The 144,179-nt window shown below is 43.5% G+C and overlaps 1 protein-coding gene across 1 annotated transcript; it reads left to right on the top strand.

Annotated features, from left to right (window-relative positions):
• Positions 1-37,434: 37,434 nt before the first annotated feature.
• Positions 37,435-108,114, top strand: UBE2QL1 (ubiquitin conjugating enzyme E2 Q family like 1). The gene is made up of 2 exons (XM_044294907.1): positions 37,435-38,751; positions 107,292-108,114. The coding sequence occupies exons 1-2, from the start codon at positions 37,930-37,932 to the stop codon at positions 107,421-107,423; spliced, it is 954 nt and encodes a 317-aa protein (XP_044150842.1). The 5' UTR covers positions 37,435-37,929; the 3' UTR covers positions 107,424-108,114.
• Positions 108,115-144,179: the final 36,065 nt, after the last annotated feature.

The following is a 144,179-nucleotide window of genomic DNA, read 5'->3' as shown; positions in this document are numbered from 1 at the left end:
ATAAAAGTAGAGAAATTGAAATTTAGAGATTTTTTGTAAATTTGGTATTTTTTTATAAATAAAAATTAAGTTTTTTTGACTCAATTTTACCACTGTCATGAAGTACAATATGTGACGAGAAAAAAATCTCAGAATGGCCTGGATAAGTAAAAGCATTTTAAAGTTATTATGACTTAAAATGACACATGTCAGATTTGCTAAAAAATGGCCTGGGCAAAAAGGTGAAAAATGGCTTGGTCCTGAAAGGTTTAAGGGAATTGATATACCTACTTCCACAAAATACTGATTGAGGGCTGCGATATACCTGCCTCCACAAAATACTGATTAAGGGGTTTGATATACCTGTTTCCACAAAATATTGATTGAGGCCTGTGATATATCTGCTTCCACAAAATACTGATTAAGTGATTTGATATACCTGCTTCCACAAAATAATGATTGAGGGTTGAGATATACCTGCTTCCACAAAATACTGATTAAGGGGTTTAATATACCTGCTTCCATAAAATACTGATTAAGGAGTTTGATATACCTGCTTCCACCAAATATTGATTAAGGCTTGCAATATACCTGCTCCCACAAAATACTGATTAAAGAGTTTGATATACCTGTTTCCACCAAATATTGATTGAGGCTGCAATATACCTGCTTCCACAAAATACTGATTAAGGGGTTAGATATACCTGTTTCCACCAAATATTGATTGAGGCCTGCGATATACCTGCTTTCACAAAATACTGATTTAGGGGTATGATATACCTGCTTCAACAAAATACTGATTGAGGGCTGCAATATTCCTGCTTCCACAAAATACTGATTAAGGGGTTCGATATACCTGTTTCCACCAAATATTGATTGCAGCCTGCAAGAATCCTGCTTCGACAAAATACTGATTAAAGGGTTTGATATACCTGCTTCCACCAAATACTGATTGAGGCCTGCAATATACCTACTTCCAAAAATACTGCTCTTCTCTAGGGACCTAGACATAGGGTCATTTTGAAAATGACAGGCAGAGGAAGAGGCAGGCTGTTCGGCAGGGGTGGTATGGGTCTGGCAGGTGCACCAGGCCGGAGCCTAAGTGGGAAGTTGGAGATGGCACGTGCGATTACTTCAAAGAACGCACCAGAGTTGGTTGAGTGGCTCATTCAGCCTTCTGCTTCTGCACCCTCCTCATCCTCTGTATCTGCACCTTCCTCACTCGTTGCTGTGTGCACCCCCAAAGACATCACCATAGCCCCTCCACTCGAGTAAGAGGAATTATTTTCCCATCCATTAGTAGGCCTTACTGAGGCGCGGTCATTCTTGACATCGGATGAGATAGAGGAGGTAGCAACGGCCGCCACCCAGCGGTCTGGTCCCCGCTGTTGCTGCCTACTCCGAGATCTCAAATGTCAGTGGTGGTGAAGGTGATGATGATGAAGTACCGATGGATGTCACATGGGAAGAGGAAGGTAGTTCAGAGGGAGAGACAAAGCAGCAGAGAGGGAGGAGAAGGAGGAGAAGACGGCAGAGCTGGCAGGGCACTGGAGGCAAAAAGCAGACTGCAAATGTATTTGGAGCGAGCCATCCACCATGCACGGTCACTTCTGGAGCTCCCAGAATGGCGGCACATGCCTCCGCAGTGAGGGCTTTTTTTGACGTGTCAGCTTAGCTGCTGACTGTTGTCATCTGCAACCTATGCTATCAAAGCATAAGTCGAAGTAAGCCCAACACTCACCTAGGGACGACCGCCTTAAGAAGGTACCTGGCCTCCCATCATCTAGTCCAGTGGGAGCAACACAGTCAGAACCCACAAAGCCACACTCCCAGCGCTTCGTGTCCTGCTTCTTCTCTCTCCTCTTATTTGTCCTCCACCTTCCACCATGCCGTCGTCACGTTCATCTGGCAGAAGGCAGGCTTCCGTGGCACAAATGTTCGAGCATAAAAAGTTGATGATGCTGGATAACCCTCTTGTCCAACGGCTAACCGCTGGCTAGTCAGAACTGTTAGCCCGCCAACTACTGCCATATAAACTGGTGGACTCGGAGGCCTTTAGAAAATTTGTGGCCATTGGCATACTGCAGTGGAAGGTCCCCAGAAGGAAATATTTCTCCCAAAAGGGCATCCCAGAGCTATGTGGCAACGTTCAACGGCAATTGAATATATCTCGGACACACGCTGTCAGTGCCAAGATACATCTGACCACAGACACGAGGTCTAGCAAACACGGGCAGGGAAGGTACATAACTTTTACTGCCCACTGGGTGAACCTTCTGACGGCCGTCAAGCATGTAACCCGTGGCTCCAAGGATTGCATGCAGGCCTGTCTCTTCTTCTCCTCCTCCTACTCCATCCTCTGTCTCCTCCTCTGCTGACTCCTCCTTTTTCACTGCTACTGGATCTTCCACTGCACCCCCAAGCTCCCCAGAACCTATTCAACGTGCCAGGTGAGACGTTGCCATGCTGTGCTGCGGCTGTTGTGCCTGGAAACCAAGAGCCACACCGGTCCTGCACTTCTTTCAGCTCTGCGGTCACAGGCCAATCAATTTGACAGTTGTCAATTTGACAGTTGGTAAAGTGGTGTGCGACATCGGTGCCAATCTGCTGAGCGCGCTGAAACAGGCTAAATGACACACGTGCCATGCATGGCACACATCCTGAACTTAGTCGTGCTGCGATTCTTTGCCAAATACCCCAGGGTCCAGGACATCTTGCGGCAGGCCAGGAAAATCTCTGTCCATTTTAGATCATACACGGCCATGGCTCGCTCTACTGACGTTCAGTGGCGACACCACCTGCCCGTCAGACATCTGATTTGTGACAGCCTGACACGGTGGAACTCCACCTTAAATATATGCTTGATAGGCTGCTCCAGCAGCAACGTGCCGTTAATGACTACCTGTACAAACTCTGCAGCAGTACAGGTTCTGGGGAGCTTGTTTTCTTTTCACTGGGCCAGTGGCTGCTCATATGCAACGCATGCAGACTTCTGTGGCCATTTGATGAGATCACCAAACTGGTCAGTCGAAGCCAGGGTACCATCAGCGACATCGTACCTTACGCCTTCTTTCTGGAGCGTGCATTGCATCGTGTCATTGATCAAGCTGTCGAGGAGCAGGAGCTGGAAGATGAGGAAGTCGCAATGCTGAATGAATTCCCAGGGGGGCTACTCCATCTGAGACAAGTTAGTAGGAGTCTGAAGAGGAGTCAGAGGAGGATGGTGCCTGGGGGGAGGAAGAGGAGCAAGAAGATCAGGCTTTGAGGGGGACTTTAAACTTTTCAGGGTTCCCTGGCATTGTCCGTGGCTGGGGGGAAGGAGACCAAGGACGACATTCTCCTGGGAGATGAGCAGGAGCCAGAGCACTTCACCACTTCCAATTTAGTGCAAATTGGGGCCTTCATGCTCCAGTGTTTGAAGAAAGGTGAAAAGCATAAAGGGAAAGGATCAGTACTGGGTGGCAACATACTTAGACCCCTGGTACAAACACAAAATGGCGTACATGTTACCAGCATCACAGAGGGCTGGCAGAATGTAGAATTTCCAGGCCTTGCTGCGAGAGATGCTGCACTCTGCTGTTGCGGGTGTTGGCAGAGGAATTTTCACCCACAGCGAAAATGGTGCGGGTACCAATCCTACTGCGCCTTCAAGAAGAGGGTGGTTTGAAGATGTGTTGGTCACTTCGGATATGAGATAATTCTTGCAGCCAACCCATCGACAGCTGCCCTCTGGAACCAGCTTTAGGGAACGCCTAGACCAGTGGCGTAGGGATCGCCATAGCAACCATAGCAGTTGCTATGGGGCCCTACGCCACTGGGTGCCCGTCCAGACCGCATAATTTTTTTTTTTTTATTTTTTTTTAATTAATACACACACTCACTCAGTCACACAGGCAGCCAGCAGCCAGGCCCAACCGCCCGCCCAGTGTAGTGGGCGGGGCTCGGGCCTGGCTGGGGGGAAGGCGGAAGCCGGAAGGAGGAGAGGAGGACAGTCAGTCACACAGGCAGCCAGCAGCCAGGCCCGACCGCCCGCCCAGTGTAGTGGGCGGGGCACAGGCGGTCCGCGGCTCGGGCCTGGCTGGGGCCCGGGGAAGGAAGGCAGAAGCCGGAAGGAGGAGAGGAGGACGGACTGTAGAACTGTAGGTACTAGTAGCACAGTAGCACTGCCACTAGCACTGCCGGCTGCCGCACAACTTAAGGAGTGTCTAGTCAATGGAGGTGTCCTGGGTGGGCTTACAGATACATATATTTATCCCCAGTGGTCCGAGACCTTGAAGAAAAGGAATTAATACTAGTAACCCTGGTGGTCTGTGTGCTGAACAGGTGACTGCCAACATCATGAAAGAGTTAAAGTCAGCATCCCTGGTGGTGCAGGGTACATAAGAGGTTAAATCCAGTATATCTGCTGGAATAGGATAGTTTAAGGGTTAACAGCAGCATCACTGTTGGTCAAGGATAATGAAGGGGTTAATGCCAGCATCCCTGGTGATCTAGAACGATGACAGGGTTAATGCCAGCATCCCTGGTGGTATAGAGTACTGATGGGGTACTCTCATCTGCGATACAAAGGATATGCCATAAATGTCCGATAGGTGCCGGTTCCACCGCTAGGACCCGCTCCTTTGTCTTGAATGGGCATCCGTCACACCCGGCTGTCAGCACACTCTGCTCAAGTGTGAGACCCACACCTATCAGACATTTAGGGCATATCCTGTGAATGTATCCCTGATGACCCAGGACAGTGCATGCCCAGCCAGCAGCTTAAGCCACATCTCCACTAAGGCCATCCGGTAGTCCGGCAGAGGAACAGACTGCTGGAGGTACTGGATTCGGCATAGCCACCGGATCCCCATTGATTATATCAGGATCTGATGGGGATCCGGGGGTTATCCAGCATAAATATACCATTGTGGATCCTGCGGTGCGTGGCATATACAGAATCACCAGAACTGACTACCGCATTACCTTAGAGGAAATGTGAATGTGGCCTTAAGGTACGGAATCTTGTTTATACCAGTATCTCTGGAGATCAGGGAGTGCGTAAGAGGCAATTCAAGAATTTCTGGTGGTCTGGGTTAATAAATGGGTCAGTGCCAACATCCCTAGTGGTCTAGGCTCCATTACCCCTTAGTTTCGTCACCCCTATAGGATGGGGCGCTCTAAATGTGCTTCCATGAGTTTCCATTTGGATGATGTGTTGTACATAGGCATGTGACCACAGTAGCCCATCACTGGCTTCAGTGGTGATGCGCCAAACATATATTCAACAGTCCGGGTGGGAGGTGAGAGGATGGGAGTGATAATAGAGGCTAGATGGATGGTGGTAGTCCTTACTGCGGCTGTGGGTCCTGCCTGCCGCTCCATGGGGCTGGTGGATGGTGAAGGGAGGGGCACAACCTGGCATTGGGGTTCTTCTGCCTGGCTGTGTTTTAGGGTGGCCTTACTGTAGGTAGGTCTTTGGGGTGCAAGGCAATGTGGTACTGTAGCAACGCAGGTGTTGGTGCACACTGCACAAGCAGTTGGATAGGGGGCTCACACAGGCGCTATTAAAGAAGTTATGTCAGGAAAAATATTCAGGGAGAGAGCTGCAGCAGAAAGGACACGCTACCTGCCAGGCTGAAGATAATCTAAAAGAGTAACTGGAGCAGTGAATGTGAAGATCTCTGGATCCATGTGAGGTACACAGCTGGTTCTAGCTTTATTAGAAAGATATTGTCATGTACTATATGATGTCTGATATTCATTTGTTACATCAATCGTTTAAATGTAAGCACAGTCTTTACATGTGACCTATGCAATTCTCCCCAAGGCTGTGGGAAGGGTAGGCAGTATACTAATCTCCTCTGACCCCCCAATCTCTCCAGTCTGTCCTAAGGGGTGTACTTTCTCTACCTTTAGATCTATATATCCACAGTACCCTCAGCGGGGTGGAGTCTCTTCAAACAGATGGCTAGTCTGCCCTCTAATATAGTGGGGTCCTGAAGCTTACCATCCCAACCACAATGCAGTGAAGTCTAAAACAGGCAGTCATGTGTTACCTTCACTGGCTTAGATTGTCCAGCACTCTCTATGGATGGTCGTACACTCTCTGTTATACTGGCGGTTCTTTTCCTCAGGGGATGGCACATATACTGTCGCTTTGTTAGTTGCTCTTAGCTCACAGGGCTAGTGTTTTCACTGCTCAGCTCTGTTTTCTGCTGCTCACAAGCGACACAGGACTAGACTGCTTCCCTCTAGAGGAAGGGGGTGGAACCAGCCTGCACCTAGTAGCTATTACTTGAGGGGGGGCGTAGCTATTGGGGAAGCAGGGGAAGCGGCTGCTTTGGGGACCTGACCCAAAAGGGGCCCATCCAGGAGGAGGAGGACTAAAATTATTGGGGGAGGGGGGCCCCATTCAAAAATTTGCTGTGGGGCCCAGTCATTTCTAGCTACGCCACTGGCCTAGACCGACATGTGTCCGACTACATGGGGATAACGGCCGATGTGGACGCTCTGAGAAGCGAGGAACCTTCGGCCATAGCTGGCACAATTTGCCATGTAACTCTTGGCTTGCCCCTTGTCGAGTGTCCTGTCCGTAAGGACGTTCAGCGCAGCAGGTGGGATTGTGACCGATAAGTGCGGTCGCCTAGCTCACAGTGTGGACTACCTCATATTTCTAAAAATGAATTAGGCATGGATATCTGAGAAATTCAACAACTGTGACGACCACGTGTAATTTAATTTCTTCATGCCAGCCCACACATATCCCCCACCACCCAGAACAAAGAATGGTCCTTGTCTTATGTATATACAGCAGCATAAAAGGCCTTTTCAGTCATGTGAATGACAAATTTTTGGGGCCTGTACTGGCCTACAGTAAAAAAAATTATCCAGTGACCGCCTAATGTACCTCCAGCCACATAATCACAAGTTCTTTTCTGTCAGGTGAATGACAGACAATGTTGTTTGTCCACTGAGGAAGGGACCAGCGAGGGTCCCTAAACGTGTTTGGTGCAGGAAGACACCCTTATTGTCTTTGCAGAAAAAGGCCTGGAATTTACAAATAAATCTGAGTGCTCCGCAACTTTCTCCGGCGGGAGATACGAAAGGAATGTACTTGCTAACATGACTGCTGCACGGTTTCCAATTAATCACGGCACTCGGCTTATGTGATCATCCCCCATCAGAATATCATACCTGAGGTAAGACTGCTCCAAGCCAAGCGACATGTGGGACGCCACGGCCGGCATTCATCTGAGATCCCTTAGCAACTAACTGTGAGTCAGTGCGTATAAACCTATGTGGCGAAAAAAAAGGGGAGATTGTTAGAATATGTGAATGTATGCAGCGAAAATACAAATAATGATTCTCTAGGCTGGAAGTAAGCTGAAAGCAAATAGGATTTCAGACATTAATTAATTTTATTGTGAATATCCAATATTTGACACTTTGACTGCTATATATAAACAAAAGGGTTATAAGAACGGACATTGCTATAGCCATTAGAGCGGAATGTGCTACCAAAGGGTGAACTGAGGTTTTTACTATATTGGATTAATTATATGTGTTATTAGTGTTACATAAATAGACACAGTGTAAGATCTATACCATCGGCATTATAATTGTGTATACTTACATACATATATTGCTATCATCTTTTATTTTGTTTTTTATTGTTAGTTTATTTTGAATCTTGGTCTCCATTTTAATTGAGTGCATTTTAGAGAGATCTTAGTTGTTATTGTATTATTATATTTTTTGATGGATCAATAAACTATACAACTCTAAAGTATATGTATCAGTGTGATTCCAGAGAGAGTGCCAATCACTTATCAAGTATTATTTCTTTATGTTTGGGTGAATCATATTGATTAGAGAACCTGCTTCCTGATAGCGGGCAAGTGAGCCACCTTTTCCATTTCTTTTAATTACAGTTTTCTGTCAGGTGAATGCCTCATTTTTGGGGCTTGTACTGGCCTGCAGTAAAATTTTTAGCCAGTGACTGCCTAATGTACCTCCAGCCACATCATCACAAGTTCTTTTCTCTCAGGTAAATGCCTAATTTGTGGGGCCTGTACTGGCCTACAGTAAAATTTGTATCCAGTGACCGCCTAATGCACCTCCAGCCACATAATCACAAGTTCTTTTCTGTCAGGTGAATGCATAATTTTTGGGGCCTGTACTGGCGTACAGTAAAATTTTTACCCAGTAACCGCCTAATGTACCTCCAGCCACATAATCACAAGTTTTTTTCTGTCAGGTGAATGCCTTATTTTTGGGGCCTCTACTCCAGTGGCCTACAGAATTTTTTTTAGCCGGTGACCACCTAATGTACCTCCAGCCACATCATCACAAGTTCTTTTCTGTCAGGTGAATGCCTAATTTTTGGGCCTGTACTGGCCTGCAGTAAAATTTTCAGCCAGTGACCGCCTAATGTATCTCCAGCCACATCATTGCAAGTTATTTTCTGTCAGGTGAATGCCTAATTTGTGGCGCCTGTAATGGCCTACAGTTACATTTTTAGCCAGTGACCAGGGCACATTTTTGAGAGTTTCCATTTAAGACGCATACAAATGGCCCCTGATTAAAATACATATTTTTTGTGGGAATGTTTGCCAATGATCCCCCTCTAGTATGTCACTGTCCATGTTGTGGGACTATTTGTGCACTTCTAGTAAGTATTTGGTGGCTGCAAATATGACCTGAAGGTTTTTCAGGTTCGCCTGCCATTAAAGTCAATGGAGCCCGCTGCAAATGAGCAGTTTTGCAAACATTTGATGTTTGATGTTGATGCCGAGGTTCGTCCATCACTATTCACTGGCAACAAATAGCCATGGACTTTATTACTGATCTGCCCACTTCCTCTGGTTGTTCTGTGATTTGGGTAGTGGTTCTCTAAAATGGCGCATTTCGTTCCTCTGCCTGGACTCTATTCTGCTCCCCAACTGGCTAAGAAATTTATCAAGCACATTTTCCGTCTCCATGGCTTCCCACTCCGTATTGTGTCCGATAGAGGTGCACAGTTCACGTCAAAATTCTGGAGAGCTCTCTGCAAGCTACTGAATGTATCCCTGGACTTCTCTTCCACGTATCATCCACAGTCCAATGGTCAAGTGGAGCGTGTCAACCAAATTGTTACAAACTTTTTGCGCCACTTCACTAATATTCATCACGACAACTGGGATGAACTATTGTCCTGTGCTGAGTTTTCGTACAACAATCATGTCAGCGAGTCTTCCAAGAAATCACAATTTTTGTTGTTTATGGTCAACAACCTAATATCCCACTCCCAGTGTCTTCTTCTGGTATCCCTGCTGCAGATGCAACTTCAAGAGAGTTCTCTAAAATCTGGAAGTAGACCAGGGGAGCTCTGAAAGAGGCTTCTATGCGCGTGAAGGAGGCTGCTGATAAAAGACGTAGAGATTCTCCTAAGTTCCGTCCTGGTGATAAAGTGTGGCTTGCCTCCAGATGGATCAGAATACCCTCTTACAATTTATTTTATTTTTTTACCGGACTCTCGCTGGTTACAAGAAAGTTGCGAGCTGCATTTCTGTGTCCTTTTTTTTTCTAACATACACATCAAACAGGGGCATAAAATATGATGTGAAACCCACCCTAAGGGCGCATTCACGCGACCACACCATGTTTTGTGGTACGCAAGTTGTGGGTACGCAAAACACGGATTCCGCCCTTGTGTGTTCAACATTTTGTAAAATGCTGCCTATTCTTGTCCCACGGTGTGCTGTCCACATTGAAATGAATGAGTCCACACCCATTTCGAAACGGTCTTGTGAATGACCACTAGCACTGTTGCTTACTAAGTGTCAGTGGGGTGTCACATGACTGATGCCATATTCCAGTTAGACCATGGATACGTACCGTAATACAGGACTGGCTGATTCATGGGCTAAAACATTCTACTGTGCAGATATGGGTCAACAACCTGATATAAGAAAGGAATTTAACACTTAGAGGACCTTGCGATTTTCCATATTTGTTTTTTCGTTTTTCACTCGCCACCTTCCCAGAGCCATACATTTTTTTTTTTCCATTCAAATAGCCTTATAGGGCTTATTTTTTGTGGGACAAGCTGTACTTTCTAATGGCAATATTTAATATTGCATATGATGCAGTGGGGAGCAGTACAAAAATTCCAAATGAGGTAGAATACTGAAAAATAAACTTTAAAAAAATTATATTTTCATTGCCATATTCTGACCCCTGTAACTTTTTTGTAGTTATTTGTATAGAGCTGTATGAGGGCTCATTTTTGAGGCGCAATCTGTACATTTCAGCGATACCATTTTGAAGTGTGTGTGACTTTTTGATTACTTAAAAAAAAAAAAATTCGGAAGATGAAGTGACAAAAAAAATAGCAAATTACCCATTGGAGTAACATAGTAACATAGTAACATAGTACATAAGGCCGAAAAAAGAAATTTGTCCAATCAGAATAACTCCCTGGATCAGCAACCTCTCTCTAGTAGCTATAGCCTGTAATATTATTATGATCCAGAAATACATTCAGGCCCCTTTTGAATTGCTTTATTGTACTCTCCATCACCACCTCCTCAGGCAGAGAGTTCCATAGTCTCACTGCTCTTACCGTAAAGAATCCTCTTCTTTGTTTGTGTACAAACCTTCTTTCCTCCAGACGCAGAGGATGTCCCCTCGTCACAGTCACAGTCCTGGGGATAAATAGATGATGGGATAGATCTCTGTACTGACCCCTGATATATTTATACATAGTAATTAGATCTCCCCTCAGTCATCATTTTTCTAAAGTGAATAACCCTAATTTTGATAATCTTTCAGGGTACTGTAGTTGCCCCATTCCAGTTATTACTTTAGTTGCCCTCCTCTGGACCCTCTCCAGCTCTGCTATGTCTGCCTTGTTTACAGGAGCCCAGAACTGTATACAGTACTCCATGTGTGGTCTGACTATGCCCCTTTTGATGCAACCCATTATCTTATTGGCCTTGGCAGCAGCTGCCTGGCACTGGTTTTTGCAGCTTAGTTTACTGTTTATTCAAATTCCTAGATCCTTTTCCATGTCAGTGTTACCGAGTGTTTTACCATTTAGTATGTACGGGTGACTTGCATTATTCCTTCCCATGTGCATAACCTTACATTTGTCAGTGTTAAACCTCATCTGCCACTTATCTGCCCAAGCCTCCAATCTATCCAGATCCCTCTGTAGTAGTATACTGTCCTCTTCAGTGTTAATTACTTTACACAGTTTAGTGTCATCTACGAAAATTGATACTTTACTATGCAAGCCTTCTACAAGATCATTAATAAATATATTGAAGAGAATAGGGCCCAACACTGACCCCTGAGGTTCCCCACTTTGCATCGTTTTTATTCTAACGTTTTTATGTAACGTTTGCAGTACATCATTTTATCCTATTTTACAATACCATCATCATTTGATGATTGGACCAGTCTATTAAACGTTATGTTTTTATTACACTGTGATTGATTATAAGGGCAATGAACTGATGATTTCCCTTAACCTACCACTGATCATTATTCAGTGGGATAATATTACGTTTCCATAGGTACTTGGCGCCATTTATAGGTTTTCTTTTTCTCTTAATCCACGTTTGTACCATGTCCACATAAGAACTTCCTTATTGGGACTATATACCTGTGGCTGCCTATACCTCCCCAGTTACCAAACCACACTTAGAACCATTATACATGGTCTATCCTTTGGCACCCTGCCAGGATATCCCATACCTTTTTTCCCTCTTCTTTTTCTCCTACTGTCACTGCCTATGTTTGTTCGGCCGATGGGAGACCAACGGCCGACCAGAGGAGCAGAGGCTGACTTAGGTAGGACCTACCTTGAAAGAGATTTACCTGATCTATTTGGAAGACTATTAAGAGAGATCAAAAGATTGCCTACAAATGAGGAGGTCTCATTACCAGAAAATTTCCCGTTGTGTACTTGGCAGATTCCACATCGCCCCTATAATCGATCCGCCGCCACTTCAATTGGCCCAAATACCACTAATGACAGCCCATCCATCCTGTCACAGGTGTTTTCAAAACCATCCAGAGCTCCTGGTACTCAGAGATCCTGGATCCCCAGTAGGACTATATATAATAGCAACCATCATAGACCTCACGCAAATCCTCACCAAAATACCACAGCATCCATTCCACAGACTAAAATCTTCAATCCACATTTATCCCCTTTGGTCCCTACTACCTCTCACACCTTACCTTCCAATGGTAGGTTTCTCACACCCAAGGCCACTCTTGACATTGACAGTAATTCCATTTTTAATACTCCACTGTCTGCACCAAACCATTTCCCTCAATCTTCATTATCATCCACTTCACCAATCTTAGTAACAATCGAGAAGGACTCCAATGCTCCTTCCCTACCACTAAATCCCATTCTTAATACTTGTACCTACTCCCCATCAACTCCACCAACCTTAGCAGCTATTGAGAAGACACCATCTGATGTCTCTCTTGTAATAAATCCCAATCCACCAGTGGAATGTAGTCTGTCAAGATCTATCCTTAATACATCTACCAATTCCTTATCTAGCACCTTCCGATACCTTCCTAGCCCTACCATCCAATCTAGTATGAAGTCCATTTTTAGGGAACCCTTCCCCAGGACTATCAATTTCAGCATCGACCACCGCAACACAGAAGGTGATCTCGAGTATACAGCTACTGAGTCCCTTTTTCACCCCAACAAATTGCACTCCCCACCCAAGCCCTCACTTGCAGAAACAAAGAATTACACAATTCTTCAGCCCATTACCAATGACACGCAAACGACCAATAAAAGAACAAGGGGATGTAGAGGTGGAAGATTTAGATACACCAAGAAAGAAAAAATCCAAATCCCTTCGACTATCACCCAATCAATCCAAATTGAATGTTTAAAGTCACCTTCCTCCATTGGCCCATCCAATGCTAACAACATTGGCACATTGAAAGCAAATAGAATCTTCAACCTCTCTAGATACCTTTTAAAATCAGAGGATTCATTGCTATTGAGCAAAGGTCTTTCCTTATGTCCTAGCTATTATCCTGACCCGTTTGAGCTATTCGTCGACTTAAACCAGTTCATCAGATGACTCACTCTAAAGAGACATTTCTCCATCAAAAGCCTCAACGATGAGGATCACGATCCCCTAACTAATATCTCCGCTAACACTCAAGATCGTGCTTGACCAAATCTAATGAACCCCCCGTACCCTCTTACCTAAAACCAAAATCGTCCTTTTATCCCCTAGGAAGCAGAGGCTCCCATTTAGAGACTTTCTTTAACCTAGTCCTTGAAGACTTTAAAGCCTTAACTAAAACTGTATCTAATAAACCTCCGCTAAACCTGATGAGTCATGAAAATATGAAAAAGAGCCCTTAAGGCCCTCAGGAACAACAAAGATATAGCCATCAAGAACGCCGATAAGGGAGGGGGAGTCGTCATTATGGACCACGACTACTATTTAGCAGAATCCAATAGAATTTTGTCAGACACAAAATACTATAGGATTGTCACCAATGAGCCTACATCTATTTTCAAAAAAGCCTTACAGTCATTACTAGACTCAGGTTTTTCTTTGGGAATCATAAGTTAAAAAAAAGAGCTTTTTAACAACCACCCCACAACAGCCCGCTTTACTTTCTACCGAAGATTCACAAATCCATTGAACATCCCCCAGGAAGACCAATCATATCTGGCATTGATTCCCTTACATCTAATCTATCTGCATATGTGGATACATTTCTGCAGAAATATGTTTTAGAACTCCCTTCTTATCTTAGAGATTCTTCACATCTAATAAACTTACGCGACACTATCCAATGGAAAACAACCTACCACTGGGTCACACTAGATGTGAGTTCTCTATATAGCAATATCCAACATGAATTAGGCCTACAAGCAATTAAGCATTTTTTAACTAAAGACCATGTCATGCCCTCATCTCAAAAAGATTTTATTCTTAATTCCATTCACTTTATTCTTTACCACAATTTTTTTACTTTTAACGACAAATTTTATCTACAAAGGGCACGGCTATTAGGACCAAATTTGCCTACGCCAATTTATTTGTAGGCCTTTTCGAAGACAAATTAGGCTTAACCTCCCATGATCATATTATATTCTACAAAAGATATATTGACGACATTATATTCAAATAGCTGGGTTCTAAAATTCAGTTCTGAACATGACCCACAGGCGGCTATTTTTCTAGACATTCACATTAAAACAATATCTAACAAAATCACAACCAAAACCCATTTTAAAAAAGAGGATGCAAACAGTTAACATGATTATTCCAGTTGTCACTATTCCAAAAAAACAATATTCCATTCGGACAGATGAAAAGAATTAAGAGAAATTGCTCAGAAAACAAAGTGATGAGGGAACTGTTGGAAATTCTTAAAAATAGATTCAAAGAGAAGGGGTACCCAAAAGGGCTAATTAATGCCACTGCCAAGAGGGTAATTAACATACCCCAAAAAATGGCCCTAACATCCACCTGACCGAAAACTAAAATAGATGATAAATATCAGTATAACCTCATTACCCGTTTCAATGCCAAACATAAAAACATCGGCATATATTGACGAAACATTAGGACATCCTTCTCAAGGATCCGATTTTAAGAGACTCTATACCTAGACAACCGTCTATCATGTTTAGGAGAGCACAAACTCTCAAAAACATAATTGCTCCATCCTGCCCGAAATTAGGGACAAAAAAAGTCACGTCACCCTCAGGAAGTCTGATGATGACAGGGATAAGGAAATGGCAGCTCAAAAAATGTCTATGCTGCACCATGATTACCCATGGTGCTAAAGAAATACTGATAGACACCCCTAAAGAGGCCCAAAATGAATTCTGGAAGAGAAAACAGAATCTACATTGCGGCACAAAAAATGTGATATATTTATTGACCTGTCCCTGTAAACTTAAATATGTCGGTAGGACTACACAAACGGTTAGGGAGAAAATCAGACGGGGTGTCTTAACCCATAGGGTCTCTCGCCACTTCTCCGAAAAACACAATAATGATTCATCTACTCTGAAAGTGTCACTCATAGAACACATCACTACCTCCTACCAACAATTATGCCAAAAAGAAATGCATTGGATTTATCTTCTAAATACTTCTTTCGGACTCAATGAATCAATGGAATATTCAAACTACTAAAATTTAGTAACACATCAACACTGATATAATCCACAATACTATGCTGTTCAAAACATCACCCCCAATATATTCTCTATGAAGAGTGATACATCCCCTGGTGTACTGTCCAACTATGCCTTCTGATAGAATGCACATCATGTATTATACATCTATTTACATATCTATTTTCTTATAGCCATGTATCGCTATGCCCTATCATTCTATAGCGACTTTCTCTCCCTATAACAATAAGATCACGATATATAGATATATATATATACATTCATTACATTCTATATATATTTTTATAGGTTTTAGGCTACCAGATTTACTAAATCTACTTATTATTTATAGACTCTATGATTTATGTATCCACCATTTATGTACCAATACTTTTATGATCCTTTTATAAGAAGAAGATTTCCCTATAGAGCTAATAACTAGATGATATCGACAAAAAAAATTGATTACATAACATCATCACTATTATATTTCTTATAAAGTGTCATGACTTCCTTGTTGTATTGTATTGTATTGTTTTTCATTGTATTGTTTTACCACTTTTCCTGTCTGTGGACATAATATGTACCATATACCATCCATTTATTTATCGATTTATTTTTATACTATTACATATTACCATTTTATAGTGACCTTTTTTTTAGAAATGACCTTTTTCAAAATACTGAGACTGTGATATATTTTTATATATATATATATATATATATATATATATATAGATACCACAGTTTCCAGGCCATTAGGTTTTATGTTGATTCACCGACTATTTATATGTTTTTTCCATGCACCTATTTATATGGTATTATATTGCTGAGACCAAAGACCAGAAGTTATAGGTTATAGATTCCACCAGATCCTCTCATCATTGAGGTGGATCTACTTACCAATGGCTCAGACCGGAAACAAAGGCACTTCTTTCACTTACTCATTAGTCTTCTTGCGTTCCATGCTGGAGCGCGGACCGGAAGTGATGTAACTTCCTCAATTTTTTTTTCATAAATTTTTCTCTAAATTTATTGTTCTACATGTCTTTTGAAAAATGGTTTGGGTAGGGTAAAAGTTATAGCGTTTACAAACTATGGTACAAAAATGTGAATTTCCGCTTTTTGAAGCAGCTCTGACTTTCTGAGCACCTGTCATGTTTCCTGAGGTTCTACAATGCCCAGACAGTAGAAAACCCCCACAAATGACCCCATTTCGGAAAGTAGACACCCTAAGGTACTCGCTGATGGGCATAGTGAGTTCCTAGAACTTTTTATTTTTTGTCACAAGTTAGCGGAAAATGATGATTTTTTTATTATTTTTTTTTCCTTACAAAGTCTCATATTCCACTAACTTGTGACAAAAAATAAAAACTTCCATGAACTCACGATGCCCATTATGAAATACCTTGGGGTGTCTTCTTTCCCAAATTGGGTCACTTGTGGGGTAGTTATACTGCCTTGGCATTTTAGGGGCCCTAATTCGTGAGAAGTAGTTTGAAATCAAAATGTGTAAAAAATGCCCCAGTGAAATCCTAAAGGTGCTCTTTGGAATGTGGGCCCCTTTGCCCACCTAGGCTGCAAAAAAGTGTCACACATGTGGTATCGCCGTACTCAGGAGAAGTCGGGCAATGTGTTTTGGGGTGTATTTTTACACATGCCCATGCTGGGTGAGATAAATATCTCTGTCAAATGACAACTTTGTATAAAAATTTTTGAAAAGTTGTCTTTTAGAGAGATATTTCTCTCACCCAGCATGGGTATATGTAAAAAGACACCCCAAAACACATTGCCCAACTTCTCCTGAGTATGCTCTTTAGAATGTGGGCCCCTTTGCCCACCTAGGCTGCAAAAAAGTGTCACACAAGTGGTATCGCCTTACTCGGAAGAAGTAGGGCAATGTGTTTTGGGGTGTATTTTTACATGTACCCATGCTGGGTGAGAGAAATATCTCTCTAAAAGTCTACTTTTCCCATTTTTTTATACTAAGTTGTCATAGAGAGATATTTCTCTCACCCAGCAAGGGTATATGTAAAAAGACACCCCAAAACACATTGCCCAACTTCTCCTGAGTACGGCGATACCACATGTATGACACTTAGATGCGCAAATTTCTTTTAGGAGGGCATTTTTTGACATTTGGATCCCAGACTTCTCACGCTTTAGGGCCCCTAAAAGGCCAGGGCAGTATAAATACCCCACATGTGACCCCATTTAGGAAAGAAGACACCCCAAGGTATTCAATGAGGGGCGTGGCGAGTTTATAGCAGTTTTTTTTTTGGCACAAGTTAGCGAAAATTGATTTTTTTTTTGTTTTTTTCTCACAAAGTCTCCCTTTCCGCTAACTTGGGACAAAAAGTTCAATCTGTCATGGACTCAATATGCCCCTCAGCGAATACCTTGGGGTGTCGTTTTTCCGAAATGGGGTCACATGTGGGGTATTTATACTGCCCTGGCATTTTAGGGGCACTAACGCGTGAGAAGAAGTCTGGAATCTAAAAAACTTTACACATTTGGATTCCGTGAGGGGTATGGTGAGTTCATGTGAGATTTTATTTTTTGTCACAAGTTAGTGGAATATGAGACTTTGTAAGAAAAAATAAATAAAAAATAAAATCAATTTCCGCTAACTTGTGCCCAAAAAATTTCTGAATGGAGCCTTACAGGGGGGGTGATCAATGACAGGGGGGTGATCAGGGAGTCTATATGGTGTGATCACCACCCTGTCATTGATCACCCCCCTGTAAGGCTCTATTCAGATGTCCGTATGTGTTTTGCGGATCCACGGTGTCTGTGTTTTGCGGATCCACGGATCCGCAGATCCGCAAAACACATACGGACGTCTGAATGGAGCCTTACAGGGTGGTGATCAATGACAGGGGGGGTGATCACCCCATATAGACTCCCTGATCACCCCCCTGTCATTGATCACCCCCCTGTAAGGCTCCATTCAGAGGTCCGTATGTGTTTTGCGGATCCGATCCACTTACAGTGTGGTGTTTGGTGCTACTTTACAGAGCTGCCTGTGTCCTCTGGTGGTCGATCCAAGCAAAAGGGACCACCAGAGGACCAGGTAGCAGGTATATTAGACGCTGCTATCAAAACAGCGTCTAATATACCTGTTAGGGGTTAAAAAAACGATCGCCGCTGGCAGGCTGTAGATCCACTCGCTTACCTGCGCACACAGGGGCGCGTGTTCACAGGAAATCTCGCATCTCGCGTCTAGATGCGTGACTGTGCCTGAGTGAGCCGCCTCCGGAACGCGATCCTGCGTTAGGCGGACGGGAGGCGGTTAAAGGATATTGACCAGATGTACCACGTGTGACTGCCGTTAATTCCGGACACTCTGCGGGCGACCCAGGCGCAGGAGGAAGCAGAGTGGGTGTCTTGAGCTTTATCCCACGCTGCCCCTCCTTGGTGAAGTGAGTGTTTTGCATCGTTTTTATTCTAACATTTTTATGTAACGTTTGCAGTACATCATCCTATTTTACAATACCATCATCATTTGATGATTGGACCACTCTATTAAAAGGTATATTTGTTTTTATTACACTGTGATTAATTATAAGGGCAATGAACTGATGATTTCCCTTAAAGGGAACCTGTGACCAGTTTTATGGTGTCCTAACTAAGGGCAACATAAACAAGTGACTGATTCTTTTAGCAAAATGCTGGGTCACTTTCTTTAATTGACCCAGTCAATCTGCCATCTTGTATTGAAAAGCTCCAGCTGATAATGATGAGTCATGAATATTCATGAGCTCCTGACTCCCCCCGCCCACCTGCTGCTGAATGACAGTTTGTTTCCATATGAATCAGCAGCAGGTGGGCAGGGGAGTGGCTATAGCTCTGAATTAAATATACGCTGGACTTAATGACATCACGCCAGACTCAAATCAGCTCATTAGCATGCGGCATCTTTGTGTGTATATTATGAGGTAACCATCTGTCCCACCAGTAAGTGAATACATCTAAAGTACTGTTTAGTAGTTAATGATTGTATATAATTAGTTAGATTATAATCAAATATCCACATGACAGGTCCCCTTTAACCTACCACCGATCATTATTCAGTAGGATAATATTACATTTCCATAGGTATCTGGCGCCATTTACAGGTTTTCTTTTTCTCTTAATCCACTTTTGTGCCCCACTAGTGACAGTGACCCAATCTGAGTGTGTACCGTTAATAACCACCCTCTGTTTTCTATCATTGAGCCAGTTACTTACCCACATACAGACGTTTTCTCCCAGTCCGAGCATTCTCATTATATATACTAACCTTTTATGTGGTACAGTGTCAAATGCTTTGGAGAAGTCCAGATATACGACATCTATTAATTCGCCGCTTTCAAGTCTAGAACTTACCTCCTCATAGAAACATGACCGATTCCTCATGGAGCCATGCTGATATATCGTTATTTGCTTATTTCCGTTGAGATGCTCTAAGATAGCATCTCTTAGAAAACCTTCAGTTTACCCACAACAGATGTTAAACTTACCGGCCTATAGTTTCTAGGCTGTGTTTTTGGACCCTTTTTGAATATTGGCACCACATTTGCCATGCGCCAATCCTGTGGGACATTCCCTGTCAGTATAGAGTCTGCAAATATCAGAAATAAGGGTCTGGCTATGACATTAATTAATTCTCTTAGGATACGGGGGTGTATTTTTAATTTCTTTTAACTATTTATTTTGGCCTATTTTGGTGACTAACTGGCAATTATTAGATTGCCCATTGTATTCTGTGATGGATATATAGCCATCATAGACCACACCATTTACCATATACCAATACAGTACTGCCACCTGCAGCCCTATATTGGTATATTCCAGTAATAGTTACCTCAGTCGAGGAATGCTGTTAAGGGGGCCTTGTTTGCACCACTCAGATGCAAAGGTCACATTTGACCATGGCATTTGATGGGTTAAATGTATGCGACCTACCTTAGGGCTAATTGCATACATCCTGCCTGGGTCTCTGCTATTTGCTACGGTGCCCTCTGAGCACTAACTTTAAAGTAACGACTTCCACGTCACATGTGTGGCAGAGGTTGCCAAGGGGTTAAGCAAAGTTTTAAATATATGTATATTCGAAAATTGTATAATTACCTAGTATGTAAACAAACAAATAAAAAATAAAAACTGGAATACCCCTTTAGATACAGATAGGCACATGAAAAATTTAATATCAACTACATTTCTTTAAAAATATGTTTAATACTGTGAGGAATATAGATTATAATTTACTGGCAGCCCTGGTTGTCATCTGATTCACCTTTTGGCATGTACACAGTCAGTCTACATGCAAAATATGTTCTCACCCCCCTGCCATCTGCTGTCAGCTAGCAAGGGAGGAAGCCCCAGGGGTCCAGGCTTCAAGGAGGCCCCAGGTGGATAAAATCACACCTCAACCTGCCAATTTGAAGGCAAGCTAATCCTGCAGGAAAACCCCCAGTAGGAGGTCTAAGCCCTTGCCCAGGATCAATGATACCTCCCAGACATGTTGGCACCTACATTTCATAAGGAATTTTGAATCGTCTGTCCATCCCAGGCATAAATTGGGTATCTTTTTGCAATCCTGGGGCAAAGCCAAACATCCACGTGGTCCTGGCTTGATGCTAGGATGCCCGGGAGGGGAGATATACATCTATACATCTCTCCACAGAAACCAAATAATGGTACCATGCTTGGACTCTAGTTGTAGAAGAGAAAATTGCAGCACACAGTATATTTGCAATTGTGTATCATTTATTGCTTAAGCATCATAATTTTTTATTCATGATCCAGATATTTCATGTACTATTATAGCCACTGTTAGTGAACATATCGACCGGACGTTTCAATCCTAGTTGGACCTTCTTCAACGGTCTAGTTATCTGTGATACAATGTACAAATACCTGTTGTACATGGACAAAATATGGTGTAAAACAATATAGAGATCAAGGCTTAAAATAAACTATAGAAACTGAGCAATTTCTTTAGAGAATAGAGCTACAGACCCCTAATGCAGAGAGGTGGAAATTAGAGAATGAAAGAAAATAGAATTCATATTACACTCCAAGAATATGAAAACAGCAACCACAACATGTATATAAAAAGTTTTATTGCATATGAAATTCATATATTAATGAAAAAATCGCATTCACGGTTCAGTCCATTGGGCGACAGGGTTCCAAGTTTTTGAATCCATTGGGCCTCTCCCTGTTTTAGAATCAATGTCCGGCTACCGCCACGTCTTGGTGGATCCGTCTGTTCCAATATTTGGACGCGTAGTTGAGACGCTTGATGCTTTTTCTTGGAGAAGTGATGGGGGATTGGCAACATAGTGTGTCCAAGTCTAATGGTGGACTTATGTTTGCTCACGCAGTCACGAATGTGTTGTGTGGTCTCCCCTACATAAGCGAGACCACACGGACATTTTAATAAATACAAGACGAAGCTGGAGTCACATGTAAAGAATCCTTTGACGGGAAAGAGTCGTCTCGTGCGTGGATGGGTGACATATTCACCCTTAATGACACTCGAGCACAGGGCACAGCTCAAGCAGTGGAATGTTCCCTGTCGTTGGCTTTGCAGAAATAATTGTCTCGGTACTCTGGTAAAGCTCCCTACATCTGCTTAATGATTTTATCTCTGATATTGTGAGATCTCTTATAACATGTTAATGGGGGTTGCTGAAATTTTTCGATGTTAGGATGGATCTTAGGTATTAAGGGATGGTACATGGTGACACATGCAACTCACTTTGGGTTATGGCTTTGTCATGATGTAGCTCCTCCCAAGTCACTTAGTTTTGTGTCAAGAAGGGGTTGTGGATAGCCCCTTGTGAGGAATTTTTGTGTCAAGTCTTTAAGTCTCTCTTTTTTATGTCATTATCAGACACTATTCGGTTACGTGTGAGTATTGTGATCAGGGTAGGGATTTATTTGTTGCTTTAGGGTGACAACTTTTATAGTGGCGTAAGCTATTTCAGTCCGTGGGTTTGTTGTATAAATCCACTGTGATATTATCACTGTGGTTGATCTTGACCATGGTGTCCAGGAAACTAATTTGGTCCCTACTGGTGTGACTGGTGAAACTCAACTCAGTGTATACCTGGTTGAGATCCTGCACAAATTCGTGAATAGTGGGTTCAGGGCCCCTCCACGTGCAAAAGATGTCATCGATAAATTGAAGCCAGATATTGGCAAATTTACAATATAAGGGATGTGTGTATACGTGATCTTCTTCTAATGCCATCATATATGCGTTTGCATTGAAATGTCCGTGTGGTCTCGCTTATGTAGGGGAGACCACACAACACATTCGTGACTGTGTGTGAGTAAACATAAGTCCACCATTAGACTTGGACACACTATGTTGCCAATCCCCGATCACTTCTCCGAGAAAAAGCATCAAGCGTCTCAACTATGCTTCCAAATATTGGAACAGACGGATCCACCCAGACGTGGCGGTAACCGGACATTGATTCTAAAACAGAGAGAGGCCCAATGGATTCACAAACTTGGAACCCTGTCGCCCAATGGACTAAACAGTGAATGCGATTTTTTCATTAATATATGAACTTCATATGCGATATCTTCATTAATATATTAACTTTTTATATACATGTTTTGGTTGCTGTTTTCATATTCTTGGAGTGTAATATGAATTCTATTTTCTTTCAGACCCGTTGAATCTCTTGTCGCATCTGGTGAGGGTGAGACACTTCCCCACCCCCCCCCCCTCTTTCCCCCTTCCTGTTTCCTTTTCCCCTACCCCTACCCTCTAAACCAGGTGTCTTTGAGGACAATGATGCTTATTAATTATGTATAACAATGATGCTTATTAATTATGTATAACAATGATTTTTTACTCTCCATAGGATAATCTTTTGTTTTGCATTATTCCCCTTCCCCCTCTATTTTATCCTTCATTAACCACTTTCACCTATATATCCTAAATCCACCTACATATCCATCTCCCATATAATGTGTACAAACCGGATTCCCAAAAAGTTGGGACACTATACAAATCGTGAATAAATACTGAATGCAATGATGTGGAGGTGCCAACTTATAATATTTTATTCAGAATAGAACATAAATCACGGAACAAAAGTTTAAACTGAGAAAATTTACCATTTTAACCACTTCAACCCCCCCAGCTGAAACACCCTTAATGACCAGGCCACTTTTTACACTTCTGCACTACACTATTTTCACCGTTTATTGCTCGGTCATGCAACTTACCACCCAAATGAATTTTACCTCCTTTTCTTCTCACTAATAGAGCTTTCATTTGGTGGTATTTCATTGCTGCTGACATTTTTACTTTTTTTGTTATTAATCGAAATTTAACGATTTTTTTGCAAAAAAATGACATTTTTCACTTTCAGTTGTACAATTTTGCAAAAAAAACGACATCCATATATAAATTTTTCACTAAATTTATTGTTCTACATGTCTTTGATAAAAAAAAATGTTTGGGTAAAAAAAAAAATGGTTTGGGTAAAAGTTATAGCGTTTACAAACTATGGTACAAAAATGTGAATTTTCGCTTTTTGAAGCAGCTCTGACTTTCTGAGCACCTGTCATGTTTCCTGAGGTTCTACAATACCCAGACAGCACAAACACCCCACAAATGACCCCATTTCGGAAAGTAGACACCCTAAGGTATTCACTGATGGGCATAGTGAGTTCATATAACTTTTTTTTTTTGTCACAAGTTAGCGGAAAATTATTTATTTATTAATTTTTTTTTTCTTACAAAGTCTGATATTCCACTAACTTGTGACAAAAAATAAAAACGTCCATGAACTCACTATGCCAATCACAAAATACCTTGTGGTGTCTTCTTTCCAAAATGGGGTCACTTGTGGGGTAGTTATACTGCCCTGGCATTTTAGGGGCCCAGATGCGTGAGAAGTAGTTTGAAATCAAAATCTGTAAAAAATGACTGGTGAAATCCGAAAGGTGCTGTTTGGAATGTGTGCCCCTTTGCCCACCTAGGCTGCAAAAAAGTGTCACACATCTGGTATCGCCGTACTCAGGAGAAGTTGGGGAATGTGTTTTGGGGTGTCATTTTACATATACCCATGCTGGGTGAGAGAAATATCTTGGCAAAAGACAACTTTTCCCATTTTTTTATACAAAGTTGGCATTTGACCAAGATATTTATTAAATCATACGGACGTCTGAATGGAGCCTTACAGGGGGGTGATCAATGACATATATGGGGTGATCAGAGGTTCATAAGGGGTTAATAAGTGACGGGGGTGGAGTGTAGTGTAGTGGTGTTTTGTGGTACTTTACTGAGCTACCTGTGTCCTCTGGTGGTCGATCCAAACAAAAGGGACCACCAGAGGACCAGGTAGCAGGTATATTAGACGCTGTTATCAAAACAGCATCTAATATACCTGTTAGGGGTTAAAAAAATCGCATCTCCAACCTGCCAGCGAACGATCGCCGCTGGCAGGCTGGAGATCCTGTCTCTTACCTTCCGTTCCTGTGTGCGCGCGTTCACAGGAAGTCACGACTCTGCGCAGAGCTGCTGCCTCCGGACCGTGGATCTGCGTTAGGCGGTCCGGAGGCGGTTAAGGGAAAAATATGTTGAATCAGAATTTCATGGTGTCAGCAAATCCCCAAAAAGTTGGGACAAGGCCATTTTCACCACTGTGTGGCATCTCCCCTACTTCTTACAACACTCAACAGACGTCTGGGGACCGAGGAGACCAGTTTCTCAAGTTTAGAAATAGGAATGCTCTCCAATTCTTGTCTAATACAGGCCTCTAACTGTTCAATCGTCTTGGGCCTTCTTTGTTGCACCTTCCTCTTTATGATGTGCCAAATGTTCTCTATAGGTGAAAGATCTGGACTGCAGACTGGCCATTTCAGTACCCGGATCCTTCTCCTACACAGCCATGATGTTGTGATTGATGCAGAATGTGGTCTGGCATTATCTTGTTGAAAAATGCAGGGTCTTCCCTGAAAGAGATGACGTCTGGATGGGAGCATATGTTGTTCTAGAACCTGAATATATTTTTCTGCATTGATGGTGCCTTTCCAGACATGCAAGCTGCCCATGCCACACGCACTCATGCAACCCCATACCATCAGAGATGCAGGCTTCTGAACTGAGCGTTGATAACAACTTAGGTTGTCCTTGTCCTCTTTGGTCCGGATGACATGGCATCCCAGATTTCCAAAAAGAACTTCGAATCGTGACTCGTCTGACCACAGAACAGTCCATTTTGACACACTCTATTTTAAATGATCCCTGGCCCAGTGAAAACGCCTGAGCTTGTGGATCTTGCTTAGAAATGGCTTCTTCTTTGCGCTGTAGAGTTTCAGCTGGCAACGGCGGATGGCACGGTGGATTGTGTTCACTGACAATGGTTTCTGGAAGTATTCCTGAGCCCATTCTGTGATTTCCTTTACAGTAGCATTCCTGTTTGTGGTGCAGTGTCGTTTAAGGGCCCGGAGATCATGGGCATCCAGTATGGTTTTACAGCCTTGACCCAGGGCCGGTGCAAGGATTTTTGCCAACACAAGCGAAGCTACATTTTGGCGCCCCCACCCCCCCCCCCAACGCTTCTCCTCTCTGTGGTCCTGGTATCTTCTCTCTGCTTCAGACAATGGCTGGTTTAAGGACCATATTTTTTGCCCTCTAAGACACACCTAGGTTTTAGAGGAGGATAATAAGAAAAAAATATTTTCCATTACACCTCAGGTCAGACCAGCAATCAGACCCCCAATGTTAATCAGACCTCAGCTCACAGCCCCAATCAGACCCCCAATGTTAATCAGACCTCAGATCAGAACCCCATGTCAGACATCATCCCCCAGCCATCAGCCCCCAATGTCAGCCATCAGATCCCCATGTCACATTTCTCCCCCTCCATGTCACATTTTTCCGCCCTCCCCCAGGGTGCGCCCTAAGGCGACCGCTTGGTCTGCCTTATGGTAGCACCGGCCCTGCCTTGACCCTTACGCACAGAGATTGTTCCAGATTCTCTGAATCTTCGGATGATGTTATGCACAGTTGATGATGATAGATGCAAAGTCTTTGCAATTTTTCGCTGGGTAACACCTTTCTGATATTGCTCCACTATCTTTCTGCGCAACATTGTGGGAATTGGTCATCCTCTACCCATCTTGGCTTCTGAGAGACACTGCCACTCTGAGAAGCTCTTTTTATACCCAATCATGTTGCCAATTGACCTAATTAGTGTTAATTGGTCTTCCAGCTCTTCGTTATGCTCAAATTTACTTTTTCCAGCCTCTTATTGCTACTTGTACCAACTTTTTGGGGATTTGTTGACACAGTGAAAATTTGAATCAACGTATTTTTCCTTTAAAATGATGCATTTACTTGGATTAAACGTTTGATCTGTCATCTACGTTTTATTACAAATAAAATATTGACATTTGCCATCTCCACATCATTGCATTCAGTTTTTATTCATAATTTGTTTAGTGTCCCAACTTTTTTGGAATCCGGTTTGTACTTATGATCTGTAATAAGGTGACCACATATGAGTGGAATATTGGTCCTTCCCCTATATAATATAGAAACCCTTGTTTATAGAATGTACTGTTAGATACATATAGTACCGTTCCAATGCACATCACAACAAACTACTGGTTTAACTATTCACCCTGACTTCTCCCATAATAGAGATCTGTGGAACGCGAAATAGCCACTTCCGTGACCGGAACTCCAGGTGGCACATACACTTTAAAACACTGCAATAACAGGCTAGCGTCCTGTAATCCAGCATGCCATACCTCCAGCCACGGATACCAGGTAGAATTGGGATAATGATGCTAATAATTCTTGCGTTTTTTCCCCTTATATTTCCGGTTAGCCTTGTATTGCCTCGTTGCTCTTTAGGCATGTCTCCATAACTCACAATCTACCTCTTTACTTTCATCCTCTCATTTCCACTTCTCTGCATTAGAGGGTCTGTACTCCTCTTACTATAGACAGCTCTATTCTCTAAAGAACTTGCTCAGTTTCTATAGTTTATTTTAAGCCTTGATCTCTATATTGTTTTACACCATATTTTGTCCATGTACAATTGGTATTTAATGGGATCCATATTGTCATTGTATCACAGATAACTAGACCGCTGAAGAAGGCCCAACTAGGATCGAAACGTCCGGTCGATATGTTCACTAAAAGTAGCTATAATAGTACATGAAATATCTGGATCATGAATCAAAAATTATGATGCTTAATCAATAAATGATACACAATTGCAAATATACTCCTGTGTGCTGCAATTTTCTCTTCTACAAGTACGACTACCAAGTCCTTGCTGGCACCAGTTAATTTAGTGTGCAGAGCTCCATCACTACGCAACTGGACTCTAGTTGTAGACGGAAACCTGGCGGGTCAATTGGGCCCAGATCCATCTTCCTGCGATATTCTGGTCTGGGGCTATGAGCCCTAAGGGGTTTTATGGGTCATTTTCTGCCAGCACCAGAGAAGGAGGAGTGGACCCTACCCATAGGTGGGGAGGGGAGCGACCAGCAACAGGTCATAGGCCCACGCAAGCCCGCGGTCAGTGTCTTTTCTGAAGGGGGTCACATTTTGCCAATGTGTTTGGAGAGACCGGGAACCAGCTGACATTACTGCTCTCACATGACTGCAGCCAAGGACTATTCCACCATTATAGCCCAAAGGAACTTTCATCTACCTGGTAACTGACTTTTACTCTGCTTAACCCTGTTGTACCTATATCACCTGTATCTGTAACCTCAGACCACTGTATATATTCTCTGTGTATATTGTGTTATATCTATTGTGCCCTTAAGGCGATTAAATATATAATTTAATCTTGTGCTATCTTGTATCTCGATCACGAAGCCCCATGTCCGTGTTTCGGCCTAGTTATAAGCTACTGCGGGTTGGTTTCTCATCCTTTATAATCCCGTTAGCGGACCAGGCTTATATCAAATGGGAAGCTGGTGGAAGATTACCCTGGCTGAGAAGGCGCTGTTTCACGGCAGCAGTGAAAAGGCTCTCTCAGCTTGTTGCCTCTGTGTCCGCGTGGACAGGAGGTGTCTGTATAAACTGTACCAAGCTGACCTTACCTGCTCCTCTGGAGGGCGTAACGTCACGCTTTGGTAACAAGCGACCATACTGCGTCTCGTGAGCTTGACAAAGGTGACGTCAAGCGCCACGAGGTGTGGTATTCGTCACAAATACCAAAACTTAATTTGTCTCCTATAGGACAAGCGTCCTAATTGTACGGCTTAGCAAACATAGCATTTGAGCAAAGTGGCGTGATATTGATGTAAGGCTACATGCACACGACCGCTGTGTGTTTTTTTGCGGTCCGCAGATCCGCAAAACGCGCTTGGCGTCCGTGTGCATTCTGCAATTTGCATAACGCACGGACAGCCATTAATATAACTGCCTATTCTTGTCCGCAAAACACGGACAAGAATAGGACAAGTTATATTTTATTTGCGGACCACGGAACGGAGCAAAGGATGCGGCCAGCACACGGAGTGTTGTTTGCATCTTTTGCGGCCCCATTGAAGTGAATTGGTCTGCATCCGAGCCACCAAAACTGTAGCTTGGATGCGGATCAAAACAACGGCCGTGTGCATGAGGCCTAATACTGACAGTTTTGATGCAGTACAATACAAATGTATTATACTGCATTGAAACAGAGATCATAGCCTTAAAAGTTAAAGTAAAATAATGGGACTAAAATAAAAAGTAAAAAAGATATATTGATAAAAAGATAAACAGAATATGTGTTAAAAAAAAAAAGCATCCCTTTACGCTAAGCCATTTACAATTGAAAAAAAGAAAATAAATAAGAAAATAGACATTAGGTATCATCAAAGCCATAACGACCAGCTCTTTTATCTCATGATCTTCCCAGGCAAGTGAACAACATAAAAATAAAAAAAAGACTAAAAACTATGCCAAAACAGCCATTTTTTGGTCATCTCACCCCCCAAATAATGATTATATCCAGAGATCAAAAAATCATATGTATCCTAAAATGGTCACCTCATCCCACAAAAAACAAGCCCTCCCACAAGACCATCTTTAGAAAAAATTAAAAAAAATAAGGCTTAGAAAATTGTGACACAAAAACATGATTTTTTTTAATACTTGTATTATGTAAAACTGAAAAGAAATAGTCATATTTGGTATCGCTGCATCCATGACAAATAAAAATGATCCCAGGACAGCCATTTTGGTCACCTTGCCATGAAAAAACCTTAATATCAAGTGACTAAAAATTGTATGCATCCCAAAATCTTACCCATTAAAACGTCAACTTATCCCGCACACAAGACCATTGCCAGAAAGAAAAATAGAAAAATTACTCTCCAAAAAAAGGTGATGCAAAAACATGATTTTTTTTAAAATGCTTTGTGTAAAAGTAGCAAAACTTAAAAATACTATATAAAAATGGTATCCCTGTAATTGTACTGACCAGCACAATAAAGTTAATATGTCATTTTGTACACCACAATAACAAAACCCTAAACGCAGCGGTAGAATTGATGCCTTGTCTTTATCCTGCTTTCTAAAAAGTTGTATGTACCCCAAAATAGTACCAATAATAATTACAACTCATCCCACTAAAAATAAGACCTCACACAGGTCTATTGAGAGAAAAAAAACACAAAATATTGGGCTATGAAATGACATACACCAATATAGCAGATGACATCCACATTTATGGCATTTAGTGTGGTGTAAGTCTCAGATAGCATGAACTGGACACACTATATTGTATAGATATGGGCAAATGCCAGATCTGTGGAAAAAAATTGCAATTTTCTTTTTGCATGGTCAGCTGCGCATTCATTTCTGCAAATCACCTGTGGTGTCAAAATCTTCACTGTAACCCTCAATACTTTGAGGGTGGAGTTTCCAGTCATCACATGGTCCGTCACATGATCTTTTACCATGGTGATGGATCATGTGATGACCGGAGTGACGTCACCACAGGTCCTTTTCCTGCACACAGCAAAGAAGAAGACAGAAGAGATGCCGGCTGCGCGAGCAAGTGGATTAAGGTGAGCTAAATAATTTTTTATTTTTTTAACCCCTCCATCCCTATTGTACCATGCATTCTGTATTCAGAATGCTATTATTTTCCCTTATAACCATGTTATAAGGGAAAATAATAATGATCGGGTCCCCATCCCGATCGTCACCTAGCAACCGTGCGTGAAAATCGCACCGCATCCGCACTTGCTTGCGAATGCTTGCGATTTTCACACAACCCCATTCATTTCTATGGGGCCTGTGTTACGTGAAAAACGCAGAATATAGAACATGCTGCGATTTTCACACAACGCACAAGTGATGTGTGAAAATCACTGCTCGTGTGCACAGCCCCATAGAAATGAATGGGTCAGGATTCAGTGCGTGTGCAATACGTTCAACTCACGCAAGGGTGGGTTCACATATGCGTTCCGTTCTAACAGGGTTACGTTGACAGGACTTTTTTTCTGTCTTAAATAACTGAACAAGATGGAACCGTTATTTGTCCCCATAGAGCTCAATTAGGATGGCTCAAAACGTACTGCCTCTAAAGGGTCTGTTTTGCAATCCGTCCTTAAATTCCGTTATAAGCCTGTTATAATGGAGCGGTACACACTAGATTTACCACAAATGTTACTGTTTAAAGGTTTTTTTCCAAGTAGATTTTGAAATTGATCTATGACTGACAAGAAGTCTGCATGGAAGCATTGGTCCAGTTGCTAAGGCAATCAGCTGTTGACCTGTTGAGTGTAACCTTCAGAAAGTCATTATTCCATTTGTAGCACATACTGTAACTGTAGAGGGAAGGTGGCCGCTTTCTTCACACTATGCTCGTGATTATGATGCCGCAGTTTTACTAAACCATGAAACAAAGTCATTTAACAATGAAATAACAAAATATTGCACAAGTTGCTAAAATGTCTTTCTCAATGGAGCTCCTCGCTCTCTTTAAACAGCTGATCAGCGGGGGTGCCACTAGTCGGACTGCCACTGATTAGATATTGATGACTAGAGATGAGCGAAGTATTGAAAAATGTGATTCAGCTGTTTCGACGAATTTTACTTTGTCATGAAGTCGGTGCAATGAAAGTAATAATACAGTGTAAAATAAATTAAAAAAATCATACTTCCATTTGATCGCAAAGAGCCAGCCACCGCCAACTTGATTGAAGATCTAGCAGGAAATCTTGCGCTGTTCGTGACGATGTCATCACATCGTCCGGCGTGGTGACATCATGCGTCACCACTCACAGGACTTCGTGCGAGATCTTCAATTAAGATGGCGGCGGCCAGATTTTTGCACTCAGAGGAGGTGAGAATGATTTTATTTTATTAACTGCCATTCAGGGAAAAATCGTTTTGCTACCGCGAAGCGTGAGGAAATTCTGCTTTGCTGCAAATCACACTTTGTGGACTTTGATTCGCTCAACATTATTGATGACCTATCCTGAGTAAAGGTCATCAATATTCTGCTCCTGGAAACCCTTTCATAAATGGCTGTCCTGCTGGATTACATTTTTTTCTATATGAGGCAGAATGGGTTTAAAGGGGTTCATCAGGCTTTTAAAAAAAAAAAAATTATAATCCATGCTTTCTTCTAACCTGTGGAAGAAAGACTGTTTAGTTAGCACTCTGCTGTACTTACACAAGCTGCAAGCTCTTCTCCGGGTCCTGACCAGATATGTGCCCTGCTCTTCCTGTTCAGATGCATTTACTATTAGAAGAGAAGGGAAGACATCCAGTTGGGACCTGAGCGGAAGAGCTGCAGAAGAGATGGTGGCATCAGGCTAAGTACTATCTAAACTGTCTTTCTTCGGTTAGAAGAAAGCAAAGAAAGCAAGGATTTTTTTTAAAATCATGGAGAACCCCTTTATAAATTAACAATAAATTAACAAAGGGGGGGTCAACCACCTCAGCCAGTGATTGGCTTAGCAGGCACCTTCCAGGGGTACACCTAGCCTTTCTGCTGCCTGAGCCGAAAACTGAAATGGTGCCCCCCCCCCCCCCATGCCAATTTCTTAACCTAACCCCTTTGTCACAATAATAGCGCTCATTGCCTATGGCCCTTCTGCTCCCCCCCCCCCCCCCCCTTGCCCCTACCTGGTGCTGCCTGAGGTGATGGCCTCACTTGGCCTCATTGGTGGTGCACCCCTGGGGATTCCCCGCGTGTTGAGCCGAGGCCAGTAGAAACCCAGCAAATGTCAGAAAGGCATCAGCAGGTGATCAGAGAGTGGAATAATGCAGTACTACTTCTTCCTTCTTAATTAACCCATACTGCCCCATATAAATGTATACAACTCCTTCAATATAGAATGTTCCCCTTGACATGCTTCTGCTGCTGATAATGACCAGTGTTGAGCGTGAATATTCGAAAAAAGAGAATTTGCGATAAATGACAAATATAAAAAAAAAATGAACATATAGCACTATATTGAATATAGTGCTATATATTAGTTTTTTAGAATCTTCGTCATTTTTTCTATCTGAACATGATTCCTTCCTGCTTAAGTTGCTTGTGGGCCAATGAGTCATCGGCCCACAAGCAAGAAGCAGGGAGGAATCATGTGTTCAGATGGAAAAAATTATGAAGATTTTAAAAACAAATATATAGCACTATAATCTATTGTGCTATAAAGTCGTGGTCAAAAGTTGTGGCATCTTCAAACGGATCCGTCCCCATTGACTTACATTGTAAGTCTGGACGGATCCGCACGGATCCGCACGCCTACGCACGGCCAGGCGGACACCCGAACGCTGCAAGCAGCGTTCAGCTGTCCGCCTGTCCGTGCGGAGGCGAGCGGAGCGGAGGCTGAACGCCGCAGACTGATGCAGTCTGAGCGGATCCGCTCCATTCAGACTGCATCAGGGCTGGACGGCTGCGTTCGGGTCCGCTCGTGAGCTCCTTCAAACGGAGCTCACGAGCGGACCAGCGAACGCTAGTGTGAAAGGAGCCTAAAGTTGTTTGGATTTCTTTGAAAAAAAATTGAAAAAAATAAAAATAAAAAAAATTTGTTATGTGTTTCCAGGAACGGAATCCGCAAAAAACGGATGACATACGGAATGACATCCGAATGTCATCCGTTTTTTGCGGATCCATTGACTTTGTATTGTACCAGGATCCGATTTTTCAGGACAAGAATAGGACATGTTTTATATTTAAACGGACATGCGGAACGGAACAACGGAAACGGACAGCACACATTGTGCTGTCCGATTTTTTCCAGGACCCATTGAAAATGAATGGGTCCAGATCTGGTCCTGATCTGTTCCTGAAAAAACGGAACAGATCAGGAAAGAAAAAACGGACGTGTGAATGGACCCTTAGGCCTCATGCACACGACAGTTTTTTTTCACGGTCCGCAAAAACGGGGTCCGTGGGTCCGTGATCCGTGACCGTTTTTTCGTCCGTGGGTCTTCCTTGATTTTTGGAGGATCCACGGACATGAAAAAAAAGTCGTTTTGGTGTCCGCCTGGCCGTGCGGAGCCAAACGGATCCGTCCTGAATTACAATGCAAGTCAATGGGGACGGATCCGTTTGATGTTGACACAATATGGTGCCATTTCAAACGGATCCGTCCCCATTGACTTTCAATGTAAAGTCTGGAGTTCTTTTATACCATCGGATTGGAGTTTTCTCCAATCCAATGGTATATTTTAACTTGAAGCGTCCCCATCACCATGGGAACGCCTCTATGTTAGAATATACTGTCGGATATGAGCTACTTCGTGAACCTCAGATCCGACAGTATATTCTAACACAGAGGCGTTCCCATGGTGATGGGGACGCTTCAGGTTAGAATACACTACAAACTTTGTACAAGACTGCCCCCTGCTGCCTGGCAGCACCCGATCTCTTACTGGGGGATATGATAGCACAATTAACCCCTTTAGGTGCGGCACCTAAAGGGGTTAATTGTACTATCATATTCCCCTGTAGGAGATCAGGGCTGCCAGGCAGCAGGGGGCAGCCCCCCCCCTCCCCAGTTTGAATATCGTTGGTGGCACAGTGTGCCAACCACCATCGGCCCCCCTCCCTCCCTCTATTGTATTAAATCGTTGGTGGCACAGTGTGCCAACCACCATCGGCCCCCCTCCCTCCCTCTATTGTATTAAATCGTTGGTGGCACAGTGTGCCAACCACCATCGCCCCCCCCTCTATAGCAGTAACATTGGTGGCAGTGTGCGGTCTCAACAGTAGAAGATTCATACTTACCGGCTTGCTGCTGCGATGTCTGTGTCCGGCCGGGAGCTCCTCCTACTGGTAAGTGAAAGGTCTGTGCGGCGCATTGCTAAAGAACTGTCACTTACCAGTAGGAGGAGCTCCCGGCCGTTCACAGACATCGCAGCAGCAAGCCGGTAAGTATGAATCTTCTACTGTTGAGACCGCACACTGCCACCAATGTTACTGCTATAGAGGGGGGGGGGGGGTGGGCGATGGTGGTTGGCACACTGTGCCACCAACGATTTAATACAATAGAGGGAGGGAGGGGGGCCGATGGTGGTTGGCACACTGTGCCACCAACGATTTAATACAATAGAGGGAGGGTGGGGGGCCGATGGTGGTTGGCACACTGTGCCACCAACGATATTCAAACTGGGGAGGGGGGGGGGGGGGTCTGCCCCCTGCTGCCTGGCAGCCCTGATCTCTTACAGGGGAATATGATAGTACAATTAACCCCTTTAGGTGTCACACCTGAAGGGGTTAATTGTGCTATCATATCCCCCTGTAAGAGATCGGGTGCTGCCAGGCAGCAGGGGGCAGTCTTGTACAAAGTTTGCAGTGTATTCTAACTAGAAGCGTCCCCATCACCATCTTCGGATCCGTCTGTATGAAAGCAACCTACGGCCACGGATCACGGACACGGATGCCAATCTTGTGTGCATCCGTGTTCTTTCACGGACCCATTGACTTGAATGGGTCCGTGAACCGTTGTCCGTCAAAAAAATAGGACAGGTCATATTTTTTTGACGGACAGGATACACGGATCACGGCCTCGGCTGCAAAACGGTGCATTTTCCGATTTTTCCACGGACCCATTGAAAGTCAATGGGTCCGCGAAAAAAAACGGAAAACGGCACAACGGCCACGGATGCACACAACGGTCGTGTGCATGAGGCCTTATGCAAAGAGTCAGTATTTGCAGTGTTGGCCCTTCTTTTTCAGGACCTCTGCAATTCGACTGGGCATGCTCTCAATCAACTTCTGGGCCAATTCCTGACTGATAGCAACCCATTCTTTCATAATCACTTCTTGGAGTTTGTCAGAATTAGTGGGTTTTTGTTTGTCCACCCGCCTCTTGAGGATTGACCACAAGTTCTCAATGGGATTAAGATCTGGGGAGTTTCCAGGCCATGGACCCAAAATGTCAATGTTTTGGCCCCCGAGCCACTTAGTTATCACTTTTGCCTTATGGCACGGTGCTCCATCGTGCTGGAAAATGCATTGTTCTTCACCAAACTGTTGTTTGAGGGTTGGAAGAAGTTGCTGTTGGAGGGTGTTTTGGTACCATTCTTTATTCATGGCTGTGTTTTGGGGTAAAATTGTGAGTGAGCCCACTCCCTTGGATGAGAAGCAACCCCACACATGAATGGTCTCAGGATGCTTTACTGTTGGCATTACACAGGACTGATGGTAGCGCTCACCTTTTCTTCTCTGTACAAGCCTTTTTCCTGATGCCCCAAACAATCAGAAAGAGGCTTCATCGGAGAATATGACTTTGCCCCAGTCCTCAGCAGGCCATTCACCATATTTTCTGCAGAAGATCAATCTGTCCCTGATGTGTTTTTTGGAGAGAAGTGGCTTCTTTGCTGCTCTTCTTGACACCAGGCCATCTTCCAAAAGTCTTTGCCTCACTGTGCATGCAGATGCGCTCACACCTGCCTGCTGCCATTCCTGAGCAAGCTCTGCACTGGTGGCACTCCGATCCCGCAGCTGAATCCTCTTTAGGAGACGATCCTCGCGCTTGCTGGACTTTCTGGGACTCCCTGAAGCCTTCTTAACAAGAATTGAACCTCTTTCCTTGAAGTTCTTGATGATCCTATAAATTGGTGATTGAGGTGCAATCTTAGTAGCCACAATATCCTTGCCTGTGAAGCCATTTTTATGCAACGTAATGATGGCTGCACGCGTTTCTTTGCAGGTCACCATGGTTAACAATGGAAGAACAATGATTTCAAGCATCACCCTCCTTTTAACAGGTCAAGTCTGCCATTTTAACCCAATCAGCCTGACATAAGGATCTCCAGCCTTGTGCTCATCAACATTCTCACCTGAGTTAACAAGACGATTACTGAAATGATCTCAGCAGCTCCTTTAATGACAGCAATGAAATGCAGTGGAAAGGTTTTTTGGGATTAAGTTAATTTTCATGGCAAAGACGGACTATGCAATTCATCTGATCACTCTTCATAACATTCTGGAGTATATGCAAATTGCTATTATAAAAACTTAAGCAGCAACTTTTCCAATTTCCAATATTTATGTAATTCTCAAAACTTTTAGTCACGACTGTATATTAGTTTTTGACCCACGCCTGTATTGAGTATGCAATATTCGCATATTACGCGATCATTACCTTGCCGATTTTTGAGTATTTTTTTTATATAACGAATATTCAAATTCGCAAATATTTGACGAATATTCTACAAAATATTCGTGAAATATAGCGACTTTGAATATTGCCCCTGCCGCTCATCACTAAAAGACCCCAATGAGTGACTTCTGAAGCATTTCACCTATTCTATAGAACTGCCATCTGCTTAGAAGATGCAAGATGTAGGCGATTTGAATGGCAGGCGATGAAAAAGTCTGGCTATGCATTTGTCATGGGGGAGCATAGTAAATTTAAGGAGGTTTCCGGTTTGGCCAGATGATGAAGTAATCAGATCACAGATATCTGGCTGTCGGGAGCCCCCATAGGGGGATAAAACTGCAATGTGTTGTAAAAGCAGGGACTGTCATCACTAGCAGATGCCACATCACTCTGACTCATTGTGAGGGAAGTTTGGAAGGCTGTCTGCTCAGGACCTGTACCAGGAAGAACTGGGTCAGCAGGAGAAGAATATGGAAGCCGTAACCTGTTCAGTGCCGCACAATAAACGCAGCTCCATCCTCCCTCCTGCACACATCCCCCTCACATGATGCAGAGTAGCTGCAGACCCAGCGATTTAAGATGCAGCACAGGTAACTGAGCCCAGGGGGCGGGGCCCGTGTGACATCACGGGAGGGGCGGGGCACGCGGAGATTTAATTCTGAGGTAGCCAGTGGTGTGTACGGGCTGCCTGCTGCTTCCATGTGAGCTGCAGTGCTCCTTCCCCCTCCTCCACAGCTGCCCTCCCCCCTCTTTTGTGAGGGCTGCAGATAAGAGACAGAAGGGATAGGACTGGCAGGCGATCAGTACTATTTCACTGCACCACACGGAGGTGAGAAGAGGAGGAAGAGCGGGCAGACACGGAGCATGCACGGACGTGTGCTAGCACAAAGGATGCTTATGGCAATGACAGCACGTCTAGATCTGTAGGGGATTGAACAGACGGCATCTGAACGATCCTGGCAGGGGGAGCGATGCAAAGCACCAGCCCTGACAGACTGACTCCACTGACGGTGTAATTGTTCCCCTCCTCCCCAGTTAAGAGGATTATGTGTCACCTCTGATGGTGTGCTGGGTACTGCCATGCCAGCTGTGATCTGAGGGGCACCCGGTGATCGTGCAGAGAGAGGAATCTGAGGCACCGTCTCCTCGTTCAGTTATTGCCAGCCTCACATTGTACATAGGAGAGACCTTGGAAAATGGCCACACTGCTGCGGAAAATAGGACTGATACGTCTTCACGACAGAGATACTGAGGACCCCAAGCATCATCATCATCATCATCACCGCAGCCAGCAGGGATCACTGAAGAAGGGCAAGAACAGCAGCAACAAACAGCAAGGAGGCTCAGCAGGAGGGGGCAGCGGGGGCAGCAGCGGAGGGGGCAGCGGGGGGTGCTGCAGTAACACCACGGAGGGCATACTCACCCAGGCCGATATCAAGGGCAAAAAGAACGAGCAGTGCCATAAGGACAAGCACGGGACCGCCGGGGGCAAGGAGAAGAACAGTGCCAAAGAAACCAGCACCCCCACTATTACAAAGGAATCCAAACAGCAAGGTGGTGGCTGCAGTGCAGGTGGGGGCAACAAGCAAACCGGGGGCTCCTCACTGCAGCCCCTCCTGCCCCCCAACAGGCAGCACTGCACCCAGGTGAGGAGCAGGCGGCTGATGAAGGAACTCCAAGACATCCGCAAACTGAGCGACCACTTCATCTCGGTGGAGCTGGTGGATGACAGTCTCTTTGACTGGAATGTCAAGCTGCACCAGGTGGACAAGGACTCCACCCTGTGGCAGGACATGAAGGAGACCAACACAGAGTACATCTTGCTCAACCTTACCTTCCCGGACAACTTTCCTTTCTCCCCACCTTTCATGAGGGTGCTGAGCCCCAGGTTGGAGAATGGCTATGTGCTGGATGGTGGAGCTATATGCATGGAGCTTCTAACTCCCAGGGGATGGTCCAGTGCCTACACGGTTGAAGCAGTCATGAGACAGTTTGCAGCCAGCCTAGTTAAAGGGCAGGTAAGTTCTAGTTACCCATCTTCTAATTTCTGTGGTGGTGGTAGTCATGATCAACTGTGGCTTTCCTAAATGATCCACATTTGCTTATCCATATGTTTCATATTCTTTAAGGACAATGCTGATAGACATCACTAGGACTTTAGTATATGGTAACCTGAAGTACTCCAGCTGGTTTCACAAACCATTATTGGTCCCAACCTTCATAGAGGTTTCCAGTGGTTGAATTTTCATCCCTAATGCAGGTCATTGTGAAGCATCTATACAATATGGCAGCCTTTACAGGTGAAAAGCGAGCTTTTAAAGCCAATCCAACCTATTTGATGATGATCATCATCATCATCATCATCATCTTCCTTTATCATTGACTGTGGCCACACTGCAGGCAAAAGAAAAGGGGTAAAGGCAGGTGGGACCTCAGAGAAAAGAATTCTTGTTTCTTGGTGCTAATGTGATATTGGGCCCTGAGCATTGTTCTCCAATATTCGCTGAGCTTCAGAAGATTGTGATTAGTCAGTGACCATTTGCTGACCTCAGATTTTAATTTAATGTCTAGCCTTTGTCACTTATTTTCAGATCACATCTGCTTGTGAGGTTGAGGTTATAGTGCCCAAAGGGATATTTATGTAGAGGCACGTTTATCACTGGTGACATCAATGTGCAGGTTTAACCCATACTGGTTTCCATTCATTCCTGTTTATGTCATACATACAGTACATTTTATACAGCAGATATCATGTCCAGTTGTGATAATGAGAGAGGCCAGGCACTGGTAATCATAAAGTAGAAGCCTGTTGGGGCTATTAATAATGCATGTCTTCCTCATTATACTGCAAGTTTAGTACAAACAAGACTGGGAATATAAGGCTGGTGATGGGTGTCCTGGAATTGGTCCATTTTCATGGACTTTTGTTCATTGAACACATTAAGCCATGTGAAGGGTGGTGTTACAAAGGAGGCATTATAGAGGGAGAGCTCTCAACCATAATTGATGGTCACTGCGTTAAATCGAGTCGACGGTATAATGACTAACCCTCATTTTCTTCCTAATGTTTAGGAAATGGGAACAAATAGCCTATATGTAATCCTCCGAACCAAATATCTGTTACTAACCCTGAGCTTGAGCTGCAGAATACATTATGAACTGCAGCTTGCGTGTTTTTTTACATGCAGTACATTTTCTGGGGCGTTTTGTGGTCTAGACACCAGCATATTACATATCTGCAGATATTGCAGTAGGTAGTGGCCACATTGTCTTACCTGATGTCTTTGTTATGTGTATAGAAGACGTCATGAATGTTTGTGTCCTACCTCATTACTCCACCATCTGCTCTTCTATTACTGCATGTCCGTGTGCAGACTGCACCGCATTGCCCAGAATTGCCACCTCTAATGTGCATTTTGTACATAGGTGATATACTAGGATTTTGTTAGTTCTGCTGTTCGATTGGGAAAATAAATATGGGGCAGAGACGTTTATGTGGGGAGGGAAGTGCCTGTAGGTGAGCTGGGGATGTTGTGAATAGATTATATAAAAGAATAACTGGTTTATAGAAGATATACTGTCATATGTAGAATATTACCCAAAGCAGTCAACATAGTAAGGCAATGGGATCCCTGCACTGACTGAAACCATCTAAAATCACTGTACAGATAAATATATATGGGATAGTATCAGATATGTAATAATAGCCAGTGCATATTGGATATATTACATTCTTACAGACTCTGAAAGAAATCCAATGCCAACATCCCCAGGGTCCCCATGTGATAGAATGGTCCTCTATCTTCACCAGGGGCCCCTGTGGGTGATAATTCTGGAGGAATAATGGAAGCATAATAAAATGCTCTTTGAAATGAATGGCCATATATTGTCTTCACAGTTGGGGGCTTTTCATAGACGAGCTAAGGAAGGGGGTGATCCTTGATTGGTGGATGCCCATCGATTAACTTACTGAGGTATCTAGCTTTATATGAATCATATTAATACAGGGTTTAGCCTAAAGCTGTGTCCATACACTATGTCACATATACCAATATTTAGTGAGATGGGTCACTTATATTCATGTCTTTGCCTACAAGGCTGATGGCCAGTCCTACTGGATGGGTATTTTCCAGCCTCTATCAATAGCTCTCCAGGCATGATGTGATTCTTAGCTAATGGTCTCAAGGCCAGATTGTCTAAAGGCAGCCTTAGCCCTAATCGGTAGTATTGGCACAATCAGTTCTAGTGGTGGAACATTAGTCTGTAGGATACTTATATTCAAAGATATCTTACTGTGATTGGAATAGTTTCCACATGGGGATATTACTTTGACCACATCTATGTGAATTAATATTTGCATTGCTCTAAAAATGTGAGATTCTCTTTCAGTTCTCTGTCTGACCACATGGATAGCCTATCTGTAAGATCGGTCCTTTTTGCACATTGACAATAGCAGAACAGTTGCAAAAACAGCAATCTACTGGGCCTCCACCTTTCAGACTTTTATGGCAAATGATATATATATATATACAGTATATATACCATAAATCCAGGTAATCAGCTAGTTTTATTAAAGATCTGCTTATCTGGGTCTGCAATCAGGTGAAGGTCTAAGCTGAGCACCAACAATGTAGATCATCTTTACGGTTTTCAAACTTTGTTGAATTATTTACATCAGAAATGTATTATTTGGTGGAAAAACCTCAATAACCCCTGCTCTGGATCCGCAGAAGTTATGTAGAGGTGCAGGCCTCTACAGAACTTTGGCGCATCCACTGCCGGTCTAAATCTATGCCAGCTTAGAATATTTTCTATGCGTAAAACAGGCATATAAAATTATAAATGAGACGAGCCTGGCGGCCTGCCCACGTACATTTTATTTATTTTTTTTAGCCCTGGCATGAGCAGGGAAAACATAACCTTTTGCTCCACAAGCTGTGACAGATATATGCCAGAAACTGACCCCCAATATATATACTTACTGCTCATCTTCACCTCCAGGCACCACCACACACAATGGAGGGTCATTTACTAACTGATAGGTTATTTGTGCCACAATCTGCGACTTTTCCCCACTCATGCCAGGTCTAAAAAAGGGGGTGTTGTGTGGGCATTATCATTTTCTTCGCCTGTGCTTCCTTGATGGCGTAGATTTAGAGCGGCGGTGGATGTGACAAAGTTAGAGGTCTTAATAAATGACCCCCAATGTCCTTATGCTGGCCAGTGTCAGGAAATTTGTACCAGATCCTAGTGGTAGTTTTGCTCCTGTCCACGGACCTGCCATTGGAGACAATGCCTTCCTCCAGCAATTCCATTTCTGACCTGCAATGGCCAATGGGTGCAAGTATTTCAGGGCAATAGCTCTGTTAACCAGCAAAGTTGTGCGGCCATTGACTACTTTGTGTGGGAGAGGTTGCAGCTGAAGTATGGGGCATCTGCTTATTGCATAAAGTAACAAATATACACATGCACACCTTCTTTATCCCTCACTCCGGCACTGCTGGCTCCATTGTGCCCCTCTGGTCACTGTTTGCAGAATTTATATACCATACCAGTATGTAACTGCCGCAGCCAATCATTGACTGCAGCAGTGATGCCAGTATATGCTGTACATTGTTGCTGCAGAGAGTGGCACTGGAGCATATAGAGAAGTGAGTTTGTATATAGTATATTTGTTATTTTGCTCCATAATCAACTGTCACTCTTTTATAAACTTGAAAATCTACAGGTTTATTATTATAAAGAAATTCTAGTAATTGCTTGAATTAACCTTTCATAATATGTAAAAAAAAAAAAAGCAATACTAAAAAGAAGGAAAAAATGGAAGGCTCAACACCTCGGTGGGTAGATAGCAGTGGGTGCACTAATCTCTGGGTCACCTACCTAGTATAACAAGTCATAGAATGAGAAAGAAAGGTGAATAGGCACAACCACTTTCTGGAGTGTATACTAACAATTTAATTCCGCACACAGGCAATACAACATTGATATTAAAATCTGCTATATGTGGTATTCAATAAAACAACATTCAATAAATTCAATAAAATAGTATACAGCAAATAACACAGCAAGCAAATCGATACGGTGGCAAAAAATGTCCCAATTATGCAGCAGAAGTGTCCAAAATAGCAGCAGTATATATCGGATTGACAATACAAGTGTCCAGTATATAAAATGAGGAAAATGCCCAATATATTTGCTAGTAGATGCGTCACACTTGATCCATGAGTCACATTTAAAGAAAATCCAGAATGCTCTCACTTATATATGTATAAAGTTCTGGTGCCCAATACAACACCAAATTGCTTACCACTCCTTCTCTCTGGTGTGTGGGTGATTATGGCATAAACTGCAGGGACGCTGGAGACACGTGTAGCAAGTAAATCGCTAGTGGGTGTGCCTTTAGTGACGTCTAGGTCAGGTGTCTGGTCAGGTGATCCGTAGGTCCTATGCCGATATAGGCAAACGCTCTGTATTACCACAGGTCCTATGTGATGACAGTATATGGTCTCTTCCTTCTTTCAAAATACTTTCTGTGCGCACATTTGTTCTTATTTAGTCCGGTACCGGTTGTATAGGATAGAGACGCCGCAGTTAGCTGGGGACTAGACGCGCTTCGAGGCTACTTGCCTCTTCCTCAGTAGTTCCAGGACTGCGGTCTTCTAGTCCTTTATATAGGGCGTCTTTAATTAGGAGTTGGAAAGGAAAACATGGATCCACATCCATGTATGTTAAGAATGGGTTTGGATTAAAAAATCCAATATACATGATTATAGGGGCTATCCCAAATACACTGACATTTTGCAATACCATATATAGTAAACTTGCATATATAATATAAAATACATATAAAAATTGTGTATATAATCACAATAATCTAAAATCCCAATAAAAATTTCAATATATCTTTAAAAAAAAAATATATATATATATCTCTATCTGTCAATCCTTATTGCGGTTTTGTTGCGTTTTCTCTTCAATTTGATCCTCATTCCTTGATGGTGGAATAATGGATGAAATGACTGTTGATTGGATCACAATGTTGTATTTTTATAAGTAGAATATGAGCATAGATAGATAAATAGATAGGAAAGGATTTGTAACCTTTTAATAACCATGTAATAGAGACAGAATTTTGAGGTCTTCATTTATTTAAATTAACCCCATTTCATTGTTGGCAGTAACTATTGTCTTTCCATTTCCAGCAATTATCTATTACATGTTGGCACTGGTCCTGGTTCTCCGTTACACTCACTGGAGCATATTACCCCAATTTCTTGTTCTGTCTGAGATCGGGTTCTGCATCCGATCTTCACCAGAGTTACCTTTCATAATTGCTATCATTTGCACAATGGTTGTGATAAAATAGCATTTCCACATGAAGTAATACTTCATTGTCAGCATACTAAAACCTGAAAAAATGTGAATAGGGCTTTATTATCTATTTCTCTATGTAAATCGTTTATGCCAGTATTAAAGATTTTCATGGTTCTGTGTTAAGGTCCCTTTATACGGGACGATGTACAAGCAGATTGTCGAGAAGGAAGCGTTACTTCCCGACAAACTGCTGATCGCTAGCGGAGAAGACCTGTGCATTTACATGCAGCGATCTCCTCCAGAGTATGAGGAGGAGCGATCGCGTATGCCATTGCTCTTCCCCGTACAGACAGGTAATTTCCCAGCATGATTTGCCACCGGGAAAACAAGGATTCTTTGTGCTACACAAACGATCCAATTACCTGATGAACGAGCGTTTCGCCAGATCAACGAAGGATACTATGAACGCTCCTTAGCGATGATCTGCTCAATTCTCAGCCTGTGCAAAGGGCCCATTAGTGTATTATTGTTTTAGCAGAAATAGAAATGAATAATTTTCAAGAAAATAGTAGTTGGAAATGACACTAAAATATTGTTGTATACAGCTGTGCGATCCCTTTCAAGTGGCGGCCTATCTTCAGGGGTTCGGCATCTTGCACTCCCGCTGATCAGCTGTTCTTCGGAGCTTGTTACTTCAGTGCTACTCGCATTGAAGTGAATGCATAACGGACAGAGCTCTGTATTTCCGGCGCCAAGTTCCAGCACCAGAGCTGTTGCAGAACAGCTGATTGGCGGAGGTGCAGCGTGTCAGACCCATCACAGTCAGATAGTGATGGTCTGTCCACATGCAAGGATTGGAAAACTCTTTTAAGTGTGGTTTCACAAACAGCATTTTTTTTCCTTAAATGGTTGTCAGTTTTCCATTACTGATTACCTATCCTCAGGAAAGGTCATCAATGTCAGATCATCAGGGGGTCCAACTCCCAGCACCAGTCTTTTTCTGTATATCACATGCATTTCTTTTTTTTATCAGATTTTTTTCTTCAAAAAAACAAGTATGAATGGCATTTTTTTTTCAAGTGGATGAATAAACTGCCTTTGCTTCAACATGCTGCCTTTTTTTTTTTCTTAAAGCTATGGAAAGAAAAAATATCCCCAAATTGGTGGTGTAACTCCCATACAGGCAGACCACACAGCTGCTATAGAGCCAGTGGGGAAGGTCCTGTACGATCTAGCAAAGGAACTGCACGAAGAATGATGTAGTTCCTAGGTTTGAAAGGTGTATCTGCCAGGACCTGTGATGACATCATCACAGGTCCTTCAACCCCTAACAGCAAGGACAATGTGCTCTGCATTGATCCATTTAGACTGGAATGGAGTGGTAAGAGGAGGCATAAATTACACCTCGTACACTCTTGTATGTGTGTGTGTGTGTGTATGTGTAAATATATATATATATATTAAATAGAGCAGTGTACTGAGAGCTGTAATTTATACCTCACACCTCACATGTCAATACACTGCTATATATACACCTGTACACACTGCATCTGTTATGTCTCATTTGTGTGACAGTGCTGTTCTGTAATCCCAGCCTGGCCCTGATGGCATATGGTATAACACGCAGCAGCAAGCACAGTTCATGGAGCAAACAGAGTGGCCTGTATTGTGTATTGGGATGTGCTATAAATGGGGCATGGGGGCCCAATTTAGATTCTTGCTATGGGGCCAAGTGATTTCTATGTACACCCATGCCTCAAATTGAAAAAACAAACAAACACAAAAGTATGGAAAACGCCATAAAAAGTGTGAACCCAGCCTTAGGCCTCTTTCACACAAGCGATACGGATTGTGTCAGGATCTGTTCTGGAAATACTGGTCATGCATCGCACCCAGACCGAAAGCTCACTCATGTAAAAGAGGCCTTAGGGTACTTTCACACTAGCGTTAAAAGTTTTCCGGTATTGAGTTCCGTCACAGGGGCTCAATACCGGGGAAAAAAACTCTTCAATTTTATCCAAATGCATTCTGAATGGAAAGCATTCCGTTCAGTATGCCAGTATGCATCAGGATGTCTTCAGTTTAGTCCCACTTACGGTATTTGGCCAGAGTAAATACCGCAGCAAGGGGTTACCCATCTCACCATTTCTAAGGAGAGACGAGACTAAGCGCTGACCACCAGGTGGACAAAAACAATAGAGCTTTCTGTGCTACTCTGTTCAGGGCCGGTGCAAGGATTTTTGCCGCCCTAGGCAAAGATCCATTTTGCCACCCCTCATGTCACTCACTCACTGACAGACAGACACACACTCACTGACAGACAGACACACACTCACTGACAGACAGACAGACACACACTCACTGACAGACAGACAGACACACACTCACTGACAGACAGACAGACACACACTCACTGACAGACAGACACACTCACTCACTGACAGACAGACACACTCACTCACTGACAGACAGACACACTCACTCACTGACAGACAGACACACTCACTCACTGACAGACAGACACACTCACTCACTGACAGACAGACACACTCACTCACTGACAGACAGACACACTCACTGACAGACAGACACACTCACTCACTGACTGACAGACACACTCACTCACTGACTGACAGACACACTCACTCACTGACTGACAGACACACTCACTCACTGACAGACAGACACACTCACTCACTGACAGACAGACACACTCACTCACTGACAGACAGACACACTCACTCACTGACAGACAGACACACACACTCACTGACAGACAGACACACACACTCACTGACTGACACACACACACACACACACTCACTGACTGACACACACACTCACTGACTGACAGACACACACACGGACACTCACTGACAGACACACACACGGACACTCACTGACAGACACACACACGGACACTCACTGACAGACACACACACACGGACACTCACTGACAGACACACACACACGGACACTCACTGACAGACACACACACACGGACACTCACTGACAGACACACACACGGACACTCACTGACAGACACGGACACTCACTGACAGACACACACACGGACACTCACTAACACTCACCTCCCTGGGGTCCAGTGTGGTGCAGCTCCTCAGTACTCTAGTGGGCCGTTTAGTATGCCGGGGCCGGAATAACGTCATATTCTGGCATCACAGAGGGCGCACGAGGGAGGAGTGGGGAGCTGCTAGAACAGCCTCCCTTGCCGCCCGCCTCCTCTCCTCCGGTAATTTACTGGCAGAGCAGGCATCTGCCATCAGGGTAAGCAGATGTCTGCTCTGCCATATTTAAGAAGGACCTCCACCTCCTAGCCCTCCTGTAGCGGCGTTGGGGGTGGCTCAAGAGCCACTCGCCCTGTGCCCAGGGCTGCAGCCCCAGTCAGAAGGAGCCCACAGGGCGCCCCCAGCAGGCCGGCGCCCTAGGCGAACGCCTAGTTCGCCTATATGGTTGCGTCGGCCCTGACTCTGTTTCAGTAGCTCCCATGCACAGCAATGGGAGCTACTGAAATGGTGGAGTGCTAGCCCGCTCTACTGTTTCTGGGCCGCCTGGTGGTCAGGGCTTAGTCCCATCTCGCCTTAGTAACTGTGAGATGGGACAACCTCTTTAAAGATGCAGCCAGAAAAGTAGACATTTGACTAAAGCCTCTTTCACACGACCGTTTTATTTTTTTTTCCGTTTACAGGCCGTTTTTTTGCATTCCATATACGGTCCGTATACGGAACCATTCATTTCAATGGTTCCGCAAAAAAAGCTGAATGTACAGTCGTGGCCAAAAGTTTTGAGAACTCTTTAGTTTTCACAAAGTTTGCTGCTAAACTGTTTTTAGATCTTCTTTTTCAGGACCTCTGCAATTCGACTGGGCATGCTCTCAATCAACTTCTGGGCCAATTCCTGACTGATAGCAACCCATTCTTTCATAATCACTTCTTGGAGTTTGTCAGAATTAGTGGGTTTTTGTTTGTCCACCCGCCTCTTGAGGATTGACCACAAGTTCTCAATGGGATTAAGATCTGGGGAGTTTCCAGGCCATGGACCCAAAATGTCAATGTTTTGGCCCCCGAGCCACTTAGTTATCACTTTTGCCTTATGGCACAGTTCTCCATCGTGCTGGAAAATGCATTGTTCTTCACCAAACTGTTGTTGGATTGTTGGAAGAAGTTGCTGTTGGAGGGTGTTTTGGTACCATTCTTCATTCATGGCTGTGTTTTGGGGCAAAATTGTGAGTGAGCCCACTCCCTTGGATGAGAAGCAACCCCACACATGAATGGTCTTAGGATGCTTTACTGTTGGCATATGACACAGGACTGATGTTAGCGCTCGCCTTTTCTTCTCCGGACAAGCCTTTTTCCTGATGCCCCAAACAATCGGAAAGAGGCTTCATCGGAGAAGATCTGCAGAAGATCAATCTGTCCCTGATGTTTTTTTTGGAGAGAAGTGGCTTCTTTGCTGCCCTTCTTGACACCAGGCCATCTTCCAAAAGTCTTTGCCTCACTGTGCGTGCAGATCAGGGCCGGCGCTACCATAGAGGCAAGGGGGGCAATTGCCCCCGTGCCCCCAACTCCTTAGGGGCCCCCCGCGCCGGCCCGGCCGCAACTACTAATTGAATAATTCTATTGTCAATTTGTGTGCCTGTGTCTGGAGAGACGCCGCGCCGCCGCTGCAGTAATGTAATTAATAAATTAAAACTAACTGGGCTGGTCCTCAGTCTGGAGTCAAGTGGAGGGGCCTGCGCTGCCGCTGCTTGTCTCTTTAAGAGATTTGAGACTGGAGCAGCGGCATGCACGGCACAGGCAGGCACGTCTGGCTGACGTACGTTGCCACAGGCTCCGCCCCCCGCCCTGGATTGAACTTAAGGAGGCATTGAGGCAAGGAGCAAGCAGCAATTAAGCAAGCAAGCGCCATTGGCAGCCAGCCACAGCCCAGAGCCCAGTCTGATTCTGCCAGCAGCGCCAGGGAAGGCCCGCCACCCACAGACAGAAGGCAGTCAGCCCACAGCCAAGTTCCAAACTTCCACTGACTGTCTGGTAGGTTCATAATTCATTGGTTATATTGTTTTGTTGTTAATTAAACTGGATCGGATCCATGATCCATCCATCCATTCATTCCCAGTGTTCCCACTCACTGACTTACTTAGTCCGGCACCATCTCACCCGTCCGGGCCGTCCCAGTGCACTACTAGCCGGCCCTGGTTCTGTTTGTGTTTGGAGTCAGTTGGACTGGAGAAATGTGCATTTGGGGGGGGCAGTTACTGGTACTACCAGTAACTGCCCCCCGCCCCCCAAATGCACATTTCTCCAGTCCAACTGTCCAAACAGAACCAGGGCGGGCTAGTATACTGGCCCTGGGACGGGTGAGATGGTGCCTGGGATGGATCCGACCCAGTTTAATCAACCAACCTACCAGTAACTGGTTGGTTGATTAAACTGGATCGGGATCCACCCCAGGCACCATCTCACCCGTGCCAGTGTACTAGCCCGCCCTGGTTCTGTTTGGAGTCAGTTGGACTGGAGAAATGTGCATTTGGGGGGGAGGGAGGGGGCCAGTCAGCAAGTGTTATGTGAGGGGGGACCCTTATTGTTTTCCACCCTGGGCCCCATTTCACCTAGAACCAGCCCTGGTGCAGATGCGCTCACACCTGCCTGCTACCATTCCTGAGCAAGCTCTGCACTGGTGGCACTCTGATCCCGCAGCTGAATCCTCTTTAGGAGACTATCCTGGCGCTTGCTGGACTTTCTTGGACGCCCTAAAGCCTTCTTAACAAGAATTGAACCTCTTTCCTTGAAGTTCTTGTTGATCCTATAAATTGTTGATTTGAGGTGCAATCTTAGTAGCCACAATATCCTTGCCTGTGAAGCCATTTTTATGCAACGCAATGATGGCTGCACGCGTTTCTTTGCAGGTCGGATCACTCTTCATAACATTCTGGAGTATATGCAAATTGCTATTATAAAAACTTAAGCAGCAACTTTTCCAATTTCCAATATTTATGTAATTCTCAAAACCTTTTGGCCACGACTGTACTCTGTATGCATTCCGTTTCCGTATTTCCGTTCCGTTGAAAGGTAGAACATGTCCTATTATTGCCCGGAAATCACGTTCCGTGGCTCCATTCAAGTCAATGGGTCCACACAAAAAAAAACTAAAACATACGGAAATGCATCCGTATGTCTACCGTATCTGTGCCGTTTTTGCGGAACCATCTATTAAAAATGTTATGCCCAGCCCAATTTTTTCTATGTAATTACTGTACACTGTATATGCCATACAGAAAAACGTAACAGAAACGGAAACACAACGGAACAACAGATCCACGAAAAATGGACCACAAAACACTGAAAAAGCCATACGGTCGTGTGAAAGAGCCCTAATCCTTATGTGTAGTTACTGTGTGCAGACTCTATGGTTAGCTTGGACAGTTTTGCTCCTGATTTGCATCCATTACTTCAGCTTATGGAAGAGGAAGTAGCTATCTGCCATATCGGCTTTCATAGGGCTAATTTTACTGTCACCTGATCACACAGAAGTTCATACACTCTTTGTACTTGTTACTGCAGTAAATCACCAAAGACCCTTCCTTTCCTATTGCTCTTACTGTACAGAGACATGCCTTATTGATTTGTGCATATAGTGTGAACTATGATCTGGTATCAGTTACCAATTGAAGTTTATTTGTCTATGGTAGGTGCCAGGCCAAATTTAAAACTTCACTCTCATTAATTGCCTTTAAGGTACAAGTTTTTTTTTTTTTTTTTTACTTTTTTCTGTTGTGTTCAGTAACGGCATTAGTGAATATTATCTTGTTTCAATAGAATTCAGTATAAATAGCAGCTGTAATTTAATGAATTTGTGGTCTGATAGACCATAACAATCTACTAAGGCCTCTTTCACACTACCGTATTTCAGTGTTTTGCGGTCTGTTTTTCCGTATGGCATATACAGTATACAGTAAATACATAGAAAAAATTGGGCTGGGCATAACATTTTCAATAGATGGTTCCACAAAAACAGAACGAATACGGAAGACATACGGATGCATTTCCTTATGTGTTAATTTTTTTGCGGTCCCAGTGACTTGAATCGAGCCACAAACGTGATTTGCGGGCAATAAAAGGACATGTTCTATCTTTCAACGGAACAGAAATACAGAAACTGACTGAATGCATACAGAGTACATAACTTTATTTTTGCGTTACTATTGAAATTAATGGTTCCGTATACGGAACGCAAAAAACGGTAGTGTGAAAGAGGCCTAAAGGTAACCGTTTTAAACTTCACTGTAGCAGAGAAAAAAATGAACAAAATATTAATATTTAATTAAATAGTTTAGTGCTCTCATTAAGAGAAACAAAATAAGAGTATTGCAGGTTTGATACCTTTTAATGGCTAACAAAAATAGAAGTAATGATGTTACATAGCGAGCTTTCGAGACATCACCAGTCTCTTCATCAGGCGTACTACAAGAATATATGAAGAAACAGCAATATATATACAATAAGAACAGAGGCATGGGGGGAATGAATAGACATTTGAAAAAAAAAAAAAAAAACAGAACAGCATATTAAAGATCTTAAGAATGAGTCCTTAATTATCTTACAGATAAGGGGTGTGAAAGTTTTATGGTCTCTAAAATGATGTTCTCAGAGACCTGGTGCCCCGACTATGTCTCCAGAAGACTCCTTAGATCTTGTAGTGTGTCATAAATCCCGGGGACAAATTATTATTATTATTATTTATTATTTAAGCGCCATTCATTCCATAGCGCTGTACATATGATAAGCGGTGCACATACATAACAGACAATTGTACTAATCATAAACAAGATGAGTTACAAACTGGTACAGAAGGAGAGAGGGCCCTGCCCGTGAGGGCTTACAATCTACATGGTATGGGAGAAGGACACAGTAGGTGCGGGTTGAGTTGGTCATGGCGGTATAGAGGCAGCAGGGTCATTGGTTGTAGGCTTGTCTGAAGAGGTGGGTTTTCAGGTTTCTTTTGTAGGATTCCACTGTAGGTGAGAGTCTGATATGTTGGGGTAGCGAGTTCCAGAGTATGGAGGATGCACGGGAGAAATCTTGGAGTCGATTGTGGGAAGAGGCGATAAGAGGAGAGGAGAGAAGGAGGTCTTGTGAGGATCGGAGAGTGCGTGTGGGGATGTATCGGGAAAGTAGCTCAGAGATGTAGGGAGGGGACAGGTTATGGACGGCCTTGTATGTGTTTGTCAGTACTTTGAAGTGGATTCGTTGGGCAATGGGGAGCCAGTGAAGGGATTGGCAGAGGGGAGAGGCAGAGGAGTAATAAGGTGAGAGGTGGATTAGTCGGGCAGCGGAGTTGAGGATAGATTGGAGGGGTGCGAGGGTGCTAGATGGAAGGCCACAGAGGAGAATGTTGCAGTAGTCTAGGCGGGAGATAATGAGGGCATGTACGAGCATTTTCGCAGATTCAAAGTTAAGGAAAGCACGGATGCGGGAGATGTTTTTGAGTTGGAGGCGGCAGGTGGTGGAAAGGGCTTGGATGTGCGGTCGGAAGGAAAGGGCAGAATCTAAGGTCACTCCAAGACAGCGGGCTTTTTTGACTGGGGATAATTTGCAGCCATTGATCGTGATAGATAGGTCTGTTGGGGGGGGTTGAACAAGATGGGGGAAAGATTATGAATTCTGTCTTATCCATGTTAAGTTTAAGAAAGTGAGAGGTGAAGAAGGATGATATAGAAGATAGACATTGTGGGATTCTTGATAGTAAGGTGGTGATGTCTGGACCAGAAAGGTAGATTTGTGTGTCATCAGCATAGGAGTGATACTGAAAGCCATGGGACTCTATGAGCTGTCCACAGACTGATTAAGGTGTTCAGTCTGCCCATTATTCTCAGGGTGGTAGGCAGAAGAAAAAGACAATGAAATTTGAAATTTTTTACAGAAGGCCCTCCAGAATTTGGACACAAACTGCACACCCCTGTCAGAAACAATATTTTCTGGGATACCATTCAATCAAACAATTTCTTTAAAGAAAATAGACGCCAGGGTTTTGGCATTCGGAAGTATGGGAACAAACAACTTATCTGTTGGGGTGGATACCGGTGCCAGCTGTTGTTCAGACCTAATGCGAGCCGAGATATCCTGGGTTAGAGCTGCTATGAAGATTTTTGCTGGTAGGATGGATTCAGGTGGTACCTCAGTAGGTTGAAAAGCATGGAAGCTCCGAAATAATGCGTCCACCTTCACATTTTTACTTCTCGGCCTGAACGTAATAGAAAAATCAAAACGAGTAAAAAAAAACAGAGCCCATCTGGCTTGACGGGGATTCAACCTCTTAGCAGACTCGAGAAGCATAAGGTTTTTATGGTCAGTGACAACAGTTACACAATGCCTCCACTCCTCAAATGGCCATTTAATGGCCAGCATCTCCCTATTCCCTATGTCGTAGTTTCTCTCCGTGGGAGAGAATTTCCTGGAGAAGAAGGCACATGGTCTCAGGTTAGTGAGGCTAGCAGGACCTTGTGAAAGGACTGCTTCTGCGCCGTCCTCGAATGCATCCACCTCCACAATAAAAGGTCTCTCCTGATCAGACTGGATCAGAATGGGAGCACTACTGAATGCCTTTTTTAATTTTTCAAATGAATAAATGGCCTCAATAGACCAATTCTCCAAATCCGCCCCTTTCTTAGTAAGGTCGGTCAACGGTTTAGCAATTACGGAAAAATTCATAATAAATTTACAATAATAATTGGTGAAACCTAAGAATCGTTGTAGCGCCTTTAAGGGTAAAGGTCTTACCCATTCCTTAATTGCTAGCACCTTACCAGGATCCATCTTGAAGGCGTGAGGAGTCAGAACATGCCCTAGAAACAGAATCTCCTGTACACCAAAGACACATTTCTCTTGCTTAGCGGATAGCTGATTCTCCCTCAACACCTCTAATACTTGTTTAACATGAGACACATGGGATTCGAAGTCAGGAGAGAATATCAAAATGTCGTCAAGATAGACAATAACAAATTTACCTAAGAACTCCCTAAGAATGTCGTTCATGAAGCTTTGGAACACAGCTGGGGCATTGCTGAGTCCAAAAGGCATCACCTGATATTCAAAGTGTCCTACCGGAGTATTGAACGCTGTCTTCCATTCGTCTCCCTCCTTGATTCGGATTAGATTGTATGCCCCTTTCAGGTCAATCTTGGAAAACCATGTTTCCCCCAGAACCTGGTTAAATAAATCCAGAATCAATGGGAGGGAGTATCTATTCTGGACAGTGATTTTATTTAATCTCCGGTAATCGATACATGGCCTAAGACCACCAATTTTTTTCTTAACAAAGAAAAACCCCGCCTCCATATGAGAGACAGAAGGTCTGATATGCCCTTTACTAAGGCTCTCCTTAATATAATCTTCCATGGCCTTGCGTTCGGGCTTACAAAGATTATAAATTTGCCCCTTAGGAAACGTGGCCCCCTCTACTAGCTCTATAGTACAATCATAAGGTCTATGGGGGGGTAGAACCTCCAGGGTTGGTGATGAGAATACATCAGAATACTCCCTAACAACAGTGGGTAAAGTATCTGACTTTACTGAGACCCAAGCCTGTACCACAGACAAGCATGAGTCACACTTAGGCCCCCATCTCACCAACTCCCCATTGGACCAATCTATAGTGGGGTTATGTAGTCGGAGCCAAGGCAACCCTAATACCACCTCAGCCGGTAGGTTCTCCAGGACAAAAAGGGAACCTCTCTCTGAGTGACACACACCCACGGTTAGAGAAATCTCTGAGGTACATGAGCTCACCTTACCACCAATAAGAGGAGTAGCATCAATAGCCATGACATAGATAAGAGTTGGTAAAGCAAACATTGGAATACCCAATCTTACAGCATACTCAGAGTCAATAAAGCTGGCCGCTGAGCCAGAATCGATTAAGGCCTTACCCGGCCATTTATCTACTCCCAGAGAAATCATAATGGGTACCAAAAGCTTATATTTAGAAAAATCTGGGTGTACCTGGTCTTTAGGTTGCCTTGCCTTAGGAGACTTGACAGAGAGGACCTTCTTAGGACACTGGTTGATCCAATGGTCAGGATCTCCACCATAAAAGCATTCTCCACGTCTGCGGCGAAGATTCTCTCGGGTCATGCCAACCTGCATGGGTTCCTCGGTGGAGACCTCAGCATTGTCTCTGGGATAGGCCTCTGGCTGGACCACCATCTGGGAAGAAAACTGTTGTTCCTGTCGTCTCTCTCTAACCCGTCGGTCAAGTCGGACAACAAGGTCATCTCCTCTAAGGTCTCTGGAGGTTGATAACTGATCAGCAGATCCTTTAAATTATCAGACAGACCTGACCTGAACTGACTCTTCAGGTGTCACTGCTGAGGATGGGGGAAATCCTCAGCCGTGTGGTGAGGGAAGATGTCCAGTCGCTACTCACCAGGAACACAGAATTAGGGAGCAGGTCACCTCCTGTTGCGTCCCTAACGCTGACCCTGTCTCTTACCTGCATGGGCCGACCTTGATGGTAGGAGGACCCATGCGCATTAACCTCGGAGCCCTGAATTACCCTCCGTCCGGTCCCTGGGCTAAGGAGCAGGGTAAGACAACCCACACCTCCGAGGAGCAGGAGTCTCACTGGCCAAGCAGCATGAAGATGGGGGTACATAAACAGGACTACAGATAAGACAGGTGAACCCTAACAGTTCCACACAAACCTGTCTCAGCCTTGCTGACTGTAACCCGTGCAAACGCTGTCCACACAGACAAAGGTAAACGGCAAACACATGAAGACACACAGGGACCAGGACATCCGTAGCTGCACAAAACGCAAAGACACAGGACATCAAAAACAAATCACGCAATAATAACTTATGACCGGAAGGGTGGCCCTTACAAGGAGATAGAAATCACAGGAGGCTGCTACAGCAAAGCATGACTGAAGCAACCTACTGAGCCATGCCAAAAACAGAAGCTATATAGGCCTAAGTGGCCACACCCACCGGTCAGACACACCCAGTGACATTACACACACTGGGAAGAGAGTTAACCCTTCCAGCACCTCAGGAAAGGGAAAACACCAACTAAAAGGAACCGTGTCCAAACACAACAAACACACTGTGGTTGTTGCCGCAGGCAACGACATGGGTGGCAACCGTGTCCTGGGAGTCAGCCCAAAGGCCGGGACACTGCCACCACATGTACACAACACCAAACGTTGCCACGGGCAACCACAGTGCAGGAAAGGAGTCAGTGCACACCACACAATACACAGAGTGCACACAGACAAACAACGGTGCATACATACACACACACAGACTCCAAAGGGACTGCACACACACCTGTTGTCCGCGGCAACCGCACCTGAGACAAGTAACATCATGCCTCAAGCTGCAGTTGAAACAACAACCCAAACCGCGGGCAACAGTATGCGGCTCCCAAGGAGTCACGGCCAAAACCGTGGCCGTGACATCAGGGCTGGTTCGTTCCACCCTGAGGGGACACACCACCTTCTGAATTGGGTGCAATAATCCTCCGCAGGTAGATTGCCCTGAACCAGTGCCTTTAGATCCGTCTCGGCTACTAGAGCCCTTTCTGGTTCATCATAGAGGGTACCCAGGGCCTGAAAGAACCCCTCCACAGAAGATAAACAACTGGCGCCAGCAGGTAAAGAGAACACCCAGTCCTGGGGATCACCCTGTAGTCGGGAAATGATAATGCCCACGCGTTGACTCTCGGGGCCAGAGGACACGGGGCGGAAACGGAAGTAAAGTTTGCAACTCTCCTTAAAGGAGAGAAACTTCCTCCGGTCTCCAGAAAAGGGTTCTGGGAGCTTAATCTGGGGCTCAAAATGCGGAGTGGAGGCCTGAGGAGTGGAAGAACCTTGCCCTAACTCAAAAGAACAATGTTTTTCCCCTAACTCATGCACCATCTGCGTCAGATTAGAGACATGGTCAGTCAGGGTCACCAGAGGATTCATAATACAGTGGTTATTGGGCCTGTTAATCTGTAACGGTTGCGTACACACACACACACACAGGGGGGAGGGAAGTGACCACTGCGCTCCACCCTTACCCCTGGCCCTGCCTACTTGCCTCGCGAGTCCTAATGACAGGGCACAACTGGACAGCAATCCCTAGCTTGAACTAAGTGCAGGGATGACAGACAGACAGACAGACAAACAACAGAACGTGAACAGACCGAGTCAATACCAGGAAAGCTACAAAGTACAAATGGGGCAAGCAGAGAATAGTCAGGAGAAGCCGGGGTCATAAATACCAGGAGAGTCGTGAAGTACCAAAGGAGTAAGCAGAGGATCGTCAGGAGGAGGCCGGGGTCAGAATACCAGGAAAGCAGCAAAGTACACAAGGAGCAGGCAGAGGATCGTCAAGAAACAGCAGGAGGTAAGTACGCCAGGAAATACAACATCACAGGTGGAACCTAAATTAACAGGCAACCTGTGGCCAGCAGGCTGCCTGTATTTATAGTGGGGAGTGAGGATCATGTGACGTGGCCAGCGTCACATGACCGACAGACCAACCAGTCGAGCACCAAGTGATCAGCTCGGCGCTCATGGCAGACTTAGGAGCAGGGAACCTCCCAGCTAGCAAAGCCGCTCTGGGAACGAGGTCAAGCACAGATCCTCGCTCCCGAAGCTAAGCAGCAGGTCTAAAGCTAATGGGAGACCGAGTGCACCTTCGGAACCCAGTTACATCCAGTCTCTTCAACAGTTCTGTGACTGTTGTGGGTTTCTTGACCATAACTTTGTCACCAAGGATTTTCCAGAGGTTTTCTATTCAGTTTAGATCAGGACTCTGGGCTGGCCATTTCGTTGTTTCAATGTTTTCAGTTTCAAGGAACTGCTTTACCGTTTTGCTGTGTGACAGGGGGCATTGTCCTGCATGAAAATTGCTGGCTGATTGAGTGATGACCGCAAGGAAGGAACCGTGTGTGGTTGAAGAAGGTTCTGACACACACTTGCATTCACTCTGCCATGTAGCTGTATGAGAGGTCCAACTCCTGCTTCAGAAAACATTCCCCAAACCATGACACTTCCTCCTCCACCTTTCACTGACTTCTTTACACACTTTGGGTTCAGTCTTTCCCCAGTTTGCCAACAAACATAATGTTTCCCATCAGACCCAAATAAATTAAACTTTCTTTCATCACTAAAATTAACTCTGGATCACTTCTCTGTCCACACAACGCTCCTCAGCAAAGGTGAGTCTAACCTTTTGATTCTTTCTGCTAATGAGAGGTTTGGTCACTGGAGAGTGGGCTTTCAGTCCAAATGCTCTTAAACGTCGAGATACTGTATGGCGAGACAGATCCTTACCCTGTTCAGTGCTGAACTGGCGAGCAATTCCAGCTGCAGTGTTGAAACGATTACCCATGGAGATTCTCCGCATTATCCTGTCCTCTCTTGCATTTGTCTTTCGAGGGTGACCAGCCTTCTTGGGGGAATTGAATGAGTTTGTGATGTTATAAAGATGCAATATTCTAGAAATCAAGACTTGGAACGACCAACTTCTCTTGCTATTGCTGATAGGGTCATCCCTTTGGCCTTCATCTGGACAACCTGCTGCCGGAGGATTTCAGTCACTTTGGAACGGCACACTATTTTGGCAAAATCAGTGAAATCTGGAAAGTTAGGCTGCCAGTTAAATGGGGTTTGTCAGATCATTAAGGAAATTAGCACCAGTTGCAGGTATCTGAAAGTTTTCTCTAATTTTGATCAGTGTTCTTTTTCAATTATCTAATTTACATTTTTAGGCCTCATGCAGACGAATGTTGTTTGTTTCCGTGTCTGTTCTGTTTTTTTTTTTGCGGATAGGATGCGGACCCATTCATTTCAATGGGTCCGCAAAAAAATGCGGACAGCACACAGTGTGCTGTCCGCATCAGTATGTCCGTTCCGTAGCCCCACAAAAAAAATAGAACATGTCCTATTCTTGTCCGTTTTAGGCATTGTTAAAATGGATCCACACAAAAAAAGACGGATGGCATACAGATGTCATCCGTTTAGTTTTTTTGTGGATCCACAATTTGCGGACCGCAAAACACATATGGTCGCGTGCATGTAGCCTTATTCTGTGCTTAAGAATAAATACAATTTATGAAATAATCTTAAAATACTGCTATTTTACTCATGTTAGGATATATTCACATAGGACTACACTATGACCTTGACATTTCGGAAATTGTGTGTTCTCTAATTTTGAGTTCCAGGAAAGGGAAGAAATAATGGCTTTGGCTTTAACAAATGAGATCAGCAGCAGCAGTACAGTATGGACAGAATCCAGTACATTTTTACACAGATGTAACACTGAGTAAAAAAAAAAAACTATTGGAGTCCACTCCAATATATACGGTCACCAAGATATGTTCAGTCAAGTTTGATCCACTTATTAATTTAAAGGGGTTATGCAAACCACCTCTCTTGGACAGATCTGCAAAGGGAAGCATACTTACCTGCTTCCCGGGGCAGGAACCCAGCATCTTCGCTCTTGGCCTCTGTTGCTCCGCTGGGCTCCCTGGATGTAAACTTCTTGTTTGATGACCTGCTCCCCTTGCATCATGACATTATACATTATGAAAATGTGTAGAAATCTGAGTCTCACATCCTTCTGTGATTCGCGTCCCCACCTATCCTTTGGTTGAACTTCATGGACGTTTGTCTTTTTTCAACCGTATTATCTATGTAACTATGACAAATGGTCTCTTGAATCAACGGGACTAGGTGACTGCTGCAGTCAGCCATTTTCTGTAGTGGTGTCAAACAGGACGTTTACATCCAGGGAATCCTGGAAGCGAAGATGCCTGAAGCGAAAACTGAAACTGTGCCCCCCCCCCATGCCAATTTCTTAACATAAACCCTTTGCCACAATGAAAGCGCTCATTGCCCATGGCCCTTCTGCTACCCCCTCTTGCCCCTTCATTGTGCTGCCTGAGGTGATCGCCTTACCTGGCCTCATAGGTGGTGCCACCCCTAGCGGTAGCCAGCAATGGGAAGCAGTATGCTTCTCTTCACAGGTCTGCACAGGAGGTGGGATTTGCCCCCCAAAAAACTAAGCTGCACAACCCCTTTAAGAAGTCCAGTGCAGTTAGTGCATGAAAATATGTCAGCCAGTACATTCATCAATTTTTGGGATGCAAATTATGTTGCTAGCTGGCTCCCGTAACAGCCTGTGATTGGCTGCTCCCCCTTCCCGCCAGATGTTTTCATCCACGTGAATTGGGAGATTCAGCGGCGGCCATGCCAGCATCAGAAGTGACGCGGGTGCCAAAGAGCAAGGTAAGTGCAGTCTTTGTGAGGGGCCAGGGCATATGGAGGGGGGGGGGGGATCATTATAGGTCTTGGATAACCCCTTTAAAAATGGATTCCTTCCCTGGATGGGATCATGTATAGTTCCATATAGCCACACACATGACAGCTATGTCACGTGATCTTACTTCATCTTCCCTTCCCCTGTGACTGTTTTCTGTTCTTTAAAATTGCAGATTCCATTTTAACCCCTTCCTGACATAATGATTTTCCATTTTTGCATCTTTGTTATTTCCAGAGCTATCACTTTTTTTTTTTTTTTTTTTTTTTTTTCCATTCACATAGCCGTATGATGGCTTGTTTTTTGCGGCTTGAGTTGTACTTCCTAAAGTCACCATTTAATTTAGCAAATGATGTGGTGGGAAGCTGGGAAAAAATGGAGTAGAATTGTAAAAAAAAAATGCAATTCCGCCACAGTTTTTGGGGTTTTATTTTTGTGGGGTTCACTATGCAGTAAAACTACCCATGTCCTTCATTCTTTGGGTCAGTACAATTATATGGTTTATCTTGTGTTTTACTACTGAAAATTTATTTTTTTCTTTTCATCACCATATTCTGACCCCCATAACTTTTTTAGGTATGTCTATGGAGCTCTTTTTTTGTTGGACGATCTATATTTAATATCGATACCATTTTGGGTTGTGTATGATTTTTGGAGCACTTTTTATTCAATTTTTTTGAGGATCTGAAGCGTTGAAGAAACATCAAATAGGCCATATTTTGTTTTTCCATTATGCCATTCACCGTATGGGATCACGTTTTTTTTAAATATTTTAATAGGATGGGTGTTTTCAGACCAAACGACTGGACCGATCGTAACCAAATTTGGCACACAGGTACATCAGGTGGCCGGGGAGGTTTTAGACCGGGTCTCTGCTCTCTAAGGCCCCTTTCACATGGGCGAGTTTTCCGCGCGGGTGCAATGCGTGAGGTCAAAGCATTGCACCCGCACTGAATCCTGACCCATTCATTTATATGGGGCCGTGCACATGAGCGGTGATTTTCACGCATCACTCATGCGTTGCGTGAAAATCGCAGCATGTAATATATTGTGTGTTTATCACGCTACGCAGGCCCCATAGAAGTGAATGGGGCTGCATGAAAATCACAAGCATCCGCAAGCAAGTGCGGATGCGGTGCGACTTTCAACCACGGTTGCTAGGAGACGATCGGGATGGGGACCCGATCATTATTATTTTCCCTTATAACATGGTTATAAGGGAAAATAATAGCATTCTTAATACAGAATGCATAGTACAATAGCGCTGGAGGGGTTAAAAAATAAATCAAATTTAACTCACCTTAATCCACTTGCTTGCGCAGCCCGGCTTCTCTTCTGTCTTCTTTTTTTGCTGTGTGCAGGAAAAGGACCTGTGGTGACGTCATTCTGGTCATCACATGGTCCATCATATGATCTTTTACCATGGTGATGGATCATGTGACGGACCATGTGATGACCGGAGTGACGTCACCACAGGTCCTTTTCCTGCAAACAGCAAAAAAGAAGACAGAAAAGAAGCCGGGCTGCGCGAGCAAGTGGATTAAGGTGAGTTAAATAAAATAAAAATAAATTAACCCCTCCAGCGCTATTGTACTATGCATTCTGTATTTAGAATGCTATTATTTTCCTTTATAACCATGTTATAAGGGAAAATAATACAATCTATCCAGCACCTAACCCAAACCCGAACTTCTGTGAAGAAGTTCAGGTTTGGGTACCAAACATGCCGATTTTTCTCAAGCGAGTGCAAAACGCATTACAATGTTTTGCACTCGCACGGAAAAAATCGTGCATTTTCCCTCTACGCACCCGCCTCTTATCCGGGCAAAAAACATGACGCCTGTGTGAAAGAGGCCTAAGACGTACCATTCCTGAGATATTCCCAAAAAATTACCTGCATTATTCAATAGAAGCCTGCAAGTCTTTCACTCATATCCCAACTGCCATATACACGGTCACATGTCCCTTATCAGCCAATAGAAGCTCACAGGCCCTTAGTCTCCACATACACAGAGTTTTACTCCAGGTTTCCATAACATCCCAGCCATTTTTCTTAACTTCTGTAGGTCAGCTTTAGGCTAGGGCTACACAATGACAATAAGTCGCACAACACATAGGGCACAACATGCATGCATCCTGTCGCAGCATGTTGCATGTCGCAGTGACACCATAGCCTATAATTATAAAGATTGTTGCCCGACATTGGTATGACAAAATGTTGCGTGACATGTTGTCATGTAGCCCTAGCCTTTAAGGGGCAGGGCGCTGTGGAGGTCACTGTTAAGAGGGCACAGGCCACTATTAAAGGGGCAGCTGCTGTGGAGGTCACTGTTAAGTCAACAGGGTACTGTGAGGTCACTGTTAAGAGAGCAGGGTACTGTGGAGGTCACTGTTGAGGGGAACGGGGTACTATGGCAGTCACTGTTAAAGGGACGGGTGCTGTGGAGGTCTCTGTTAAGGGGCAGGGAACAGTGGAGATCACAGATAAGGGGACGGTCCCCTATGGAGGTCAGTGTTAAGGGGCGGGGTGCTTTACAGGTCATTGTTAGGGGGGCGGACCCCTGAGGAGGTCAAGGGAGAGGGGTGCTGTGAAACTCACTGTTAAAGGGGCAGGCTGCTGTGAAGGTCAAAGTTAAGGGGATGGGCTGCTGTGGAGGTCCCATTTTAAGGAGGCGGGGCACTGTGGGGGGGGTCAGTGTTAAGGGATGAGGGGCTGTGGAGTTTACTGTTAAGGGGGCGGGGTACTGTAGAGGTCACTGTTATGGGGGATACTGTTGATATCTTTTAACGACACACAGAAACATTAAATGAAATAAACCCGTGCAAAGCCGGGTCCATCTGCTAGTATATATACAAAGAGCAAAAAGACGGCAGCTCAAAATAAGTATGAAATCCAAAACTAACACAGAGCTGCAAGCCTATAGGTTCCAACCCTGACCCAAAGTACAAAAAAATAAAGATCAGGCAGCAACTTTTTTCATGTGAATTTGCCGCCTGATCTTTAATATATATATATATATATATATATATATATATATATATATAAAATGGCAGCACCGTCACATATGGAAAAATGGATGAAGGGTGCAAAAGCCCAATATGGATATAAGCCAATCCAGTTGAATGCAAAATGTAAAAAACGGGCAGCACTCCAGCGGATAAAATTAAAAAATAACTTTATTTACCCATAAGGCAGATGTGACGTTTCGGCTCTACACAGGAGCCTTCCTCAAGCTTGAGGAAGGCTCCTGTGTAGAGCCGAAACGTCGCATCTGCCTTATGGGTAAATAAAGTTATTTTTTTATTTTATCCGCTGGAGTGCTGCCTGTTTTTTACATTATATATATATATATATATATATATATATATATATATATATATATATATATATATATATATATATATAAATATATACGCTCACCTAAAGAATTATTAGGAACACCTGTTCTATTTCTCATTAATGCGATTATCTAGTCAACCAATCACATGGCAGTTGCTTCAATGCATGTAGGGTTGTGGTCCTGGTCAAGACAATCTCCTGAACTCCAAACTGAATGTCAGAATGGGAAAGAAAGGTGATTTAAGCAATTTTGAGCGTGGCATGGTTGTTGGTGCCAGACGGTCCGGTCTGAGTATTTCACAATCTGCTCAGTTACTGGGATTTGCACGCATAACCATTTCTAGGGTTTACAAAGAATGGTGTGAAAAAGGAAAAACATCCAGTATGCGGCAGTCCTGTGGGCAAAAATGCCTTGTTGATGCTAGAGGTCACAGGAGAATGGGCCGACTGATTCAAGCTGATAGAAGAGCAACGTTGACTGAAATAACCACTCGTTACAACCGAGGTATGCAGCAAAGCATTTGTGACGCCACAACACGCACAACCTTGTGGCGGATGGGCTACAACAGCAGAAGACCCCACCGGGTACCACTCATCTCCACTACAAATAGGAAAAAGAGGCTACAATTTACACGAGCTCACCAAAATTAGACTGTTGAAGACTGGAAAAATGTTGCCTGGTCTGATGAGTGTCCATTTCTGTTGAGACATTCAAATGGTAGAGTCCGAATTTGTCGTAAACAGAAAGCGAACATGTATCCATCATGCCTTGTTACCACTGTGCAGGCTGGTGGTGGTGGTGTAATGGTGTGGGGGATGTTTTCTGGGCACACTTTAGGCCCCTTAGTGCCAATTGGCCATCGTTTAAATGCCACGGGCTACCTGAGCATTGTTTCTGACCATGTCCATCCCTTCATGACCACCATGTACCCATCCTCTGATGGCTACTTCCAGCAGGATAATGCACCATGTCACAAAGCTCGAATCATTTCAAATTGGTTTCTTGAACATGACAATGAGTTCACTGTACTAAAATGGCCCCCACAGTCACCGGATCTCAACCCAATAGAGCATCTTTGGGATGTGGTGGAACGGGAGCTTCGTGCCCTGGATGTGCATCCCTCAAATCTCCATCAACTGCAAAATGCTATCCTATCAATATGGGCCAACATTTCTAAAGAATGCTATCAGCACCTTGTTGAATCAATGCCACATAGAATTAAGGCAGTTCTGAAGGCAAAAGGGGGTCCAACACCATATTAGTATGGTGTTCCTAATAATTCTTTAGGTGAGTGTATATATTATACACAATAGAAAAAGTAAGGCAGCACCAACCTATAAACAATACTGCGGGTGCAAGCTCAAAAGGGGCAAGCTTACCCAAAAATCCAGTCCAAACAATAAAGCAGCACTCCAGGATAATGTGGAAAAGCTTGAGAAAGGCTTCATGTTGGACCACTATTTTCCACATTATCCTGAAGTGCTGCTCTATTTTTTGGAATATATATATATATATATATATATATATATATATATATATATATATATTCTTTTAATTTTTTACAAGCCCCAAGTAGACCCAAACATGCAATCATTAGATTGCCTTTTGTATAAAGTAATGGAAATTTATTGATTAGAGAATACAAAGATCAGTATATTCCAATGCAGTGCTGCCATCTGCAGGCCTTGATCTCAGTCAGGGGAAGGTGTTCATGCCCGGAAGCATGCATTTAATTTTTTTTTGCATTTCAGATGCGTGGTCACATTTGACCATGTCATCTGAGGGGTTAAAGGCCTGTGATCGACATTATCACCAATCACAGACATTAGTCCCAGGTGTGGGAGCCATCTATAAAGATTCAACATTCACTGTACACGTATGAAAGGGGTTAATTCTGGTAACTTCCCTGTCCCAACTGACTACAGGCACTAACAATTTTTGCATCCTGTAGATACATTAGCTGACTGCAGCCTGCTGTTTTCTGCTTCCAGCAGTTTCTTATTCTATAAGAAATTAAAAAGACAACTAAATATAGAAGGAACAAGGGGAAACTCTGGCAGCGCTGCAAAGAAGGAGCCTGCGTGTTTGCACACTTCTTCTTTGCAGCATCGCCATATTTTCCCTTGTTCTTCCTCTATTCAGTTGTCTATATGCTCCAGGATATGCAAGACCAGCGGGAAGGTGAGCAGCATGAAGGATCTTCTTCTATCTTTACATGTCCTACAAATCAGCACAATGCTATAAGGTGAGCAACTTTTCGTTCTCCCCTCTGTCTCACTGGGCCTTCTTCCTCTCTTCCTTTTCTAAGTATGAAGGGAAATAGGCAGACTAGGGAGTATTAAACGGGTTGTGCTGACATGTAAAGGGAAGATTACTTACCTGCTTTCTGGTGCTGGCTCCCCACTCATTCTCCTCCTGTCCTGTGTTGCTCAGCTGGGCTCCCTTGCTGAAAACATCTGATTTGATATCACCTGCAGACAATCACTGGCCGCAGCGGTGACCACCTCCCCTTAAGTCACATGATGCAAGGGGATCCGCGCTCAGTGATTGGCTGCAGGCGACATCAGGTCGGATGTTTTCAGCAAGGGAGTGTAACAGAGCATTGCATGCTGGGAGGAGGAGCGAGGAGCCAGTGCCAGGAAGCAGAGTTGTAAATGATGTGCCATACTACTGGCTTCATTGCTTATCGATAGGAATGGTGATAATAATTATAATGCTGAGAAAGATTAACGTGGGAATGTTTGGGATGAATATTCTCATTTACCAATATTGCCCGCTGTGTTGGTCCATGTAATGGGATTCCCATTACATGGACCAACACAGCGGGCAATATTGGTAAATGAGGAACCCTACATGCATTATATGTGATCTGAGAGGAGGGCTTCAGGGAGACATTGTCTAACAAGATGGGCTTTTAATATCATTGGTGGTCATCATTCTGAGTCAAATATGTAGATGCAACTGTTGGTTTTGGTTGCAATTTTTATATTTTTGTCTTGTACGTGCTGTACACAGTGAATATTACATGATTCACCTTTAAGCTACAATTATTGAATAAATTAAGGCGACTCATTTTCATAGGCTTTGGAGAAAATATGCATGGCACAGTTCTATCCAGGATTAATGATACTATTCTGCCAAGTGAACCATTCAAGGGTCTGTCTGACCCGAAAAAAACTATTTTAGTTGTGGTTGGGGAAGTGTTTAACATAAAGAACAAACATTTCTTACCTATTCCTCACTACCCTATTCTACAGTAGCACCTAAGCTCCCATCCCTGCTCCTCCTAGTCCCTGGCAAACCAGAAAGTATGACACCCTGTATGTGGTCACAACCACTGCAGCCATTCACTGGACTTTCCTTAAAGGGGTTGTCTGGGTTCAGAGCTGAACCCGGACTTACCCATAATTTCACATAGGCACCCCCCTGATGTTAGCATTTCATGCTCCGATGCTCTCCCTTGCCCTGTGCTGGATCGCGCAAGGGCTCTGTTATTTGCAATAACACACTGCCGGGCGGAGGCTTCCGCCCAGCAGTGTTTTCGGTGACGTTACCGGCTCTGATAGGTGGGCTTTAAAGCCTGCCTATCAGTGCCGGTGACGTCACCGAAAACAATGATGGGCGGAAGCCTCCGCCTGGCAGCCCTATGGAGAGCCCGGTACGTCACCGGAATTCCAGAAAATACCTCTTTCGCGCAGGGCAAATGAGAGCATCAGAGCATTAATTGCTCTGATCCTCAAGTCAGGTGGGCTGCCTGGGTGAAAATGGGGATATGTCCGCGTTCAGCTCTGAACCTGGAAAACCCCTTTAACCACTTCAGCCCCGCTAGTTGAAACCCCCTTCATGACCAGAGCACTTTTTACACTTCGGCACTACACTACTTTCACAGTTTATCGCTCGGTCATGCAACTTACCACCCAAATGAATTTTACCTCCTTTTCTTCTCACTAATGGAGCTTTCATTTGGTGGTATTTTATTGCTGCTGACATTTTTACTTTTTTTGTTATTAATCAAAATGTAACGATTTTTTTGCAAAAAAATGACATTTTTCACTTTCAGCTGTAAAATTTTGCAAAAAAAACGACATCCATATATAAATTTTTCGCCAAATTTATTGTTCTACATGTCTTTGATAAAAAAAAAATGTTTGGGCAAAAAAAAAAAAATGGTTTGGGTAAAAGTTATAGCGTTTACAAACTATGGTACAAAAATGTGAATTTCCGCTTTTTGAAACAGCTCTGATTTTCTGAGCACCTGTCATGATTCCTGAGGTTCTACAATGCCCAAACAGTAGAAAAACCCCACAAATGACCCCATTTCGGAAAGTAGACACCCTAAGGTATTCGCTGATGGGCATAGTGAGTTCATAGAACTTTTTATTTTTTGTCACAAGTTAGCGGAAAATGATGATGATTTTTTTTTTTTCTTACAAAGTCTCATATTCCACTAACTTGCGACAAAAAATAAAAAATTCTAGGAACTCACCATGCCCTTCACAGAATACCTTGGGGTGTCTTCTTTCCAAAATGGGGTCACTTGTGGCGTAGTTATACTGCTCTGGCAATTTAGGGGCCCAAATGTGTGAGAAGAACTTTGCAATCAAAATGTGTAAAAAATGACCGGTGAAATCCGAAAGGTGCACTTTGGAATATGTGCCCCTTTGCCCACCTTGGCAGCAAAAAAGTGTCACACATCTGGTATCGCCGTACTCAGGAGAAGTTGGGGAATGTGTTTTGGGGTGTCATTTTACATATACCCATGCTGGGTGAGAGAAATATCTTGGCAAAAGACAACTTTTCCCATTTTTTTTATGCAAAGTTGGCATTTAACCAAGATATTTTTCTCACCCAGCATGGGTATATGTAAAATGACACCCCAAAACACATTCCCCAACTTCTCCTGAGTACGGCGATACCAGATGTGTCACACTTTTTTGCTGCGAAGGTGGGCAAAGGGGCACATATTCCAAAGTGCACCTTTCGGATTTTGCAGGCCATTTTTTACACATTTTGATTGCAAGGTACTTCTCACACATTTGGGCCCCTAAATTGCCAGGGCAGTATAACTACGCCACAAGTGACCCCATTTTGGAAAGAAGACACCCCAAGGTATTCCGTGAGGGGCACTGCGAGTTCCTAGAATTTATTTATTTTTGTCACAAGTTAGCGGAAAATGATGATTTTTGTTTTTTTCTCTTTTTTCCTTACAAAGTCTCATATTCCACTAACTTGAGACAAAAAATAAAAAATTCTAGGAACTCGCCATGCCCCTCACGGAATACCTTGGGGTGTCTTCTTTCCAAAATGGGGTCACTTGTGGCGTAGTTATACTGCCCTGGCAATTTAGGGGCCCATATTTGTGAGAAGTACTTTGCAATCAAAATTTTTAAAAAATGACCGGTGAAATCCGAAAGGTGCACTTTGAAATATGTGCCCCTTTGCCCACCTTGGCATCAAAAAAGTGTCACACATCTGGTATCGCCGTACTCAGGAGAAGTTGGGGAATGTGTTTTGGGGTGTCATTTTACATATACCCATGCTGGGTGAGAGAAATATCTTGGCAAAAGACAACTTTTCCCATTTTTTTTAAACAAAGTTGGCATTTGACCAAGATATTTTTTTCACCCAGCATGGGTATATGTAAAATGACACCCCAAAACACATTCCCCAACTTCTCCTGAGTACGGCGATACCAGATGTGTGACACTTTTTTGCAGCCTAGATGCGCAAAGGTGCCCAAATTCCTTTTAGGAGGGCATTTTTAGACATTTGGATCCCAGACTTCTTCTCACGCTTTAGGGCCCCTAAAAAGCCAGGGCAGTATAAATACCCCACATGTGACCCCACTTTGGAAAGAAGACACCCCAAGGTATCCAATAAGGGGCCTGGCAAGTTCATAGAAATTATTTTTTTTTCGCATAAGTTAGCGGAAATTGATTTTTTTTTTTTTGTTTTTTCTCACAAAGTCTCACTTTCCGCTAACTTAGGACAAAAATTTAAATCTTTCATGGACTCAATATGCCCCTCAGCAAATACCTTGGGGTGTCTTCTTTCCAAAATGGGGTCAGTTGTGGGGTGTTTGTACTGCCCTGGCATTTGAGGGTCTCCGCAATCATTACATGTATGGCCAGCATTAGGAGTTTCTGCTATTCTCCTTATATTGAGCATACAGGTAATGAGATTTATTTTTCCGTTCAGCCTCTGGGCTGAAAGAAAAAAATGAACGGCACAGATTTCTTCATTCGCATCGATCAATGTGGATGAAAAAATCTCTGCCAAAAAAAAAAAGATGGAGGGGAAAGGCATCTGCCAGGACATAGGAGCTCCGCCCAACATCCATACCCACTTAGCTCGTATGCCCTGGCAAACCAGATTTCTCCATTCACATCAATCGATGTGGATGAATAAATCATTGCCTGGATTTTTATTTTATTTTTTTATATATACAAAGTGTTTGCCAAAGCATAGGAACGCCGCCTCCTCCTCAGCTCGTATGCCTCGGCAAACGTATCTGTTACTGCAGAGGAGAAAATCTCGTCTTGCAGCGCCGCATATACCGACTTGCGTGTAATCTGACAGCAGCGCAATGCTTCTGTCAGAATGCACATCAGTGCTGCAGCTAATCGATCGGTTGGTCCACCTGGAATGTAAAAAAAGAAAAAAAAGAAAAAAACAGGCCGCAACGCAATAATTTTATTAACTTTGCAACAGAACATATAAACTTTAACTTTTTTAACTGAACATTAACCTTTTTGCTTACTGGTGTTTTTTTTTTTTTTGTTTTTGTTTTTTTACCTTTATAGAACAAACCTCTCCTTCCCCATGAGTCAATGTGCAAAGCGCAAATCGCCCAAAGATGTGGCGAAGTGCGTTATGCACTTTGTCCCATGTGAAAGGAGACGTTTGCAGCAGCAGTGAGTGAATGGGCCCTAATAGCCCTGTGTGCCTGTCCTGGTGAGATGATCCCTATGCTAATAGTGTACCTGTGAGTGGTACTTCCGGAAACACTCTCCAAAGCATAGGGCAGGGTAGTCAGGACAGAAATAGCGGGTGTCACGCCTTATTCCACTCCTGCTAGAGACACGACATCTTTTTCGGGGTGACTGTTGGGTTGAGGTACCAGGAACGACATTGGGGAAATGTCGCTCGTGTAGACGGCTAACTACACTGGTGGATGGGGCCACGGAACCTCCTGGGTACAGGAGGTTCTCGATGATCTCTTCCTGAAATTTGAGGAAGGATCCAGTTCTCCCAGCCTTACTGTAGAGAACAAAACTATTGTACAGAGCCAATTGAATTAAATATACAGACACCTTCTTATACCAGCGTCTGGTTCTGCGGGAAACTAAATACGGAGACAACATCTGGTCATTGAAGTCCACCCCTCCCATGTGAAGGTTATAGTCGTGGACTGAGAGGGGCTTTTCAATGACACGGGTTGCTCGCTCAATTTGTATTGTCGTGTCTGCGTGAATGGAGGAGAGCATGTAAACGTCACGCTTGTCTCTCCATTTCACCGCGAGCAGTTCTTCGTTACACAGTGCGGCCCTCTTCCCCCTTGCAAGACGGGTGGTAACGAGCCGTTGGGGGAAGCTCGCGCGACTAGTTCGCGCGGTACCACAGGCGCCAATCCGTTCTAGAAACAAATGCCTAAAGAGGGCCACACTTGTGTAAAAATTGTCCACATAAAGATGGTACCCCTTGCCGAATAAGGGTGACACCAAGTCCCAAACTGTCTTCCCACTGCTCCCCAGGTAGTCAGGGCAACCGACCGGCTCCAGGGTCTGATCTTTTCCCTCATAGATCCGAAATTTGTGGGTATAGCCTGTGGCCCTTTCACAGAGCTTATACAATTTGACCCCATACCGGGCGCGCTTGCTTGGGATGTATTGTTTGAAGCCAAGGCGCCCGGTAAAATGTATCAGGGACTCGTCTACGCAGATGTTTTGCTCTGGGGTATACAAATCTGCAAATTTCAGGTTGAAATGGTCTATGAGGGGCCGAATTTTGTGGAGCCGGTCAAAAGCAGAATGGCCCCTGGGACGGGAGGCGGTGTTGTCACTAAAGTGCAGGAAACGCAGGATGGCCTCAAAACGTTCCCTGGACATAGCAGCAGAGAACATGGGCATGTGATGAATTGGGTTCGTGGACCAATATGACCGCAATTCATGCTTTTTTGTCAGGCCCATGTTGAGGAGGAGGCCCAGAAAAGTTTTAATTTCGGAAACTTGGACTGGTTTCCACCGGAAAGGCTGGGCATAAAAGCTTCCCGGGTTAGCGGTGATAAATTGTGTGGCATACCTGTTTGTTTCGGCCACAACTATGTCTAAGAGCTCCGCAGTCAAGAACAGCTCAAAAAATCCCAGGGCCGAACCGATCTGAGCTGTCTCAACCCGAACTCCATACTGCGCAGTGAAAGGGAAAACTACAGGTGCGGCTGAAGTTGGGGACTGCCAATCAGGGTTTGCCAGCACCTCTGGGATTCTAGGGGCTCTACGGGCACGTCTTTGCGGTGGCTGCGACGGGGTCACTACTGCACGTGCCACCGTACCAGCTTCAACTGCCCTTCTGGTGCTCGCTACTTCACCAGGTTGTACGGCAGTGCTGGTACTAGGTCCAGGGAGGACTGGGCTGCTGGTGTATGCCTCACCACGTAATCCGACAGCACCAGCCCCACTCTGCTGCTCTTGAAGCGGATCCTGCGCAACCTGTGGTCTAGCGACACGGGGCCGGGTACGCCTGGTGGTATCAGGGACCTCAGCCTCCTCGTCCGAACTTTGGGTCAGAGAGCCACTCTTTTCTACAGGTTCGTATTCTGACCCGCTGGATTCATCAGATGAGGGTTCCCACTCCTCATCCGACTGGGTCAGAAGCCTGTAGGCCTCTTCAGAGGAATACCCCCTGTTTGACATGTGGGCAACAAAATTTAGGGGTATTCCCTGAGACTACCCAAGAAAAAAAAAGCAAGCCTGTCTTACAAAGGGGAGACTAGCGAAGTACCGGAGGCCGCTGCGGTTGATAAAAGAATATCAAAACTGATTTTTTTTTTTTCGCCGCAGTGCGTGTAAAGTGATTGTGCAGTGATCAAAAAAAAAAATTTTTGTCACTGCGGTGGGGCGGGCGTGGGTGAACGCACGTGTGGGCGACCGATCAGGCCTGATCGGGCAAACACTGCGTTTTGGGTGGAGGGCGAACTAAAGTGACACTAGTACTATTATAGATCTGACCGTGATCAGTTTTGATCACTTCCAGATACTATAAAAGTACAAATGCTGATTAGCGATACGCTAATCAGCGAATAACGGACTGCGGTGCGGTGGGCTGGGCGCTAACTGATCGCTAACTTCCTAACCAAGGGGCCTAAACTATACCTGAAACCTAACGGTCAATACCAGTGAAAAAAAAAAAAAAACAGTTTACACTGATCACTTTTTTCCTTTCACTAGTGATTGACAAAGGGGTGATCAAAGGGTTAATTGGGGTTCAGGGGGGTGATCTGGGGCTAGTATGAGGTGTTTGGTGTACTCACTGTGAAGCCTGCGCCTCTGCTGGATCCAACCGACGAAAAGAACCAGCAGAGGAGCAGGCAGCCATATAACAGATCATATTTACAAATATGATCTGTTATCTGGCACTGTGATTGGTTTTTTTGAAAATCATCAGCTTGCCAGCCGCGATCATTGGCTGGCAAGCTGATGACGAAATGGTCTTCTTCGAAATGCCGGCCCGAACTGCGCATGCGCGGGCCGCATAGCGCGTCATCTTGCGTCTCGCGAGATGACGCGTATATGCGTCGTTGTGCGCAGCGCTGCCGCCTCCGGACCGCACATCTGCGTTAGGCGGTCCGGAGGCGGTTAAGCAGCGTGTGACCATAGAGCCTCAGCTTTCATGTGGCGCTGTAAAGGAGTAGCGGTAAACCAGTGCCCTTTTTCTTTATGTTAAACGCTTTTCTGGCCATTATTAAAATTTATTTTGAGGTTAGGCAACCTCTTTTAGTATTTTATTTAGTAAAAACAAGAATTCCAGGCTGGAAATGGCAAAACAATTGTAATAATTTTGAGCTCCAATATTACAGACACTTTCATGTATTTCTACATTATGAATATGTTTTATAGTCTTCAAGGATAATATCTTCCATATAATCCACTATCTATCTATCTATCTATCTATCTATCTGTTTGTTCTTTAATAAGACAATTGTACAATTGGAAATACAGGAGAGTTCCAGAGCGAGAGCCACTCTTTGTAACTGCTCCCCACTCTGGCTGAGAGACGAGGATCCTCCCTCTATTAGCTCAGAATTCACTAAGGATATGTAGCAGTGGGTTTTCTATACTGGACAACCCCTGTAAAGAGGTATTTCCATCTTAACATTTATGGTATATGCATAGGATTACAAAGCTATTTCTGGAATTCCATAGAAGTGAAGGGAGAGAGCAGCACATGCACAGCCACCTCTCCATTTACACTGACCATGAGATGAGGCCCATTTATCGAGATAGATTTAATTCCCAGAGGTGTCCTATGGAAATGCCATAAATGTCCAAGATAGGAATACAACTTTAAAAAATATTGTTAATTGTTAAAAGGGTTATCCTAATACTAAAATTGTGACCCAGACCTGCCCGACCCAAGGTGGGGGTGATGCTTACCTGATCCCTGCCGCTGGATCCAGTCTCTTGGGCTCCCGGGCTGGCAGTTCCGGTCCCACGTGTGCCGAGGACAACATCCGTCAACGGGGGCACACGTGATCGCAGCAGCCTATCAACAGGCCGCAGTGGTGATCTGCCTTCCTGTATCTCGTGTGACGTCACTCAACATGCCGACGAATGTCTTCAGTGCCCGTGGGAGTACTTCTGGCCCGGGAGCCCAAGAGACCGGATCCAGCAGCGGGGATCAGGCAAGCATCTCCTCCAACCCTGGGTCAGGCAGGTATGGGCGCCTATTTTAGTATTGGATAACGCTTTTATGTAATGTATACAAACAAGAGATTAATGTAGTACAAAGCTTCCCTTCAGGAATATTACATTTCACTTTTAGCTTGCACTATACAACTCTCTTGAGATGGTTAATTGTTTCTTATGAAACGTGTGAAGGAGACATGGGAATTATCACCTTAGTTCATTACAGTGTATCATCAAAGGTAATTCTTAGGTTACCATTATGGGAGCATATTAGCAGAAGACAAATTATATTCACTTGTGAATATAATTGCACATAACTGTAATGAACGATAAGTATGCAAATATGAACTGAATTATACTCTATAAGGCTACTGTCACATATGCATTAATGCTGACAGAGGAACAGCCTGCCAGAGTTCTTTGTATCCAGCATAGCCGGATAGGGCCGAAGCACCACCAGATCCAAATGACTATGATGGGAACCGGCAGAGATTTAGACGGTTTCCGGCATGAGTGCCGGGATTTGGTCTGACAAAAAATGGGGCTTGCACTAGCCTTTGTCTGGCCAAATCCCGGCATGAGTGCCGGGAACTCTCCAGATTGTGGTCAATGGGCTCTGGCACTGAACAGCAATATCCAGCTATAGCTTTATGTCATATGTGAAACAAGTTTAAAGTATAAATGCCATTTGTTTTCTTCTAATGTGTAGGGACAGTGATATGGAACATTTTTTATGTACTTTATCTAGTGAAGTTTTACATTTATAGGAGACAACATGCTTCGAAATGTCCCTTAGCAGCGCTCTCTAAATTAGCGTTGTCAAGGCATATCCGTCTTCACAGTACAGAACAGTACTGACTCGCAGCTGCCACCCTCACTTCTCCCTCATATACTGTACAGTATATCCCTGAACATTACTATGTGTACACTAAATACAGTGGCATGCAAACGTTTGGGCATCCCTGGTCCAAATTACTGTTACTGTGGACAGTAATTCGTCATCAGAAAATGACCTGTTGTTTAAATCACATTTATATGTTTAACCTATTTTTAAAGAATTTTTGGTGATGCTATTTTCCATGCTTACCTATTCTTTCCTTGTACAATGACCTCTGCACAGGTCACAGAACATGCCTAGAAAACTCTCCATAGAAGCCAATGAGGTCCCCTCCTGACCATTGTGTCTATGGCCCATGGGGCTGCTGTAAAGAATTTTTCTTAATGCTGTGTAAATGCTGTTCAGAGCATCTCAGGCAAGATGGCCGCCCCCATAATAATGTTCAGGAAACAGAATTAAAAAATAAAAAGTGATTAGCAAAAAAGGATGTGTGCTACTAACTGGTTTTGATTGGCAGAAAAAAATGTTGGCGACACATTTCCTTTAAGTAAATTGAAGATTAAATTATGTTTTACACTCTAGGGCACCACTAAAGCCCACCCATCAGTACGGTGATGTCACCAGGCTCACTGCTAGGCTGAAACTTCCACCTAGCAGAGACTCGGTACGTCACTGGATCTAATGAAAAAGCCCTTGCACTTCGCGATTCAGCATGAAATGCTCCGATGCTCATCTCAGAGGGACTGCCTGGGTAAAAAAGAGGATATGTGTGGGTTCAGCTCTGAACCCGGACAAGCCATTTAAGTTTCTGAAAACTCAGTTGAAGTTATCTGACTGCTCAAATCTACCTGGGTCCTAATACTTTTGAAAGATATTCCTTTGATCTTTTCACTCTAAAATGACCAATGATACAAAACCAAAATAATACACTGATATTGCTTAAAATGTTGAGACGTGTGCTTCTTGTTTAACTTTATGCCTTTTGGAGATGATTTCATCTTGCTTAACTGTTCACAGTAACAGTAATTTTGACAAGGGGTGCCAAAACTATTGCATGCCACAGTATGTGTGTTGATATCCCTGCCATTTCTCACTGATCAGCATGTTGAGAGCTGACAGTGAATGATCCTTCTGAATCCCCAGCCCGCTGTATAGCCGCCGGGAGATACATGAACACAGGCAATAAGCTCTCGCTATTGAGAATGCAGGGAAATGGGAAGAACCATGCAGCTCAGCTCCATCGGAGTGTTACCACCACAACTCGTGTGTACTCTGTGTAGTTTTGCCAGTCTACCCCTTTCATGTGCCTTGGCTTTTTCAGTTTTGTAATTGTCGGTCTCGCAGTGGTGGTTCCTGTAACAATCCTACTTATCCTAGAGATACAAAACCCTATCTATACCAATAGTGAGTTACTGTAGTCAAGGAGAGTTATGTTTCATTGTATTGTCTGAGTTAATAATGAATGACAAAGGAAGCAAATGTAATATGGCAAAAGCAGTAAAGTATGGTGTGCAAACCCATGCATAACAGCGTAATAAATAGACAATGTTCACCCATGAAGAAATGCTGTATAACTACAAAAATATATAAACGCAGGAGAGGCGTGAATAAAAAATAAAAAAAGGGAGGGTAGAAGACCGGAGTGGTCAAAATACATGGATCCATGGAAATGAATGAGTTGCTGTGCTCATATAAATCGGTCATATGTTAACCAAGGTGCATTATGGGTAAGGAGTATAGTCCTGTTTTATCAGCCTGTTCACCCACATGGGTTGTCATCCCATTTTCCAAGACTTGTGTGTATACCCATAAGTAACTGATATAATTGGATAAATTGGGCATTTATATATTTTTAATACTTGACATTTTGCCTGTATGTATCAAAAATGCCCCAGAAATCTTTTAATCTGTTGGAAAAGCACAGAAAACCAATACATCTGCTGCCAGCGTTCATTATAAAGCAATCACTTATCTAAACTACAGAGAATATATGTGTAAAATGTGTTACCAGGGACGAATGTATAGGGGTGCAGAGGTCACACTAAGGCCCTGATCCCTAAGGAGGCTCATGCTATATAAGAAGACTCCATTATTATAAATAGCACATTGTAGGTCAGGACTCTGGTACAGATTTTATGTTGGGGCCCAGAAGCTACAATAGGGGTGCAGAGGTCACACTAAGGCCTTGATTCCTAAGGAGGCTCATGCTATATAAGAAGACTCCATTGTTATAAATAGCACATTGTAGGTCAGGACTCTGGTACAGCTTTTATGTTGGGGCCCAGAAGCTACAATAGGGGTGCAGAGGTCACACTTAGGCCCTGATCCCTAAGGAGGCTTATGCTATATAAGAAGACTCCATTATTATAAATAGCACATTGTAGGTCAGGACTCTGGTACAGATTTTATGTTGGGGCCCAGGAGCTACAATAGGGGTGCAGAGGTCACACTCAGGCCCTGAATGTGACCATTATGGAAGCGCTTAATTAGTACAGGAGGACCGGGAGATGTGGCACTGGTAATGTCGCTGTCCACAGCGGACACCATCTATTGAAAAAGTATACTGTACCTCCCTGCACGTTTATTGGCAGAACCTATCACACTGCACTGCAACAGCTACAATGTATCAGGATATAACCTACACTGACTACCTCCCACTAACTATCTGTAATATATATAATCTAGCTATCTAATGTAATGAGTGGAAAGCACAGAGCACAGCAATGACACTGCTGCCTCTCTTTAAAAAAATGTAGAAAATGGCTGCTGGGGAGGTTCCTCTATAGTAAGGGATAGGCAACTTTCCTATTGGTTGCTAGGGATGTTGCTACGCTCAGACATAGACATTGCAGCCTTCTTATTGGCCCACAAGCAAAAAGCAGGGAGGGATCATGGGTTCAAATTAAAAAATCGAGAATATTCAAAAATACTAATATATATTACTATATTCTAAATATTCACAAATTCTCAAAGTGCCGATATTCGTGATTAATATTTGCTATTTGAATATTCGCGCCCAACACAAGTTTAATACGAATCTAGCTTAGATGAGTGTTTATGAGCTGCCAGTTGTACAGCGATAAGGGCTACAGACGAGCCATCAGAGCAGCTCTCTGACAGATTCAGTTTGAGGCAGAGAGGCTGCTAGTCTGTAAAAGCTTTAGAAAAAAAAACAAAAAAACGAATGAACATTTTTAATACAGATCAATTAAAAATATATATTTTTAGCCTAAATTAGGTATAATAGAATAATGAAAAAAAATGCCCTGAAGGTGTTGATAACCTATTTTTCAGATATATTAAAAAGTGCAAGATATCCTAAAATCTGAAATAAATTTACCAATATTACTTTTTTTTACAATTGGGTTGCTTTAACCTCTTTATAATCCAACTGCTCCTGTTTTGGATTATAAATGGCCACTGTGCCCTATGAGAAATATACCACCGCACTAGCCAGATACAAATCTGTAAAACCTAGTGTTACATATGCATCAGGAGGATTGCCAAAATCTAGTGTGAATAGAATCATAACTGTAATTGGTCAGTTTGAGCCTTTCTGTCATGGGAAGCAGCCATCTGGAGATCTGTAATAGATAGCTTGGAAAATGTTTTTTGCATGGCGCTGTACAGAGCACATACAAGCTGTCTACAGTATAGCCCTGTGATTTATTCTCTAATATGTGATGGTGTATGACTAGCTAGCTTTCATCAGGATAGTGTGTGAGAGTGGGATGTATGAGTAATGCATTAAGCTTGTGTGTAATTAAGGGCTGTGTAAGCTGGGATTTATGAACGTTTCATCCACTCTGTCACACTAGGACTGACCTGTACCTGCTATTCACCTCTGTGCCAAGTCCACAGCTCACTCCGCATGGCATGGTAAGGCTGTTTAATACAACTGCCATTTAGAATTATAGTGCATGAAGCTTTGTAAAATTTTAGCTTTTCTTACGTCATATGAAATTTATTTAGGTTATTTTTGCATTATCGCTGTGTCTTTATGAAACATCCACCAAGGCAGAAACTACCGCAGTTCACTTTGGATACTGTGGCAACGCTCGCAGGTTAAAGAGCATCTTTTAGTATGATCAACCCTATTAATCCCTTCGCTACCAGACGCGTACATGTACGGCAATGGGCAAACATGGCACCCGTTAGCACATGAAACGGGCGCCATGGCCGGCGGGTCTCCACTGTTTCAAACAGTATAGACCCACGGCTAATGACCGCAATTGGCATTATTGATGATGGTAGTTGTTAAAGACTTTAGATTTTGTGATCAAGTGAGATTGAAACATCTAAAGGGTGAAAAACCCAGAAGCTCGCGCTGAGGATGCTGGCAATTAATTTTAATAAGCTGGGTCTCCCTGAAGAGACCCAGGGCATTAAAGCTTCAATTATTATTTTGGCCAGCAGGTGGCAGGCCAACATAACAAATTAGAAATTCTGAACAATTAATGGATGCAAAAAATCTATGATTGTTCAGAATAAAAAAAAAAAGGATTTTGTAGGCTTAAATACAAGCTTCAAAATGATTTTAAAAAGTTAAAACTGTTAAAAAAATATAAATCACCGCCCTTTCCGTAGAATAAAAAAATAAATCAATAACAAAAAATATAAACATCATGGGTATCACTGCACCTGAAAACGTCCGTACTATTAAAATCTAAAAATATTTTTCCAATACAGCGAATGACGTAACAAAGAAAAGGGTCAAAATGGCCTATTTGCCATTTTTTTTCATCACTTCTCTTAGGGCTCTTTCACACCTGCGTTATTGTCTTCCGGCATAGAGTTCCGTCGCCGGGGCTCTATGCTGGAAGAATCCTGATCAGGATTATCCTAATGCATTCTGAATGGAGTGAAATCCGTTCAGGATGCATCAGGATGTCTTCAGTTCCGGAACGGAACGTTTTTTGGCCGGAGAAAATACCGCAGCATGCTGCGCTTTTTGCTCCGGCCAAAAAAACTGAAGACTTGCCGCAAGGCCGGATCCAGAATTAATGCCCATTGAAAGGCATTGATCCGGATCCGGCCTTAAGCTAAACGTCATTTTGGCGCATTGCCGGATCCAACGTTTAGCTTTTTTAGAGTGGTTACCATGGCTGCCAGGACGCTAAAGTCCTGGCAGCCATGGTAAAGTGGAGCGGGGGAGCGGTATACTTACCGTCCGTGCAGCTCCCGGGGCGCTCCAGAGTGACGTCAGGGCGCCCCAGGCGCATGGATGACGTGATCGCTCCTACTATGGCAACCAGGACTTTAATAGCGTCCTGGCTGCCATAGTAACACTGAAAGCATTTTGAAGACGTCTTCAAATGCTTTCAGTACACTTGCGTTTTTCCGGATCCGGCGTGTAATTCCGGCAAGTGGAGTACACGCCGGATCCGGACAACGCAAGTGTGAAAGAGGCCTTACCCAAAAAAGGAATAAAATGTGATCAAAAAGTCACACTCCAAAATGGAGCTACAAGAGCTCTGGTCGGCCCTGTGCTGCTCAAACGTGTTTATTGGCATATAAATAAAAACGCAGAAATCTCTGAAGCTATTCATCGTACAGAGAAAAGAAAGGTATAGGTTTAATCGGCATCATGGACCCTATCGGGTAGTATCCCTGGTTTAATACATATACTTCCATAGACAAGCAGTGCTTAAAGGGAATGTTTCATCACAAAATGACCTACTGTTTAAATCGCATTCTTATGTTTAACATTTTTTTTAAAGGGAATCCGTCACCAGTTTCATGGTGTCCTAACTAAGGGCAACATAAACTAGTGACAGATCCCCTTAGCAAAACACTGGGTCACTTTATTTAACCCAGCCATTTTGCTAAAATCTTGAGCTAAACAGCTCTAATGCATGCCAATCTAGTGACCATATTCATAAGTTCATGCCTCTCCCCGCCCACCTGCTGCTGATTCATATTGAAAAGAGACTGTCAATCATAGGGAAGTGGGCACGGGGACCCGTGAGCTCATGAATATGGGGACTCGGTATACGGTGGAGCTGTTAGAACCTAACGGCATAAAACTATTGACAGATTCCCTTTAAAGAATTTTGTATGATGTTATTTTTTATCATTTTCTATGGCAATATCTATATTTAAACAAAAGCCATCAATTCTGCCGTTTTTGCACTGGCCACTTAGCCTAATAATAGGCACCACTTCTTGGTCTGTACAGATCACCTTACTGCAGCTACCTGCTTATCTGTCATTGTAATCCTGCCTGCTGCCCCCATAATCATGTTCAGAAAATTTTAATAAATCTGCAATCAGAAAATATAACCTGATTAGAAAAAGAAGATGTGTTATTATCTGGTTTAACTGGCAGATAACATTGTTGGTGACACATTTCCTTTAAACGCAGTCTGCCACCTCCTAGGGCTAGTTTCACACTAGCGGTAAAATCTTCTGGCAGGCTGTTGCAGCAGAGTAAGTTCATTGTATCTGGTATAGCCGGATACAGCCTTTCCCCTGCCGGAGCCCATTTACTGTGATGGGACTCGGCGGGGATCCATCCTGTTGCTGGAAGATTTTAACGTTAGTGTAAAACTATCCTTAATCAGTTTCAGAGCATGCATACTGGTATGTATGGGAGATGCCTCGAAACATAATCATACCTTTTTTTTGTGAAAATCCAGTCCTCTAAATGCTCCTTTTTATTTGTGTGCGAATATAATTTGTGGTGCACCGTGAGTGGGTCTGCTCCATTTGGTGCACCATTGCTCAGCCAGTAGCACTGCCCAGTTCCTCACCTCTTAATTGATTGACAGTATCTGAGATTTCAAAGCCAGGAATGACACAGGGGATGGCAAGTGCACCGAATAGAACAGACTGCCCACAGTGCACCCTATTTTCATAAAAATTATGCATTTCTGTGTTTAAAGGGTAACCTGTGCCAATAAAATGCAGTGCCATCTGTAGACAAGTATAGAGCAGGAGGAGCTGAGCAGATTGATTAGTTTTGTGGAAAAATATTCAGCAAAACTTGTAATTTATTCAGTTATATCTTTGCTCTTTTTGTGCTCAATAGCTTAGTGGTTAGCCATATCAGTGGCTGATAAGATGGACCATTTGGCTACACAGCACAGAAGTTTTAATGAATAAATTACAAGTTATACTGAATAATTTCCTAAAAACTATATGTCAGTCTGCTCAGCTCCCCCTCCCCCTTTTTAAGGTGACAGGTTCCCTTTAACGCCATAGATTTGGGAATGTCAGTTATACAGTACAGTATATGAGCTGACTACAGAATTAAAAGGATCACTCAGTTAAAGTAGTTTTTCTTTACATAGCTAGTAACAGATATGGATTCCTCAGGAGCAGTCAACCGAATGAAACTTGTTCTGGCTACATGTAGCCATGCAAAGTGCTGGCTAATACTTCTCCAAGATACACATTCAAGTGATTGTATTAAAGGGAACCTGTCACCGGGATTTTGGGCTATAGAGCTGAGGACATGGGTTGCTAGATGGCCGCTAGCACATCCACAATACCCAGTCCCCATAGCTCGGTGTGTTTTTATTGTGTAAAAAAACTATTTGATACATATGCAAATGAACCTGAGTCTCATCTCAGGGACAGGACACATCTCAGGGTAATTTGCATATGTATCAAATTGTTTTGTTTTTTTACACAATAAAAGCACACAGAGCTATGGGGACTGGGTATTGCGGATGTGCTAGCAGCCATCTAGCAACCCATGTCCTCAGCTCTATACACAAAATCCCGGTGACAGGTTCCCTTTAACATCTTATCTAGATTAGCAATTGTAAATTGACTGGGTGATTATTTCATAAAGAACAGATCAGAACATATAAAATTTAAATAGAGATGTAGGAGGTATAGAAGACTGTGAGAGGTAATAATGAACAAAAATAAAAAGAAAAGCTAAAATTTTATTTGCCACCCATGTATGAAAATTTCATACCAAAATTAAAAATAAAATGAAATTATTTAATTTTATATTTAAATTTTAAATTATACTATGTGACAAAATTAGAATTAAATAAGCTTTTTGTCATTTAATTTTCATTTTTATCATTTCATTTTTTCTCACCCATACTGGTATTTTGAGTTCCAAAAAAAAAATCGAAATGGAAAGGCAAAAAAAAATGCCAAAAATGTATCTTTCACGCCTGAAGGTAATTTCAGTGCCAAAATAAAAATAAAAAGGAAAATGAACGGCACCCCCTGCTGCTCGGTCACGCACAGGTCAATTGGACGCTTCTGGCAGCTTATACCCGGAATGTGTATCTGTAAATCCATTAGAGGACACTGTACACAACTATGTGTAGTGCTCTATACAACACCGACTAACTGACAAGCAGCCTTGGTGGCAGTGAATGGGTAGGAGGCATCAGGGGACAAGGCCGCACCTGCATGAACGGGGAATTTTAATTTATGTTATTGATGATGGGTTTTAATTCATTTTATTTAGGCCAGGGCTAGATTATCCTGCTCCCCCTACCTACATCACGTGGCCTTGCTCCCTTCCATATCTATTCCTCGCCGCACCGCCACTCATCGAGGTGAGGTTGGAACACCAGCTTCACCTTCTCTCTAGATGGGCCCTTGTCGTGGCCGCCCTTCATTTGGTCAGTGTTATGTGGAGTGCTACACATAGTTGTGTAGAGCGCACTCTATTGGGTTTACAAATACATGAATTGGGCATGAGCTGGCAGATGCTTTCTATTGACCTGCACGTGACCAAGCAGAGGAATGTGCTATCAAAATTATTGTGCAGAGCACCCTCTATTGCAGTTACAGGAAGGAGCTTGTTCTTGGCTCATATGTCTGTAATTCCAATAGAGGCCACTCTATGTTCAGTCCTGGACTGATTAGCATATATTTACATGTAGAACCCAGCCCGCTAGTACTAATTAACATTGATTTGAATATTGGACAACTTGAATAAGAAGAATAAAAATGGAAAAGTTTGAAATGGAAATTAAATCAGCAGGTGGCTTTGTTTATTTAAATTTTGGCACTGAAATTGCCTCCAGGAATGAAAAATGAATCCTAAAATGTCACTTTGCCTTTCAGTGTATCCATTTTGAATTTTTTATTTTTTTACCATAAAATACCAGTATAGGTGATGAAAATTAATTGAGAAAAGGGTTTTTTAATTTTAGTTTTGTCAAATTATCCATGCTTGATGTTGCAATGTTAAATTAAATTGTAAATTAAATTATTTTATTTTATTATTAATTTTGGCATGACATTTTTTCACACAAGTGGCAAATGAAATGTCAAAAACGTATTTGCATTTCAAGTTTAGCTTTTCCGTTTTCATTTTGGCCACTATTACCTTACATAGAAGGCTACCTAGGGCACGAGTTATAAATGGGGCTTTTTGGGTTTGAAGGGAACCTGTTAGCAGGTTGGGGCTGCCCAACCAAACTTGATGAACAGGTCTCTCTCTATTTGTGTATGGGAAGAAACCTGTCATTTAAGCTTAGTTGGGTGGGATGAAGACAGGCGAGTGGGGTAAAGAGTCTACTATTTATTAAAACCAGTGTAAATGAAAACGAGAATCAGATTCCACCTTTCATTTTCCAAGAGATCTGAAAAATTAAAAGTGGAATTTGATTGGTTGCTATGGACAACTAAGCTAGTTTTTTTACACCAGTTTTGATAAATTTCCCAGTCTCTTTTTCATGCTGCCCATGGTTAGCATTGCAAGAACCTGCTGACAAAGCTCTACATTTTACGTTTTTTTTGGTCAGCAAATCGTCATTGCATAACATGTTACTAAGAAAATCTGGATTCTTTAGTGAATGGTTGTCCATGTAACAGTTATCATGCTCACTTGGGCAATTGTGGGGAGAATCGCTTGCTTGGGCATGGGTCTCGCAGATATTGAGACAGAAAACAAGAGATAGTAATATTGGTTGATTTGTTAGGGTCGTAATGCTGTACAGATACCTTAGTTTTCCTGGAGGGAATTGTGTGATGGTTTTCTCACTCTAAAGCCTCTTTCACACGTCAGTGCTCCACGAATGTGTGCTGTACGTGTTTTCCACAGACCCATTACTTTATTGTGTGTATTCACACATCCGTATTTTAGCACGGAAGCATGCTGTATTTTGTCCGTGTTCACGGATCCATCACACCCATTGCAGTGTATGGGTCTGTGAAAAACACAGATACAACACGGATGTCAATCGTGTTTTATCTGTGTTTCATGGATCATTAGGAAGAGAGGCTTTGAAAATTATTTTTCAGCTGCACTGTCTGTGAAACACGGATGGCAAATAGCAAAAAACGGACACACGGACCACACACAGATCCTTCACAGAGACATCACTGACCACCTTTTCATGGATTTGAGCTTGGACATGGACATGTTAATGAGGCTTAAGACTGCTTTCACGTCAGAGCTTCTTATTTACGTTCTTCTGCTCCGTTGTTCGTTAACTATCACAAACCAAACCTAACAGATCCCATTGACTATAATTACCACTAACTAACCACTTGGTTTCCATTTGCAAAAACATTTTTTTAGCAGAAAAAAACTCCTGCATGCAGAACTTTTCTCTCTCTGCTAATTTTGACAATTTCTGTCACGGAAGGTCCTAGTGGAGCTTCCGACGCAAATTTTAAAGGAGCTTAAAAAAAAAAGTAGTCCTATAGGATCAAAAATGTATTCATGTCTCATTGCTCCTGAAGAACCACTATGTTTTATTAATATTTTATGAAAATGCTGCAGTGTATCCCTCATGTGGAAGATTCGGTGGGGTGGATTGTTGTCATTAAAGGGGTTGTCCCATCTTGCTGTTTCCACAGAAACAGTGCAAGACCAGCCCCCTCGGCTGTTTCCATAAGCCTGACCACCTAGGGCTGGCATCTACTCCTATCTCGCCAGGGAAATTATGAGATGAGACAGCCTCTTTAAAGTTGTTGTGCCACCATTAAATGTTATTTTAACCCCTTCCTGACAGTCACCATACATGTTTTGCGGATGTCAGGTCTTTAAAAGTGGCACCCACTCTGGAGCAGATGGAGTGCCATATTTACTGGGTGTTCTCCTGTTTCACAGCTCCATTAATTTTTTTACGCTTTATACACTGATCTTTTCCATGGGTTATAGCAGTGGCCGCTCTTGCACACTATAACAAAAAAAGCGCCAGCCTCTCCAGTGGCCGGGACTGTGGGAGCTGCGCTGCAGCGGTGGCAGTAACCCATGGAAAAAAGCAGTGTATGATGTGATGGAAAAATAAATCGAGCCAGCAAAGGAAGCAATATGGGTAATAACAATACATTAGTAAGTGTCTACATGATAAGTATCAACTTTCTCTACATGATAAATCCCATTTGCTGAAGTGAGACAACCCCTTTAATGGTAAAACAACCATTGAATGAATAAATGATCATTACACATTTTAGAACATGTTGTCCATTACAGGCTGTATACCAAATTCTGTGCACATCGGCTCCTGCTGCATTCAGCGCCACATGGAAGAGCTGTACAGGAATGTACAGCATGGTGTGTGTGGTACAAAACTAGGGGGGGGGGGGAAGGTGTAGCGGTGCACATTGGCTTCTGTGCACAGCTGCTCCTGCTGCATTCAGCGCCCACATGGAAGCACTGTACAGGAATGTACAGCATGGTGTGGGTGGTAACAAGTTAGGGGGGGGGGGTGCTAACGGTGCTCATTGGCTTCTATGCACAATGGCTACAGCTGCATTCAGCACCCACATGGAAGCGCTGTACAGGAATGTACGCATAGTGTGCGTGGTACCAAGCTGGGGGGTTGTGGGTTAGCGGTGCATAGCGGCTCCAGCTGCATTCAACTCCCACATGAAGAGCAGTACAGAAATGTACAATGTGATGTGGGTGGTAACAAGCACAAGGGGGTCCATGCTTAGTTGCTCTTGTGCTAAAGGGTTCCTGCTGCCCAAGCACAGAGGAAGGGGGGTGTTTGGGAAGGGAAGGTGGATTCCACCTACATTCCATTTTTGCAGTTGTTTTGCCAAAACCTGTAATGAGCAGTCCCAGTGTGAGCCAAAAGCTAGAGTCTGCTGAACACAAGCTCAGGAGTCCCTGAATTTATGAGCTCTCAGCTCTCCTTGTCCTCTTACTGATGACTGTCCTCCTACTGCAATCTGAGGTGAAGCCAGGGAAAATTGGAGCTCACTAATATGAGGGTTCCATGGCGGTTGTCTGTATTTTGTGGATTCCAGAGCTCAACTCACTCTGCAGTTGCTTATTACCCAAGTGACCCAGTATTTTGCTCAGTGTCTCCGTGCCCTTAGATAGGGGAGCATAAAAATGATGACCGACTGCTTCTAATCCAGAGACTCACTTTAGCAAGGCTAGCTGAGGGACTGATTGTGGCTGAGCTACAAATTGCGATATTTTAACCATTAATGGTATGTATAGCAGGCAATGCATGGTACGACCACTTATTACAGACCCATGGCTCATTCACAGTATGTATATATGGAGTCTGCTTCTCTGAATTAAGAGGCCAGATGGCAGAGAGAGAGAGAGAGAGGTATCATAGAGTAGGTTTGTATCCAGATTGAGGTAACCTTGCCGTGGTGGATGGGCAGAAATGATTTTGATCAAAATATATTTGCTAAGTACTTCATATTCATTTTAGATAGTGCACAAAGAAAATGAAGGAAGCAGCACTCCAGTGCAAAAAGGAGAAGCTGAACCGTTGCTGTCTGACATTGAGCGAATAACACATCCTTTTTGCACTGGAGTGCTGCTTCCTTTGTTTCCTTTGTATTAGTCTATATATTCTATGTTTGCAGAGTGCTGTCGCATTGTGTTTGCTTCTGTTATCGTATAGTACATGACAGTCTTAGAAATAGCCTTGTAGCTCACATTGATTCAGAGCTCCCCCACTCATTGCTCCAATTGCTCTGCAACATTCTCTTCAGATTGCTAGCTTAGGGAGTGTGTTCTTTCTCAGTGTGTCCTTTCTGCTGCAGCACTCTCCCTATTTACAGCTTCTAATAGTAGTAATGGCTGTTGACAGATGAAGGATGGAGCACATGTGTGATCACCTAAGTAGGTGGATGTGCATATTATAATGAAGAGAATATCTTTCACCTGGAGCAATTTTTGTGACAGAAAGTAAATTACAGTAGTAATTCGTTTTACGTGTTAAAATATTTTAACCCTTTCCTGACGCAGTGATTTTCCATTAGTGTGTACAAAACCTGTCCTTGTCTTCCTGTGTGATAAGTTAGTTCACAACACTGAGCTAAAAAGCTGCCTCATCCTCCTCTCCTACTTGTCAGGGATTATGATCCTTAATTTATCTGAGAAGATCTTCAGCTAAATCTCTGTAGGAATGGAGTTCATGAGGAGACATAAAGTACAGAGAGGAAGGACAGGACAGACTGTGATTATGGAGACATGTGCAGCTGCTCCTTAGCCACATCCCCACCATCCTGTTTCAATCATTTTTATTGAGTTTTTCATTTCAAATGGTTAAAGAAATTACAGTTTGATTTGTTACAGTGTCAAGCAGAATACCATTATAATCAGGTAATCAAAGGAGAATATAAATTCCAACATAATACAATTATTCAGATAAACTTATTTTATGTAAAGCATCATCCTATTATTTATTGTGCTTCAATGAAGCAACCTTCTAGTTGGTGCTTGGAGCCTGCTTTGTGTGGCCAAAAAGTATTGTGTACTGTATGTAAAATGTAAAAGAAAAGATAAACTAGTAGATGAGGTTAGAGATGAAATAAACAAAAATATAGGTTACTATAGAGAACTTAGAAAACCTATTTAGGTTCCTTATGCAAAGGAAAATATGTCCATCACAACCTAATCTAACTGTCTAATAATGAAAAGTACTTTGATGAAGACCATGGTGTCCAATTTTTTGTGTATTTATTAAGTGTATTGTTGCTTCTGGCAATCATTTTTTCAAACCTACAATTGACATTTACCTTCCTTAATCCTTGAGACATGTGAGAAGTTGATAAGGATTTCCAATTTTGCGCTAGACATTGGAGAGAGGCTGTTAAAATATGACAGAGAACAGTCCTTTGGGGGACTGAGTACCTATCGATATCAAGTCTTAAACATTGCATTCCATACCCAGGCATTTAACTATCATATTCAATCTCAAATATGGTTAAGGAGAACTTAAAACTACTACTTCTCAAACTCCAATCAGATATTAACCACTTATACTCCTTTGAAATATCATGGTGGGGAAGGATATCATATAAAATGCTAATATTACCCAAGATCCTATAGCAATTGCGCTCAATTCCCGTAGCTATCCCAAAACCAATAATAAAAAAAAATCTATCTCAATTTAACAGATTTATTTAGTCAAACAAACACTCTAGAATCGCAGCTGGGATACTGACCAGACATAAAAACCATGGTGGTTTGGGCCTCCCAGATATTATCTCATATCATATTGCTTCGCTACTTGATCAATCAACAGCATGGTGGACTCCCCAATCTGACAAACTCTGGGTGAACATAGAGAAACATACTAGTCAGACTGAAAGACTATCCATTCTCTTACTGGCCTCTAAGGGCTCTTTCACACTTGCGTTGTCCGGATCCGGCGTGTACTCCATTTGCCGGAATTACACGCCGGATCCGGAAAAACGCAAGTGAACTGAAAGCATTTGAAGACGGATCCGTCTTCAAAATGCGTTCAGTGTTACTATGGCAGCCAGGACGCTATTAAAGTCCTGGTTGCCATAGTAGTAGTGGGGAGTGGGGGAGCGGTATACTTACAGTCTGTGCGGCTCCCGGGGCGCTCCAGAATGACGTCAGAGCGCCCCATGCGCATGGATGACGTGCCATGTGATCACGTCATCCATGCGCGTGGGGCGCCCTGACGTCACTCTGGAGCGCCCCGGGAGCCGCACGGACGGTAAGTATACTGCTCCCCCGCTCCCCGCTCCCCACTACACTTTACTATGGCTGCCAGGACTATAGCGTCCCGGCAGCCATGGTAACCATTCAGAAAAAGCTAAACGTCGGATCTGGCAATGCGCCGAAACGACGTTTAGCTTAAGGCCGGATCCAGATTAATGCCTTTCAATGGGCATTAATTCCGGATCCGGCCTTGCGGCAAGTCTTCAGGATTTTTGGCCGGAGCAAAAAGCGCAGCATGCTGCGGTATTTTCTCCGGCCAAAAAACGTTCCGGTCCGGAACTGAAGACATCCTGATGCATCCTGAACGGATTTCTCTCCATTCAGAATGCATGGGTATAATCCTGATCAGGATTCTTCCGGCATAGAGCCCCGACGACGGAACTCTATGCCGGAAGAAAAGAACGCAAGTGTGAAAGAGCCCTAAAGTGGGCAATATAAATAATACCAACTTACTGCCGACGGTCAAATCTACTCTCCAAACATGGAAATTTTACATCAAAATATCCTTAACCTAATAAATCTTGGCTTATTTTGGAGAATGCCCTTTTAACATCCCCTACCAGAGCGCTTCTATTGGCGGATAGACTACCTCCTGTTCTAAGCTCTATCCCCAACCCCCTTGTACGGAACACTTTAAAAGTTTGGAAGAATTTCTTGTCCAACACTGAGGTCCTAACTCTACCCTCCCCCCTATTGCAGATAAAAGACATAATCAACCTGGCCCCCAAAGACTTGAGAGATAGCTGCCCCCTTGCTCTGAGATCCTCAGAGATCGCGATCACACAGATCTTAGATCAAGATGGGTGTGTATTATCTAACCCTGAACTCTTTAAGGTACTGGACATTCAGGCTCTCAACCCTATCCTGTTACACTTTCTTAAAACTGAATCTCTCCTTCTCATTAAGAAAACGCCCCTACCCGGTGTCTTTAGCTGGTTTGAAGAAATGATAAACAGTAAGACATATACACGCAAAACCATTTCCACAATATATAAACGCCTGATATCCCCTCCTCCAACTCTTAAACCTGCTATAATAGGTCTTTGGGAAAAGGACCTCCAAAGGACCTTATTACCTACCGAAATGACTAAGTCCTTGATCTCTCCACATAAAATATCGAGATGTGTGCGCATTCAGGAGAACAGTTACAAGATCCTCATGAGATGGTACAGGACCCCAGATAAGACGTGTCTCTATGGCTCCACTGCCTCAGATACTTGCTGGAGGTGTAATAAGGCTAAGGGCTCCTTCTTACACATCTGGTGGTCATGTGAATTAATCAATCCGTGGTGGCACACTTTAATTTCTAAGTGCAACCAGATCTGTCAGACCTCTCTCCCCTGTACTCCGGATCTTACTCTGTTAACTCTGGGTTTGGATGGGGTAGGCCCATTAAAATCCTCGCTCTTTTCCCTCCTAGTGGCAGCAGCCAGATTACTTCTCCCTACCCTTTGGCTGTCCACGGAAGTACCATGCATTGACCATTGGATTAACAGGGTAGACCAGATTTACAGATTAGAGGAGATTTCACACTGGGAGTTGCGTTCTAGATCCACTTTTCTTCGTATTTGGTCCCCTTGGAGAGCTTATAGGAACTTCTCTTGATTGTCTTCCATCCACTTCTCCTCCTCCAGCTGCTCAGGGTCCAAAACCCTGGCCTAAATGAAACTGGATCCCTTTCACCTTACATCATATTAATAATGTCTTAATTTACCTGTCACCCTTTTTGTTTCTCATTTCAATGTTTGGTTTTATTTGTTTATTAGTTTTTTTTCATTTGTATGCGCGGTCTCGCATACTCAAGATACCTGAGGCTTGACAAGTCTTCCTTTTTAGTTCACAATGCTACCTAAAGGCTATATGTAGTCATGATATCTCATTGCATGTCATCTACTCCGGTGATCGGAACAGAGTGCCTGCTGAAATATCGGTGATCGCAGCAAACCGCAGGACAATTCAGCGGTTTGCTGCGTTTCCGGGTCATTCGGGTCTCCGGTGATCCAATAATCCAGAATAGGATGGTGATCAGTGGTGTGATAATGCACCACTAATTACCATCCTTAGATCCTGAGATGTGGCGGTGACATCACCTCTCAGGATCGCATCCTTTTGGCTGGACGGGCAGGCGTTAACTTCCCTCAGCTCTGCTGTCCTAGTCCACACTGCTTCCGTGGAGAGAGGAGACCATCCGTCCATCCATCCCTGATCCCAGCACCGCCACGTCAGCCACCAAAGTTTGCAGGGATAGGTTTAGGGAAAGGTTAGATTAGGCAGGGAGACCGAGGGATAGTTTTAGGGAGAGAAAAAGTTTTATTTTTGGGCTTCACACTCAGCTGTGCGACCCAAGACCCCCCAGGGGTGCTGCAGCTTGCCCACCTACCCCCCCCCCCCCCCACACACATATTTTCTGGTGCGCAAGCATTTATTTATTTTTTGTGCGTGCGCTGACTGTGGCCGGCACTCTTAGCGTCCGGCCACTGTTACTGCATCGCCCACCCCACCGCTGATCATCGAGTTTGAATCTTTAGTTTTATTTATTTTTTTAGGTTTAGGGTGGGTTAGGGTAGTAAACGTGAACATCCGTCCACGCACACACACTACCCTATGGCCCGCAAGACGTCCTCGGACGAGGAGGCATACGCCCTGCTTGCCTCCAACTCCGAGAGCCCCAGTGAGGATGAGAATGACCCCACTTTCCTCTTGTCATCCGCGTTCTCTTCATTATTTAGTGATGATGATGAGCTCCCGAGGTGGCAGAGACACTGCCAGGCGGAGCAAGGGGAACCCCATGCCAGGGACCCTGTGGCCCACACTAGTATGAGCCGCCCTGGGGCTCGTACTAGTTTTCCGGCCCACCAGATAAGTCCACGTGAGCCCCCTACCGGTGAACTTGTCTGGTGAACCCCAGAGTATTTTGAGCCTGTGATTCCTAAGTTTGTTGGCTAACCAGTAATCCAGATTCCCACAGTGGGCTTCACTGAATATGACATATTTTTTTTTTTTTTTTCAGTGACCACTTTGTGAATCTGATGGTGGAGCAAACAAACTTGTTCGCCCAACAGTTCATTGCTCAACACCCGGGCTTCTTTTTGGCTAGGTCCGGTGGCTGGACTCCGGTCAGTGCAGCCGAGATGAGGAAGTTTTGGGGCCTCGTGCTGCACATGGGACTAGTAAAAAAATCCAGTGGCATTACTGGAGTGGGGACGTCCTCTACCAGACCCCACTCTACTGTATGGCCATGACACATTCCCGTTTTGAGGCCATTCGGAAATGCCTGCATTATGCAGATAATGCAGCATGTCCCCCCTGAGGTGATTCTGCCCATGACCGCCTATACAAAATCAGGCCGGTCATCGATCACTTTAGAGCCAAATTTTTGGAGGCCTATGTACCTGGAAGGGAGGTCGCTATTGATGAGTCTCTCATTGCTTTCAAGGGGAGACTCATTATTCACCAGTATGTTCCCTCTAAGCGGGCGAGGTATGGCGTGAAGCTGTACAAACTTTGCAAGAGCACCTCAGGGTACACTTACAAGTTTTGTGTGTACGAGCGGCGAGATTCCCATATTGAACCCCCAGAATGTCCCCCCACTCTGGGTGTTAGCGGGAAACTTGTGTGGGACCTTATGCACCCACTGCTAGATAAGAGTTACCACCTGTACGTGGATAACTTGTGGTAAGGCCGATTCATTGGCCTGTATTTGTGGGAGGGGGCACGGTTGCCTATATCATGGCGCTTCTGCCCCTCCTTCAATGAACGACGTGTCAACTCTGGCCTAGTTTCGTGAGGATTGCTTCTGTTCAAGCTCCTAGAAGTTTGTTTTGTGCGCCTTGCAAACACTACTACCACAGCTACTGGATCAGGTAAGTGACTGCCACACTTGCAGTCTCGATCTCATAAGTCCGGCCGGCAGTGCCGGCTCCCTAGGTAAGGGGGAGCCACACTGCACCAGAGCGTCTGCCAGGCAGCTTCTGCTCCCACGTGGCACGAATCGTAGGGTGCAGGGGTCAGCGTGATCCCGATTCAAATTTCTCCCCCCTTAATGTCTGGCATGGGCCGCTGTGCCGCTAGTTAGGCAGGGTCCTTGTCAGCAGTATGGTTCCCCCCCCCCCCTTATGCACGCACTGGCCCCATGTCATCTTTGCGGCGCGCTTACCCGGGCGTTCCTGCTTGTGGTCTCCTCTGCGGTCTGTACGAGCTGCAGGAGGCTGGTAACTGTGTGGGCTCCCCCTGGTGGCCGCTGGAGCCGATACAGTCCATGGGGCAGTGATTGAGGGTGCAGGCTCCCTCTGGTGGCGACTGCCGGCAGTGCAGTCCATGGCTCTGTGTTGGCTCCATCTAGTGGCCGCCAGAGCTATGACCACCTTGGGGAGATTTAGTTAGAGTTATTTAAGGAAAAAAAAAAAAGGGGGGGGGAATAAAAAAAAAATTTGTGCTAGTTAGAGTATCTCCGTATTGTTGGTGGCACGCCTCTACGCCTGGCGGTATGTCGTACGCATAGGATCTTACATGTGATTTTATTCCAGGATCTGTGTCGTCCTTCTTCAAAATATATTCTGCATGTTGTTCAACCTTCAGGGTACAGTATGGCAGTAGCTATGTCGTGTTACTATTCCATTCTCTCCATCTGGTAGTGGGTCAGTGGTGCCACCGTCAGACTCGCCAATCACTGGGGTGTTCTAGGTTCAGCTATCGCTTCTCGTTGGAAGAACTTGATTTGTATTTATTTAGGATAACGGAGTTGGGATACAAGTATGGTGGTAGTTCCTTCTACGACTACCACTGTTCTTTCTCGGCCAAGGCAGCTGCCACTTTGGGTCAGTTCCAGTTTCTCACAAACTGGGCTAATATTGATACAGAGATATATTGTAGGCATTTCGCCGGGCTTAAGGCACCATCGTGCTCCCTGTGCCAATCAATTTACCATTCTACTGTGTGGTGTCATAAGGCTGCTCTAAGTGAGGGGTCCAGTTCCATAGGTCCTGTTCCCGGTCCGTCCGACTCGCACAGATACTCTGGTTTAGTTGACAAGCTGGGTAGACCCATCAAACTACTCGGCAGGTCACAGATTTGCAATAATTTTAACTACGCATCCTGTAACTTCAGTCAGTGCCGCTTGCTACACATATGTACTAACTGCTTCAGAGCCCACCCTAAAGTAGTCTGTTCATTAAAATCAGATAATAATTACATGTGTGTTGTGAATATAGTTCAGTTGCAGCAGTTCTTACGCAGGTATCCTGACCCAGGCTTCGTGGTGTTCCTTAGTACAGGGTTTATGTTCGGTTTCCGCACCGGGATGGTTGCCCTTCCAGAGTCTATACACGAGTGCAGGAACTTACAGTCCGCTGACCATCACCCCGATGTCTCCGATAGATTAATCTCAGCGGAATTAGTCAAAGGTTTCCTGATAGGCCCTTTTTCGTCATCACCCTTTGAACGGTGGAGAATCAGCCCGATAGGAGTTGTGTTCGGTAAATTCAGTAACAAAGAGAGGTTGATTATCGACCTATCCGCCACGCATGGTACCCCCATACCTAGCATCAACTCTCTAATTCCATCAGAAGAAGTTAGTATGAGATATGCGACCATAGATCAAGCCATCGCTCTCATCTTACAGTTAGGTCCCAGCACCATCCTTTCTAAAGCTGATATTGCAGACACCTTCAAATTACTACCGATCAAACCGTCCCTCTGGCAGTGGTATGGTGTCAAATGGAGGGGCCTTTATTATTTTGCTTCCAATCTTACCTTCGGGTCTAAGAGTAGCCCATGGTTATTTGACCAGTTAGCCAAGGCTCTCCACTGGGTTTTAGTCCATGAATTCCACTGTAACAATATTATTCACTACTTGGATGATTTTTTAATATCGAGCGTCCTAACGCTCCCCCCAAAGACCTTCATTTGCTACTGGAGTGTTTCAGACAATTGGGGGTTCCTGTCTCTCCCAAGAAAGTGGAAGGTCCCTCCTCAGTCATCACATTCCTTGGTATAGTATTGGACACCCAGAAAATGGTTGCCAGGTTGCCAAGGGACAAATCACAGAGAATAATAATTTCACGTCAACTGATTAACTGAGAGTGATTAAGAAAGTACAGCTACAGTCTCTGTTAGGCATGCTGGATTTTGCGATTCGCATAATTCCGCAAGGTAGGGCATTTGTGTCTCGTTTACTTTCACTCCTTCCTACAGCCCCTTCCCAGGATAGCAGCATAGGCCTGGACAATATGGTCGTGGCTGACTTGAACATGTGGGATCAATTTCTCACGCAATGGAATGGCATCTCACTCTTTGTTCCCACGATATCCGACAACTCCCCCGTAGTTTTGTCCGACGCCGCTGCCAATACAGGTTTCGCAGCTATTTTTAGCAACCATTGGTCGGCAGTGTTTGAACTCTACCCCTTAGTTGCAGCATCCTATACCTGGGGTCAAAGTTGGTCAGGTCAGACTGTGTTCTTCGTGTCCGATAATGCAGCCGCCATCGAGATTCTCAATAGTGGATCTTCTAAGTCTCCATATGTCATGTTATTTCTTAGGCGCTTGGTCCTTCTGTCATTACAACACCAGTTCTGTTACATAGCTTCACATATAGCTGTAGCCGACGCGTTCTCGTTTTAATTTTACCCTCTTTTCACAGATCTGTCCAGAAGCAGACGCCATCGGGAGCCCAGTCCCTCCATACGCTGCTCTGACCCTTCCATAGAAGCTCATCTCGCTACCGCTCGGTCACTATTAGTCAAGTCCCTCTCGCCCAATACAGCCAGAGCCTACCAGACAGGTTGGAGAGCCTTCCAGAAATTTCAGGACTCATGTCCGCAAGGTGACACCGAGTTTGTTCAGTACATCCTGGCGTTCATAAGTTACTGTCACACCAGTTTGAAATTATCTCACACCACGGTCAAGTCCTACCTCGCAGGGGTGCAACATTTTAGAGCTATGAGTTTCACCCAGCCAGGTTTGTTGTTTTCAATCCATGCCGTAAAAGCTACTCTGAAGGGTCTCGAGAAAAGCGACAGCGAGACACGCACTCGCCGGCTCCCCGTCACTGGCCAGATTTTCCGCGACCTTTCCGACCTGTTAGACAAGAAACCATTCGGTGCCCTGCATAGTTTGGTAATTAAAGCTGCCATGTACCTGGCCTTTTATGGGTTTTTGAGACCGGCCGAGTTTACATCCCCGGCTAACAGTAGTAGATACGTCACTCTCGGTCAGCTCTTGGCTTCACGAGATGGTTTCATACTCTCGCTACTCACCACTAAGACCTCTCTGGTAGGCCCCCCAACCCAGGTGTTTTACTTCCGGCCTCTCATCATTGGTGCCCCGTGCGCGTGCTGCAACAGCTTCTGTCCTCTCTGCCGAACAAGCCGCCCGACAGTCCTTTACTACCGTTCGACAACACTCACCTTACCTGTCCCCAATTCATAACCCATATTCGGGTTTTACTAACCAATCTTGCAGTAGACCCGTCCACAATATCCGGGCATTCCTTTCGCATAGGGGCGGCATCTGCTGCTTCAAAGAATCAGGTTCCAGCACATGCAATCAAAAGACTAGGTCGTTGGTCCTGTTTCAGCCGCTACATTCCTTGTCCGTATACTGAAATTAATCTTGCTTGTCAGAATTTGGTGTTATGAATAATTGTTTGTAGCCTTCTGGAATGAAAAGGAATTGTTGTTGTTTTTTGGCCTCCTTCAGCTATCCCTTCAACGTCGCGGTTTCGGCATAACTCTAACCGCTTTAGCTAACCCAGCAGGTAGGAGTCCTTCTTTTCGTGAGTGCCCGACCACAAGTGGTAAGGCCGATTCATTGGCCTGTATTTGTGGGAAGGGCATGGTTGCCTATATCATGGTGCTTCTGCCCCTCCTTCAATGAACGACGTGTCAACTCTCCCACCCTACCCACCCTCACTCTCAGCTTCACACCAAGGGGATGGCCTCCTTCAGCTATCCCTTCAACGTCGCGGTTTCAGCATAACTCTAACTGCTTTAGCTAACCCAGCAGGTAGGAGTCCTTCTTTTCGTGAGTGCCCGACCACAATTATACTAGTATCCCCTTGTTCCAGTCCCTCGCCGCCAGATCCACATCCGCTTGTGGGACTGTGCGGAAAAATCAACACGGCCTCCCTACCCACCCCTCCAGGTTCCTATCCCCAGGGGTGAGACTTGTGCCCTTACCAGTGGAAACCTGTTGCTGGTCAGCTATAAGGACAAGAGGTATGTCCTTGTACTGTCCACAATTCATGGTAACGGCACCACACCTGTCCCTGTGTGAAGTACCGCAGCAACGGTCCTCAAGCCCAATTGTATTGTGGACTACAATCAGTATATGGGAGGAGTTGATCTCTCTGATCAAGTCCTCAAGCCATATAACGCCATGCACAAAACCCAGGCATGGTACAAAAAAGTTGCGGTCTAATTGGTACAGGTTGCCTTGTACAACTCTTTTGTGCTGTCCCGGAGCGCTGGCAACACAGGGAAATTCCTGCAGTTCTATGAGGCAGTCCTCAAGGCCCTGATCTTTTCTGACCGGGAAAGAGCAGGCCGTAGTACCTTGGGAACTGGAGGCGCCCGGATCATCCCTGGCTAACACTTTCCAGGTGTGGTCCCCCATACTGGAAAGAAGGGACGGTCCCCCAAAAAAGTGCAGAGTGTGTCACAGGAGGGGGATACGGAAGGACACCACCACTCAGTGTGACACGTGCCCCGATCATCCGGGCCTCTGCATTGATGGTTGCTTCAGGGAGTACCACACTTCCATGGAGTACTAAATTTATAATCCCCTTCCCCAATTTTAATTCTATTTGGCCACAGACAATCACCCAGAAAAAAATAAAATAAAAAAACTATGGCTCACATGACCTAACCCCTCAGATGAACACAGTTAAAAAAAAAAATATGAAAACGGTGTAAGGAATTGCTTTTTTACACCGTTTTTATTTTATTTTTTTGACTGTGTTCATCTGAGGGGTTAGGTCATGTGTTATTTTTATAGAGCAGGTTCTTACGGACACGGTAATACCTAATATGTCTACTTTTTTAAAAATGTATTTAGGTTTTACACTATAATATCCTTTTTTAAACAAAAAACAAACATTTTATTATCTCCATAGCTTTTTTTTGTCACCTTGCACCACAAAAAGTGTAATAGCAAGCAATCAAAAAGTCATATGCACCCCAAAATAGTGCCAATAAAACTGTCCTCTCATCCCCCACAAAATGAGCCCCTACCTAAGACAATCGGCTAGAAAAAAAAATGACTCTCAGACTATAGAGATACTAAAATGTTTTTTTTTGTTTGTTTAAAAAAGGATATTATAGTGTAAAACCGGTGGGCGGAGATTTGAATTTGAATTTTTGTATTAACTTTCTCTACGTGATAAATGCTATTTACTGAAGTGAGACAACCCCTTTAAGGGTGGGTTCACACTAGCGTTAGGGATTTCATTAAGGCTTTCCGTTATAACATGGTTATAATAGAAAATAACGGAATACCCAGACAGAATGCAAAACGGAAGCCTTTAAAAGACATTGCGTTTGCTTTCCGTTCTAATAGAAGTCTATAGGAAAGCATAACGGAGCCGTCTGGGTCCCATTATGCAAGACGGAAAACAAAGTCCTGGACTTTGTTTTCCGTCTTGCATAACGGGACCCAGACGGATCCGTTTAGATTCCATAGACTTCTATTAGGACAGAAAGCAAACAGAATGCCTTTTTAAAGGCTTCCGTTTTGCATTCTGTCATAATACAAGTCTATAGGCAGAAGAACGGATCCATCCTTCCGTCTTATGGATTCCTTTATAACCATGTTATAACGGAAAGTCATAACGGAATTCCTAACGCTAGTGTGAACCCACCCTAAGACTGGCATAAGAAACTACCACATTTGCGATAGTCAGGAAAATAGCTTTGTATGTCTGGCTTTAGTCTTTGTACATTCTTCAGGACTCATGAGGGAGACAATTAAAAGAAATTGTAAAAATTGCAGTATCACCGTCCTGGAGATTTTTTTTTTTCGATGGCCGCTCATTGAGATATCTGCACGTCTAATCTTTGTAGCTTTATCTGAGCTAGCGTTGAGTGACACACTGATTTCAGCAGGAAGCTAAGCTTCTCTTCATTACTTCTGTACAATAAAGCAGATCAAGGTTACTCTTTCTGTAGGTGAAGCTGGGAGGCATTCTCCACTACTTCTGGTTACAGACATTCAAGTATTGTTAGTCTCGCTGATAATGTGGATTTCAAATACACCATTTTTACCTAATGGAACACTGACTGGCTGAAGACAATTAACCCATTCACCAATGAAAGGCCTCCCAATGCACCGTGACGAGTAGAAATGTGTGCTCAATGATTGATTTTTATCTCAGTTGTATAGTATCTATTATTTTTTCTGTGATACCTACAGTACATTGTGTAAGACATTATCCTCCCACCTAAGACCCTGATTAATGCTAACCATTGAATGGGAGTTTTGACATATATGAATTAAAGGAAACTGTGACCAATTTTGCTAGAAGACTGAAGTATTCTCTCTTTTTTTTTTTTTTTTTAAACCTCTATATTCTAGGTTTCTCAGCTTTTTTTTTTTTTTTTTTAAGGAAAATGTGTACCAGATAATTACTATCATTTGATATTTATGGGAACATATTTTATAATACACATCTGTTCTGTGTATATGTATAGTATAGACATTCACGGCCATCCTTAAAGGGGTTGGCCACTTTCTGGCTACTAATGACCAGTGTGTAGGTAAGATGACTATATGGAATTCCAAATTTATCCTTTGCTGATACTCTGCACCATTTTTCTATATTTCATAAGGTATGCCCCCTTGTTGGCCAAGTCTCCTGTGCTGTCCACCGAGAAGTTTAGTCCATAAGATGGGCTCCGATGGAGGGTCATGTGACCAGGCTAATCTTAGTCTCCTCCATTCAAATTCACTGAATCTACCATCTACACTTGAACTATTGGAAGTTTGGTGCAGGAGCAGTGTGCTTGAATGGAGGAGGTGGAGTGATGTGGCCACATAACCCTCCATCAGTTGCCATCTTATGGACAGGACCTCTATGCAGACAGCACAGAAGATGTGCCTGACAATGGTGCATGGTTTATAAAATATAGAAGACGGCACAGAATATCAACAAAGGTTATTTTAATAAGCATCATATAATCATCTTATATACACATTGGTCCATGGTAGCCGGAAGGTGGCCAACACCTTTTAACCCCTTATGGACCGGGCTCATTTTCACCTTATGGACCAGGCTATTTTTTGCAAATCTGACCAGTGTCACTTTATGTGTGAATAACTTTAAAACGCTTTTACTTATCCAGGCCATTCTGAGATAGTTTTTTTTCGTCACATATTGTACTTCATGACACTGGTAAAATGGAGTTAAAAAAAAATCATTTTTATTTATAAAACAATACCAAATTTACCAAAAATTTGGAAACATTTGCAAATTTGTGCTCATTCTGGGCTTTGATGTCAAGGAGGTGGTCCTATCAGTGATTGACAGCTGTCCCTCTATAACAGTGCATACCGAAACAGCTGTCAATCACTGATAGGACCGCCTCCTTCACGTCAAAACTCAGAATCGGCAAGAATTTAAATGGTTAAATTGCAAGTTTTACTGAATCTTTTCCCATAAAACTACATATCATTCTGCTCCGCTCCTCCTGCTCTATAACATGCTGCCTTCAGCTCAGACACAATGTTCAATGTGACAAGTTCCCTTTAAGCATAAGGAAGTGGGTACATTTTCACATGGGTGATATGGGTGTACTAATGCTAAGTTCCTTAAATAAATACAGTAATAATAAAAATAAAATGTATAACATAATGTAAAACATAAAGCTAGGGCTACATAGTGACCTGTTGCAGGTCGAAACATGAACACATTCATTAGTTGTGAAAGTGCCTCATTACTCAGCTTCACTTTGTGCCATATTGCAGTTCTATTCAATATAACAAATATGCATGAATAGGCAACTTCTGAAATGGAGAAAAAAAATGGAATTATAGGTACAATTACTGTACATTTTAGAAGGTGGTTGTGATAACTATTAAGAAGCTAATATGCAATAATAGCCAACATCTGAATGGGAGAAAGAACGAGGTTATAGATGCAATTACCTTGGATTTTGGAAGGAAGTTGTGATAACCTACAAGCACTTACTGACCTATGATAAATGAGATTATACATTGCTTAGCCTCTAGTTTATACCTCGGAAATGTGGAACACATGCCTGCCATAGGTGAATATGTATATCTGCTATATTCAGTGTTTATTATCACTTTGACCCGTCTCTGAACCAGTCTTTTATACTGCTATATACTAGCCTTTAACAATTGTAAATCTCCTTATAGTAACCATAATGAACTTTCATTCCATCTCTACATTGTCACAAGCATTACCCTTTACCCTTTAGGGTAAGTTTACATGCTGCAGATTTGTCTCAGACAAGTATGACTGCCATTCATCTGAACCGATTTGGCAGATATACATGCACATGCATGGATAGTTGGGATTACATTTTGCTTGTAGTGAGAGGAGGTATAAACTACACATACACAGGGCCGTATTTACAGTTCATGCTGTCCTAGGCACTTTGGTGCCCCCTTCCCCCAAATTGATGTCCCTTAGGCCGAATGAACGCGGCTGTGTTTCATGGCCGTGAGCGGTCCGTGGTAACACGGGCTGGATTCCTGCTGAGAGCCACTTTACGTTGTAAGGCAAAAAATAATATTTTAGTTGTTTTGTTTATGGTGCCATGGGGTTCAGGTTTAGCCAGTTAGACCCATCTTTCTTTTACAGCAGGCATCCTCAAACTGCGGCCCTCCAACTGTTGCAAAACTACAACTCCCAGCATGCCTGGACATCCTACAGGTATCAGCCTACAGCAGGGAATTGTGGGAGTTGTAGATTTACAACAGCTGGAGGGCCGCAGTTTGAGGATGCCTGTTTTACAGCAAAATACCATTGTGCATTACACATTACTAAAGTACTAAACAATAAAATAAAAATAATGGAATAGTCCGTTGCTCTGCTTGTTGACAGGACACATTTGTAGCAGAACTGCAGTCCTGAAGGACTACAATACAGTGACAGAACACAGTGCATGTGCCTGCATTGAGAATGCAGAGTGCTGATGGGATGACTGCTCCTGAAGGGTAGCAGCTAAGAGTCCTAACAGCCCTGCAAAAGGGAATCTTTCCGATAGTAACATTATATTAGGGAAATGCTCTGTACACATCTCATGTTGAAAGCGTCTCGAAACCAGGGAATTGTAGTGCTGTACTTTGGCGGACTTTTCCATTGCCTCAATAATCTCTTTAACTAGTCGGGCATTCTTTACTTACTGCTAAAAATAGGTTAAAAGCCTGGAACCTGGAAAGAAGAGTAATACCACTAGGAATTACACCCATGGCCTCATTCTACTTGTAAATGGGATAGATTTAGCACAAGAGATAAAACAATAAAATCTGAAGTGGGATAGTAAAGTATATGAGGTATCAGTAAAAATGCATTACTCTAACACGTTAAAGAACTTGTACTGAACCGTAAGCAAATTTAATTTGTGATGTATTTCTGTGATAACGCTGTAAGTGTTTCTTCGACGGAGAGCAGGTAAACTATAAAGGGAAGGCTGCGCTCGCATGGCGCACAGCCTTCTCTTCAACCAGCTGATTGTCAATGGTGCCGAACCCCCACCGGTCAGATATTGACGAGCTATCCCGAGAATAGTTCATCAGTATAAAAATCCCAGAAAATCCCTTTAATGTGAATGGTCATTTGAGCTGACATAATCACTCGTGATTAAGCTGAACTTGACAGGTCTCGTTCACTTATATCTCTTCTATCCGTTCATTCCTTTTTTCGCCTGAGTTATATCAACTAATGAAAAAGTTTTGCTCTTTGTCTGGCATCCATGGGTAATAAAAGTACCCAAAGAGGTCAAAACGGATGCACTTATATAGCGCTACTATATTCCGCAGCACTTTACATACATTAGCATCAAGCTGTCTCCAATGGGGCTCACAATCTAAGGTCCCTATCAGTATGTCTTTGGAGTGTAGGAGGAAACTGGAGTACCCGACCCACACAAACACGGGGAGAACATACAGACTTCATACAAATATTGTCCTTAGTCCCATTTGAACCTAAGGACCACAGCGCTGCAAGGCACCAGTGCAGTAACCACTGAGCCATCGTGCTTCCACATGAGCCATTATCATGATGAACTTACACTAATAAACCTGTAGCTTAAAGAACTGATTTGTGATCAGAAGTAAGACATTACGTGTCCGTCACAGATATAGCAAGTCAATTGACGCTTGTTAAGCGCCATTTATATTGAGGAGTCATTGGTACTGTATGTGACCTAACCATTGTCCGATTCTTCAGGCACTTTCAGTTTCCTTTTTTGCTGCCAGCACATCCAATAATTTTATGCCAGAATAAAAGATGTGATCATCTGAGAAATAAGGGTTTGATCATTGTTGGCTGATCCCTGGGCAATAATCAGGAACATACGTTCTTACATTTATTCTGGAAGTTCTCCCATAAGCTAGCCACTTCATTAGGTGGCTATCAGCACCCACTGGTTTGCAGATGTATTAAAGAACATTCTAATAAAATGGACCACCTGATTGTGTCAGACATTCTTGAGAAAAGCAGAGTTGGCCACAACCATGAACGTTCATGTGTATATGGAGATTGAAGGTTAATAACTGATATTGCAACATTCGTAGAGTTGTTATTTTATGTGTATGGTCAGCTTTTTGAGACATTCATTTTTTAATAGTGCACTGGAAAATGGAGTTCATAACTGGAAAGCATAGCAGCTCTGGAAAGGTGGAGGCTAGAACATATGTGTGGCCAGACTAGATGTGTGGATTGCCTCAAAGCAGGAACATCTATTTGGCATTTGTTTGACTATACTGCAGAGTAATTACAGCTGATTATACCATTCAAGTGATTGGGAGAGGGATCTAAAATTACAATGCACCGTCACTACAGAGGAGACATTGTGCAGGTAAACATTGAAGAGGACGCAGCACTAGCACGAGCCCCTTCAAACAGTTGATCTGGGGGGTACTGGGAGTCAGACCCCTGTTGATCTGATATTGATGACCTGTACTGAGGATAGTACCTCAATATCTGTAGCACAAACAACCTCTATAACGGTTATCCTTAGCATAGGCTATCAACTTTAAGGTCCTACATAACACTTTATCATTGTCAAAGGGTATGTTACACTAGTGCCTTATGGGAGACTACATTAGCAATATACATATCTGAGACTCAGTTTAAGGCTACTTTCACACTAGCGTTCGGGGCTCCGCTTGTGAGTTCCGTTTTTAAAGGCTCTCACAAGCGGCCCCGAACGCATCCGTCCAGCCCTAATGCATTCTGAGTGGATGCGGAACCGCTCAGAATGCATCAGTCTGGCAGCGTTTGGCCTCCGCTCTGCTCAGCAGGCGGACACCTGAACGCTGCTTGCAGCGTTCGGGTGTCCGCCTGGCCGTGCGGAGGCAAAAGGATCCGTCCAGACTTACAATGTAAGTCATTGGGGACGGATCCGTTTGGAGTTGACACAATATGGCTCAATTTTCAAACGGATCCGTCCCCCATTCACTTTCAATGTAAAGTCTGGACTGAGCTACTTTCACACTTAGAATTTTTTCTAAAATATAATGCAGACGGATCCGTTCTGAACAGATCCCATCGTCTGCATTATATGAGCGGATCCGGATGGAAGAACTATCTTTAAAAATAAATTGTATGGCTTTTATTTAATGACTTCTATTATTTATTTATTTTATCAAAACTCATATTCAGGTATATTTTTGTAGGAAGAATTAGCATAGCATATGTAAGCATAAAATGGAAGCATTCATTTTCCTATTGCGCAGATTATTCTTGAAACCTAAACATGCTTTCTCTATTGGAATTCCTTTTGCCATTACCTAATGCATGTTTGTTAATTCATTGCTGTACAGAAAACTATTTTGCAAACATTGAACTAGTTCCCAAACCAGTACCTGTCCTAGAGGTACAATAAGTGACTCACACACCCAGCATGTCCATGCATGACATTACCGTGTAATAATTTCCCTTGTGATGTTGCCGCAGAGAAATTGAACACACTTTCTTCCACTTTCCCAGACACTTGTTTGGCTGGGCACACCTTGCGATCGATTGTTTTTTATTCCCCAGGAGTTTTCTGGGATTTTAATATTGATATGAGCATATTGCGCAAGGCAAGGGTTTGCTTACCTCCGCACACTGCTAGGCAAAGGCTTCCGCCCAGCAGTGTATTCGGGACGTCACCAGCACTGATGGGCCGGCTTTAGCGCCCATTTCTGTATGATCATTATGTGAGTAGGTTTGAGGCATTAGGTGGCTCTTCATTGCATTATTTACCTTTCAGCAAGTTGCATTTATAATGTAGAGAAAGTTAATACAAGGCACTTACTAATGTATTGTGGTTGTCCATATTATATCCTTTGGTAGCTGGAATCATTTTTCCATCACATTATACACTATAATAACAATACCTAAATAAGTGGCTTGTATTAACGTTCTCTACATAATAAATGCTATTTGCAGAAGTGACACAACCCCTTTAATATTAATGGTAATAGGCGTTACATTTTTCCATGCTTTCTCTATTCAAAATGTAAACATAAGTCGCTATGACTAACCCCTTGACATAAAGCTCACTTCAAGAGTGTGTTTCTTTTGATGTATGCCAAGAACAGTTGGATAAACTGAGATTATGTGGATCATTTCATTATGGAATGGCCTTCTAACTTTATTCTCATTGTGTTTTTTTATACTAAATTGCCTCATACAGATGTTCAGGCACACTCTCATGTTAAATAGTCAGCACCTTGGATTATATCATGTGAAGGTTATTGATAGTGTTCCATATTTTTGTTCCCATAGGGTCGTATTTGCAGGAAAGCTGGAAAATCTAAAAAAGCCTTTAGCCGCAAAGAGGCAGAAGCAACATTTAAGAGTTTGGTGAAGACTCATGAGAAGTACGGATGGGTTACTCCACCAGTGTCTGATGGTTGACATAGACCACCCTGATGAATAGACTTCAAGAAAAAGGGGAAGGAAATCGCTTCACTGAGAGAAAAAATTATATATATTTAAGAAAAAAGTCACTATGCCATCTCCTCAGTGCTGTACACCATACATCATCCATCTGTCTTTTTCTACTTCAACTTCAGTTTATGAATGTGATTGACAGGAAGACTTAATTTATGTTCAGAAGTGTTTACACTGGAAGAAATGGAAGAAGAAAAGTACATGGCACAGAATGTTGTATTGCAGTCATGTTTCAAGACTAAGGATTGAGCATCTTCAGGTCACTGTAGAGAGAAAGTTTGAGGTTGCTTCATTATCCATCCTAGACGCATGGTTTTCGGCTTCTTCCATTGACAGCAGAGCCAAAAAGCAACAGTGAAAGTTCTAGCCACTGCTGCTCGATTTATGTAAATGTACATGAAGCCGTTAATATTTAATAGGCAAGCGGTGCATTGCAGGTACATGTTTGCTGTGCTGTTTATCTTTGTCTATTTTCCTGGCAGGTCAACACAACATTGAAGATTTGTCTTTATGTGGAGCTGTGGTCCGCTGTGACTCAAATTTTAGACCTCATTTGTGTTCGATGTGATCTGTGTTGGATAACTGACGAAATATAACAGTGGAAAAAATAATAAAGAGTTATAGTGTGGAACTATTGTAAAATAAAATCATTTCAAAAGTGTTTGCAAGTTTATTTTGATTATAGTGATCCCCAATGAGCAGTGGCCAGAAGGTCGGGGTTCAGGCTTTCATGTCATTAGTAAAGATCCCCTTGTCTCTTCAGATTATTAATTAGATGTTCCCTAGCAGGAATCAACATTTTTCTTGGCTGATAACGATAACTGCTCTTATGTGATGTAAGGTGTCCATTAGTTTTTTTTGTGTGTTGCTAACAATGTTATAATTACTAAATGCCGCAAGAAGGGCAACTGCAAATTGTGTGCAATTTTACAGCCAACATATAATCATTATATAGCTATTGGTCATGCAGAAATGAGATTTATCAGTTTGTCATCATGTTGCCATCATTACATAACACACACAACACAAAGTTTTTTCTTTATCTGTGTATTTAGTTAATACTAAAAGAGGATCTGTCAGATGTGCCCATCTGTTTTAGTAGATGCTTGTATTATTCATAATATAGCAATTCTGGAGCACCAGTGGCGTACCTAGGGTGTTTGGCACCCGGGGCGGGTCCTTTCTCTGCCCCCTCCCCGCCGCCCCCCAATACTTGACCACATACCCCTTACATCCAGAAACATCTCCTGCCATGTAGACCTTCTCTTTCCTCTTCTCCTCCGTTAGACCGCCATGACAAATTCTTTCAGCCGCATCTCGTCTCTACAGAGTTTGTAACACAGACACATTAGCTTTCTCAGTTTTTCCATCAACCTCCCCATCCTGGTGTCCCCACAGTGTCATCCTGCTGCCACCCCCAATGCCTGTGCCCGTTGTGCCCCCCAATGCCCCAGGTACTATACTGCTGGAAAAATAGTGACCCCAGTAGACATAATTGGAGTCATTTATCAAACTGGTGTAAAGTAGAACTGGATTTCCAAAAGAGCTGTCAAAAATGAAAGGTGAAATCTGATTGGCTGCTATGGGCAACTAAGGGCTCTTTCACACCTGCGTTCTTGTCTTCCGGCATAGAGTTCCGTCGTCGGGGCTCTATGCCGGAAGAATCCTGATCAGGATTATCCCCATGCATTCTGAATGGAGTGAAATCCGTTCAGGATGCATCAGGATGTCTTCAGTTCTGGAACGGAACGTTTTTTGGCCGGAGAAAATACTGCAGCATGCTGCGCTTTTTGCTCCGACCAAAAAAACTGAAGACTTGCCGCAAGGCCGGATCCGGAATGAATGCCCATCAAAGGCATTGATCCGGATCTGGCCTTAAGCTAAACGTCGTTTTGGCGCATTGCCGGATACGACGTTTAGCTTTTTTAGAGTGGTTACCATGGCTGCCGGGACGCTAAAGTCCTGGCAGCCATGGTAAAGTGTAGCGGGGAGCAGCATACTCACCATCCGTGTGGCTCCCGGGGCACTCCAGAGTGACGTCAGGGCGCCCCAGGCGCATGGATGACGTGATCGCATGGCACGTCATCCATGCGCATGGGGCGCTCTGACGTCACTCTGGAGCGCCCCGGGAGCCGCACGGATGGTAAGTATACCGCTCCCCCGCTCCCCGCTCCTACTATGGCAACCAGGACTTTAATAGCGTCCTGGGTGCCATAGTAACACTGAAAGCATTTTGAAGACGGATCCGTCTTCAAATGCTTTCAGTACACTTGCGTTTTTCCAGATCCGGCGTGTAATTCCGGCAAGTGGAGTACACGCCGGATCCGGAAAACGCAAGTGTGAAAGAGGCCTAAGCCAGTTCTACTTTACACCAGTTTGATTAATTACTCCAAATGTCCCTATAGTGTCCACAGCAGTTATAATGTCCCCTAGAGTGCCCCCAGTAATAATAACACCCTATATTGTGCTCCAGGCAATAATCCCTGTATAGTGTCCCCAGATATAATAGAATTGCCCCTATAGTGCCTCCCCAATAGCAAGGCCCCCATATAGTAATTTCCCCCACACTGCCCCGATACAGTAATTTGCCACACACAGTAGTTAACCCCACACTGCCCCATACAGTAATTTCCTCCACACTGCCCCATACAGTAATTTCCTCCACACTGCCCCATACAGTAATTTCCTCCACACTGCCCCCATACAGTAGTTTCCCCCTCACTGCCCCCACACAGTAGTTCCCCCCCATACAGTACTTTCCCACACAGTAGTTCCCCCCACACAGTAGTTTCCCCCACACTGCCCCATACAGTAATTCCCCCCACACTGCCCCCACACAGTAGTTTCCCCCACATAGTAGTATCCCCCACACTTTCCCCATACAGTAGTTTCCCCCACATTGCCCATATAGTAATTTGCTTCCCACATAGTAATTCCTCCCATAATTATTGCCCCCACATAGTAATCCCTCCCATAATAATTTGCCCCCACACAGTATCCCACCATATTTCCCCCCCACATGTCCTCCTGTGTGCACCCCCCTCATGTCCCCCAAAGTCGGCACATAAAAAAAATAAAAAATAAACCTAAAAGCTGAATACTCACCTGCGCTTGCTCGCAGAGTCCCAGCTCTGTGCTGCTGAGTCCCAGCACAGGTGCGCGCAATGACGTCAAATCGTGCGCCTGCGCTGGGACTACTAGGCCTTAAGCCTATGGCGGTGATCCGCAGTGGGGCAGGGAACTATGTGCTCCGCTCCCGTGCCCTGCCGCAGTATGTGGGCGTCAGCGCTTCAGCAATGAGCGCTTCCATCTGTATTGATGGAAGCGCTCATTGCTTCTGGGCCTGGCACCTCCATGAGAGCCGGCACCCGGGGTGCACCGACCCCCCTGGGCACGCCACTGTGGAGCATCTTTTCTTTGAGCTCTGCCTTGTGCCATTCTCCTATTATTCATCTTGTAAATGTATTCAGTACATTGAAAACAGAGTATAAACATTTTGCTTGTTATTAGGGTGTGACAATAAGGGTACAGCAACATGCCGTCACAGCCAGGTTTGCTGAGTAACAGTGATCCCATAGAAATCTATCAGTGTTGGACTTCTTGCAATGGGAATGATCACATTCATTTCTTCTTCACTGCTACTCAGCGGACCTGACCGCGATGCGTTGCGCGACCAGTGCCACTGTGCATCTCTACCTTAAATAATTAAGGATTAGTAATCCTTGTGAATCAAATGCATTTTGAAATAATTGATGCAATTTCCCCAATTATTTTTGATGGTTGGATGGTCAATAGTGTGTATACTCACAATTTGTCAAGATGAATAGTTGTCAAATTATACATGCATTAACAGGAGGATTAAAAGGTCTATAAAAAAATAGTTTGGGATTATTTTATGATTACGATAATTATTTTTTATATCAAATCTCTTTAAAATGAAACATGTCAATCAGACATTTCACAAACCAGTGGGGGTCAGGAAGCTTTGGTGGATAGTGCACTTCCAAGCGCAGCAGCCTCTTCACTGAAAACAGATACTTATTTGAAACATGTTCGTTCTCAAGGTTAGTTGTGAACAGACCCCCACTGCAACTTATATGACATGTCATGTTGACAGTCATCAAAGTTATTGATGGGACAATTCCATAAAGCGTTCATATATTTTTATCCTAATATTGTATAAAAATGTTTTTCACATACATTATTAAACGTTCCAGCCACTCCAATCTAAGTGAGTTCTATAATTACTGTAGGTTTACACACTATTGGGGGAATGTATTAACTTTGGACACAAAAAAAAAACTAGCAAAAAAAGTCCATATTTGGCACAAGTAGATTTTTGTGCCAAAAATTGAATCTTTTTACCCCTTACAAAAAGTGGACCTGTAAGGGGAAGCTTACTTACCAACTTCCCAGTCATAGTTCCCCGCTCCTTCTTCTCCTGGCTGGCACTGCATCGCACGGAGTCCAGTAGAGCAAACGGTCACATGAATAAAGGGGATCCAGTCACTGTCACAGTAATGATTGGCTGCCGCCATGTCAAATCGGGTGTTTTCAGCCAGTGAGACCTGCGGTGCATTATAGGCAGGGAGGAAAAAGAGTGGGGAGCCAGCACCGGGAAGCAGGTAACTACGTTTTCTTGCACAACCCCTTTACTGACTTTCAATAGAAAACTGTCGCACATTAGATGAAAAATCTACAACTGCTCCACTGCTGGCTTAGATTTCTTTTTCTAACAATGTCTCACAATGTGCCAAAATTATCTTGTTTTACTCATTCTGGCTCATTTTACGCTGGTTAGGTTTGCTATTAGAAACCGTAGTCATAATACATTCCCCCTATGATTTTGCCAACATATGACTTATGACATATCCAACTGGTATGATTATTACATGATTGGACAACGTTTAATGAAAAATCTTAGTTAAATTTTTCTAACATTAATTGCCCTGTTTTATTGGAAGGATTGTCAGTTGAGGCACCTGTTTACACACAATTTAGCATATATTTTTTTTTAAATTGTATCATACCATGGGCTGTGTATGGTATTTCAGTAGCCTTCAATGCAACTTATTAGTAGTAAATATGAACTATACATTGTAATATTGTTTTGTGGGATTTTTCTTATATATTTGTGTGATGAACAATTATACATACGTGAATTTGTGTTAACTGGCATTCATTTCCTTTTGCAAGGATTTTTAATATTTTATACTATCAGAAGTGTGTAGCTTCTGGAGTGTATAATTTTATGATTTCTATTTTCCTAGGGCTACAGGACACATGGGAGGAGGGGGAATTCTATTATGAGGGCAATATTTAAAGGCAGTTTTGCTTAAGTCTGCGTTGTTGTACATTGCACTAAATTTATCAAATATCTCACATTGTTAAATTTGGAGCATTTTTAAACCTTGTACTTTTGTCTACAAATGCTTCTCCAGTTTTTTTTTATACTACCTCATACTGGAGTGATTTTGTAAAGTTGGATCTTGACTCAAAGGGAACCACTTTAAATAGGTGGCACTGGTGAGATGGTTCTCTTTCTTGGGAGATACATCTTTGCATATTTGTTTCCCATGGGGCATTGCCAATAAGTCTCCATAGAGCACTGGTATCTTTAAGGAGATTCAGCACCTTGCCTCAGCTGCTTCCAAGGCTTTACACCCAGCCAGCCAGAATCCTACTATGTACCGGTGAGGGACAAGCACCCTGAAACAAATGTCTATGAATAAATATCTGGTCTGCATAGATTTCCTTGTCAAATCCCAAGGCTTGTTTGAGAGTTGGATTTTGACCCATAGTGAGCCACTTTCAATAGGTGGCGCTGGTTAGATGTTTTTCTTTGTTGGGGGGATACCTCATTGCATATTGTGGCTTTTTTTTTTTTAATCACAGTGATAAATCTGGAGCAAAACTAATTAACAAAGTTAACCATGTGAATATGAGGTACTGTGGATATTGGGGTTCTTTAAACCCTTTTTAAACACTAGTAGATATATTCCATGCACACAGAGTTCAAAAATACAGACTTTGTGATTTATTTACATGTTGAAGATGTAAAGTACATATAGAACACTACTTTAAATTGCAGTTGTGCTCAATTAGAATTCGAGGTGAACGAATTTTTCAAAATTTAGATTGGCCGGTTCGCAAAATTTTTCTGGAAAAATTCAGTTTGATCCGAATAAATTTGCGGTGAATTACGGAAAAAATTGCTATTTCCTGGCTGCAGAGAGCCTTTTCAGTGGTGTAGAACACTGTGCGACATGCAGATGACAGGCGTCGCTCTTACAATCACTGCACGCTTCACTTATTTGGGCAGTCACGGGGCCAAAACTGACCAAATAACTAAAGTATGAACTCAGCCTTACAGGTCGATGTTCCTGCTAAGAAGAAGCGCACTCCCTTTACACCATTGTCTGCTGATTCCACATAGATGTCTACAGAACCTGTGGAGAGGGTGTCAGCAGTAAGTTTGTGTTGACGTCACTGATTATTTTGACCTTCCTCTGATCCCTCAGAACAATAACCCACAAAAAACGGATCCTGTCTATTGAGCTTCCGCCTCAACTCAGTCAGCATTTGGTAAGTAACCCATCAGTATTGCTAATGCCCAAAAAAGTGGAGTGGTTCCAAAACAGAGATGACATGTGAACAGAATATTTGAAAGTCTTCTGTGTTTTATACCCACTCCTGCTTTTGGCTACCAAATCATAAGCCAATTGTGATGGGACCATACAGGCCTTACAGCTTCTACACAGAGAGGATCCGTTGTGCGTCTCATTTTACCTTCCTTCTGACATAATCAGAAAAAGGGTCAAATAAATGATGATGTCAGCCAAGCCAAAATGGCTAAAAAGTGGGAAGGGTGGGAACAGCATGAGGAGTCCACAGAGTGGCCCTATGACATAGTGGTTAGGTGGAAGCAGCATGATGACACCTTAGAGTGGCCCAATGACAGAGTTTGTAGGTGGCGGCAGTATCAGGAGGCCACAAAGAGCTACAATGACAGAGTGTGGTGGTGGCAGCAGCATCAGGAGGCCACAGAGTGGCTAGGTGACATAATGTGGAGGTGGCATTAGTAGGCCACAGAGTGGCACGGTGACATAGAGTGGAGGTAGGAGCAGCATCCAGAGACCAAAGAGTGGTAAGGTGACAGAGTCATGAGGTAGTGGCAGCATCAGGAGGCCACAGCGTGGCAAGGTAACATATAGTGGAGGTAGGAGAAGCATCAGTAGCTGAGGTAGGTAGACAGAAAAAATCGTTCTCTTTTGTCAAAGTGTTGGTGTGGCACCATGGATGATCTAGTCTGATGCATCAGGAATTGGTGGGAACAAATCCTGGCTGATCCACGCCTGATTCATCTTGACAAAGGTCAGTCTCTCCACATTTTGGGTGAACAGGCAAGTTCTTCTTGGGGTAACTATGGCCCCGCCACACTAAACACCTGCTCTGATGCCACACTACTGGCCGGGCAGGACAGCTTTCCCAGGGCAAACTTGGCCAGTTGTGACCACAAATCCAGTTTGGCTGCCCAGTAGTCCAGCGGATCAATGTTGGCTGGCAGGGTGCACTGCCCGTATGCCACCACCTGCTGGTTCAGGTTCTGCTCCAGGTCTAGATGCTGCTGCTGGTAAGTAGTTTCTTCACTAGGAAGCTGCTGATGGAGCTGGTACTGCTCCTGCCACCCCACCCCTCTCTAGCAGTCATGGCAGTGGAACGTGAGCGCAGAGGGCCCCCCGGTCCGACCTGCGAGAGGATGGATGATGGTGCAGATGGGCAGCGGCCAACTGTCTACATAGGATGTCTCTATAGTAGTTCAGTTTGTCCTCCCTCTCAGCGGGTGTAAAAAAGGCCCCCATTTTGGACCAGTAACGAGGGTCCAACAAGGTGAAGAGCCAGAAGTCATCCCTCTGCCGAATGGTGACAATTTGGCTGTCACTACCCAAGCAAGTGAGCATGCAGCGGGCGATTTGCGCAAGAGACTCGGAGGGACTCCCTGTCTCCATCTCCTCTGCATACTGCCACGGGTTGTCTGGGTCATCTGCCTCATCTTCCTCATCGCCCTGTAGCTCCTCTGGCTGCTCCTGCTCCTCCTCTCCTGTCACCTCTGTAGAAAAACCACCAGTTTCGCTACACGTTGTTTGTGCTTCAATGTTTTCCTCCTCCTCCAGTTCAGCCCCCTCAGGGCTCATGTGGCCGTTATATCTAGGCGCCACGTCTCCAGTCCCCTGACAAGCCATATTTACCAGCATCTGTTCCAGGACATGAAGCAGTGGAAAGACATCGTTCATCCCGTAGTCCTGGTGACTGACAAATAACGTGGCCTTCTTAAAGGGCCTGAGTAAACGGCAGGTGTCACGCATGAGCTGCCACTGGCTGACATCAAAGTTACACAGAGTAATACTCATGTCCACTTGGATCATCAGAAAATCGCTTATGGCCTTTCTCTGTTCGTACAGTCGGTCCCACATATAGAGGGTGGAATTCCAAATGTTGCATATCAGCCTATGTTGGGGATGCCGTTCTGCCGCTGCAGCTCGAGGAGGGTGTGCTTTGCGGTGTATGAGTGGCTGAAGTGCATGCAAAGTTTCCTGGCTCACCTTGACGCAGCACTGACACAATGTTCTTCCCATTGTCGGTCACCATGGTTCTGATTTTGAGTTGTCAAGGAGAAAGGCAGGATTTGATTTCTTGCTGAAGAACACGGAGCAGTTCCTCCTGTGTGACTCCGTTCGCCCAGGCAAACAAGGTGCAGATATTCGCATGCGCCATATTTTTTTGCATAATGCCGAACTTTTACCCATGACACATCAATCAGGTGGGACAGGACAGCCAATTGAGAAATTTCAGCACATGGACACACCCCCTACCCTATAAATAAACCCGATCTGGCAGCCATTTAACATTCTGATTTTTGCCAGTGTAAGGAGAGGTTACTGTATGGAGCAGGGACAGACTGTTATGGACACCAAACGCTAGCTAATAGGGCCAAAAAAGTCCTTTTAAGGACTGGTATAGGTGTGCTACCGATAGGTGTGACATACTGAGGGGTGTGATATACTTATGATATACTTTCTAACATAGAAAGTATATTATAGTGCATTTGTATTGTGCAGCAGTTGTGTGCGGTTCTGCTGCGATACTGCAGCTAGATAGAGGGACAAACGCTATTGGAATAACTATTTGCAACTGGTGCGATATACCTGTTGCCCCCCCCCCCCCCCCAAAAAAAACGGATCGAGGGGTGTGATAAACCTATAATATACCTTCTAGCATAGAAATTATATTATAGTGCATTTGTATTGTGCAGCAGTTGTGTGCGGTTCTGCTAAGATAGAGGGAAAAATGCTATTTTAAGTGACTAATTGCAACTGGTGTGATATTACTGTTGCCCCCCCCCCCCCCCCCCGCAAAAAAAATAAATAAAAATGATTAAAGGATGTGATATACCTATAATATACCTTAACACAGAAAGTATATTATAGTGCTTTGTATTGTGCAGCAGTTGTGTGCGGTTCTGCTGAGATACCGCAGAGAGATAGAGGGACAAATGCTATTGGAATAACTAATTGCAACTGTTGTGATATACCTGTTGCCCCCAAAAAAACTAATTAAGGGGAGTGATATACCTATAATATACCTTCTAACATAGAAAGTATATTGTAGTGCATTTGTATTGTGCAGCAGTTGTGTGCAGTTCTGCTGAGATACAGCAGCTAAATAGAGGGGCAAATGGTATTGGAATAACTAATTGCAACTGGTGTGATATCTCTGTTGCCCGCAAAAAAAAACTGATTAAGGTATGCGATATACCTGCTTCCACAAAACACTGAATAAGGGATTTGATATACATGCTTCCACAAAGTACTGATTGAGTGGTGTGGTACACCAGCTCCCACAAAATTTTGATTAAGGGGTGTGATACACAGGCTTCAACAAAATATTGATTGAGAGGTGTGATACACCTGTTTCCACAAAATACTGATAGAGGAGATAGATATACCGGCTTCCACCAAATATTGATTAAGGCCTGCGATACACCAGCTTCCACCAATTATTGATTAAGGGGTTTGATAAAGAAGCTTCCAGCAAATAGTCATTAAGGGGTTCTATATACCCGTTACCATAAAATACTGATAGAGGGGTTAGATATACCGGCTTCCACCAAATATTTATTGAGGCCTGCGATACACCAGCTACCAACAAATACTGATTAAGGGGTTTGAGAAAGCAGCTTCCAGCAAATACTCATTAAGGGGTTCTATATACCTGTTTCCACAAAATACTGATAGAGGGGATTTAAAAACCGTCTTCCAGCAAATATTGATTGAGGCCTGTGATACACCAGCTTCCACCAAAAATTGATTAAGGGGTTTGGTATACCAGCTTCCAGCATATACTCAATAAGGGCTTCTATATACCTGTTTCCACAAAACCCTGATAGAGGTGATTGAAATACCGGCTTCCACCAAATATTGATTGAGGCCGGAGATACACCAGCATCCACCAAATATTGATTAAGGGGTTTGATTTACCAGCTTCCAGCAAATACTCATTAAGGGGTTCTATATACCAGTTTCCACAAAATAATGATAGAGGGGATTAATATACCAGCTTCCACCAAATATTGATTAAGGCCTGCGATACACCAGCTTCCACCAAATATTGATTACGGGGTTTGATTTACGGCTTCCAGCAAATACTCATTAAGGGGTTCTATATACCTATTTCCACAAAATACTGATAGAGGGGATTGATATACCGGCTTCCACAAAATATTGATTGAGGCCTGTGATACATCGGCTTCCACCAAATATTGATTAGTGGTTTAAAATACCAGCTTCCACCAAATACTAATTAATGGGTTCTATATACCTGTTTTCACTAAATACTGATAGAGGGGACTGATATACCGGCTTCCACAAAATATTGATTAGTGGTTTGAAATACCAACTTCCAGCAAATACTCATTAAGGGGTTCTATATACCTGTTTCCACAAAATAATAATAGAGGAGATTGATATACCAGCTTCCACCAAATATTGATTGAGGCCTGCGATACACCGGCAACCTGTAATGACCGGCAACACACACAGGGAGGAAAACAGGGAAAGCCCTGCACAAGGGAGAGGGAAAGGTGGTGACCCCTAACTCACCTTGCAGCTGGTACCTGCCTGCCCTGTCGTCCCTAGACGGGTTCCTCACCCGTGCGGCGATCACGTGCCTAAACCCTGGCTTTCCCTGAAATGAGCCCTAGATAATGAACGGGCCGGTGGGATCGCTAGTCCTCACCACTGCACTAAGAGGGAAACACCAGGGAGAGGACAGACAAACACAGACAAACACAAACACCCAGGTGGACGGCAACAATTGTCCACAAAGGTCCAACAGGGATCCGGAGGGTAGCGTTCTAAGGCAACACTCAGAGAACGCAGCAACACAGCTCCAGTGGGTCAGAATAGATGTCCAGGCAGGAAGCTCTATATCTGGCAACCAGAGAAGTGTGAGAGGGGAATATAAGGAGGATTGGGAGTGCTGGACAAGGAACAGCTGAGAGAAGGAGCTACGGATCCCTGAGTGAGCCAAAAGGGTTTGTAAAGCAAACCCAGAAAGCTACAATAAGGAAACTTCCCTATCTGACATAGAGCGTGCAGCCAACCGCTGCGACCTCCTGACCCCGGGTACAACGGAGTCAGGCGTGGCTCTTGACACCCTCGTGACAGTACCCCCCTCTCTACGAGGGGCCTCCGGACACTCAGGACCAGGTCTCTCAGGATGAGAGGCATGAAAAATCCGGACTAGCCTGTCGGCGTTTACCTCAGACGCAGGAACCCACATTCTTTCCTCGGGACCGTAACCTCTCCAGTGCACCAGATATTGGAGAGAGCGGCGGACCCGACGAGAATTAACAATTTTGGATATCTGAAATTCCAAACTACCATCCACGACAACAGGAGGGGGTGGCAGCGGTGACGGTTCTAGAGGTGGAACATATTTTTTGAGTAACGACTTATGAAAGACATTATGGATTTTAAAAGTCTGAGGTAACTCCAGGCGAAAAGCCACGGGGTTGATGATGGCTACAATCTTGTAAGGACCAATAAACCTAGGACCCAGTTTCCAAGAGGGAACCTTCAACTTGATATTCCTTGTAGACAGCCACACATAGTCATTCACTCCTAGGTCCGGACCTGGCGACCGTCTCTTATCAGCCATGCATTTGTATTTACCTCCCATATTTTTCAAGTTAGCTTGCACCTTCTGCCATACTGATGAAAGAGATGACGAAAACCGTTCCTCTTCGGGAACCCCAGAAGACCCCCCCTCTTTGAAAGTACAGAATTGGGGATGAAAACCATATGCACCAAGAAAAGGTGACTTGCCAGTGGATTCCTGACGGCGATTATTTATGGCAAACTCAGCTAACGGTAAATATGACGACCACAACTCTTGGTTTTCAGACACAAAACATCTTAGATATGTCTCCAGGTTTTGGTTGGTACGCTCAGTCTGTCCATTCGACTGAGGATGGAAAGCTGAGGAAAAGGACAAGTGAACCCCTAAACGGGAACAAAAAGCTTTCCAAAATTTAGAAATAAACTGGGTTCCCCGGTCCGAAACAACATCGGAGGGGACCCCGTGAAGCTTCACGATCTCACTGACGAATACCTGAGCAAGAGTTTTAGCATTAGGTAGTGCGGGTAACGCAATAAAGTGTGCCATTTTGCTAAACCTGTCCACTACTACCAAAATCACTGTTTTACCCGCAGACAAAGGTAAGTCAGTGATAAAATCCATAGACAGATGTGTCCATGGTCTATTGGGAATGACGAGTGGTAATAGAGACCCTGCAGGACGTGTATGTGAAACTTTTGCGCGCGCACAGGTAGAACAAGAAGACACAAAATCCAATACATCCTGACGCAACCTTGGCCACCAAAAACGACGAGACAATAGCTCTAAGGTTGCTTTACTACCCGGGTGCCCAGCAAGTGCCGAATTATGATGTTCCTTTAATAATTCGAGACGTAGGTTCAACGGTACAAACAACTTCTCTGAAGGGCAAGAGACCGGGGCGTCCCCCTGGGCCTCTAACACCTTCCCCTCCAAGGCAGAGTGTACCGCAGAGACAACTACTCCTCTTTGTAGAATGGGTACCGGATCACTCACATTACCCCCTCCAGGGAAACAACGAGATAGTGCATCAGCCTTGGTATTCTTTACCCCAGGACGATAGGTAATCACAAAGTTAAACCTGGTAAAAAATAGCGACCACCTAGCCTGTCTAGGGGTGAGACGCTTAGCTGATTCGAGGTACAGCAGATTTTTGTGGTCCGTAAACACAGTGACTGGGTGGACTGCCCCCTCTAAAAAGTGACGCCACTCCTCAAACGCAAGTTTAATAGCTAACAGTTCCCTATTGCCAATATCGTAGTTCTGTTCCGCTGCAGATAGTTTTTTAGAAAAGAAAGCACAAGGACGCCATTTGCCAGGAGACGGACCCTGAGACAGCACAGCCCCCACTCCCACCTCTGATGCATCGACTTCAACAATAAAAGGCTGAGAGACATCAGGTTGGACTAGTACAGGTGCTGAGGTAAACCTCTCTTTTAGAGAGGAAAAAGCAACTTTAGCGGCGTCAGACCATTTAGAAAAATCAGTCCCCTTCCTAGTCATGTCAGTAAGGGGTTTAACGATCACCGAATAATTTTTAATGAATTTCCTATAGAAATTCGCAAAGCCCAAGAACCGTTGTAGAGCTTTAAGGTTCTCAGGAAGATCCCAATCCAAAATTGCCTGGACCTTCCTAGGATCCATACGGAAACCTGACGCAGATAAATAATAACCTAGGAATTGTATCTCCTGAACGGCAAAAACACATTTTTCAATTTTAGCATATAATTCATTCGTCCGTAGGACCTGTAGTACTTGTCTGACATGCTCCTCATGTGTTTTCAGATCAGACGAATAAATTAAGATATCATCTAGGTATATTACCACAAACCTGCCGATTAGATGACTAAAAATGTCATTAACGAAATGTTGAAAGACGGCAGGAGCATTGGTCAGGCCGAAAGGCATAACTAGATTTTCATAATGCCCCTCAGGGGTGTTAAACGCTGTCTTCCACTCATCCCCCTCCTTGATACGAATCAGATTGTAGGCCCCCCTAAGATCGAGTTTGGAGAACCACCTAGCACCCGCAATCTGGTTAAACAGGTCAGGAATGAGAGGAAGAGGGTATGGGTCTCGGATGGTTATCCGATTTAATTCACGAAAATCTAGGCAAGGACGCAGGCCCCCATCTTTCTTTTTAACAAAGAAAAACCCTGCAGCCACGGGTGAAGAAGAGGGTCTGATGTGTCCCTTAGCCAAACTCTCGGAGATATAATCCTTCATGGCTTGTCTCTCTGGACCTGAAAGATTATATAACCTGGTCTTGGGTAATTTTGCGCCGGGAATGAGGTTAACCGGGCAATCATAAGGACGATGAGGTGGTAACTTCTGACAACCCTTTTCAGAAAAAACGTCCTCAAAGTCCGAAACAAATGTAGGTAGGGTAGTTATGGAGGCGACTAAGCAATTGCTATTTAAGCAATTTTCTCTGCACGGCTCACTCCACTCCAATATCTCCCTGGCCTGCCAATCCACCACAGGATTGTGCGCTACCAACCAGGGAAGGCCCAGCACCACCGGAGTGGGAAGCCCCTCCAGAACATAACATGAAAGCATCTCGTTATGGTGGTCCCCTACCCGAAGGTGTAAATTATGAACGATGTGGGTGAGGTTTCTCTGAGACAGAGGAGCAGAATCTATAGCAAACATGGGAATAGGTCTCTGTAACGTACAGAGAGACAAACCCATAGTGCGGGCAAAATGGGCATCTATCAAATTTACCCCTGCTCCACTGTCTAGAAAGAAAGAAACAGTCTCTGTCTTATCACCAAAAACAATAACCGCTGGCAACAAAAATTGCGATGTACGTATGGAGGAAACGTATACCCCCCGGCTGACATCCTCCACACAGCCTGGGGTTAGTAGTTTTCCGACGGTTTTTTTGTTTCTGAGGAAAGAAGGACAGACGTTAATGAAATGACCCCTCTCCCCACAAAAAAAACAACCCCCACGCCTACGGCGAACCTCAGGAGGACGGACCTGACGAGTAGTTCCTCCTAGCTGCATAGGCTCGTCTATGTCCGTACAGACTAACTGCTGCTTGGGAGGGGTTATCAATGGCTCCGGTTTTTTCAACCTGTCCCTAAGACGTCTATCTATACGGATAGAAAGGGACATAACTGCATCAAGGGAAAAGGGGGTCTCATACAATGCAAGCGCATCCTTAACCCTTTCGGATAACCCAGAGCAGAACTGACTCCTGAGAGCCGGGTCGTTCCATTGGGTATCCGTAGCCCACCTACGGAAGTCAGAGCAATACTCCTCTACCGGCCGCTCTCCTTGTAGGAGTCTCCGTAATTTTGATTCAGCCAGTGCGACTCGGTCAGGGTCGTCATATATGAGACCCAAGGCCCCGAAAAACTCATCCACTGACCGAAGAGCCTGGGAATCAGTAGGTAAAGAGAACGCCCAGGACTGCGGGTCCCCCTGCAGCAGGGAAATAACAACACCCACCCGCTGTTCTTCATTACCAGAGGAGTAAGGACGCCGTTTAAAGTATAGTTTACAGGCCTCACGGAACGTCAAAAACTTGTCCCTTCCCCCAGAAAATCTGTCAGGGAGAGGGACCTTGGGTTCCGCAACAACCTGGTTACCAGTAGCAACCGCTGGGCTTGCGGTCTGTTGTAATTGCTGCTGTTGCTGGAGGACCGACGCCTTCAATCCTGCCACCTCCAAAGACAGGCCATGAAATTGTTCGGACAGAGCAGCAATTGGATCCATACTGGATTCTAAGTAGGTAAAAAAATTTTTTTTTTTTTTTTTTTTTTTTTTTTTTTTACCTACACAAAAATAAGGGCCAGATATAATGTAATGACCGGCAACACACACAGGGAGGAAAACAGGGAAAGCCCTGCACAAGGGAGAGGGAAAGGTGGTGACCCCTAACTCACCTTGCAGCTGGTACCTGCCTGCCCTGTCGTCCCTAGACGGGTTCCTCACCCGTGCGGCGATCATGTGCCTAAACCCTGGCTTTCCCTGAAATGAGCCCTAGATAATGAACGGGCCGGTGGGATCGCTAGTCCTCACCACTGCACTAAGAGGGAAACACCAGGGAGAGGACAGACAAACACAGACAAACACAAACACCCAGGTGGACGGCAACAATTGTCCACAAAGGTCCAACAGGGATCCGGAGGGTAGCGTTCTAAGGCAACACTCAGAGAACGCAGCAACACAGCTCCAGTGGGTCAGAATAGATGTCCAGGCAGGAAGCTCTATATCTGGCAACCAGAGAAGTGTGAGAGGGGAATATAAGGAGGATTGGGAGTGCTGGACAAGGAACAGCTGAGAGAAGGAGCTACGGATCCCTGAGTGAGCCAAAAGGGTTTGTAAAGCAAACCCAGAAAGCTACAATAAGGAAACTTCCCTATCTGACATAGAGCGTGCAGCCAACCGCTGCGACCTCCTGACCCCGGGTACAACGGAGTCAGGCGTGGCTCTTGACACCCTCGTGACACAACCACCAAATACTGATTAAGGGGTTTGATTTACCAGCTTCCAGCAAATACTCATTAAGGGGTTCGATATATCTGTTTCCACAAAATACTAAAATAGGGGATTGATATACCGGCTTCCACCAAATATTGATTAAAGCCTGAGATACACCGGCTTCCACCAACTATTGATTAGGGGATTTGATAAACCAGCTTCCAGGAAATACTCATTAAGGGGTTCTATATACCTGTTTCCACAAAATACTGATAGGGGGGATTAATATATTCTGGCTTCCACCAAATATTGATTGAGGCCTGCGATACACCAGCTTCCACCAAATATTGATTAAGGGGTTTAATTTACAGGCTTCCAGCAAATATTTATTAAGGGTTCTATATACCTGTTTCCAAAAAATACTAATACAGGAGATTGATATACTGGCTTCCACCAAATATTGATTGATATACCAGCTTCCAGCAAATACTCAATAAGTGGTCCTATATACCTGTTTCCACAAAATACTGATAGAGGGGATTGATATGCCGGCTTCCACCAGATATTGATTGAGGCCTGCGATACACCGCCTTCCACCAAATTTTTATTAAGGAGTTTGATATGCCAGCTTCCAGCAAATACTCAATAAGGGGTTCTATATACTTGTTTCCACAAATACCTGATAGAGGGGATTGATATACTAGCTTTCTCCAAATATTGATTAGGGGTTTGATTTACCAGCTTGCAGCAAATACTCATTAAGGGGTTCTATATACCCGTTTTCACAAAACCCTGATAGAGGGGATTGATATACTGGCTTCCACCAAATATTGATTAAGGCCTGCGATACACCGCCTTCCACCAAATATTGATAAAGGGGATTGATTTACCAGCTTGCAGCAAATACTCATTAAGTGGTTCTATATACCTATTTCCACAAAATACTGATAGAGGGGATTAATATATTCTGGCTTCCACCAGATATTGATTGAGGCCTGTGATACACCAGCTTCCACTAAATATTGATTAAGGGGTTTGAGTTACAGGCTTCCAGCAAATATTTATTAAGGGGTTCTATATACCTGTTTCCACAAAATACTAATGCAGGAGATTGATATACTGGCTTCCACCAAATATTGATTGAGGCCTGCGATACACCGGCTTCCACCAAATATTGATGAAGGGGTTTGATATACCAGATTCCACCTAATACTCATTAAGGGGTTCTATATACCTGTTTCCACAAAATACTAATAGAGGGAATTGATATACCGGTTTCCACCAAATATTGATTGAGGCCAGCGATACACCAGCTTCCACCAAATATTGATTAGGGGTTTGAAATACCAGCTTCCAGCAAATACTCATTAGGGGTTCTGTATAGCTGTTTCCACAAAATACTAATAGAGGGGATTTATTTACCTTTTCCACAAAATATTGATTGAGGCCTCTGATAAACCAGCTTCCACAAAATATGGATTAAGGGGTTTGATTTACTGGGTTCCAGCAAATACTCATTATTAGGGTCTATATACCTGTTTCCACAAAATACTGATAGTGGGGATTTATATACCGGATTCTACAAAATATTAATTAAGGCCTGCGATACACCAGCTACCACCAAATATTGATTAAGGGGATTGATATACCAGCTTCCAGCAAATTCTCAATGAGTGGTCCTATATACCTGTTTCCACAAAATACTGATAGAGGGGATTGATACACAGCCTTCCACCAAATATTGATAAAGGGGTTTAATTTACCATCTTGCAGAAAATACTCATTAAGGGGTTCTATATACCTGTTTCCACAAAATACTAATAGAGGAGATTGATATACTGGCTTCCAAAACATATTGATTGAGGCCTGCGATACACCAGCTTCCACCAATTATTGATTAAGGGGGCCTATATACCTAGCAGATATTGATTAAGGGGTTCTATATACCTATTTCCACAAAATACTGATAGAGGTCATTGATATATTGGCTTCAATCAAATATTGATTGAGGCCCGCGATACAGCAGCTTCCAAACATTGATTGATTAAAGGGTTTGATTTACCAGCTTCTAGCAAATACTCATTAAGGTGTTCTATATACCTGTTTCCACAAAATACTGATAGAGGAGATTGATATACCAGCTTCAACTGAATATTGATTTAGGCCTGCGATACACCGGCTTCCACAAAATATTGATTGAGGCCTGCAATACACCAGCTTCCACCAAATATTGATTAATGGCTTCTATATACCTAGAAAAAATTTATTAAAGGGGTTCTATATACCTATTTACACAAAATACTGATAGAGGAGATTGATATACCGGCTTCCAACAAATATTGATTGAGGCATGCGATACACCAGCTTCCACCAAATATTGATTAAAGGGTTTGATTTACCAGCTTCTAGAAAATACTCATAAAGGGGTTCTATATACCTGTTTTCACAAAATACTGATAGAGGGAATTGATATACCAGCTTCCACCAAATATTCATTAAGGGGTTCGATATGCCAGCTTCCAGCAAATACTCAATAAGGTGTTCTATATACTTGTTTCCACAAAAACCTGATAGAGGGGATTTATACCGGCTTCCACTAAATATTGATTGAGGCCTGCGAAACACCAGCTTCCTTCAAATATTAATTAGGTGTTTGATTTACCAGCTTGCAGCAAATACTCATTAAGGGGTTCTAATACTCTTTTCCACAAAATACTGATAGAGTGGATTGATATAACGGCTTCCACCAAATATTGATTGAGGCCTGCGATACACCAGTTTCCACTAAATAATAATTAAAAGGTTTGATATACCAGTTTTCAGCAACTACTCATTAAGGGGTTATATATACCTGTTATAAAAAATACTGATAGAGGGGATTGATATACCAGCTTTCACCAAATATTAAATGAGGGCTGCTATACACCGGCTTCCACCAAATATTGATTAAGGGGTTTGATATGCCAGCTTCCAGCAAATACTCATTAAGGGGTTCTATATACCTGTTTCCACAAAATACTGATAGAGGGGATTGGTATACCGGCTTCCACCAAATATTGATTGAGGCCTGCGATACACCAGTTTCCACTAAATAATGATTAAAAGGTTTGATATGCCAGTTTCCAGCAACTACTCATTAAGGGGTTATATATACCTGTTTCCAAAAAATACTGATAGAGGGAATTGATATACCGGCTTTTAACAAATATTGATTGAGGCCTGCGATACACCGACATCCACCAAATATTGATTAAGGGGCTTGATATACCAGCTTCCACCTAATATTGATTGTGGCGTGCGATACACCGACTTCCACTAAATATTCATTAAGGAGTTTGATATGCCAGCTTCCAGCAAATACTCAATAAGGGGTTCTATATACTTGTTTCCACAAATCCCTGATAGAGGGGATTGATATACTAGCTTCCTCCAAATATTGATTAGGGGTTTGATTTACCAGCTTGCAGCAAATACTCATTAAAGGGGTTCTATATACCTGTTTTCACAAAACCCTGATAGAGGGGATTGATATAACCCTGATAGAGGGGATTGATATACCGGCTTCCACCAAATATTGATTGAGGCCTGCAATACACCAGCTTCCACCAAAAATTTATTAAGGGGTTTGATATACCAGCTTCCAGCAAATATATATTAAGGGGTTCTATATACCTGTTTCCACAAAATACTGATAGAGGGAATTGATATACCATCTTTTAACAAATATTGATTGAGGCCTGCGATACACCGACTTCCACCAAATATTAATTAAGGGGTTTGATATAACAGCTCCTACCTACTACTCATTAAGGGGTTCTTTATACCTGTTTCCACAAAATACTGATAGAGGGTATTGATATACCGGCTTCCAACAAATATTGATTAAGGCCTTCCACCAAATATTGATTCATGGTTTGAAATACCAGCTTCCAGCAAATACTCATAAATGGGTTCTATATAACTGTTTCCACTAAATACTGATAGAGGGGATTGATAAGTCAGCTTCCACCAAATATTGATTGAGGCCTGCAATAAACCGGCTTCCACCAAATATTGATTAAGGGGTTTGAAATACCAGCTTCCAGCAAATACTCATTGATGGGTTCTATATACCTGTTTTCACAAAATACTGATAGAGGTAATTGATATACCGGCTTCCACCAAATATTGATTGAGGCTTGCTATACACCAGCTTCCTTTAAATATTGATTATGGGGTTTGATCTAACAGCTCCTACCTACTACTCATTAAAGGGTTCTATATACCTGTTTCCACAAAATACTGATAGAGAGGATTGATATACTTGCTTCCACCAAATATTGATTGAGGCCTGCGATACACCGGCTTCCACCAAATATTGATTAGGGGTTTGAAATACCAGCTTCCAGCAAATACTCATTAATGGGTTTTTATATACCTGTTTTCACAAAATACTGAAAGAGGGGATTGATATACCGGCTTCCACCAAATATTGATTGAGGCCTGCTATACACCAGCTTCCTTCAAATATTGATTAAGGGTTTTGATCTAACAGCTCCTACCTACTACTTATTAAGGGGTTCTATATACCTGTTTCCACAAAACCCTGATAGAGGTGATTGAAATACCAGCTTCCACCAAATATTGATTGAGGCCTGCGATACACCAGCTTCTACCAAATATTGATTAAGGGGTTTGATATACCAGCTTCCAGCAATTACTTATTAAGGCAATCTATATACCTTTTTCTACAAAATATTGATAGAGGGAATTGATATTCCACCTTCCACCATATATTAATTGAGGCCTGCGATACACCAGCTTTCACCAAATCTTGATTATGGGGTTTGAAATACCAGCTTCCAGCAAATAATCATTAGGGGTTCTATATACCTGTTTCCACAAATACTGCTCTTCTATAGTGACTTTGTCACTGGGTCATTTTGAAACTGACAGGCAGAGGAAGAGGCAGGCCATTTCACACGGGTGGTAGGGGTTGGGCAGATGCACAAGGCCAGAGCCTAAGTGGGAAGTTGGAGAAGGTGCGTGCAATTACGTCAAAAGACGCACCAGAGTTGGTTCAGTGGCTCACTCAGCCTTCCGCTTCTGCACCTTCCTCATCCTCTGTATCAGCACCCTCCTCACTTTCTGCTGTGTGCACCCCAAAAGACATCACTACCACCACGATAGCCCCTCCTTTCTTGGCATCCGATCAGGAAGATGAGGTAGCAATGGCCGCCACCCTGTGGTCTGACGACAGTACCCAGATCAGCCCAAGGAGGGTGGTCCCCGCTGTTGCTGCCTACTCCAAGATCTCTAATGTCAGTGGTGGTGAAAGTGACAATGTTGATGTGTCGGTGGACATCACGTGGGTTCCCACAAGAGATAAAGAGGAGTGGAGTTCAGAAGGAAAGACGGAGCAGCAGATAGGGAGGAGAAGAAGGAGAAGCAGGCAGAACTCACAGTGCGCAGGAGGTAAAAAGCAGACTGTAAATTTATTTGGAGCGAGCCATCCACCATGGACTGTCACATCTTGCTCTCCCAGGACGCCGGCACATGGCTCCACGGTGTGGGCTTTTTTTTAACATTTCAGCTGCTGCCAATAGTGTAGCCATCTGCAGCCTGTGCTGTCAATGCATAACTCGCGGTAAACCCAACATTCATCTAGGGAGGCCCACCTTAAAAAGGCACCTGGCCTCCCATCACCGAGGCAGTGGGAGCAGCACCGTCAGAACCCACAAAGCCACACTCCCAACGCTCCACGTCCTGCCTCTTCTCCTCTCTCCTCTTATTTGTTCTCCACTCCACCTTCCACTGTGTCGTCGTCGCATTCATCTGGCAAAAGGCAGGCTTCCCTGGCCCAAATGTTTGAACGTAAAAAGTTGATGACGCTGGATAACCCTCTTGCCCAACTGTTGACCACTGGCTTGTCGGAACCGCTAGCACGCCAACTGCTGCCATATAAATTGGTGGACGCTGAGGCCTTTAGAAAATTAGTGGCCATTGGCAAACCACAATGTAAGGTCCCCGGAAGGAAATATTTCTCCCAGAAGGGCATCCCAGAGCTATATGGCCAGGTTCATTGGCAAGTGAATGTATCTCTGGCACACAGTGTTGGTGCTAAGAAACACCTGACCACAGACACGTGGTCTAGCAAACATGGGCAGGGAAGGTACATAACTTTTACTGCCCACTGAGTGAACCTTCTGACGACTGTCAAGCATGCAACCCATGGATTTGTTGTTACCGTCACGGATTGCATGCAGGCCTGCCCCTTCTTATCCTCCTACTCCATCCTCCATCTCCTCCTCGGCTGACTCCTCCTTTTCCACTGCTACCGCATCTTCCGCTGCACCCCTAAGCTCCCCAGAACCTATTCGACATGCCAGGTGAGACATTGCCATGCTGTGCTGCGGCTGTTGTGCCTGGAAGCCAAGAGCTACACCGATCCTGCACTGCTTTCAGCTCTGCCGTCACAGGCCGATCAGTGACTAACCCTGCTCAATTTGACAGTTGGTAAAGTGGGGTGCCATAACGGTGCCAATCTGCTGAGCAAAATGACACACGTGCATAGCACACGTTCTGAACTTAGTCGTGCAGTGATTTGTTGCCAAATACCCCAGGGACCAGGACTTCTTGTGGCAGGCCAGGAAAATCTTTGCCCATTTTAGAAGATCTTACACTGCCATCCTATGCCATGGCTTGCCTTGCTGACATTCAGCGGCCACACCACCTGCCCATCAGACGTCTGATTTGTGACAGCCTAAAGCGCTGGAACTTCACCTTGTATATGCTTGATAGGCTGCTCCAGCAGCAACGTGCCGTTAACGACTACCTGTATGAACTCTGCAGCAGGACAGGTTCTGGGGAGCCTGGTTTCTTTTCAACACGCCAGTGGCTGCTCATGCGCGATGCATACAGACTTCTGCGGCCATTTGATGAGATCACCAAACTGGTCAGTCGCAGCCAGGGCACCATCAGTGACATTGTACCTTATGCCTTCTTTCTGGAGCACGCATTGCGTCGTGTCATTGATCAAACCGTCGAGGAGCAGGAGCTGGAAGATGAGAAGTCGCAATGCTGAATTAATTCCCGGGAATTAATTCTGAGAAAAGTCAGCAAGAGTCTAAAGAGGAGTCAAAATAGGATGGTGCCTGGGGGAAGGAGGAGGAGGAGCAAGAAGAGCAGGCTTTAAACTTTTCGGGGATCCCTGGTGTTGTTCATGGATGGGGGGAGGAGACCGAGGATGAAATTCTCCTGGGCGATGAGCAGGAGCCGGGGCGCTCCACTGCTTCCAATTTAGTGCAAATGGAGACCTTCATGCTCCAGTGTTTGAAGAGGGACCCGCATAAAAAAAGCATAAAGGGCAAGAACCAGTAATGGGCGGCAACGTACTTAGACCCCCGGTACAAACACAAAATTGCATACATGTTACCAGCATCACAGAGGGCTGTCAGAATGCAGCATTTCCAGGCCTTGCTGCGAGAGATGCTGCATTCTGCTGTTGCAGGTGCTGGCAGAGAAATTTCCACCCACAGTTGCGGGTACCACTCCACATGCAAGAAGAGGGCGGTTTGAAGATGTGCAGGTCACTTCGGATATAAGATCATTCTTGCAGCCAACCCATCGACAGCCGCCCTCCAGATACAGCTTCAGGGAACGCGTAGGCTGACAGGTGTCCGACTACATCGGGTTAACGGCCGATGTGGACACTCTGAGATGCAAGGAACCCCTTGACTACTGAGTGTGCAGGTTTGACCTGTGGCCAGAGCTGGCACAATTTGCCATGGAACTCTTGGCTTGCCCCTCGTCCAGTGTCCTGTCCGAAAAGACATTCAGCGCAGCAAGAAGGATCGTGACCGATAAGAGCACTCACCTAGCTCACAACAGTGTGGACTACCTCACATTTCAAAAAATTTATGAGGCATGGATCTCGGAGGAATTCAACACCTGGAATTTCCTCATGTCAACCCACACGTATCCACCACCACACAGAACAAAGAATGGTCCTTGTCTTATGTAAATACACTGGCAAAAAAGGCCTTTTTTGTCCGGTGAATGCCAAATGTTTGGGGCCTGTACTCCACAGGCATGCAGTAAAATTGGTCTCCAATGACAGTTTAATATACCTCCAGAACCATGATCACTTGATCTTTTCTGTACGGTGAATGCCTAATTGTTAAGGCCTTGGAGGAATTCAACACCTATGATGACCATGTGTTATCGAATTTTACCTATTATCATTTGGGGTTTATTCAAGAGGGGAATTTCGTTAGCCATGTTTTTAATCCAATTTTATATTTTTAGTTCTTTTAAACATATGTATTTAACATGTATTTGTACCGGCCTACAGTAAAATTGTTATCCAATGAACTTCTAATATACCTCCAGCCACAAAATCACTTGATCTTTTCTGTACGATGAATGCATATTTTTGGGGCATATAATCTAACTGGTCACCACCTAAAGTACCTCCAGCCACATAATCACTGGTTCTCTTCTGTACGGTGAATGCCTAATGTTTGGGGCCTGTACTCCACTGGCCTGCAGTAAAATTGTTATTCAATGACCGTCTAATATACCTCCAGCCACATAATGACTTGATCTTTTCTGTCCGGTGAATGCCTAATGTTTGGGGCCTGTACTCCACTGGCCTGCAGTAAAATTGATATCTAATGACTGTCTAATATACATCCAGCTATACCTCCAGCCACATAATTACTTGATCTTTTCTGTATGGTGAATGCATAATTTTTGGAGCCTGTAATCTAACTGGCCAACAGTAAAATTGTTATACGGTGATCGTCTAATGTACCTCCAGCCACATATTCACTTGTTCTTTTCTGTCTGGTGAATGCCTAATGTTTGGGGCCTGTACTCTACTGGCCTGCAGTAAAATTGATATCCAATGACTGTCTAATATACCTCCAACTATATAATTACTTGATCTTATCTGTACGGTGAATGCATAATTTTTGGAGCCTGTAATCTAACTGGCTAACAGTAAAATTGTTATACGGTGATCGTCTAATGTACCTCGAGCCACATAATCACTTGTTCTTTTCTGTACAGTGAATGCCTAATGTTTTGGCCCTGTACTCCACTGGCCTGCAGTAAAATTGTTATCGAATGACCGTCTAATATACCTCCAGCTACATAATCACTTGATCTTTTCTGTCCGGTGAATGCCTAATCTTTGGGGCCTGTACTCCAGTGGGCTACAGTAAAATTGTTATTCAGTGACCACATAATGTATCTCGAGCCACATAATCACAATTTCTTTTATGTCAGGTGAATGCCTAATTTTTAGGGCCTGTTCTACCATGGCTTAAAATAAAAAATTTCTAGGCTCCAGCAGGGCACATTTTTGATAATTTCCCTTTAAGACGCATAAAAATGGCCCATGATTAAAATACATCTTTTTTTGTGGGAATTTTTGTCATTGATCCCCCTCTAGTATGTCACTGTCTATGTTGTGGAACTATTTGTGCACTTCTAGTAAATATTTGGTGGCTGCAAATATGACCTGGAGTTTTTTCAGGTTCGCCTGCCATTAAAGTGAATTGGACCCGCCGCGAACTTGTATCTCGCGAACATTTGATCGTGTTCGCGCAATTGCATTCATGAATCGTCCCGACTGGTGTTCGTCCATTACTAGCATTGACCACCTGAAACCGGGTGCATGCCACTGAGTAATTCAGCAGTTTCTGTGGCAGGCTTGACCACAATATGGGAGCCACTGTTCTCCCAGGCCACTTTGTGACGACGCTGCATGTGTTGACACAGGGCCGTAGTAACAGCATTGGCACCCTGGCCATGCTTCACCTTCTGACCAGAGATTTGAAATATGTCCACATTCACCTCCTCTGGCGCCTCCAACTGCCACACTGCCGAGTAGGTAATTTTACCCCCAACTCTCTGCACTGACTGACTGCTATCACCATTGCCTCCGTAAACCCCTGCACCACTACTTCCTGGGCAGGTAGGCTCCCACAAAGTGGGTGGTGTGCTCCAGGCACGTTTGGCTACTGACCTCCCACTGCTGCCACCCTGCTGACTCCCGGCCACGCTAACGACTTGCTGGCTCCGCTGCTGGCTCAAGGGCAAGCTGCCACCCTCTTCTCCCCATGATGATGAAGACTCTTCATCACCCTGGTCCCATGTGCAATCAGCTACAACATCATCATCATCACGAAGTGCTCTCTGCATGTCACTGATGTACTCAACCGTCTCTGGGTCAGTTGCTCTGACCTCTCGCAACACCAGCTCCCATGCCACTCTCCTCATCACAACTTGCCCCGCCTAGTGGAGGAATCGGCGGATGTCTTCTTCAGATCTTGGCTAGGCAGTAGCTGCTGACTGTCCTCTAGTAGCTCTTCCTCGCTGAAAAGTCGAGCCAAGCCTACGGCATATAATACCTCTTGTGGTGAGGGAACTGAAAATGCCAGAGGAATGTTTAGGACAGGTAAGGGAACACGGCCTACTCCTGGGCCATACCAACTAAGCGTTGTGTCAGAGGAACCCACCGACTCTTGGCTGGGGGTGTCTGATGTCACTTGGGACGAAGTGGATATCGAGTCAACCATTTCAGAACTGCTGGGTTGCTGGTCAAGACATGACCACTAGATGACACCGGGAGCTCAGGAATCTTGCTGCAATCCCTGCTGCCACACCCCCTTAGCGTGGGTTCACATTAGCGTTAGGGATTCCTTTATGGCTTTCCGTTATAACATGGTTATAACGGAAAATAACGGAATTCCCAGACAAAATGCAAAACGGAAGCCTTTAAAAGGCATTCCGTTTGCTTTCCATCCTAATAGAAGTCTATGGGAAAGCATAACGGATCCGTCTGGGTCCCGTTATGCAAGACGGAAAACAAAGTCCTGTCGACAGGACTTTGTTTTCCATCTTGCATAACGAGACCCAGACGGATCCGTTTTGATTCCCATAGACTTCTATTAGGACGGAAAGAAAACCCAATACCTTTTAAAGGCTTCCATTTTGCATTCCGTCATAATACAAGTCTATAGGCAGAAGAAAGGATCCGTCCTTCCGTCTTATGGATTCCGTTATTTTCCGTTATAACCATGTTATAATGGAAAGCCATAAAGGAATCCCTAACGCTAGTGTGAACCCACCCTTACTCTGCTGTGACCTGTGCCTGCACCAGAGACATTTAGGGCTCTGCCACTCCCCTGTTCAGGGCCTGGCACTTCTCTGTCTGACATACTGTTAGATCCAATAAATAAATAAATAAAAAGGAAATTAAAACACCCCACAAAAGGCTTTACAACAGATAACTGCACTGCTGAAATATAATTTTTATTTTTACACTAATACACATCACAAAAGGCTTTACAAGAAAAAACTGTACTGATGAGCGGCAAATACAGTCAGGTCCATAAATATTGGGACATCAACACAATTCTAAAATTTTTGGCTCTATACACCACAATGGATTTGAAATGAAACAAACAAGATGTGCTTTAGCTGCAGACTGTCAGCTTTAATTGGAGGGTATTTACATCCAAATCAGGTGAACGGTGTAGGAATTACAACAGTTTGCATATGTGCCTCCCACTTGTTAAGGGACCAAAAGTAATGGGACAGAATAATAATCATAACTCAAACTTTCACTTTTTAATACTTGGTTGCAGTCAATTACAGCCTGAAGTCTGGAACGCATAGACATCACCAGACGCTGGGTTTCATCCCTGGTGATGCTCTGCCAGGCCTCTACTGCAACTGTCTTCAGTTCCTGCTTGTTCTTGGGGCATTTTTCCTTCAGTTTTGTCTTCAGAAAGTGAAATGCATGCTCAATCGGATTCAGGTGAGGTGATTGACTTGGCCATTGCAGAACATTCCACTTCTTTCCCTTAAAAAACTATTTGGATGCTTTTGTAGTATGCTTTGGGTCATTGTCCATCTGCACTATGAAGCGCTAACCAATCAGTTCTGAAGCATTTGGATGAATATGAGAAGATAATATTGCCCAAAACACTTCAAAATTCTTCCTGCTGATTTTGCCAGTCATCATCAATAAATACAAGAGACAGCAACAGATTCCAAATGCAAATAACACACTTGAAATGAACTCTGGACCTTTTATTTGCTTATTGTAATTGGGATAATGAGGGAACAACACACACCTGGCCATGGAACAGCTGAGAAGCCAATTGTCCCATTACTTTTGGTCCCTTAGCAAGTGGGAAGCACATATGCAAACTGTTGTAATTCCTACACCGTTCACCTGATTTGGATTTAAATACCCTCCAATTAATGCTGACAGTCTGCAGTTAAAGCACATCTTGTTTGTCTCATTTCAAATCCATTGTGGTTGTGTATAGAGCCAAACATTTTTGAATTGTGTTGATGTCCCAATATTTATGGACCTGACTGTATATATTTTCTTTTTACGCTAAGAAGAGATACATCACAAGAACTAATTAGAGTGATTGGGACATACAATACTGAGGCCAAACAAGTACGAGATGTTATGAACCGATATTAGTCACTCCTTAAAACAGACGAGGTCGAAGTATTAGGGACACATTGGTCCACAGTCATCTTGAGTCTCAACATTAAAATACATGGCTCCAGAACAGGAGCTTGAGTACGTTCAGATGTGGGAAGTGTAAGGCGTGTCCTTTTATCAACATGGTTAGCACATTCACGGACAGCTTAGGAAATAAAATCTATTCAGCACGGAGCTTTGCCAATTATTACACGGCAGGGTTAGTCTATTTGGCACAATGTGACTGTGATTTAAAATATGTAGGAAAAACTTGCAGGTCATTCAAAAAGATTTTAGAACATATAGGGGATATACGAAATAGACTAGATAAACCCCTAGCCAGACATGTTTTACTGTACAATGAGGGAAATGTTAAATCGATGCATTTCTCTATGATCGAAACCATCAAACTATCAATACAAGGGGGAGATCTAGAGAAGATCCTGAGACAAAAAGAGTCCAGGTGGATCTTCACCCTCAAAACTACGGTTCCACAAGGTATTAATAATGGAATCGATTTTAAGTGCTTCTATAGTCTATGGCTCTCCATAGTGTGTTGGAAAACCCTGTTTTTGATCCTCTCACAGTAGATGTTATAATGATAAGTTTCTATATTACACACTATATACTACTATAATATTTTGATAGATATGACTGATATAATTAAATATTAAAATAAAATAAAATTATGCCATCCATAAGCTAAACACACCCATCTTTATTCTAATGAGATGGTTTTTACCGAATTAGGGATAAGTTGGTCTTTTTTCAAATGATAGAAATATAATGCTGTAGCTCAGCGCAGGGATCAAGGACCTTTGAAACACTGCAGTCTAGTAATACATCACATGACCAAGGTCCGATCATGTGATCCAGCGACGTCATCAGCCGGCAGCTATTTCAAAGCGCCCAACATGACTGACCGACGCTCTGTAATGTTGCAGATGCAGGGAGGCCATCGGACGCCACACGCTAACAGAAAACACTGCTTTAAACGTAAACTGGCCCAGAAACAATATAATTGCAAATTTATTATAGACCAAAGCCTCTATCCCTGAATTAGTGATTTTACTTAGCTGGGATGACTCTTTGGTAAAGAAGAGACAATACATCTTAACCTATTGTTCTGATTCTGTTATAGACGGCAGTGTCACTGGTTCAGAGTTATCATACATGGACTGGGTCCTGTAGATTTACCATCTAAAAGGTCGGAGGAGACACCACTAAAGTACTATTATGTCCTTCTGATTACTGGACCACGGCAATTAGTCAGTACTATACACGGCAATACAGACACATCTTTTTGCATGTTGCAACTCATAAAGCCAACCATAACCTGGTATCCAATTCCTAAAAAACTGTTGTATGCTTATTTATGGCACCTAAAAGCTAAATAGTGTTTTATTTATATTACATCATATTACTCGTCGCTGCTACTACATGGAGATATCGGGTATAATGCCCTCATCCGTGATACGCAAGTAAAACAAATATTTATCAATGTCATAACTACCAATTGAAATATCATTTAGATACTAAGACACTGTTTATACCTCTGTTTCTGAATGCAATCTGGTCTCATGATGAACCCCAGTACAGTAAGGGTGAAACGCGTCGGGAGAATGATGTCATCAACTTAGATAGCATCATAATATCTATGAAATAAAGGGATATTGATAGTACCAACTCTAGATGATGTCAAACATTCTGTTGTGCTATCTGACAACTAATAGTATGTAGCTACACGTATAAGTAGAAGATAGACTAATTATTTCATGATCTGTCTCTAAACTTTTATTACTTTTTATGGTATATTTGTTTTTTTGGACCTTTAGTCGTTAGCTATTACAATAACTATTAACTTATAGGTTAGCATACAATGGCTACGAGGGACATCCCGACTCAGGGCCATCCAGGGGAATTCAGTGGGTTCCTGATATGGGTTCGCCCCTATCGGGGCGGCCATTCTGTTTATAGACAGGGCACAAATAGCGAAAGGGTCAGCTATAGGGAGAGAGTCCATTGCTATATATTAGGCCCAATCTCTGCCATTCCTAGGCCCAAAGCTATCTTCCATCTTGTTTTGTTATTTTTTTTCTGTTATGTGGTTTGTGTTGGAGGGTTTGTAGCTATTTTAGATAGATATTAAAAATTAAGTTTTATGGATGGTTACCTGTGACATTATTTACGCTAATACATGTCACAAATGGCTTTACAAGAAATAACTGAACCACAGAGCGGCAAATATATTTTTTCTTTTTACGCTAAAACACCCCACAAAACGCTTTATAAGAAATAACTGCACTGCTGAGCGGCAAATATATATATATTTTTTTAACCTAAAACACCCCACAAAAGGCTTTACAACAGATAACTGAGCAGAAAATATATTTTTTCTTTTTACGCTAATACACCCCAGAAAAGGCTTTGCAAGAAATAATTGCACCGCTGAGCGGCAAATATATATATTTGTTTTACGCTAATACACATCACAAAAGGCTTTACAAGAAAAAACTGCACCGCTGAGTGGCAAATTTATTTTTTCTTTTCATGATAATACACCCCACAAAAGGCTTTATAAGAAATAACTGCACTGCAGAGCGGCAAATATATTTTTTCTTTTTACGCTAAAACACCCCACAAAACGCTTTATAAGAAATAACTGCACCACTGAGCGGCAAATATATATATTTTTTTTAACCTAAAACACCCCACAGAAGGCTTTACAACAGATAACTGCACCGCCGAGCTGCAAATATATTTTTTATTTTTATGCTAAAACACCCCACTAAAGGCTTTACAAGAAATAACTGCACAGCTGAGTGTCAAATATATATTTTTCTTTTTACACTAAAACACCCCACAAAAGGATTTACAATAAATAATTGCACCACTGAGCAGCAAATAAATGTTTCTTTTTTCACTAATACACGCCACAAAATGCTTTAGAACATATAACTGCTCCGCTGAACGTCAAATATATTTATATTTTGCCACTATTACATGACAAAAAGGGCTTTAGAACATATAACTGCACTGTATAACAGCAAATATATTTTTATTTTGCCACTACTGCACGACAAAAAAGGCTTTAGAACATATAACTGCACTGTATAATAGCAAATGTATTTTTATTTTGCCACTATTGCACGTCAAAAAAGGCTTTAGAAAATATAACTGCACTGTAGAATAACAAATATATATATTTTTTTTTTTCCATTAATACACGGCACAAAAGGCTTTAGAACATATAACTGCATCGCTAAACCGCAAATATATTTTTATTTTTCCACTATTACAAGACAAATAGGGCTTTAGAACATATAACTGCAAGGCAGAACAGGAAATATATTTTATCTTTTTCCACTAATACACGCCACAAAAGGCTTTAGAACATATAACTGCACCGCTAAACGGCAAATATATTTTTATTTTGCCACTATTATAAGACAAACAGGTCTCTAGTCTAGAACATATAACTGCAAGGAAAAACTGCAAAAATATTTTTCTTTTTCAACTAATACATGCCACAAAAGGCTATACAAAATACTATAGAAACTGCACAGCTGAATGGCAAATTTATTTTTATTTTGCCACTGTTACACAATAAAAAGAACATAAAACTGCACCTCAGAACGGTTAATATGTATTTTCTTTTTCGACTAATACATGCCACAAAAGGCTTTAGATCATAAAACTGCACATCAGAACGGCAAATATATTTTTTCTTTCACTAATACACAGCACAAAAGGCTTTAGATCATATAACTGCACCGCTGAACGGCAAATTTCCATTTTCTTTTTCCACTAATACACGCCACAAAAGGCTGTAGATAATATAAACTACACCGCTAAACGGCAAATATATTTTTCTTTTTCCACTAACACATGCTACAAAAGGCTTTAGAAAATATAACTGCACCACTGTATGGCAAATATATTTTTATTTTGCCACTATTACACAATAAAAAGGGCTTTAGAACATATAACTGCACCGCAGAACAGCAAATATAATGTTTCTTCTTCCACTAATACACTTCACAAAAGGCTTTAGATCATATAAATGAACCGCTGAACGGCAAATATATTTTTTATTCTTCCACTAATACACACCACAAAATGCTTTAGAACAGGCATGCTCAACCTGCGGCCCGTCAGCTGTTGTAAAACTACAACTCCCACAATGCCCTGCTGTAAGCTGATAGCTGTAGACTGGGCATGCTGGGAGTTGTAGTGTTGCAACAGCTGGAGGGCCGCAGGTTGAGCATGCCTGCTTTAGAACATATAACTGCATAACTGAACAACAAATATATATTTCTTTTGCCACTAATACACAACAATAAGGGCTTTATAACATATAACTGCACCGCTAAACCGCAAATACATTTTAATTTTGCCACTATTACACGACAAAAAGGGCTTTATAACATATAACTGCAGTGCTCAACGGCAAATATATTTTTCTTTTTCCACTAATTCATGGCACAAAAGGCTTTCAAACATATAACTACACCACTGAACTGCAAATATATATATATTTTTTCAACTAATACACGACACAAAAGGCTTTAGAACATATAACTGCACTGTAGAACAGCAAAATATTTTTCTTTTGCCACTATTACATGACAAAAAAGGTTTTAGAACTTATAACTGCACCACAGAACGGCAAATATATTTTTTCTTTTTCCACTGCTTACATGCCACAAAGGCTTTAGAACATATAACTGCACCGCGAACGGCAAATATATTATTCTTTTGACACTAAAATACTACAAAAAGGGCTTTATAACATATAACTGCACCACAGAATGGCAAATATATTGTTATTTATCCACTATTACATGACAAAAAGAGCTTTAGAATATATAACTGCGCCGCAGAACTGCAAAAATAAATATATTTTTTCCACTAATAAACGCTTTAAAACAAATAACTGCATAGCTGAATGGCAAATATATTTTTCTTTTGCGACTGATACACTCCACAGAATGCATTGCACCAGCACTGAATACCGACCCATTCATTTCTATGGGGCTGTTCACATGAGCGGTGATTTTCACGCATCACTTATGCGTTGCATGAAAATCGCAGCATGCTCCTCTTTGTGCGTTGCGGTGCGATAATCCACGCAACGCAGGCCCCATAGAAGTGAATGGGGTTGCGTGAAAATCGCAAGCATCCGCAAGCAAGTGCGGATGCGGTGCGATTTTCACGCACGGTTGCTAGGAGACGATCGGGATAGAGACCCGATCATTATTATTTTCCCTTATAACATGGTTATAAGGGGAAGTAATAGCATTCTGAATACAGAATGCATAGTAAAATTGTGCTGGAAGGGTTAAAAAATCCACTTGCTCGCGTAGCCCGGCATCTCCTTCTGTCTTCATCTGAGCTTTGTGCAATAACAAGGACCTTTGGTGACTTCACAGTCATCACATGATCCATCACCATGGTAAAAGATCATGTGATGGATCATGTGATGACCGGAGTGACGTCATCACAGGTCCTGTTCATGTATTTAATGCTCACCCCAGGTCCTGTTCAGCAAAGATGCCAGAAGGAGATGCCGGCTTAAGTGGATTAAGGTGAGTTAAATTATTTTTATTTATTTTTTAACCCTTCCAGCGCAATTTTACTATGCATTCTGTATTCAGAATGCTATTATTTTCCCTTATAACCATGTTATAAGGGAAAATAATACAATCTACAGAACACTGATCCCAAGCCTGAACTTCTGTGAAGAAGTTCGGGTTTGGGTACCAAACATGCGCGATTTTTCTCACGCGAGTGCAAAACGCATTACAATGTTTTGCACTCGCGCTGAAAAATCGTGGGTGTTCCCGCAACGCACCCGCACATTTTCCCGCAACGCCCGTGTGAAAGGGGCCTAAGTCTTCTATGTAAGCATAAAAAAATAAAAGTTGCGGCTCTGGGAAGGCAGGAAGTGAAAAAAGAAAATACTGAAATGTTAAATCATTAGGGTTGAGCAAACCCGAACTGTAAAGACCCGAACCCAAACTTTTCAGTAAAAGTTCGAGTTCGTTATTCATCGATTTAATGGCGCTTTTTGAAAGGCAGCCAATCAACAAGCGTTTAACTTGTGTGCCCTTAGAAGCCATCACAGCCAGGCCTACTAATGGCATGGCTGTGATTGGCCAGTGCAGCATGTGACCCAGCTTCTATATATTCTGGAGTCAAGTAGCGCTGCACGTCACTCTGCTCTTACTAGTGTAGGGATAGGATGCTGCTGCTGTGAGGGAGAGTATAGGAAAGAATCTATCTGTTACCAGAACTTGTTGTTAACTCTTTGTTGTTAACTTTTTTTTTGCCAGAAAGTACCTTCGCGGCCTGCACTGCAAATCTGATAGTGAAATAAAATCAGTAAATCCATCTATTTAACTGGGGAAGGGGGAATCTTTTTTTTTTTCAATAACTTTGCGGCCATTGCTGCATTTGTGACAGTCCAATACACGTGATAAATACTGCTGTTATATTCTGCTTTTAAAAAACACCCATTTTGTGCTAGATACTACATTTGCGGCCTTTGCTGCATTTGTGACAGTCCAATACAAGCGTTAGATACTGCTGTCATAGTCCGGTTTTAAAAAAACACCCATTTTGTGCTAGATACTACATTTGCAGCCTTTGCTGCATTTCTGACAGTCCAATACAAGTGATAAATACTGCTGTTATATTCTGGTTTTAAAAAAAACACCCATTTTGTGCAAGATGCTACATTTGCGGCCTTTGCTGCATTTGTGACAGTCCAATACAAGCGTTAGATACTGCTGTTATAGTCTGGTTTTAAAAAAACACAAATTTTGTGCAAGATATACATTTGCAGCCTTTGCTGCATTTCTGACAGTCCAATACAATTGATAAATACTGCTGTTATATTCTGGTTTTTAAAAAAACACCCATTTTGTGCAAGATACTACATTTGCGGCCTTGGCTGCATTTTTGACAGCACAATACAAGCGTTAAATACTGCTGTTATAGTCTGGTTTAAAAAAAACACCCAAAAAACACCAAAGATCTCAAATTTGGACTCATCAGACCAAAGCACAGATTTCCACTGGTCTAATGTCCATTCCTTGTCTTCTTTAGCCCAAACAAGTCTTTTCTGCTTGTTGCCTGTCCTTAGAAGTGGTTTCCTAGCAGATATTCTACCATGAAGGCCTGATTCACACAGTCTCCTCTTAACAGTTGTTCTAGAGATGTGTCTGCTGCTAGAACTCTGTGTGGCATTGACCTGGTCTCCAATCTGAGCTGCTGTTAACCTGCGATTTCTGAGGCTGGTGACTCGGATGAACTTATCCTCCACAGCAGAGGTGACTCTTGGTCTTCCTTTCCTGGGGCGGCCCGCATGTGAGCCAGTTTCTTTGTAGCGCTTGATGGTTTTTGTGACTGCACTTGGGGACACTTTCAAAGTTTTCCCAATTTTTCGGACTGACTGACCTTCATTTCTTAAAGTAATGAAGGCCACTCGTTTTTCTATACTTAGCTTATTTTTTCTTGCCATAATACAAATTTTAACAGTCTATTCAGTAGGACTATCTGACTTCTCCACAACGCAACTGATGGTCCCAACCCCATTTATAAGGGGGCAAGAAATC

Source organism: Bufo gargarizans, chromosome 5 (genome assembly GCF_014858855.1).
Source record: "Bufo gargarizans isolate SCDJY-AF-19 chromosome 5, ASM1485885v1, whole genome shotgun sequence".
NCBI classification, from domain to species: Eukaryota; Metazoa; Chordata; class Amphibia; order Anura; family Bufonidae; genus Bufo; species Bufo gargarizans.
The sequence above is the reverse complement of the archived record's forward strand: the minus strand, read 5'-3'. Positions and strand labels throughout refer to the sequence as shown.

Coding starts and splice junctions, on each gene's coding strand:
- UBE2QL1 (XM_044294907.1), top strand. CDS start 37,930: ATGGCCACACTGCTGCGGAAAATAGGACTGATACGTCTTCACGACAGA. Junction 38,752..107,291: donor CCAGCCTAGTTAAAGGGCAG/GTAAGTTCTAGT, acceptor TTGTTCCCATAG/GGTCGTATTTGCAGGAAAGC.